A 122,980-nucleotide genomic window follows, 5' to 3' on the forward strand; every position below is an offset into this window, starting at 1 on the left:
TTGTAACGGTTTCGGCCACACGGGAGCCAATTGTGTTTGGCGTTATGATGATCCGTGTCAAATTTGTGACCGTTTTGGTCACACGGAAGCCAATTGTTTTTGGCGCTATGATGATCCGTGTCAAATTTGTGACCGTTTTGGTCACACGGGAGCCAACTGTTTTCGGCGTTATTCAGGGGCTCCGGATTTTCAGGCTAATGTGTCCGTCTCTGGTGATAATGGTGATTCCAACGGTCCTCATCAGTGGTTCCCTGACATTGGTGCTACAAATCATGCAACGCCTGATTCTTCTTTGATGACTTCGGCGACAAGTTATGATGGCCCAGAGACTCTGCGAGTCGGCAATGGTACAGGTTTGCCTATTGTTAATGTTGGTTCTGCTTCGTTAGCCACTGATTCTATGTCTTTTAAGTTACATGATGTTTTGCATGTCCCTGATCTCTCTTCTTCTCTATTATCCGTCCAGCGTTTTGCAAAGGACAATAATGTTTTCTTTGAGTTCCACCCTCTTTGTTTCTATGTGAAAGACATTTTGACCAAGAAGGTTCTTTTTAAGGGATACACATGGCCTGCGTCTTCTGCTTCCCCTGCTGCATTTGTTGCTGCATGGTCCTCTTACGTTTGGCACATGCGGTTGGGGCATCCTCATTCTCGAGTCTTACGTAACATTTTAGCGTCTTCGTCTGTTGGTACATTTAATTCTAGTGATCTTCCCAATGTCTGTTCCTCTTGTCAATTAGGAAAATCTTCTCGTTTTCCTTTGTCTCGTGTCGAAACTACTAGTACGCATCCTTTGGAATTAATTTATTCAGATATTTGGGGCCCTGCGCCATTACTTTCTGCGTCTGGCTTTAAATATTTTGTGTTGTTTGTGGATGATTACACTCGTTATATGTGGTATTATCCCATGCGTGCTAAATCTGATTTGTATGCTATATTTGATAAGTTTCGGTCACTAGTTGAACGTTCCTTTTCTCGCAAGATTATTTCTTTTCAATCTGATTTAGGGGGAGAATATAAAAAGTTTGGTTCCACTCTTGCGTCCTTAGGTATTCGTCACAGGTAATCATGTGCGTATACTCATGAACAAAATGGCAGGGTAGAACGTAAGCATAGGCATGTTGTTGAAACGGGACTAGCATTAATGGCTCAATCCTCTGTTCCGTCTCGTTTTTGGGATTATGCTTTTGAAACTGCCGTTTATCTAATCAATAAAATGCCCACTCCCGTCTTATCTGATAAATCTCCTCACTATCTTTTGCATCGGTTTCCCCCATCTTATGCATATCTGCGTGTTTTTGGGTGTTTATGCTTTCCAAATCTGCGTCCCTATAATCGCAACAAACTACAATTTCGGTCATCCCCTTGTGTCTTTCTAGGATATCCTCCATCTTTTCGTGGCTATCGTTGTTTAGACACTAACACTAACAAGGTTTTTATCTGTCGCCATGTGCGATTCGATGAGGCTGTCTTTCCTTTTGTTGCTTCTGTGGATTCGCAGGTTCCAAAACCACGCCCGGAGCCGTGGGGTGTTGCACCAATTGTTTCTAGTGGTGATCCGACTATTGTCACGGCTCGTGACCCTCCTGTCGCGCCCATAGCCGCTTATGACCACCACCGCCAGCAGTCTGCTACTGCCGAGCCCGTGACTGAGTCCGAGCGGACAGTCACGGACCAGCCGGTTCCTCGGCCAAGAGGCTGGCCTCATGGTTAGTCTCGTCACGCGCCCTCGGGACCACATGATCATGTTGCTTTATCTGCTGCTGCTGTTACTCCTGAACCTACATGTTTTACTCAAGCGGTTAAATTTCCTGAATGGCGGGATGCAATGGATTTGGAATTTAATGCTTTGGTGCACAACAATACATGGAGGCTTGTTCCCTTTAAATCAGGTATGAATGTAGTTGGATGTAAGTGGGTGTTTAGAACCAAGAGAAAGGCTGATGGTTTGATTGAGTGTTACAAGGCTCGGTTAGTTGCCAAGGGATTCAATCAAATTGCCGGCGAGGATTTCTTTGAGACCTTTAGTCCCGTTGTTAAACCGACTACGGTACGTCTTCTTTTATCCTTAGCTATTTCTTGTGGATGGACTATTCGACAGTTGGACATACACAATGCTTTTCTAAATGGCAATCTCGCTGAGACGGTTTATATGCGCTAGCCCCCTGGTTATGAAGACAAAACGATGCCCGGGCACGTTTGTCTCCTTCAATGTTCTTTATATGGGTTTAAGCAAGCTCCCTGTGCTTGGTTCACTCGTTTGCATGATTTTCTGGTTTCTGCTGATTTCTCACCTTCCAAGACGGATGTCTCTTTATTTATATATTCACATTGAAATACTCGTTTATATTTTCTGGTTTATGTGGATGATATTTTGGTTATGGGATCTGATCCGGCTCATGTGACTGCTCTTATTGACAAGTTGGCTCTTGAGTTTAAAGTTCGTGATATGGGTGTGCCCTCGTTCTTTCTAGGTATTGAGACCATTCCGTTGTCTGATGGCATGCTTATGTCTCAACAACGGTACATGAAGGATATTCTAAAACGAGTAGGTATGGTTGATTGCAAGCACGTGGCTACTCCGGTTTCAACCACGAAGGCCAAGATTGATGCCGTGGTACCATACGCTGATCCCACTCAGTATCGCAGCTTTGCAGGTGCTCTGCAATAACTTATGGTAACTCGGCCTGATCTTTGCTATGCAGTCAATCGTTTGTGTCAACACATGCACTCTTCCTCTACTGCGGATTGGGCGGCTCTCAAGAGGGTGTTACGGTATGTAAATGGAACACTACATCTTGGTCTTAAGATTACGTCTTCTCATTCTCTAGATATTCATGCATATTCTGATTCGGATTGGGCTGGCAATCCTGATGATCGCAAATCTACTAGGGGTTTTGCTGTATTTTTGGGGACTAATCTTGTCTCATGGGTTTGTCGAAAACAACGTACTGTGGCTCGTTCATCAACTGAGGATGAATACAAAGGACTGGCTGATGTCTTTGCAGAGGTTACTTGGCTCGTCTCTCTGATGAAGGAAATCGGGTTTGCGCCACCTTCTGTGCCCAAACTCTGGTGTGACAATCTGGGAGCTACTTATCTGTGTGCTAATCCGGTGTTTCATGCTCGCACCAAGCACATTGAGATCGACTATCACTTTGTTCGTGATAAAGTCGGGAAGAAGGAATTACAAGTCAATTTTATTTCTACCAAAGATCAGATAGCGAATATTTTTACTAAGTCTCTTTCGTCTGTACGTTTTAATTTACTCCGTTGCAAATTCAATGTTTTGACTGACCAACCTTGTGCTTGAGCGGAGTATTAATTAGGACTATTAGGACTCTATTATCCATATTAGACTAGGACTATATTATTCGTGTTAGACTAGGATTCTATCTAGCATCTCTATATATTCGCTTCCTGTACTCTAAGACATTATTATTAAATACAACACAATTATATTCTCATCATTCGATTGCTTCGGTCACACACATAATAGAATATATCTTCAGTAATTTAGTAGTATGATATGATATTATCGGTGACAAAAATAGGTAGTTATCATCAATTCGATCTAAGCTGAGAAAGCTCTGGAACGTTAAAAGTTGGTGGACATGCTTTTAATTGAACTCATGGCAAAGTACAAATGGGATGACCCGCCACCCCACCATGATGCCCATTTGCTGCTGCCTTGCTTGCTTCCACTTGGAGTAAAACCAAAGGGGCCTTAAACCCATCTTAAACAATGCCCTTTATAGTAAAACCATTGGATAAAAAAGACTGATCTTGACTGGCCTGCTTGCCCCCACCTCTTCAACCCCATTCTTTATTGCAATGCCTGACCTAACAAAGACGAAATCAGTCGTCCCAAGGCTCAAGACGTTATGCCATGGAACCGTGTTCACCATTATGGTGAACACGGTTCCAACGGTGTTAGTACACCGTTATCTTTTTTTTTTTTTTTTTTTTTTTTTTTTTTTTTTAATTAATTGCGTGATTTTTCTTCTTTATTTTCACATTTTGCGGTTTCACTTTAATTTGAGGTGAACAAAGATTTCGGACATTCATAAATTGTGAATTCATGCCTGCACATTCACTTTGGAACCATGCCTACACATTTCCGTCCGAAATCACGGACATTTATAAATTATGAATCCATGCCTGCACATTCACTTTGGAACCATGCCTACGCATTCACTTTGGAACCATGAGATTATGAATTTTCTGTTATAAGATTATGAATTTTCAGTTATGAGATTATGAATTTTCTGTTATGCGATTATGAATTTTCTGTTATGAGATTATGAATTTTCATTACATTCATAATTTCGGACATTCATAAATTATGAATTCATGCCTGCACATTCACTTTGGAGCCATGCCTACATATTCCCGTCCGAAGTCACGGACATTCATAAATTATGAATCCATGCCTGCACATTCACTTTGGAACCATGCCTACACATTCACTTTGGAACCATGAGATTATGAATTTTCTGTTATGCGATTATGAATTTTCTGTTATGCGATTATGAATTTTCATAAAATTCATAATCTCATAACAGAAAATTCATAATTTGATCAAACCCGCGCCGTTAACTGCACATCCACAATTTTTTTTTTTTTTTTTGCCTAAAAACGACGTCGTTTTGCCTTGTGTTCACCATTCTCGGTGAACACGATTCCATGGCATAATTTGCGCCAAGGCTCTTACACTCTGCCTAACATAATGAAAAATGAATTAAATTTCATTTTTAATTGAATGTAACTCTCACCGTCGCTAACTAGTGCCTACAAGGAGTCCACCACACTGCTCACTCCAGCTGTCTGGTCTCGGTCCTGTGTTCTTGCTCACAACATACTCTTGAGTACCGTTCGTGAGAGTTTCTTGAATTGATTGCAATGCCAATTCAAAAATAATTGCAGCAATTATAGTGTGTCAAACAAATATTATGGTGGTGTTTGGTAAATAACTGTTAGCTGATTGGGTTATTGAGTTTGACTAGTTGATAGTATTAACTGATTGTAAAAAAGTGTTTGGTAAATAAGCTGTTACCTGATAGCTAATTACATGCAAAATTACTTTCTGAGAAAGTTGATTTTTTGAATTTTAGAATTTTGAACTAATAAACTATTACAAAAAGCTAATTTCCAACACTCATATTGATTTGTTTAACTAAGTCAAATAACTAATAGTAATCAAATAAAATAAAATTGATTGATAAGCTAACTATGTTACCAAATAATGAAAGTTTTAGTCTATGATATGCATGATTCTCATCTCATCTCAATTATTAGACAAGATCGCCAGCCTGAAACCAAGGTTTACAGCTTTCATCCATAAGTGAAACAGTGAAAAAGAAGACACTCTCATCAAGCCACAAGTCAATTAGCAGTGGGGGATATTGGGGAAACTCTCTCATCACACAAGTCTTTTTTGCATGGGGGACGGTGGAGAATGAGATTCTAGTTTGCACAGACAAATTAGTCTGTGGACCTGAGTTTAAAAATACACAATTTACATACTAATATTTTCAATTTATCTTTTAATAATTCACAATTTGTGATGATCCTGTATTGTATTCACAAATTTTTAAAATTTAGAAACACAATTTATATTTTGGATGTTCACAATTTCAATACTAAAAATACACAATTTAAGACTATGGTCCAGCTTGCAAGGTGGGCCTAGATCCATGATATAAAAGTAGGGATATTATAGACATATGTAATATGTTTTTCCTATAAATAGAGACATTGCACTATGGTTATGTATGTACCTTAATCCCGCACATCAGAATGCAATCTTTGATTCTTATGTTATTATATTATGTGATAATCCTTATATTTGAATTAGTTTTTGGGTTGATCTCTAAGTCAAAAAATATAGTTCCATCGAATTCAAATCTCATAACATTGAAAGAAGTGTTGAGATAAAGTTGGATAATAGGTGTAGATATTTGCATACTAACTAGTAACTAGAAATGACTAAAACCTGCAGGGTGGTGCCTAAAACCAGGGGTCTTCCCCACATAGTTTTCAACTGAAATGATTAATCTGCCATCTCAAAGGTGGCATATATGACTCTTCACTTCACATCACTTGCAGGGTCCATACATTTCAGAGAAATGATCATTTCTGGAGAAAAAAAAGTGTTGAGTGTGTGTAGCATATAATTTTGCAGCAGCAAATTAAAGAGTTGAGATTTTGAATAGTTGATTGCATTAGGAAGCATGATATGAGACAGACTTACAGATAAGATGAGTGCATATATGATAATTCATCGAAATTGCTACTAACTTAACTTATAAAACCACAAGGTGCAAAACAGCTAGCGGGGAGTGGGATGCAAATTAAACCACAAAGAATAACAAGACAAGATGGTTATGCATTATGTGGAACCCGAACCACCTAAGCAGAGACGACTCTCATCCATTATATGATTACCAATCACACTGGGTGTAGGCCTAAGTTGAGCACGAAACTTATTCCCGTGGCTGCCAGCTTTCAAAGGGGGCAACCAGGCCATGGCAAGGAGTGTATTGCTGCAATAAATTAAAGAAGAAAAAGTGATTTTGGAAAGCAATGACAGTGAAAAGAATGATTCCATTCAGAGGGTTACGTTGTTTGTTATTTCAAATCTAATGGAAATTAAAGCAAAGCTCAGATCAATAGCTGCAGCTAGACTGACTATATAAACGAATTGAAATCCCAGTCCAAAAAGCGGGGACAGTATGTATAGTACCTCCATCTTGTTTAAGAGCTCTCTGGCACTGGGAGCAGACAGCACAATGTGGCGAGCAACTGGCTTGATGAAACCTTCCTCAACCCCGTTGTCAAATAATGCCAGCAAAGAATTGTAGTACCCATCGACGTTGAGCAAACCAACCTGCAATATCATATCCACTTATATTCTCTTTCAACCCCATATAGCCAATTTATTATACATAATTATTATTTTACCGGTTTTTTATGAATCCCAAGTTGTGCCCACGTTATCATTTCCAACAACTCTTCCATGGTTCCATATCCTCCTAAACATTTCATGGAGCGGAGGAGGGAAACATATTAAGACATATGTATCTATCTCAATTCTCAAAGCAGATGATAGATGCTCTGTTATGTTACCTGGAAGTGCTATAAACGCATCTGCCTCCCGAGCCATTTCAGCTTTACGCTCATGCATATCAGAAACGATTCTCACATCCCCAACACTTCCACCCGATATCTGTCAATACTAATGTTAACAACGATTTTAACTGAAACTGGTAAACAAAATTACTACATTTTTACATTATTATGTTCGATCCGATCCAGAACAATACACCATAATTTCCCGCCCTCTAATCATCTTCATTCAATCTTCAACAAAAAATTGAATGCCAATAAACCACATGCAATTCCAAAAACTAGAACCAAAGAAGATAATCATCACAGAAGAATTGAAGCCTCAGCTCATTCAATTCGTTATCTATATACCATTTCCATCATTTCTATACAATATAATGAAGATTATGTCTCAAACATGCTTACCTCAACAGGCACCAGTGCTTTAGGCATGACCCTGCATGTAAAAATCGAGTGAAATTCTAGAATAAATCAGAGATAGATAGATACCAACACTGCACAATCGAAGATTAAAAATTCCAAAAAGGTGTTAGATAGATGATAGTTACCCAAGAACATGACACCCTCCATCAAAGACTCTTTTAGAAATCAAACCCATCAAACCTATACTTCCACCACCATAGACCAAGTCTATCTTCCTACTTACCTGCACCCAACATTCACAAATTAAAGTCAAAATCATAATCTACAAACTTAACTTTTAACAATTAACTCATTTTCACTATATATATATATATAAACAAAGTTCAGACAAGGTACACAAATTATTAAAGAAATGAATCTTTCTCAGAGGCCAAAACCCAAACCCAAAAATTTTGCAGGCTTGGAAATGGAAATGGAAACCCCATACTACTTAACATTGACCAACCAATTCATTTCCCAACTCAACAGCAGCATCACTGAAGACTTTTCTGTGGCCTGAGTTGCTTCCACAGAACACACAAATTCTCCTGAAATTGCTTCTTCTATTATTGCCCTCCATTCAACTCTCTCACAATTCAATCCCTCCCTCCCTCAAGAAAACAGTAAAAAGCTTTCACTTTTTTTTTTTTTTTTTTTTTTTTTTTTTTTTTTTTTTTTTTGAGTTTGAGCACAATCTTTCTATATTTCAGTGCATATTTAATATGATATTTGGGGAGTGTGTGAAAAGAAAGAATTTTTTTTTAGAGTTTAGAAGATAAAACAAGACGACAAGAGAGGTAAAAGACAATCTGGGTATTGCGGGCTTCAATGAAATCAATATATTTGTGTAAAATAATGGCATATATATGTATGTAAGATATATTCATATGTACATATATAGGAGAGAAAGAGATGTGAAACGGTTATGATAAAATATGACGACGATGATAAAGAAAACACAAGAAGCCCACATGCTTCATTCGCTTTCTAATCCAACGTCAATGTGTCGGCTTTTCGAGATTATTGTTTACTAAGATTCGGGATTAGTACGTCACAAAATCTATATTTAATTTTTAAACAATCTTCTTTTCATACTTTGTTTAATTTTCGGATTAATTAATATTATTTGATGACTTACTATGCTGCAATTACTAGTGCAAGTATCCGGAAAAAAATTCATTTTTTTTTTCGATAGAATTATATTTTCTTTTCATTTCTCGAAACCTTGTTTGTTTTTCTAAAATTTGAGATACAAGTTACATGTGTTCTCCAATTTTGAGAAGTAGAGAAAGAGTTACGGCTTGACGCCCGTCTCCATCTCCGATCACGGCTTTGATTTTCTCTTCTTTGGATTTTTATTATAAATTTTGAAATTTAATTCTAAAAATGAATTCGAACAATTGAAAAAAAAAAAAAAAAAAGAAAGAAAGAAGACAACACTGAATAAATTAAGTGAATGGGCCAGTCTCTTGTTTGTCGATCATTATTACATGGACCATTGTCCACACAATTGTGTGGATCATAAATGAATAGTACATTTTTAAGACAAATTATATTGGAAATCAGGGCGCACAATGCATTGTGCGTCCTGGTCCAAAACGATATTGTTTGATACTTTTTGCGTGTCTGCTGTTAATTTCTTAAAAAACAAAATCATGTTTCAAATGTACAGAATTGTATAATAGAATACACATAATTTAATACCTGAAAACATAGACTTTTATAACTGAATACACATGGGCCCTGTTTGGTAAAAAATTGGCCTATAGGCCAATTTTGGCTTATTTGACCACTATTAATTGTTTGATTTAGTTAAAATATCAATATAAATGTTTGGTTAATTAGCTTTTTGCAACTCCAAAAGGCTAAAATTAAAAAAGCTACTCCTAGCAACTTTTTCAATTAGCTTTTTGAGAAAAGAAATTATACCAAACAGCTATAAGCTAACAGCTAATTTACCAAACACTTTTTTACAATCAGTTAATGTTATCCAAGTATTTATACCTTCTAATTAACACAATCAGCTAACAATAAACAGCTATTAGCTAACAACCATTTTACCAAACAGGGCCATAATCTTTTTTGAAAGGATAATACACATAATCTAACATAATACATAATATACATAAACTCTTAACTCTTTAAAAAAAATCTATGTTTCGAATGTACAGAATTATATAATAGAATGCACATAATTTTATACATGAAAATACAGAATTTTATACCTGAAAACACAGAATTTTATCACTGAAAATTCCCATGTTTAGAATGTACAGAATTATATAATAAAATGCACATAATTTTATACTTGAAATTAACAAAACGACGTCATTTTGGAAGGCGCGGGACGCACATTGCTATGTGTGCCCTGGTGCACGGTATAACAATTGCATTTTTAATATACTAAAAGTACATTATTTGTGTGTTAAAGGTACATTTTTTAAAAGTACATTATTTGAATACTGAAAGTACATTACTTATATATACTATCAAATAATGTACCTTCAATTACACAAATAATATACTTTTAATATATTAAAAATGTACCTAATATTCATAATCCACACAACTATGTAAATCATGTTCCACACAATAATTTGCCCTTCTTTGGTACATTGATAGGGATGGAGCCATGGAGGATGAAATTGAGAAACAAACTTACCAAGGAGTATTTAAGTTGTACACTTCACTAGAGTTATTAAAATGCGTTTAGCGTGTGAGGCTAGCTAATTCCACAAAAGGAAACTTTTAATGTGGACCATTGTGTAGGTAGCAGCGTGGATCATGAAATATATAGAGTATATCATTTTAATTAGAGCAAATTACACTTTTGGTCCTGTGACTATTGGGGGTGTGTTAATTTGGGTACGTGACTTTTAAAAGTAACAATTTAATCCTTTGACTATCGTTTTTTTAGCAATTTAGGTCCTCCCGGCCAAATTGCCGGTTGAAATCGGCCGGAAAGATGTTTCAAATAAAAAAAATAATATAATAGCGGGGGTAATTCCGTCTTTTTAGGTGTAAAATAATTAGCGGGAAATGCAGCGGAAGTCTGTTGGAAGTCGAAGAACAAATAGCTATGTTTTCTTTCTAAAATCCTCAACCCTAATTTCTAAAATCCTCACAGTACGAGCAAGTGATTGTGAAGTCGAGGAAGGGAATCTGTATCTACGATTGCGTCGAGGGGTTGTTCGTCTTCTGCGACTGGATTCGACTTCTCAATGCGTAAAACGTCTGCCACTGGAATGGGGTCTGGCTCAACGACGCTACAGCTAAGTAAGAAAAAATTTGTTTTACAGTTGAAATTGTACGAAGTTTATGAATTTTATGCCAAATAAAGTACTTTATTGTGGAGTAGAGCATATGTAGGGTTTGTCGTGTTGTACTTGTGTCTTGGCATAAAGCATAATATAATTTGTACTTGTGTCTTGAAATTTTGGGACCAAAATCTGGATTTTTGTGTTGTTCTTTTTTGTTCTTTTGTGTTCTGTGGGTGTGACCGATCTATGGACTTTTGTGTTATTCAATTGTGTTCTGTGGGTGGGGACCATTATGTTTATAGTTTTCTGAATATGTCATGTGCATATACTGTGATTATTTAACTTTTCCATATGACTTTATTATTCTGTGTTTTGTGGGGACCACTATTATGACTGTTGAGTGTGTGAATGGTGGCTTGACAGGAGCAGGAGTTGGCCCTTTTTCAGTTTTCCTTTTCCATAATGGGATAATAAATAGGGTTGGTGAAGTTAAATACATGGGTGGTGATGTAGAAGTGTATGAAAGAATGGAAGCTAATGAAGTCTGTTTAAATGTGTTGAAGGATAGGATAAAACACTTAGGGTATAGTGAGGCAGGAACAGTACTTTATTGTTGGTGGAATGAAAGATTGAAGTTGATAAAAACAGACAATGATATAATATCCATATTGAATGAAGTCAACCCAGGTAACATGTTGGAGTTTTGGGTTGAAACACTGGATGATTTGGACTTGTTTGATGCTGACATGGTAGCAATTGAGGCAGGCAGTGATTGGGAAAATGAGATTGAGGTAGACTGTTTGGGGGTAGATCAACAGGATGATGTAGAGTTTGGGGATGGATTAAATGCAGAACAGAAGCAGGAGGATGGGGATGGGTTAAAAATGGAGGATGGTGATGGCTTAAAACAGGAGAATAAAGTACTTTCAGTTGCTGAAAAAAAGAAGTTGAAAAACAGTTGGGATGAAATAAACTTTTCTGATGAGGACTCAATTGTGGATTCTGATAGTGATGGGGAAGGTAAATGGCCCATATTTAGAGCTGCAACAGACATGAAAGATCCCCATTTTACTTTAGGCATGACTTTTGCTTCCAAACAACAGTTTAGAGAAGCAGTTCAAAACTATGCTTTCATAAATGGCAAAGAAATCAGAACACTTAAAAATGACAAGGAAAGGGTCATAGTTAAGTGTACACAGGAGGGTTGCCCTTGGAGAATAGGCTTGAGGAAAGTAATAGGCTCATTGTCATGGAGAATTTTGAACATGATAGATGAACATGAAGGGTGTTCTTGGGTTTGGGAGAATTCTATGGTCAAATCTACTGTGGTTGCTAAGAGGTGGTCTACTCACTTAAAAGACCACCCAGATTGGATGATGAGAAAGTTCAAGGATAAGGTGTGCAGTCAAGAAGGATTTTATGTGAGTGATTCCCAAGCCTATAGGGCTATTTGGAAGTCAAAGAAGCTAAGAGAAGGTGAAGAGGAAGATAACTTCAAAAACATTTGGAGATACTATGAAGAAATTTGTAAGACAAATCCTAGGTCAAGATGTATTATCAAGACCAGTGACCTGCTAGATGGGAGTGGACAAGAAAGATTTTTGAGAATATATGTTTGCTGGGACAGTAGCAAGCAAGGCTTCAAGAACTGTAGAAAATTGATAGGGGTAGATGGCTGTCACCTTAGAAGTGCAACAGGTGGGATGCTACTGACTGCTGTGACTGTAGATGCAAATGATAATATATTTCCACTAGCTTATGCTATTGTGGAAGGAGAGAAAAGAGAGTCCTGGACTTGGTTTCTAATGCTTCTGAAAGATGATCTGGAGATAAGCCCCAATGTGGAAGATGAATACTGTTTCATAAGTGACAAACAAAAGGGATTAATTCAAGCATTTGTGGAGGTGCTACCTGGTGTGGAGCACAGGTTTTGTATGAGACATTTGCATGCTAATATGAAGGTGGCAGGTTTCCATGGAAAGGCAATTAAGGATGCTGTATGGGCTTGTGCTAAGGCAACCACTGTAAACAAATTCAATGATGCTTTAAGAATATTAAGGAGATTAGATGAAGATGCATACCAATGGTTAGGTGATAAGAGCCCAAAAGAATGGTCTAGATCCCACTTCTCTACAAGATGCAAGTCTGACATGTTGGTAAATAACATTTGTGAGTCTTGGAATTCATCTATATTGGAGGCAAGGGACAAGCCAATCATTGACTGCTTAGAGTGGATTAGGAGGATGATCATGGGTAAATTGTTTGAGAACAGGCAGAAAGCAACTGAATGGAAGGGTTTGATATCTCCTAACATTGTCAAGAAGTTAAAGGTGATTGAGAAGGATGCAGCAGGTTACCAGGCCACACAATGTGATTTCTTCAAGTTTGAGGTTCAACAACTATATGGGGATCGACAACAAGTTGACTTAGAAAGACAGCAGTGTTCTTGTAGGAGGTGGGAGCTGAGTGGCATTCCATGCAAGCACGCAATCTGTGCTATTTGGAAAAAATATGGAAAGGGTGGAGTGTTGGACTATGTGCATCCATGTTATTCGAAAGAGACCTATCTGAAGATATATAGTGGATGTATCAACCCCATGGCAGGTGTAGCTGAGTGGCCTATGTGTGACAGAATCCCTCCATTACCACCTTTGTATTCTGCAAAGGTAAGTATTTATCTACTAGTCATCATTTGCCACTGATATATTTTGAGTGTGTATTGTATAAACTTTTTGGTGCTATGCAGGTTGGGAGGCCAAAGAAACTAAGAAAGAAATCAGTTGATGATTTGACCCATGATGGAAAGACAGTGTCTAGAAACCATATTCAACTACACTGTACTGTATGTAGGTTGGCTGGACATAATGCTAGAAAGTGTCCATCGAATCCAAATAAAAAGGTATAATCTGATATACTTTTGCTTTAGAATAGTGTTGAGAAGTATTTATAACGTATCCATGTTTATATTTCCAGATAAAGCCCAAGAAGAGGGTCATTTATGCCACTCACCAAATCAGGACACCAGCAGCACCACCACAATCAAGTCAGCAGAGTGGAGTAGGGCAGCAACAGCAAAGAGACCAGCCTACTGGATTACAACATCAACACCAGTCTGAAGAAAGGGAACACACTCAGCAAGAAGAGGTGAACCAGAATGCACAGGATGGGGAGCTAAATGAAGAGAACCAAACTGAAACGCAAGCCAAAACCAAGAGAGGAACAAAGATGAGGGAATCCAACAGGAAAAAACCCTATTACACAAGGAGCAAGACAGTGATGAAGTCGAAGTTCTTTGGCAACATGGATGACCCAATAGACATTCAATGACTTCAAGTTTAATTAGATTGGTTTATGGAAAATTTTTTGACTGTAGCATTGGATCTGCTATTTTGGTAGTATGTTTGACTTATGCATGTACATTGGATTGCCTTGGCTATTTTGGTACTGAATCTTTGCAACTGTAATTTAGTTTGTAGTCTGTAGGTTTTGGTGAAGTTTTTGTAATGGTGAATTGTGAAGCAGGCTAAATTGTAATACCAAAACTCAGTTTTTGTCAATGGTGAAGCAGGCTAAATTGTAATGGTCAATACCAAAACTTGCTGAATTGTGATCAATACCATAATTCTTACATTGCAATACCATCATTCTTACATTGTCAAATTGTAATGGTGACTACCAAAACTAGCCACTGCCATTACACATACAGACCACACTGGCCACTGCCACTACACATACATACCATAAATATTATCAGTTTCCTAAACCCTACAACTAACAAAGACTGCAAATATTACAATGAACACTACTACAACCTTGTTCATCCACCTACAACCATAACACACTTTGCCATCGTCTTTATCACCTTTAACCTTCATATTTAATTTGCGTATCTCATCATCTTGTCGGTTGATGCGTTTTAGTAATCCCGGAATAATTTTCTTTGAATGATAGCATATTGGAGGATCATACCAATCAATAAATCCACATCCCACCTTCCTCTGAATTAATTAAAAAAAAAAAAACTCAATTACCTTCGAAAATTAACAGAAAAATTTTAACAAAAATTGGAGAGAATAAAATCAGAACTTACATTACCACCGGAGCATTGCCAAAATCTACGACCTGGATTTTCATTTGTCCATGAAGTTCGAATTTTCAGTTGTTCACCACATCTACAATGGATAATTGGAAACCTTTCCCCAAATTCATAGTACTCACTACCATCATTGGAAGAACAAGAGGAATACGAATTCGCCATACCCAGAACGAGTAGATGGGGAATGATGCGTGCCACTGCTTTCTTCTCTTCGTACTGGGTTCGTCTTCTTCGTGCCCCCTGCTCAACAAATCTGCAATGCAATTAGGGTTCTTCGTACAAGGCTATTCGCATATCACCAAATACGGATAATATATAATTTGCAGCTAATTATTTTACACCTAAAAAGACGGAATTACCCCCGCTATTATATTATTTTTTTATTTGAAACATCTTTCCGGCCGATTTCAACCGGCAATTTGGCCGGGAGGACCTAAATTGCTAAAAAAACGATAGTCAAAGGATTAAATTGTTACTTTTAAAAGTCACGTACCCAAATTAACACACCCCCAATAGTCACAGGACCAAAAGTGTAATTTGCTGCTCTTTTAATTATATTTTAGTTTTATTTGATAATATTCTTATATTTTTTAGTTTAATTTTTTCTCTACACCAATTTTATTATAACAATAGTAAAGTATCATTTTAATTCTACTATAGTTTCTAGTTCCATTTGATAAAATACATTATTGGTTGAGCTCTACTTTTTGTTTCATTTTTCATTAACATTAGTTTAATTATAGTAATGTTGAAGTATTATTTTAATTGCACTTCAGGTCATTTGACAACATATGTTATTGTATGGCTATGAATTTTAGTTTCATTTTCCACGCACACTAGTTTCATTGTAGCAATACTAAAGTATCATTTTAATTATACTATAACTTCATTTGACAATAATGTGCTCTTTTTTTAGTTTTATTTTCCACACACACTAGATTTATTATAGTACCACTAAAGTTTCATTATATATATATATATATATATATATATATATATATATATATATATATATATATATATATATATATTGATTTAAATGAGAACAAGACTTTTCGAGCGGTCGGTGCGGTTTACACCATTATGTATGCATAAATACACCACACAGTGTTCGAAAATGCACCAAAATGAAATGCCATAAAATGCACCATACACCAAAAAACCGTACCACACATAATGGTGTATTTTCGAACACTGTGTGGTGCATTTATGCATACCTAATGGTGTAAATCACACCGACTGCACGGGAAGCTTTGTTCTCATAGGAACCTGCCATATATATATATATATATATATATATATATATATATATATATATATATATATATATATATATATATATATATAGGGGCGATCAAGTGCATCTGTAACACCCCTAATATTTAAAATAATTAAAACTTATATAAATAGTGCAACCAACATTAATTATCCCAAACAGAGCATAAAATTATCCATAAGAGTCGGGGTGCTATGCCACACCTAGGTTTGAGAACCTAGGTGCACAGGCTAAACTAACCAATGCATATTTAATTTGTAAGTCAATATCAAGTACAACCCAAGGCACGCATGCCATCTACTGTACTAGAGCTAACTAGGCTAAGTCCAAGGTTCTGACTAGCGCGCTCCGCAGCTAATGCTCATCACCTGAAAAACATTCGGTGTAACAACCGTCAGCGAATAATGCTGGTAACCCACTCCAACGCGTTAAGTACAATATATGTAGATATAAGAAACTCATTTTGCAACTGAAATACATATATACTTACAAGACTCTAATTTAAATCCAAGATCAAGACTTAAGACACAATAACAGACTCAACAGTATAGAATAATCATAAAGACTAGCATACATCCTAAGAACACGTTGCGAGACATGACAGGCAGATAAGCATATAAATAATAAATAGAGGCAACTAAGGCATTCGAGACAGTTAGCAAGTAATCAACAAAGCACACAATCCATCTTCAAACCTTATACCAAGTTCCAACCTTGTAGATCCCCTCTGTCCTTATATTAGTTCCAACCTATACTGTAACACACCGTGTTACGACCTTTAATCCTGGATTAATTATTTAATTAATTCCGTTAATAATAATAATAATTAAAAAGGACTTAATTTGGTTAGAATTCCCTTTAATTAATTAATATGGTCCACCATGGATCGTGGACCCTTGCCTAAACTAGAGTCTTAAGCCTATTAGGAATAAAGATAGTGGATCTTCCACTATTCAAATTCTAATTAGGAATCCTAGACCTATTAGGAATAAATATAGTAGGCCTTTACTACTCAGATTCTAATTAGGAATCCTAGACCTATATACCTATTAGGAATAGAATGTAGGTCTTTACTATTCAGACTCTGATTAGGATTCCTAACTCTATAAATAGGGGATTAGAAAGCAATTAGAATCCTACCATAGTTAATTCTACCACATAAGATATTCCTGAAGGGAAACCTACAGAGGAACCCCCCTACCACCAAACGTAGAGGAATCCACGGGAAGAAGATCTTAGAGAAGAACCTTAGTAGCCAAGGATATTGATTAGGGCTAAGAGGCAACCCATGTCTCAACAAAACCTATTTTCCTTGCTATATCTTATCATTGCTCCTTTGATATGTGATTCTGTGTTTGAGTCTTGATAGAGCTTTGCCTAGGGTTTATATTGTGTTTATGTGATAATCTTGATGTTCTTGATATTGTGATTGATTATATGAATGATCTTGTATTTTGATTATGTCTAGAGATCTAGGGTTTATATCGTGAATTTCGTATTATGATGTTCTTGGTATAGTTGGGTGGGATTATGCATGATCGGGTGTTGAGTCTAGCTTAGGATTTATGTTTAGGACTTTGCATATAGATTTCTTGATGTTCGTGTCATTCCGGATGTCCCTGAACCATTATATGATTTATGTTGAGTCATGGCATGTTTAGGAATCGTGTTAGAACGTATTATGTATGGTTCTTGGTTTGTTTTTGTTAATTGAATACGTGTTGTTGTTGTTATGTGTTTGAATGTGTCTGGACATGGTTTCGGGTTCCACGAGTGATCCTGGGGCCGAAAGTTACCTGTGTATCAGTGGGGGGGAGGTGGGGGGACTGACCACCCGCCACCTACCCGCTGCCTGCGTTCATTGTACCAGCGGGCAGTGGTCTGCCCGCCGGCCACCCGCTGGAATGGCGAGTGGCCGTTGGCGGGTGGTCCTCCACCCGCCACCTACCCGCTGGAAATCGGTCGAGGTTCGTGATGTTTTCCCCTGTTTGTTGTTTCCCTGTGTTCCGTTGTGTCCTGTTGTACCCTGTTTGTCGTGTATGAGTCTCGTTTGGTGTTTTAGGTATCGTTCTAGGAATTTATGTGTAATACGTGTCATTGTTGTTGTGTCTTGATTGTTATTTGATTATTTGTTAGTTGATTGATTGATGATGAGTATCATGGTCATTGCGCAATGGCCAGTGTGATTGATGATGATGATGATGAGATTGTGATTGGTGGTAATGAATTGTTGGAGATTGGCACTACTTGTGCGCGGTCATTGTACTAAAGGTACAGGCCATAGCGGTGACTGTGCTGAAGGCACACACCCACCTTAGACTTGCGTGCCGTTGAGTATGGATCAGGTTATAAGTGTTGCGCTGTCATGTTAGAGCTATATGCGCTAACCCCTTGATATTGGCACTAGAGGTGCAGATCATTGAATGGCACTGCAGAACCATCTTGATATGTTGGTGGTTGATAGACGGTTTGTCGGTGGGGGCATGTAGTTGCTCGGAGGCATAAGGGGTGGTGATATAAGGGTAGCCTAGAGGTATAGGTTGGAACTGATATAAGGACGGAGGGGAGCTATAAGGTTGGAACTTGGTATAAGGTTGGAGGATGAATTGTGTGCTTTGATGACTACTTGCAAATTGATTGTCTTAAATGCCTTCGGTGTCTCTAATTATTATTTATATGCTTATCTGCCTGTTATGTCTTGTATTGCGTTCTTAGGATGCATGTTATAGTCTTTATGATTATTCTATACTGTCGAGTCTGTTAATGTGTCTTGAGTCTTGATCTTGGATTTAAACTAGAGTCTCGTAAGTATATATGTATTCCAGTTTCAAAATGAGTTTATTATATCTACCTATATTGTACTTAAAGCGTTGGAGTGGGTTACCAGCATTATTCGCTGACGGTTGTTACACCGAATGTTTTTCAAGGACAGTGAGTAGTTTCGGAGCGCGCTAGTTGGATTCGTGGACTTAGTTTAGATAGTATTAAGTCTTGATGAGATGGCCTGCATGCCTTAATTTGTATTTGGGTATTAATTATGAATTATGCTTTGTTAGTTAGTTTAGCCTGTGAATCTGAGTTCTTTAGCTCAAATGTGGCATAGCACCCCGACTACTGTGTTTAGTTTATGCTTTGTTTGAGAATTAATAATAGATTAGCCTTTATTTTATAGTTTTTAAATATCTCAAAATTTAGGGGTATTACAGTTGGTATCAGAGCCTAAGTTCGACCCTAGGACAATGCCTTTAGGATAAGACTTTGAGACATTAAGCTTGAACTCTAGGTACTTACATACTTGGGATGTTAAGAGTTAGACTTTAAGAATCTAGGCTGCATCTAGGATAGTACTCTAAGTTTGAGACTTTAAGATGTTAAGCCGTAACTCTAGGTGCTTAAATACTTAGGACTAAAGAATCTTAGGACGCGCGGTGAGGCTGTGAGTTTATCTATCATTGTCAGCTTAATTCTCCTCACTCTATCATGTGCTTAGCTTAAGAGTTCCCCATAATTATAGCATCAAAGTAAGGATGCGAACCCCTAACTTACCGTTACGATCGGTACTGATCCTATAAACACCGGAATGACGCCAACAAGGAACCAGTCGAGAACCCCCGAGCCTCCTACCCAAGATTCGTTAACCCAGAACCTACAACAGCTGACTCAGGTTGCCCAGACGTTGAGCAACACCATCCTTAATAACAACAACCGACTACCCCCAAACGGGAACCCAGACGTGGCTCGCCAAGCCTCGAGCCATCACTCACCTATCTTCGCAAGGGAAAAAGATCCTACAACCCTCGAGGAATGGATCCTAACGTTTGACAAGATCTTTGAAGTAGTGGAATACCTGGAAAGACGCCGTGTGGAACTAGCCTCGTTCTACTTCAGATATAAGGCTGATCTTTGGTGGGTTCACGAGGGACTGCCTATAGGCAAGAACCAGGATTCAACTGGGAAGCCCTGAAGGCTTGGTTACGGGAAATTTCTACCCTGCGCATGTAAGGGCAGCCATGTACGCAGAATTCCTCCACTTGAAACAGGGGATAACTATAGTGGTGGAATACCACAAACGATTCTTCGAACTAGCTCGCTTCGTACCTGAATTGGTACCCACAGAGGCGACTAAAGTAGAGAAGTTTGTGGCGGGTCTCAACTTCGAAGCTCAGAAGGCTCTAACCATAAGTAAGCCCAGAACCCTCCACGAGGCTTACGCTAGCGCCACCAACCTTCACCGAATCCCAACTTCTACAACGGAGAGTTCAGGACCAGATCCGGAAAAGGTGTAATGAAAGTTGGAGACCACTTGTAAAGGGAACTAGAACGCCAATTAAATGCAAGAAAGTGAAGTAGCGCATGAACAACACCTTTGCTTAATCTTTAGTGCGAGTTAAGTATATCATGTTGACTTATGAACCCTTTGCCTCAGCTTAAAATATTATTCACCCTTGAATCCTAGCCTCTCGACATTCCTAATTGTTGAAACCCTTGCCTCGAATCCTTGGTTATCCTTGAAAGCAATCAAACACCCGTTATGCCTTTACTTACTCTTTGTTGCATCTAATTCATCCTTGGAAACCCTAAATCGTTATGAGCTTGGAATCATTGCCATTGCTCTAAATTTGTATTCCTCTCTTTTAAACCCTTGCTAAAACTCTACAAGTGGTGTAAACCCCTTGCTCTGTCTAAATGGTGTGAAGATTGATGCTTATTAGGTTGGTGTTAAGATAGTTGTTAAAAAGGACTCGGCGTGTTAAGCAGAGACGGCAGACGCGTAGAAAGTACCGTGCACTAAGCTTCACTGCAATGAAGATCTTACTTTGGAATAAGGACCTTGATGGTTTTAAGGCACCGTAAGAAGCACATGCTACACACAAAATTGCCAAACGTCATGCGACGTCGAGAACAGTTAACCAATTGCATTCCAAGAAAGAGAAAGACATCACTAAGCATTTGGTCGCTATGGGATTAAATGGGACCGGACGACAAGCCAAACTTCAAGAAAGACCAAATGGGGGGCTTGTCATTAACCATGACAAGGAAAAGACAAAGGCTGGAATACAGTCAGCTACCTTATGAAGATTCCAAGATTTGTTAACTGTGAACAGGACTCCACCTATTGAGCAATTAAAGGCATGCGAGAATCCTTGGAGTAAGAGACAATGGATCGCCCTAAGGTGTTAACCTTGGTAAACGACCTGGGCCCACGTCCCGTTTTCAAAAGGTACTATCAATTCCGTTAGTTGTGAAAGTTACAGTTGAACCGTACGATTCAACCAACTGTGAAGGGTTGACACAAAAAATCGTGTAAACCAAGAAGTCGAGTTGAGAACTCGTGCTACGGACTTACAAGGACCTCAAGATAAACACCAAGGATGGTCCAAGTTTCCCACAACCACGGTTATTGTTCGAGTAGTCAAAGGACCCCCCTTACGAAGTTTTGTAAATAGCAAGACTGCCGAAACCTACGGTGCAAGCCTATTCCAGTCCTTAGCCCTTTTGTTTACCTCACTAAAGATCCCTGAATCCGTATAGAATAAACGAGGTATCCTTTCGTCTAAGGAGAACGAAAGAAGACAATTAAAGACTAAGAAACATTCCTTATCGTAGATCTCGTGCGTCCATTCTAGAATCATACATTTACGGGAGGTGTAAGGAACACTTTGTTATCAAGACCTCAATGACTTTAAAGATAAACAAGGAAATAGAACATCTCATGCGGATCACCAAGTCATCCCGTGATGAGAGACAATAAATGACTGCGTCCCAACAAAGAGAAAAGTGTGTCAAGTGCTCTCAATACTAAAAATATCACCAAAAAGGGCGCAACAAACCAAATCTCAGAGAGGACATGAAGTCTTGCTAAGAATTTCATCCACCAAGGAAGAGATGGAATTCAATAAAACAAGGAAGTCAACCCAAAGTTCCTTGATCCTTAGAAAACCTCAGCAAGAATCGAGAGTCAAGACCTAACCGACTAGGTCCAGACTTTTGAGCATTCTAGGGGAATATGCACAGAATTCATCACGAGAATTCCTTTAAAAGCAGTAAAGATGGATGAGGCTGGAGGGGCGGCAGTGGCGTGGTGTGGCGTCCGCCTGGAGCTGCAACGAAGGGCGTCGGATTCTCGTGTTTGGCGTGGTGTGGCGGTGGTGGCGTCATTTTGCCCAGGTGGCGGGCGACACGGCGAAGGGCGGAAGGGGGAAGGCGGAGGCAGCGGGTTCTCGGCGGTGCTTGGCCGGACAGTGGACGGGTCGTGGCCGTGTGGTCGACGGCTATTGTGGGGGTGTCTCGGCTAGAGTGGCGGGGAGTGAGGGAAAGAAAGAGAGAGAGAGAGAGAGAGAGAGAGAGAGAGAGAGAGAGAATGGGAGGAAGAAGTGTTTTTGATTTGGGGATTTTGTGGGTTTTAGGGATTTGGAGGGGGTTAAGAAGGTTGTGTCCCCTTAGGGTTTTAAGAGACAATTGTAGTTCAATGGTTAAGGTATTGGTTTAGGAATGAGAGGTCCAAGGGTTGATTTCTATTAGCTACATTAGGTTTGTTAATGCACTCTTTTATGATTTTGAGGACTTCCTATTATTCGTTTGATCCGAGGTGGCAAGAGTTTCGATTAGGTTCTCTAGTCGTATCCTTTGGTTTCAGGATTTGTAGATTATAGAAGGCATGAACTTTAACCCTTTAATTAATCCGAGGGGCGGTAGTAAGAGGAATTTAAGCTGATTGAACTAATTAACTTTGGCTTTTATTCAAAAGTACAGGAACTCTAAATAATCGAACTAAGTAAGCGATTCTACTAAAAGGTAGTTTACAAGGGTTCATAGTTTGCCTACCCTAAACAGAATTCTTCTTCCGGATTCTCTTCCAGTTGGTTTGTGGGTCCTCATCTCCTAGAGCCACGTCCTCCGTGTCGATCCCGGCTTTGGCTTCGAGGTCGGCATGGGTGCGGCTAATGACGAATACCTTTCCGGGTGCCCCGTAATTCCCCCGATTATTCGCGTTCCCTTGTTAGGCCATAACCGTAGGCTTCGTACTTGGGGTTTGAGTGCATTGGAAGGCCTTATGTCCTTCTCCCCTGCAGTTGAAGCATCGTAAGGCATTTCCGTGGCAGTCCTTGCCCCTATGGTCCTTATTACATTTTATGCATAGGAATTGCCTTGCGTTGGTTTCGTTGTACCTCATGGACGACCCTTGATTACGTGGGTTAATCGTCCTTGTGTTAGAGTCGCTCCTTGCTCTTTTCACAGGCGGTCCCCCACTCCCGGTATTCATCTTGCGAATTTGTTCTTGAACTCCTCGTTGTAGAAGTTGGATTCGGTAAATGTCGGTGGCGCTGGTGTAAGCCTCATTAAGGGTTCTGGGCTTACTTACGATTAGAGCCTTTCGAGCTTCGAAGTTGAGACCCGTCACAAACTTCTCTATTTTGGTCGTCTCTGTAGGCACCAATTCAGGTGCAAAACGAGCTAGCTCAAGAAATCATTTGTGGTATTCCATTACAAGGCCATCCCCTGTTTCAGGTGGAGGAATTCTTCGTACATGGCTGCCCTTATGTGTGCGGGGTAGAACCGTCCCCGTAGTCGTGCCTTTAGGGATTCCCAGTTGAATCCCGGTTCTTGCCTGCAAGCAGGTCCTTCGTGAACCCACCAAAGATCGGCCTCGTGTCCGAAATAGAACGAGGTTAAATCCACACGACGTCCTTCCGGGCATTCCACTACCTCGAAGATCTTATCGAATGTTCGGATCCATTCCTCGAGGGTCGTGGGATCTTATTCTCCTGAGAAGATAGGCAGGCGATGGCTTGAGACTTGGCGAGCTACATCTGAGTGTCCGTTCAGCGGTGGTAGTCGGTTGTTGTTATGGAGGATGGCGTCGCTCAGTGTCTGGGCGGCCTAAGTCAGTTGCTGTAGGTTCTGAGATAGTGATTCTGGGGTAGAGGGTTCAGGGGTCCTTGACTGATTCCTTGTTGGTGCCATTCTGGTATCTACAGGACCAACATTGATCGTAATGGTAAGTTAGGGGTTCACATCCTTACCTTGATGTTATAATTACGGGGAATTCTTAAGCTAAGCACAGAATAAAGTGAGGAGAAGTTAAGCAAACAATGATAGATAAACTCACAGCCTTACCGCACGTTCTAAGATTCTAAGTCCTAAGTGTTTAAGCACTTAGAGTTAAAGCTTAACATCTTAAAGTCTCAAACTTAGAGTACCATCCTAGGTGCAACCTAGATTCCTAAAGTCTAGCTCTTAACATCCCAAGTATGTAAGTACCTAGAGTTCAAGCTTAATGTCCCTAAGTCTTATCCTAAAGGCATTGTCCTAGGGTCGAACTTAGGGCCGATCTTCTATGGTGAATTCCACTTCATCAATCTTGGTATCCAGATCTTCTATGGTACATAAGAAAGCCTCACATCCCTTACTTAAGTATTTCTTCATCTTCATCATGGATACCAGTTTGATTTCTGGGTTCTTGACGGAGCCGCGGTAAGATACCTGTTTCCCGTTTGGGCCTTTCAAAATTATTTTCTATTCGCCACACAAGATTTGGGCTTTGAATTGCCCCAGCCAATCCATTCCCAAAATTACTTGTATACCGTCTAGCCTAAACTGGATCAAGTTACTAGGGAATCCCACTCCGCCTATGGCGATCATGACTCCCTTGAACATACGATCACATTTTTTAACACTTCTCCGGATGCTACCTTGACCCTTAACTGTACCCTGGTGCTTGCTGTCAAACTGAGCTTTACTGCAAACTAGGCGGCTATGAACGAGTTGGTGGCTCTTGAGTCAAACAGCGCAACGGCAGGCATGGAATGTAAAAGGAATGTTCCGGTTACCACATCGATGTCTCCGATTCGGGCCTTACGCATGGCGAGAATTCTTCTCTGGGCGACCTCAGTCTCGTCCTTTGGAATCCGAGCCATCGAGGTACCCAGAGTCGGGGGTGGGACAATCCTAGCAGCCTTAAGTTTATTTGGAGGGATCACCAAGCTTTCCTTGATCTTCCTTTTATTCGTTTTGGGGACCCCACGGGGAATGCGTTGTATCCGATCGAGTTCGGCTGCCTTGGTGTAGGCTTCATTGATTGTTCTCGGTTTGTTTACGATCAAGGATTTTCTAGCCTCAAAGGTGAGTCCCGCAATGAACCTTTCCACCCTCGTTGCCTCCGTAGGAGTTAATACTTGCGTGAAACGAGCCAGCTCTAGGAATACCTTGTTGTACTCCATCACTGTGGTGAATCCCTATTTTAGGTGGAGGAATTCTTCATACGTGGCTGCTCTTACGTGTGTGGGATAGAAGCGTTCCCGTAACTGGGCTTTTAAGGTTCCCTAGTTGAAGCCTAGTTCTTGCCCAAGGGCCGGGCCTTCATAGACCCACCAAAAGTCGGCCTCATGTCCAAGGTAGATCGTTGCCAGTTCGACTCGTCGTTCCTCCGGGCAATCTTCTGCCTCGAAGATCTTATCGAACGTTCGGATCTATTCTTCGAGTATTGTAGGATCTTCTTCCTCGACGAAGATAGGGGGCGATGGTTCGATACTTGGCGGGCTATATCGTGGCTGCCGTTTGATGGCGGACGGTTGTTGTTGTTAAGGATGGTGTTACTCAATGATTGGGCGATCAGGGTTAATTGTTGTAAATTCTGGGTCAACAGGTCGCTAGCGGGTGTCTCAGTGGTCCTCTTATGGTTTAGTGGTGCCATTTCAAATTCTACAGGGTTAACATCGGTCATAGATGTAGGTCAAGAATATACACCCTAACCTGAGTGCTTTAACTACAGGAACTTTAAACTAAGCAAGGAGCAAGTCAAGGGGAATATTAAACAGAAAGCGATAAGTAAACTCACAATCTCACCGCGCATCTTAGTATCTGCTTATCCTAAGTACTTAAACACCTAGATATTTCAGCCTAATATCTTAAAGTCCTGTCCTAAAGACATTGTCCTAGAGCCGAACTTAGGCTCTGATACTAACTATAACACCCCTAATTTTTTAAAACATTTAAAGCTTAAACAATAAGATGAAACTATCATTAATACCCAACAGAGCGGAAGCTAACAACATAAGTATCGGGGTGCTATGCCACATCTAAGTCTGATGACCTAGATGCATAGGCCAAAACCAACTAAACTAGCATCATCCACAATTGATATTCAAATACAGTCAAGGCACACAAGCCATCTAAACTAAGACTAGAACTAACTATAGCTAAGTCCACGGTCCATCTAGCGCGCTCCGAAGCTACTGGTCAGTACCTGAAAAACATACGGTGTAACAACCATCAGCGAATAATGCTGAGTAACCCACTGCCACGCATTGAGTACAATATAGGTACATATAAGAAAACCATTTTGAGACTCGGGGATACATATATAGCCCTAAACAACTCTAGCTTAAAAACCAAAACCAAGACTCGAGGCATACCAATAGACTTAACAATATAAAAACACATAAAGGTACTAACATGCATCCTAAGACCATAAGTTAAGACAATAACAAGACTCAAACTCCATTCGCAGATCTGTTTCGCCAAAACAAGGCACAATATCACTCCAAGGGTACTGCAACACTGCACTCCAAAGTGCTGCAGCCCATAATGCATCAAAGGAACTGTAACACCACACTCCAAAAGTACTACAGCCCACCGCATGCCAAAAGGTCCTGCAACACCACACTCCAAAAGTACTGCAACCTATCATAACCCAGATACTGCAGCACCACACTCCAAAGATACTGCAGCCCGTAAAACCAATGGTACTGCAACACCACACTCCAAAGGTATTGCAGCCCATCATAACCAAGGGTATCGCAACACCACACTCCAAAAGCACTGCGGCCCCACCAGATCTGCCTTTCCAACACAATAGCACACAACACACTACAATACTTCAACAAGGGATAGTAAGAGGGAAGGATACAACAAGCACATAGACTCGGGAATCACTTAGACTCTACTTCCAACGACCACCAGGCAACCACAAGACTCCTATGGGAACATACAAACCTCATCCTAGGCCAACGGGATACCAACTTAAACCATATACAATACCCATGGTTCACAAATCCTAATTCGGTATCCACGACATCAAACTAGACTCACGAACACCAAATGGGCACAACGGGACATGGGGGAAAAACGACACACTAACCCGCCCGTACTTGCGGGTGGAACGGCGGGTGGACAACCACCTGCTGGTGGACGGCCTTGTACGAACGGGTACACCTGCGGGTGGTCGTCGACCCGCCGGCCACCTGCTGGTACGGTGTCCCGTACTGGCGGGTGGTCAGGTGGGGGTTCGTTCCGCCATCGACTACCCGCTGGTACGAAGGTTCTTGGCTTATTTTCTCAACCCAGGAATTCATCAAACTTACCCAAAATCAAGTCCAAACACATCCCAACACGCATAAACAATAACAAGGACTTGAATACCAAGAATAAGCCAAGAAACAACACAATTACACCCTAGGCACAAGCCCTAAACATGCCAAGACTCAAGACCAAACATATAATCGTTCAAGAGCATCAAGAACCTCAAGAACCCACTATATAAAACCCTAAAGACAAGCTCTAAACGTAATTAAATACAAGAACATGCAAACCACCATGCAAGATCATCAAGAATATCAACAATAACAAGAATAACACTGAGTGTAACAAGCCGTGTTAACAGCTTCTGCCCAAAATCTCTTAGGTAAGCCAGAATAAGAAATCATGGTTCGAGCTGCTTCCTTAAGAGTTCGGTTTCTTCTTTCAGCAACCCCGTTTAGTTGTGGGGTTCTTGGTGCTGAAAGTTGATGCAAAATCCCATATAGACCACATAAATCTTTTGTGACATGATTCACAAATTCAGTTCCTTGATCAGATAGAATTTTAACGATGTTCATCCCTTTTTTTAGTCTCAAGTTATCTCAACAACTCGGGTAACAACTTCTCAGTTTCGTTTTTCTTTTTCAAGAATAAAGTCCATGTGTATCGAGAGTAGTCATCTACTACTACAAGTGTGTATTTTCGTCCACTCAGACTTGCTGGATCAATTGGACCAAATAGATCCATGTGTAGAAGATTTAGAGGTCTTGAATTAGTATCAATACTCTTTGATTTGAAGGATGCTTTTATTTGCTTGCCCTTCTGGCATGCTTCACAGATTTTATCCTTATTAAAGGATATCTTTGGTAGACCTTCCACCAGTTATTCTCAGGCTAGTTTCCAATGGTTTTGAAATTGAGATGGTTAAACTTGTTATGCCATTCCCAACTCAAGTCATTGTCTCTTTTAGCAACCAGAAAAACATTCAATTTTGATGACTTCCAAATGACCACATACATATTCTTTTGTCTTTTGGCTGACAAGATTTGTAACACCCCCCAAACAAGACCTATATAAAAAACCTTAACACATGTATATTAAACAACAAAACTAGCACAGCGGAAGATAAAACGAGAACTGGATAAAAGAAATCCAAACGGGGTGTCACGCCACGTCTACCAAACACGGTAAACGCTACGGCAAACAATCTGCAAGTGTATACATCTATCCCAAAAACATCAGTCTAAAACTACATTGGCGCACAGGCCACAAAACAAGGATGATGGTACTAAGCTACCAGGCACTAGACATCCCGCTCGTCTAAACATCACCTGAAAGATACAAAGATAAACATTGGGATGACGCCCGGTCAGCGATAATTGCTGGTAACCCACCAATACATGTGAAATATCATACATAGATAGATATAAGTTGTAAAACCATTTTCGAAACGGAATACATAAGTATATAAGTCAAAAACCAAGATCAACAGTCAACACAAGACTCATCACTCACAAGGATAACACGGGGACACATCCCAAACCACAAAGGTTAACCACAACGCAAAGGATAAAGACAAGACCGATGGCAACACATGCCAAAACAACACATGCTTATGTGACTACACACGTCACGAGAGAAGAACACACAACACCGGCTATACTAGCCCTCGCAACATCACCCATCACGAGTTGATATGCCTTCCTTATGCCCTGTTCCAACCTTATGGCTACCCCCAACCTTATATCTTCTTCCAACCATTACCTCCAGGACCCCTGTACAGCCAAGTCAAACCTTATTCCCCTGGGACCGTCGTCCCCAACCAACGACCACCAACGAGACCACCAATTCATAGTACACAAGGTACCGTACACGACAACACATGCCCGGATAACACATGTTATCCCCCAAAAACGTGAACCTTACACAAAGGCCACAACTCCATAATCACGTCACGGCCACCACGAGGACCGCTGCAATACCTTGGTGACTAGTGTCCCATATCACTAATCGTGCAATCCAGGTAAAGCCACACACGCACCACAACTCAACAAGAGTCAAACAACGGATCACAACGAAGGTATGAAACATATTCAATTAAGGAACGGGTCACAGCCCAACAACATCAACGATGAATAACACAAGTTATCATCAACCAAACGGAAGGTACAAACCACACACACGCTAGCATTAAGACAATAAACTAGCATGCTTAACAACGGAGAAACTCAAGATAGTTCCGAGGAACACACAAGACACCTCTTGGTCCAATGAAACACAATGTTGAACACTTAGCACAATTCAAGACACCAAAGTCCTACATGGATACCTACCATATAGTTCTAGACATACGAAACATCAAGAAGACGCTCAAATAGTTCCACAAAAGAACATCGGGAAGTCAAAAGATCAAATACCGAGTCAAAAGAATTACGGGGAACAAATCCCGAACAAACACAACCATGTACCCGCGGGTGGACCCACGGGTAGTGCCCCACACGTGGTTCCACCCGCGGGAACATATTCCCACAGAGCCATGTACCCGCGGGTAGGCTGGCGGGTGGTGCCCCGCCCGCGGGAACACTCCTGTTCCACAACAAATCCCTTCGGGGCTTTTCTTCTCCAAACACAAATTCAAGTCCAAAACATGCCAAATCTCACCCAATATGACAAAATGACTTGAATCATGGAAAATGCCAAGCAATGGCACAAAGAAACCCTAAACACAAGCTCTAGATATGCAATATCACAAGACAAATGCATAACCCCTCACATTTCATATCAAAACACATGTAGAATCCAAGAAATCACATATAGGTAAGCAAAATAGGTTTTGTAGAGCATGGGTTACCTCTTGTAGACCAAAAGACTTCACTTTACACCACAACAAGCTCCCCCAAAGCTTACTTTCCAAACCCACTTCAAGATTAAACTAAAAGATCATAAAGATCCTACCTTTAAGAAAAAGACAACTAAGATGAAACCAAAAACACAAGATGGACTTAGATCTTACCCTCCTAGATGCCCAAATAGGTGAAAGGTTGAATCTTGGAAGAAAATCTTGGAATCTTGACAAGGTTCTCAACTTGGCTTGGAGAATAAGATACACTTCTTTTCTAGAGAAAAGGTAGAGCTAATTTCTAAGAATTGTAAGGAATGAAATGAAGAAGTCTTCTAGGTTAGGTTACAATACTAACTCTTGGTGAAAAGTCAAGAATACCCTTACTAACCCTTAGAAAGTGTAAGGAACAAGGGAACTCCCCTCAAAGCTCAAGGTACAACACAACTTTAAGGTTGACTAGTCAAATACTAGTCTTTGAGTATTAAAAATCAGGATTTTAGGAATTAATTCTTCAAATAAAATAGGATTAATTACTCAATTAATCCATGGATTGAATGTGGATTTTTGGGGTGTCACAAGATTGATTCTCCATTCTCTTCGTCAATGACATTACATTGATCTTTGGAGAATTCCACTTTGTAACCCATGTCACAGAATTGACTAGTGCTTAATCCTTCCACAAATGATATATTCTGAGTTGTTAGACCATTCTTGTTGATATCTCCAACACCACTAGTTTGTCCACTAGTTACTCCACCAAATAGGACTTTTGGACCATTCTTTTCTGTGAAATTACATAAGTTTGATCTGTTTTCTGTCATATGTCTAGAACATCCACTGTCAACATACCAAATCTCTTTGTTTTCCTGAAATCAAAGATATATGATTTAGGCACCCATTGGGTCCTTACTGGTTAGCAGTCAGTTTGGGTATCCACATGTACATAGAACCTGTCAAGTTCATCCTGGCTAGAGTTTAACAAACAGATAGATTGAGCATCAAGAACTCTAGCCTCAACACAACCACCGACTTCTAGAAAACAACCAAGAACTAGACTACTAATTCCATACACCAACTTACTAAGCTAGCTAAATAACAAGACAACAAGCAACAACAAGCAAGCACACAAAGCAAACAACAACCTATCACCAAGCTAACAACGACTAAGAAGGAAACTACAAGGAAAAAGGCGAACGGGATTACCGCAACACGAGCTAGAACTCCTCACTCTCCGACTCTTCGGCCTCTTCAGACTCCTCTTCGTCTTCGTCTCTGCGGCTCGAACTGGCTTCAATCTGGTCCAACCTCTGATGCACTGCGACGAACTGCGCCTTCATAAACGCGAAGCCTTCTGCGATCATGCTGTTCTGCTGACGAAGCAAGGTGACAACGCGCTCCTCATGCACCATGACATCATGCTCCCTCTTCGTGCGAGCTTCTTTCCTTCTCCAGCTTTCCTCATTGTCCGAATCACTTTCTTCAGCTTCGGCGGCCTCCGGTGCTCCCACTTCTTCTTCTTAGTCTACTTCCTCCTCAGCTTCTTCGTCACCGCCCAAACTCTGGACTGCGAGGCTCAACTTCCCAGCATGGATTCCAAGCTCAGCAGCTAACTCCTCCCGTTCATCAGGTGCTTTCCTTGCAACCTCTTCAAGCGTGATGTACTCACCATCATCCAACCGAAACAGATTACAACTCTGAAGATTGGTGGTATCCAACACCATCTTTCCCACGGCCTTCGGGAGGCAACCGTCCACATTGACACCCTTCTTAACCAAGATCCAACTCAGCACCATCCCATAAAGTAAGCTCTTCCGATTGTGATCCCGGCAAAACACCATGTGTTGCATCATCAAAGCAGGCAGGTTGAACTTAACCATGTTCTTGAGGCAAAAGGCAAAGGTGCACTGCAACTTACCCAACAAACTGCTTTTGTTGTTATTAGGAAACAAACAATCCGACACCAACATCACCAAGATCCTTTGCTCTGCAGACAACCACTTCTTCTCCGGCCTAGAGGCTTGAGTGAAACCACTCGTATGGCCCAACAGATAGCTCAAATAGTCACTGTACCCCATGGTATCCGTACTAATCCAAGAATGACCACTGTACTGAGCCACTCCGGTAGCAGACAAACTCAACAACTAAGCCAACCTCTTTTCAGATAATACAACCTTCACACCTCTCACCTTAGAGGTGATCTCCAACTTATCACCCTCCTTTGTCACAACCATGTGACGATAAAACTCTTTCACCAAACTCGGGTATGTCTCGGCCCTTATGGCGAGAAACCCATCCAACAAACCTTGATACCTAAGCATATCCAACAAAGGACTAGGAAAAGATTCCGGATCAAAAGCTTTACCTTCAAGGACGAGGTAATGGGTATCCACCCATTCCGCTTTTCTTGCCAAACTTAACCTTCTAGGCATGATTGAAGATGACCCAAAGTTCAACAAAAAGGACCCAAGGCTTCTCCTCTTTCTCCTCGCTCTCTCGCTGCTCTCTCTCGCTCTCTCGCTCGGCTTCCCTCTCTCGGCGGCACAGCTCCGGCGGCGGCGACACGACGGAGCTCCGGCTGCTGCGACGGCGAAGGGCGGTGGCTCGGCGACGGGTAGGTGGTGGTGGCGGGTTGCAGGTGAAGCTACGGGGGGGGGGGGGGATTCGGTTACACACACGGGTGGGGAGGGAAGAAAGGGAAAGGGAATTTGGAGATTTTAGGGATTTAAGAGAAATTGGGGAAAAAGATGATTTAATTTGTGGATTTTGGGTAAAGTGAAAATTTGTGGTTTAAATGGAATTAAAATTGGTTAGGTTCCAAGAAAGATAATTGGTTGAAGTGGCTTAGAGGTTGGGTTGACAAAGATTAGGCTCGGGTTTAAAACTCAAAGGTTACAATTAAACACTAGGCTTGGCTTTTAAGCTACACAAGGAAGGGATTTTGTTATGAATTTTGCTATTTCCAAATTCGAAGAATACTTGGAAAGTTTAGGGAGTTCACAAGGAATTGTTGTAAGAACAACCAAGTATAAAGATTGTAGAATTGGCCCAAATCGCAAAACATGACAAGGATGGATTGCTAACTTCACAACGAAGCTTATATACCAAACTAAAGGAATCACTTAGCAAGAAGAGTCTACACTAAACCCCAAAAGAGTTGCTATCAAAGAAAAGCATACCAAGGATTTCCAAGCAAAAGACAACTACGAAACACAAGGTAACACTCAAGACACAACGAACACGATGATTTTGGAAAAAGAAACAAGGATACGCTAGAAGAAAGGGGTTACCTGCCACTTCATCCTCCATCAAGCCCTCCAACTCAGCCTGTGAACGCGCCATCACAAAGACCTTTCCAGGTGGCCTAGCTCCGACTGCTCCGCGACCCGAACTCCCTCCCGATGCTCCTCCGGCTGTCGGGGGTGGCGGCAGCGCTCTCTGACCGACAAGCTGGGGACACTCCGCGACTTTGTGACCACGATCCCCACATCGGAAACACCTAAACGCCTGGCCATGACAATCTTGGCCCGCGTGCACCTTCCCACATCTTCGACAAACAACCGACTTAGCTTGATCCCGATGCTCCACCCTGATAGGTCATTGAGAAGAAGATGACACGACCTTGACTTGAAAACTCGGTCGGGGCTTCTTGAAGGTGGAAGAACCTCTGCTCTCAACCCTCTTCCTAGCTAGCTCATACGATCCTTTTTGAAGCTGCTGAACACGATACAGATCCGCGGCACTCAGGTACGCATCCTTAAGGGAACTTGGCCTACTCACCGTCAACGCTTTTCGTGCCTCATAATTCAGACCGGCAACGAAACGCTCAACCTTAGCAAGCTCCGTAGGCACAAGCATCCTTGCGAAGCGCGCCAACTCTAAGAACTTCTTGTGGTATTCGACCACAGACAGGGATCCTTGCTGCAGGTGAAAGAACTCATCAAACATGGCGGCTCGCACATGCGCTGAGTAGAACCTCTCGCGCATTCTGTCCTTGAGCGCGGTCCAATAAAACCCAGGCTCTTCAAGGAAGGTCGGACCTTCGTGGACCCACCACAGATCAGCTTCTTGGCAGAAGTAGAACGTTGCCAGTTCTACTCTTCTCTCCTCGGGGCAACCCACAACGGTGAAGATCTTATCAAACACCCGTAGCCACTCTTCCAAGACTACCGGGTCTTCTTCGCCGGCGAAGGTTGGCGGCCGATGTCTCGACACCAAACGAGCACCTACATCTCGGTGCCCAGCAGGGGGAGGAGGCGGCACAGCTTGACTGTTGTTCAGCAAGGCTTCACTGAGCGTCTGCATCGTCTGCGTCATCTGATGGAGATTCTGAGTGAGCTGCTCGTTCGTCGGGGTCTCCGGGGTGCGAGCGCGGGGACGAGGAGGTATCGCAAACTTCTACAACAACAATGAGGTTACCAAAAGAGAGCAAACAAGCAAGACAGAAAGCAACACACAGCTCACCGCGCAATCTAGAGTCCTAAGCCTAACACTTAGCTTCTTAAGGTCGCATAGAGGTCTCAAAACACACTTAACCACTTAGAAAGTCTAGACTTAACTCTTCCTAGGCTCAAAACCAAGGCTTTGATACCAACTGTAACACCCCCAAAACAAGACCTATATAAAAAGCCTTAACACATGCAGATTAAACAACAAAACTAGCACAGCGGAAGATAAAACGAGAACTGGATAAAAGAAATCCAAACGAGGTGTCACGCCACGTCTACCAAACACGGTAAACGCTACGGCAAACAATCTGCAAGTGTATACATCTATCCCAAAAACATCAGTCTAAAACTACATTGGCGCACATGCCACAAAACAAGGATGAGGGTACTAAGCTACCAGGCAATAGACATCGCGCTCGTCTAAACATCACCTGAAAGATACAAAGATAAATATTGGGACGACGCCCGGTCAGCGATAATTGCTGGTAACCCACCAATACATGTGAAATATCATACATAGATAGATATAAGTTGTAAAACCATTTTCGAAACGGAATACATTGGCTTAACACCAGACCATCAGGTCTTCTAATGATTCTAATCCCGAGGATTAAATCAACCAAACCCATATCCTTCATGTCAAATCTCGCATTTAACATGTTTTTGGTAGACTTGATCATCCGATCGTTACTACCAACGATGAGCATGTCATCTACGTATAAACAAAGAATGACATAACCGTCTATCGTTTCTTTAACGTAGACACATTTGTCACTTTCGTTTATTTTAAATCCATTAGTCAACATCGCATGGTCAAACTTCTCGTGCCATTGCTTAGGCGCTTGTTTTAAACCATATAACGATTTAACCAACTTACACACTTTCCTTTCTTGGCCCGGAACCACGAACCCTTCGGGTTGTTCCATATAGATTTCCTCATCTAGTTCGCCATTTAGGAAAGCGGTTTTAACGTCCATTTGATGAACTTCCAAATTCCGCAGCGCGGCTATAGCAAGTATCATTCTAATGGAATTTATTCTCGTCACGGGAGAATACGTGTCGAAGTAATCAAGGCCCTCGCGTTGCTTGTAACCCTTGATTACAAGCCTAGCCTTATACTTCTCGATGGAACCATCGGGTTTCATCTTCCTTTTAAAGACCCACTTGGATCCTAAGGGTTTACTACCCGGAGGAAGATCAACAAGTTCCCAAGTGTGATTCTGTAAAATAGAATCCACTTCACTTTTAATAGCCTCTTTCCACATTGGTCCTTCTGTAGAAGTCACGGCTTCTCCGTACGTTCGAGGCTCGTTTTCTATCAAACAAGATAGAAAATCGAGTTCATTTTCTAATAAACAAGTTAGAGTACTCGAATCGTACTCCAACAAGTAAGTTAGAAAATCAGGACCGAATGATTTTCCAACTCTCGCCCGCTTACCGCGTATTGGCTCGAGCTCGGGTTCTCTCTCGGATTCCCCACTATCATTATCCATAGCTTCGTCAAACGTTCGTTTTGATGAACTCGGTCCCTCATTGGACCTACAAGGAAATACATTTTCAAAGAAAGATGCATTCCTTGATTCTATTATCGTGTTCTCGTGTACGTCCGGATTATGGGACTCGTGTACTAAGAACCGATAAGCACTACTATTATGTGCATAGCCAATAAAGATACAATCCACTGTCTTAGGACCTATCTTTACTTTATTAGGTGTTGGCACCAAAACTTTGGCAAGACACCCCCACACTTTCAGGTACTGGTTGGAAGGTTTCCTACCGTTCCACAGCTCATAAGGAGTCTTATCGAGCTTCTTGTGGGGTACCTTATTCAAAAGGTAATTACTTGTCAAAATAGCTTCACCCCACGCGTCTTGAGGTAGGCCCGAACTTATAAGCATCGCATTCATCATATCTTTCAATGTACGATTCTTTCGTTCGGCAACACCGTTCGATTGAGGTGAGTAAGGTGCAGTACGCTCGTGTATTATACCTACACTCGCACAGAAGTCACCAATAGGTGCTTCGTACTCACCACCTCGATCGCTTTTAACTTTCTTAATCTTACAATTAAGTTGGTTTTCAACTTCATTCTTATAAAGAATGAATTTTTCCAAGGCTTCGTCTTTGCTTTTAAGCAAATACACATAGCAATAACGTTTGCTATCGTCGATAAACATGATAAAATATTTATTACCACCTCTCGTTTGTATCGATCTAAAATCGCACAAATCACTATGGATTAATTCTAGTGGTTCAGTTTCCCTTTCAACCGATTTGAAAGGTACTTTCGTTAATTTTGCCTCAACACAAATTTCACATTTGTTATTTGTGTTAATTTGAAAATTAGGAATATGGTCCATGTTAATTAATCTACGTATAGAATTATAATTAACGTGACCTAGTCTACCATGCCACAAATTGGAAGACTCAAGCAAGTAAACGGAATTAACTTTGCTCTTATTCATGATAATAGGCATTACATTGAGCTTAAAAAGCCCATCAGTTACATAACCTTTGCCTACAAACATTCCTAACTTAGACAAAACAACCTTGTCTGACTCGAACACCATGCGAAAGCCATGCTTGTTCAACAGTGAGCCAGACACCAGATTCTTCCTCAGCTCTGGAACATACAGCACGTTGTTCAACGTCAGTTCCTTCCCGGAAGTCATCTTCAGAACCACCTTGCCCACGCCTTCCACAGCAGACTGAGCAGAGTTTCCCATCCAAACCTTCTCGCCCTCAACGGTCTCAAAGGTGTTGAACATTTCTCGGTTGCAACACAAGTGCCTTGTTGCACCAGTGTCGATGAACCACTCTCGTGGGTTAGAGTCCACGAGGTTCACCTCGGTCACCATAGCCGAAAGGCTAATCTCGTCCTCCTTCTGATTGCTTTCCTCAACCATGTTGGCTTCAGAACTCTTGTTCTTCTTCTTTGGAACTTTGCACTCAGAGGACTTGTGGCCAGTCTTGCCACAATTGAAGCATTTTCCATGAAATTTCTTCTTGGTAATGCCTCCTTTCAGACCTAGCTTTTGCTTGTCTTTCTTGTTCTTCTTGGAGTTTTTAGCATGCTCCACAACATTGGCTTTAGCACCAATAGTGACAGAATTTCTTCCATCATTCGTCTTGTTCCCCTCCTCAATTCGGAGTCGCTAGATCAGGTCCTCCAGGTTCATTTCCTTTCGCTTATGCTTAAGGTAATTCTTGAAGTCCTTCCACCCTGGAGGCAGCAAGTGGATAACAGATCCCACTAGGAAGGCTTCACTCAACGTCATGCCTTCGTCACGGATTTCATCAAAGATTAGTTGTAAATCTTCAACCTGACTTAGCACGGTTTTGGAATCAACCATTTTGAAGTCAAGGAATCGGCCAACCACAAATTTCTTTGCGCCGGCATCCTCACTTCGGTATTTATGATCCAAGGCTTCCCACAGCGCTTTCGCTGTGCCAATCTTGCGATATACATCGTATAACGCATCACACAATCCATTTAGGATGTAGTTTCGGCATAGGAAGTCCGAATCCTTCCAATAGCCAACTGCCATCACGGATTGGGCATCTTGTTCCCTTAATTTGGGAACCGTCTCGGTCAAGAATCTCGCCAAGCCGAGAGTTGCCAGGTAGAACAGCATCTTTTGCTGCCACCTCTTGAAGTTCGATCCACTACCGGTGAACTTCTCCGGTCTTTCGGCCGAACCACTGGGTACCGTAGGTACCCGAGTCATGGGAATATATCCCTCAGTGCTCCCACCATCTTGTGAACCAACGTTCACTGGTGTAGCTTGGGAATTAGCAACATTATTGCCATTCCCACCACTGTTGTTCTCAACAACATTCTCCTCCCCGAGAGCTGGCAAAACTGGATTCTCCATTTCTTCTAGGAAATTAGAGATAAACAACCAACGGAAAACGGATATAAGGTTTTAAGATTGTTGGTTATTATGGTTGAAAAATTCCCAAAAAAAAAAATAATAATCCTACGGAAAGATTAATATTATATGGGAAAACAGAAAATTGGGAAGGAAAAGGTTGAGTGTTTGGGTAAAGGTTTAGCACGAGTTCGAACACGAAGTTCTTTTCCTTAAAACCTTATTTGCTACCTCCCACAAGTGCTAGGAGCGTTGTAGCCTAGGTTTCCCAGGATAAAACGTGCTACGATTCCTTGTTTAAGCACCTAAACAAGGAACCCGGCAAACAAAGCAAAGTAGAGAACACTAGTTGGTAAAGAAGAGAGTAGAAGCAGAGTTTTGGGAAGCTGAAAGCTACTGGAATTCCTTTCGTTTTTGTACTGTGTAAAATGCTACTGCTTCTACCTCTCTTTATATAGGGATGTTGGAGTGATAGCATTCAACATGGCCATTAAATTGGTGTTAAAACCAATTGTGTAACACCTGTAACGGTCACCACTAAGTAGGATTAAACTCAGAATTTAAAAATTGGAATTAAAACAGTATTAATTCCGTAACAGAACTTTCGGGTTTCAGACCGTTGGGTTGCAGGTTCACACGAGAGCACACGGACCAGTCAACACGAGAGTACATCTCTCGTGTGCAATACTCTCGTGGTCACAGATGCAGGTGCACCACACACGAGAGTAGGTCCCGCAAGGCCAGCCCATTTCCGGACGACATTCGTGCCTGCAGGTGCCGGCACACGCGAGCTCGGGCTTGATTTCAAGCCTTTTTGATGTCCTCTAGTTGGATTTTGATTTGCACCCCCCCCCCCCCCCCCCGCGCGAGAGAGCCTCTATGCTATACAATTCTACAAGCTTGAAAAGAGCTCATGTATATAAGGGGGGCAAATCTTGTTTCCAAACCAATGTGGGACAAAGTCCTACATTTTCCCTTCATTTCTCAACTTAAATGGGTCTACTTTGAGAATCAATATCTCATTCACCCATTATCCGTTTTGAGCGTACAATATATCAATCTCTTCGTCTTACTACGAAGAATCCGAATCCACTTTGACCCGACCCAAATCGGAAGTGGACCCACTGATAATTGTATCACAAAATAGCCACTTAATATGCCATTTTAAGCTAATTTTTCCAACATTTTGAAATCAAATATGTTGGTAATCCTCTCTAATATGCTGGCAATCCTATTACGTTACTACTATAACTAGTATTTGTCCCGTGCGATGCACGGAAAATATGTTATAAAAATCTACTCTATATGAGGTTTATTCATATATAAAATTTTTGTTATTTAATAATTATTATGTGTGAATTCCTGTAATAAAATTATGAACATAAATATATTTACAATTAAAATAATATTTAAGGTGGGTGATTACTACAAATCTTAAACTATATTAAAAATTTAGTACATAGTATTTAATATTACAAATTTTTAAGAACTTAGTAAACTACAATAGTAATTGAATTACAATTTTAGAATCACCACGGATCAAATTTTTTAGACCTTTGAGATTTCTAACTCTAGATGTAGCACCATACAATTGACCTTTAAAGACCAAAATCACAATATTAGTTCGAACATTGATTTTTTCTTCCAAATACTATCAAATTAAGTGTGTAATCAATAAAAGATGAGAACTAATAATTCGAGAATATAATCTTAATGTTACTAAGCCACTTCACGTCAATTAAGTTGGAGAGTGTTGTTGGATAGTATCCGATGAATCCACGAATAACGCATCTTTGTCTCCGTAGTCCTCAATATGCACATCAACAATCTTAAATATTAGGCCGCCTAGCTATGCCATATATTAATTTCAAACTTATGAACTTTGGGGTTGCATGTAATAAAAAGTATATTTTAAATATACTAAGGGTACATTATATATGTATGTAAGGTACTTTCAATATAAAAATAATGTATTTTTAATATATTAAAAATGTATTTGATATTCATGATCCATACAATTATGTGGACCATCGTTCACACAATAATTTGCCAGTAGAAATTGAATTATAAATAAATAAATAAATAAATATATATATTAGAAACTGTCCGTAGAAATTATCATTATTATTATTATTATTATTATTATTATTATTATTATTATTATTATTATTATTGTTATTAGTATTTTTATTATAATTAACAATATTATTATGGTTTTGTGAAAATTAAATGTTGATTATCAACATTTAATTTTCACAATAACAATATTATTATGGTCTTGTGAAAATTAAATGTTGATATTATCACCATTTAATTTTCACAAGACCATATAGCTTTATTATATATAGGATAATAGGCTAACAACCTAACGCCATAATTACATACCTTAATAATAATAATAATAATAATAATAATAATAATAATAATAATAATAATAATAATAATAATAATTATTATTATTATTATTATTATTATTATTATTATTATTATTATTATTATTATTATTAAATCCTCTCTAATATGTTGCCAATGCTATCAAGTTGCTACTATAATAATTCTTTTATAGCCAAACGCCATAATTACTTACCTTAATAATAATAATAATCTATATATCTATATCTATATATATCTATATAAAAACAAAATCTTCCTATTTTATTTTCCTGTCCAAACTTTTGTAGTCAACTAATTAAATATTTGTATTAGACAATAAAAACTAATTAGGAATATTAATATAATAAATTGATTAAGAATATCACTATAATAAATTAATTAGAGCAATACCTTAAATAAATAAATACACTTTTCTTAGAGACTTGGAATAAAATATTAATTACCCAAACTTTTTCCTCTCGCTAACTTTCGCGAGTTCTCCTTCTTCTCTACGTGAGAGCTTTTCTTTCTCCTTTCTTGTGAGTTGCTTCTGGTTTTCATGGTTGCTAATGGTGCTTCTTGTTCAAGGGCAACCCTACCCTCACTAATCTCGATGATGAGGATGTCATGCAACAAGTCGGAAACATATCTCTGGGACCGACTGAAGGTGCTGATGAGTTCCTGGCCGTGGCGAGGCTGGTATCTGATAAACGGGCCAAGTTTGTGTTTTTCAGAGACACTTTGGCGTTGGTTTGGCGACTAGCGCTAGGAATGAATATTCGTGAGCTTGAATCCAAACGCTATCTGTTTCGTTTCTTCCACGAAAATGACTTCTCTCGTATCATGGAGGATGGTCCTTGGGCCTATGAGCAAAGCTTGCTGATTCTCAAACCGAATGTTGATCCGGAGTCTATCCCCCTTGACACCGTTGAGTTTTGGATACAGGTTCATGGGGTTCTACCAGGCTTCCGATCGGAGGCAGTACTGAATGAGATCGGTGACTTTATTTGTCGGGTTATTCGTTTGGATGAACGTAACTTCGACCGTTCATTGCGTTCTTTCTTCCGAGTACGACTGTAAATCGATGTTGCTAAGCCGCTAAAAAAAAGGGATGAAGTTGAAAAAGGACAATGATGAGTGGTTCGGCTAGATTTTCGCTACGAGCGCCTACCTACATTTTGTTTCATTTGTGGCATTCTTGTGTTAGATATATATAATCTAACTATACTTAATAATAGTATACGAGAGATCTGAACTCGTATAAGAGCGGAAGTGTAGCCATGTTGATCTCCAGCCACAGTTGATATTTCTGACCGTTAGCCATTGTTTGCCTCATACCTGACTCAGAACCCTAGATAGTGCATTTGTGTCTATTAAGCAGTATGAGTACCGTAAATGGATGTTCTATATCATCAATCATCCTTATCCCATCAATCCAGGATTACATTAGGCACAGAGTTTGGTGGACTAACAACTTCTAGTTATTCAGTCCAGCCATATCACTTAATAAGCCTAGTCAACTTGCATCACTTAATTAAGACCCTAATATATAATATACAATATATATATATATATATATATATATATATATATATATATATATATATATATATATATATATATATATATATATATATATAATATATTATGAGGGAAAATCTTACATTCTCCCACTTTTGCAAGTACTAGCACAACCTTCATTAAAGAACAAAACACACGAATCATAGTGGCATGTCCTCTATTTAATCAGAGTAGTATCTATTATGGTCACATGCATTTTAATTCTTCAACTTAGGTCCTTTATGAGCAAACCCAATGTTTATTCTCGGTACCTTAAGGGATGGTACAAAAGAGTACAAAAGAGTACACTGTATGATCTCTAAACCTTATAAGCATGTCTTAAGTAGATATCTTTTAATGTTAGCATAATGCTAACTGTATTCTATGACTTCTTTATAAGTTAACATAAGCACTACCTATAACGGCTAAGAGTTTGGAGTTGACACGTCTGTCACTCCCACTCATCAAAATAGCCATAAGATAGTCAAGTCACAGAAACATTCCAATAAGTTAGACAATAAACCAAAGGTCTAAGTCCATAAATTTGGAATCTTAAACATACACCATAACTTCCCAAATAACTTCAATGTCCGTTTTAAATGAACTGAACATAATGAGTCTGACTTATATGTCTCACAAAATTATTTTGAGCCTTACAAACCAAAATGGCCCAGGATCAATTTTGAATAATCTAAAGACTCTATTAATCACTGAATAATTTATTAAATGACAGCGCACAACAAGTTAAATCCTTTTGTTCTAATAAATTCCTTAATATTGTTGCAACATTTTCATAAATATGTTGCACAACCCAAGGTTCAATAATTTGAACTTATGAATTTATAAGAACAAATACAAGATTAATACTTGTGGAATATTTTGGACTTATTGTTTGACAAACAATCCAATTTGAGATGTATGAAGCCAATAATTAAATCCATAATCTTCAATGGAGCATCATAATGATCTTTTTCTAAATGATCACTCCCACTGATTAAGATATTCTTCAACAAAATTAATAAAGTGAACTTAATAATATACATACTCATAAATGATTTGACCAACTAACAAATGAAGACATAATTCCCCACCATTAGTTGGACATACTAAATAATCAATTTTTGGTTCCAATTAAAGTCCAACTAAATAATGAAGATATAATTCCCCACCATAGTTGGACATACTAAAAATTAAAATTAAAAAAAAAAAAATACACCTTCCAAAACCAAGTTAGAATTTGGCAGAAAAGATACATTTTATTATTAATGGAATTCAAAAGATGTATGTCAAATCATGTAACTTACTACAGTTAGTCCGAAAAACCGAGCAAGATTCGTGGATTAATTAATAAAAGTAGCTAAATTTTGAGAAGTGACTGAAAACATGTTTTGCAAATGCAAACCATGAAACTTAGAATTATAATGAAGCTAAATTTATAAATTCTAAGAAATTGTGATAAAATTATCATCTAATGGGTTGAGGGATTTATTGACATAAAACTTGTCTGTGGGCTAAAGTTTTAATTCTATTCAATCCAATTAAGAAACCCTTATGATAATATTTTTGACAATTACTAAAGAGCCAGAAGAATCTAGTGACATAAAACTTGCTTGTGGGCTAAAGTTTTACTCAATTAGATCCAACTGAAAAAATTTCTTTATGATGAAACAATTATCAAATGAGTTGAAGAATCAAGTGACATAAAACTTGCCTGTAGGCTAAAGTTTTACTCAGTAAGATTCATTACAAACATTATGATAAAAAACTTAAGAAATCATGTTCCTTTTCTTAATCCCTGTGGACAAATTAAGGAATATATATGATCTAAAGTTTACATCATAAAACTAAACTTCATGATAGAATTGGAAATTATTTACAAATAACCATAAAGTATCTATCATAACTGATAAAACTACTAAACTACATTCCGATACATAATTGCCTGTGGGCTAAATTATGACCGTAGTTCAATATTTCATCCTGACTAATTATACAAATATAACGAAATTGCATGTGAGCCAAATTCTATCATATTACATACAATTAATCAGAAATGATATGTACAAAAATTTATGTGATCAAAATAAACCGCTTAATATATAATTTTAACAGATTAAGGATGTTGTGGCTACTCCCCCACCAAATTAAAATTATAAGATCACTAGACAATTATCAATTCATTGCCTAAACTTTATATGATTGAAACTTAACAATCTTAGGTAGTTGAACATGATGTAGCTATTCCTTATTAACCAAGACTGAAAACTTGAGAGACTTCAGTAAATTAAAGATGCTATGGCTATTCTTTAATGAACCGAAATCAAATCACATTGGCAAGGAATACTTAAAATTTTGACAAACAGATTATACCAGATTCTGATGGGAAAATCTAAATATACTCACATAAAAGGTGGTTAGAGACTAAGTCTCACTGAAAATCAATTCCTTAGATAGAGTATCAATTGAAGGAGACTAGTGACACAAGATGTCCTTAAGTCATGGCCATTAAAACTAGTATGTCCCCCCAATTCATATATACTTAATGTATAACTGTTTGGGGGTATGAACTTAAAACTGTAGGGTATACAGCAGTATACTGAATGGTTCACCTATGATTAAAACTTAAATGATAAACTAAATTAGCAGACTAAATGTGCTTAAATTCAGGCACTACCGCAACTTAAGTTTATGCATCTATCCAAACTCAAATAGGAACTAATATAATTCCATCCTAAAGTATGCATTGCTAAAGACATAATAAAATTGCATAATTTAAAACATAATATTATGCTTAGGACAAATATGCATAAAACTAAACATTAAACTCATATATTCCAAATAAACTGCATAACTTAAAGCAATTTACAATATAAGATTTCAAAGTATAAATTTAATATTCAAACACCAATGAGTCCAAACCAAAAGAGGCCCAACATTTTGAATAATAATGTACTGGATATATACTTTAAAATTTTTAAACAGTAAGCCCTTGACAAAATGTTTTAATGCATAAAGATCAAATTCATGAGAAATAACTAAATTTACAAATTCAAACAATATCAAACCAAAAGGATATGCTATCATTTGTAAATTAAAATCTCACAAACTCTAATTGCATAGTTAAACTTAATATTATGCACCTAATGTGATCGAATGAGGCATAAAACAATCTAAAGAATATGAACCAACTAAAGAATACGAATTTACACCAAATATTCATTTATTCATACTTAACCAAATATGGGCAATCAAATCAAAAATCATAATTCAAAGAACTAAATGAATTATGAAATGAATGGCAAAAGTCAATTGCCTAGAAAATATGCTTTCCAAGATTACTAAATTGATTCAAAATCACTCTCCATAACCCAGTTAATAATATTATTATTATTAATGGCAAAATTGCAAAAAAAAAAATCAAAATAGAAATAAATAGTCATAATAATATTATCACATTATGTAGGAGACTCAATATGAAAAAACAATGGTTAAAAATGTTAACATTTATAAACGTTTTCGGATAAAATTTTAAAAACTTAATAAAATTTGAAGTCCGAAAAACATTAATGTCAAGAAAACTATTTTCTTAACTGGAACACTGTCACATAAATTTATTTGGAAACAGTTCAAGGTACATATCTGAATACCATTACAATACTAATGTCATCATTAATTAAGTATTAATAGTAATAAGTAACATTATAATCACTATTAACATTAATAATAACGACAAATTAAAGTATGGTAATGCACCTTTTAATGTTCCCATTTTTCTAAACATAAAATATGTGACTAGTCCAAATTAGCGGTTAACCGTAACTATAGCACTAATTATCAATAATAACCATAAAAGATAATTAATGTCTAACCTTAATGATGCAAATCGCATCTCCCCATTGTGCTAACAACGATGACGATCCACAAGAAACTCCCAAACTTTAGAATACTCTCAATCTTCACTATCGGTGTCAATAAACTCGATGCAGCGTCCAATGGTACGTTCAAAAATTGATTGGTAGAACTCGCACGGGCTTAGCTCAATGGTTTAGTGGGCAGTATTTGGGAGAAGAAAAATTGATTGGTAGGACTTAATTACCAACATTAATAGTCATTAAAATGAAATGGTAATCATGCCAATGTACCAAATATAGCAGATTACCATGAAATGATAATTATTATGGAAGGTAATAAATGAGATTAGCTCCTAAACTTAATAACAGTAATTAATAATGCCCATTAATACTAACAACAATAAAGGCAAAACTGTAATTAAGGGATGCCAAATACTAATCTCAATTTACCACATAATAATTAACCATGACTATTATGATACTTAGGGAGACTGAAGTTAAGGTAATAACTAAATTACCATTTTACAGACAATATACCAACTATATTGCTTTTGCCATAAAATTAAAGACTTAATATTATTATTAAGGCCTTGAAAACTATTGATAGATTAAAAACATAATCAACTTCAATAATAGTTTGTAATTCTTAATGACCAAAATAACAATTAAATTCTTAATGTCTCAAAACAGACCAAGATAATAATTATAGCACTTAATCACTTAAATTAGGCTCATAATCCTCAATGGTCCAAGTGAATTATAACATGGATGGAAAATGGTCTAATACTGAAGTAGATCCAAAACTTAATATTATTACCAACGATGAATACCTAAACATAGTAGTTAGTAATAATTAAAACTTAATAAACATGTTATAATTAAATAAAAGAGCCACAATTATTATTTAAATATCAATCAAAATGATGGGATCCATACTTTAATGACCCAAGATAGGTCCCAAATAGCTTGTTCAAAATAGGTTCTAAAGTCCCATAGACACATAAAACTAAAATATGTCAAATTAAAGAGAAACCAAACAAGTTGCTTTAGTAGATCAAGATACCTAAAATTGACCTAAGGATCCAAAATTGAGGGTGTGTTTGGAAACCCGGAAAATGACTTCTGGAAGTCATTTTCCGGTTTTTGGTGTTTGGCTACATTGGAAAATGACTGGTCAAAGGAAAATGAGGAGAAGTCAATGGAAAAGGAAGGCAATTTTCTGGAAAATGACTTCCCCTTTTTTTTGGGGGAAGTCATTTTCCTTCCATCCACGCACGACTTCTTCTTCCCTCTTCAACAGCTCTGCCTCCTCCTTCAACATTTGCAATACAACTCACCAACACTTCCTCCTCCATCAATCCATAATCACAAAAGCTTCAACAACACTAGAAAAGCTATTGAGGTATATCTCATCTCTTTCTAGTTTGAATTTTTTTTTTTTCTATGAACTTTATAGATCTATTTTCTGAGTTTGTTTTTTTTTTCTTCACTGGTTTCCGCATCGGAAACCATTTCTGGTTTCCGATGCGAAACCATCTCACTCACTGGTTTCCGATGCGGAAACCAGAGGCACTGGTTTCCCCGCCGGAAACCAGTGGGTTTCCGGCGGGGAAACCAGTGAAGAAAAAAAAAAAAAAAACAAACTCAGAACTTGTATGCTTTGATTGCCATGCCAGTAGATTTGATTGCTACATAATTTTTTTTCAATACCATGTCAGTAGATTTGATTATACATGATCTTAAACACAGCTATTCTAACTTTGAGATGGATGGTTTCATTAAACACATACAGTAGATTTGATTATACATGATCTTGAAGAACTTGTATATTGGTAGCTGCTTATAATACACCTTGGTTGCTGCTTATTTGGTTTATTGATTTTGATCACTAATTATTGTGTGGTTATGACCTATGTGTTAGTTTTAATTGTGGTTATTTGTTATCATTTTTTTTGTGTGTATAGATGGATAGAAATCATGTGCGTGCAACTGTTATGGGTGCAGCAAGTGCTATACTAGCTATGGGAGTTCTTCTATTACAACAACTTAGGAATAGAAACCAAATAGAACATAACATTGTCAATAGAGATGATGAGCGTGAGAGTTACATAAATAGTATCTTGTGTGAGGGTGATAACAAATGCATTAGCGTTATTAGAATGCGACCTATTTCCTTTTATAAATTGTGTGACCTTCTTGCTACTAAGAACTTATTACGCACAACTAGAGCCGTAAGTATTAAGGAACAAGTTTTAATATTTTTACATATAATAGGTCACAATGTACGTTTTCGAGTAATTGGGTCAAGGTATTATAGGTCAATTGAGACAATTCACCGTTACTTTAGAAGTGTTTTGAGAGCCATTTTATCTTTGTATACAAACCTCATAGTATTACCGGTCGGTGAAGTAACTCCTCATGAAATCATTAGCAATCCGCGATTTTATCCCTATTTCAAAGATTGTTTAGGAGAAATAGATGGAACCCATATTCGTGCATCCGTTGCAATTAATATGCAAGGAAGTTTTCGCGGACGTAAGGGTGGAACAACACAAAATGTATTTGCTGCCATCACTTTTGATTTGCGATTTTGTTATGTGCTAGCTGGGTGGGAAGGTAGTGCACATGATTCTCGAGTCTTGAACGATGCACTCACACGTCCAAATAAATTTAAAATTCCAGAAGATATAAAATAAAATTATGTAATCACTTTTTACATTGTGTTGTTTGTTATTGCATATAAGTAATCAAATTATGTAAACTTGTAGGGAAATATTATCTTGGTGATGCTGGATATGGCATACGGAATGGAATACTTACTCCATATCGTGGTGTTAGATACCATTTGAAAGAGTTTAGTGCTCATCGTCCTGAGAATAAGAAAGAACTTTTCAATCTTCGTCATTCGTCCTTACTTACATCTATTGAAAGAGTGTTTGGAATTTTGAAGAAACGGTTCCGTGTGTTAGATGCTGAACCTTTTTGGGATTACCAGACACAAGTGGATATAGTTTTAGCTTGTTGTATAATTCATAACCATATTATGGGAGTTGATCCTAATGATGAGCTTAATCAAGCAACAGTTGATTTGATGATGATAACTTGTTGCCCTTATCTCATACGCAAACAGAAGAAAGACAAGAAGTTAGACAATGGAATGCAAAGAGAGATGAGATCGCAGAACAAATGTGTAATGAATTTCTTATTAGGAACTAGTGTCTAGTTTCATATATTTGAGTATGCTTTGTTATTGGATATTATTAGTTACGTTGTTGAACATTTCTTATTGTTGTGTACTTGATTATGCTTTGTTATTGGATATTATTATATGGACATGAGTATGCTTTGTTAATGGATATTATGTTTCATTCGTTGACGTTGGTTGTTATTGTTTTTATGTTATTATAGAAACATGAATAAGGGAAAGGGAATTGCCACTTCTAGACAATTTCGGTGGACAAAGCCAATGGAGGGCGTATTTTTAAAGATATTAGCTGAAGAGGCTAGGAATTCCAATAATCCAACTAACAATTTTAGAACATCTTCATTCAATCGTGTTGCATCTACCATATCTGAACAATTTAATGTTGCATGTGAAGTCAAACATGTTGAGAATCACTTGAAAACAGTGAAGAACACATGGATGATGTTATGCAAGCTGAAGGGGATGAGTGGTCTTGGATGGGATGATAACTTGAAAATGATTACATGTGATGAAGCCCCGTATATTGAGCTTATCACGGTAATATTTTATTATCATAATTTGACTATTGCATAAATCTAATGTTTTTTATTAGAAAATATCTCATGTTTATTATTTATTTATAGGCAACTCCCAAGTATGAAACATTGTTGAACAGGAAGATTGACTACTACGATGAGATGTCCATTGTCGCTGGCAGAGATTGTGCCATAGGACGATTTGCAAAATCTTTTGCAGATGTTACTTTAGATGGCCCTCATGATGAGATGTTGCCAGATAACAATGATGAAACCCTGCCTGAAGGAAATGATGAAGAAAGTAGGGGAAGAACATCTGCATCAACTGCGTCGTCTCAAAGATCCGGTCGTAAGCGAAAGTCACTTGACTTGAAGGTCGATGAAATTGCTGAACAACTTGGTAGCATTGCCAGAGCAATTAAATCTTTGAATACTAGCATTGATGAAAATCAGTTGTTTGCGGATGTGATGAGCATAGGTGATGGCTTTCATAAGGATGACCTATGTAAGGCATTTGAATACTTGATGACAAATGAGGTTCAGGCGAGGATTTTCAACGCGAAGAATGCAAGTTTGAAGAGGAAATGGATTGAGAAATTTATTTCTTCTTCGGATTAAATTTTCTATGCCTTTTTTTTTGTTGGTTAACATGGATGTTAAGACTTGGATTGTAATATTTAAGACTTATTTTTATGTATGCTTTGTAGTTGGTTGGTTATGTTGGATCTTTAATACTTGATTATATTGGATCCTAAGACTTTGTGGATTTTAATTTTCAATACTTGATTTTGTTGATTCCTTTATGTTGTTTCTAACATGTAATTGTGGTTTGAAATTGCCATATTATGACAATAGTTTTAATACTAGAAAGATATATTGAGAGCAAAGGCATTCGAATTAAATACAACTAAAATTTATGTAGCATGGAATTTGAAATAAAAATTATTATATTATACAAAAAAACAATAAAAATATATTTATCGAATAACAATTAAAATGTTTAAGTATACCATTCTGTTCATTTTCTGGAAAATGAACCAAACACAAAAAGACAGTTTTCCATCATTTTCTGGAAAATGAACCAAACACCAAAAGACAGTTTTCCATTGTTCAGCCAAACACAGAAAAGGAAAATGACTTCTGAAAAATGACTCATTTTCCAGAAGTCATTTTCCAGCTTCCAAACGGACCCTGAATAATATTTAATAATGAATGTATGAGTTAATAATATGTTAAATCCAACCTTAATGCATGCAATTATGAATGTATAATTATAACAATAATTTATGAATATACGTAGCATGCTTGGATTTGCATATTAATTTATTATTAACACATATTCTAAATAAATTGTAATACTTCAGACAATTTAATATAAACCTCAATATTAAATTAAAAATTCAAACATCAAATTTAAAACTTAATATTTGCCAAAAAGTGAATAATAATTTAATAATTACTTAAGGTGGAATTAATTAAACAATTAACTAGAAGAAGTCCAAATATGATGATGGAAAATACTAAAGCAAGCCCAATAACTAAAGTAGGCCCAGGATTTTTTTTTTATTTTCTTTTTTAGTATTGGACCAGGTCTGCCTAATGGGCCTGACCCGGCCCAAACCTCATAACCCATCATCATTTCTTCACGTTAATTAGCTAAGAACCCTAGCAGCCATGTCTTGTTTCGGCCGTAGCCAAACAAAGGGAAAAGAGAGACGGATATGACCGAAGTCGCTCACCGTCCGCTGTCTCCATGGTCGCTGCAACTCCACGCTCCGTCGCCGAAATCGCCTTAAGAAGAAGAGAAGCAGCGATGACGCCACCGCCGGAAACCCAGCTTTGCCATCGCCGTCTCTCCTGGTCGCAACGCCAACGCCGTTGCCATGTCCAGCGTCCAACGGTAAACAACACCACCACCCACCTCTACCATCTCTAGCTTCGCTACTGAACGGAAACTATAACCGGTGAATAAATCCGACGATTTTCCAGCGAACAAGTAAAAAGCAGTAGGTTTATTGTTTTAATTTCGAAATTATTTTCTTTATATTTTGAAAACAATTTATAAATTTTTTCCAAAATTTTTCTGAAAAAAACTGACATATATATATATATATATATATATATATATATATATATATATATATATATATATATATATACATACATACATACTGTAAAAGCAAGGCACAAATAATATATGTATGCCTTTAATAGAATCAATGTATTCAGGTTGCCTACATATTCAGCTTAACTAAAATTATTCTTAATTTCAGTAGAATTAGAAATTAATTCACTCCAAAACATACACGTCAAATTACGTAATTATATCCAGACTGAATAGATATATTTTTATGTGTATAGTTTAAAGAATTAAAACATATACAAAAAACTTAATGTATATGAAAATTAACTTGTATATTGTTTTAGGCAAAACAATCAACCAGACAGAGATTATAAGGGCTCTGATACCAAATGTTAGATGTATATAATCTAACTATACTTAATAATAGTATACGAGAGATCTGACCTCGTATAAGAGCGGAAGCGTAGCCATGTTGATCCCCAGCCACAGTTGATGTTCCTGTTGTGTTGCCTCTTAATGGTAGACCGTTAGCCATTGTTTGCCTCATACCTGACTTAGAATCCTAGATAGTGTATTGGTGTCTACTGAGCAGTATGAGTATCGTAACTGAATGTGCTATATTATCAATCATCCTGTATCCCATCAATCCAGGATTATATTAGGCACAGAGTTTGGTAGACTAACAACTTCTAGTTATTCAGTCCAGCCAGACCACTTAATAAGTCTAGTCGACTTGCACCACTTAATTAAGGCCCTAATATATAATATATAATATATATTATGAGGGAAAATCTTACATCTTGGTCATGGTGACAAGTTTTGTCACAAAGTTGTATAAGGGTGGAATAAGAACAACGTGAAACTGTACGGAGCAGAGTTGCGTGTTGGTGGTCGTCGAAGTTCTCCACTGGCCGGCATGAAATGGATTGCGCCGGAAACTATGATGGAACGCAACCAGTGGGCTTCCCCTGGGCTGAGATCCGATGATACTATGAAAGCAAAGGATACACCGAATATTTCCACTGATTTTCTTGCGATTCGGATTAACGAGCCTATCTCAGCGATCTTGCATGGTTAGGAAACTCAAAATATGGCATCAGTGAATACCAACAGATGTACTGATTCTGGAATCTGCATGGAAGATAGTATTACAATTATTAAACAAAAAAGGCGTCGTACTGATATGGAAGGAAATGATGATGTGTTGAAATTACTGGGCCAATTGCTACCAAAAAAAAAAAAGAAATTACTGGGCCAAAAAATATGCTCATGGCGGGATCTAGAGCACCCCAGTCCCGCCCGACCCAATGAGTTCGTTATGTTGGAACTGTCGTGGCGTAACCCACGTGCAGTTCAGTAAATCTTGGCCTTTGAGACTAAAGTCAAGCCACATTTTATATTTTTAATGGAAACAAAAGTACGTCGTGAACATGCATAACGGTTAAGAACGAGATCCACTAGTACACACTGGACAATAAAAATTAGGCAATTGGCATCTCTTGTTTTAAAAAGAGAGACTAAAACATGCGCAGTGGTATTTTTGTAATATTTTAAACAACTAGCATCTGTTGTATTGACAAAATAGATGCTAAAGTGTAATTCTAAAAACACACGTGCTTTTAGCTACTGTTCTAAACACCATAGTAGCCAAAATTTAAAATAAATAAATTAATAAATAATAGACATATATATATAACCCTAGTTCTCTTCTTATTTTATCTTCACAAACCTAAAGCATTGAGATGGCGGCGACGATGGAGTAGGGGCGACGGCGTAAATACTTGGCGACCATTATCGGAGAGAGCAACATGGTGAAGCCGAAGGGCGACGTCAACGAAGAAGGAGCGTACTGAAGGCGACCTTCGATCCACATCGATCTATGATCAACAACGGCTGTAGCAACTGACGTCGGTTTGGCCGAGCTCCTTTCCTCTTTTATCAGCAACGACACCTGATGAGCGATGGAGGCAGCAATTGACAGGTCCGACATACTGAAGTTCCAGCGACATCTATCGACGGCAGCGTAAGCAGCTCCCCTCGACCCGGCAATGGCAGCCGCTCTGGCTCTCTCTCGATCAGACATAGTCTGACATTTTTTATTCCGGGCGATAGCTACGACTTAGCTTTGACCGAAGAAATCAACAGGTTTGTTACACGTCCTATCAGGTTCACATTTTAGTTGATTTTGCTTTGCTGTTACCTGGTTTTGAATGGATTTGTGCAGAAAATTGCAAGATAATTGAATTGCATATATGAGGATGGATCTGTGCAGAAAACTATTGAGATTCCAGATGAGCTTAAACGAATTTATAAGGTTTTTTAAAAATGGTTTGACCCTAGGTGAACCATAGTCGTTTTCTAACTTTACATATTTTTAGCTTCAACTAGACTTATATTTAAGTTCCTCAACATTTTGGAAGCGTGTATCGAATGATTTTTTATCTCTATTTCCATTATATTATTTATATATTATTCTTTTGTTTTTTCTAGGTACTATTTGTGTATTAGTGCGACATTTATTAGCATATCTTTAGAGGTCTGATCCAAAGGAATCTAGTGTTTATGCTCCTAGCACTAACAACCAATAATATGCTCCTTATGCTCATAGCACTAACAACCAATAATATGCTGGTGACGGATTGGACTTGGAGAATGAGTTGATTGTGAATGAATGTGTGCATGGACAGAATCTTGATTTTACTGATAGTAGAAATGAGCTTGAAGCTGGTATCAAGGTTAGTGTTTTTGAGCTTAAAAATTCTCAATTTTGGATGTGATCTATTGTTAAATACTTTTTCAATGATTTTTTTGAAACCTACTTCTTCAATAGTTACGTACAGAACATTGAATTTGGCCACTCTTACTGCACTGCGATTGATATCTATTGGTTTTTAGTGTTTTATTGCTTCAATGCAAATTGAGCTGATTCTTTGTGTTTTTTTACCTCATTCTCGTGTTTGCTTCGTGATTGGTTGAAATGTTGTAGGTTTGTCCGAACTTTCAACGTCTTGTTCATAGGCGCCTGTTGTAAAACAAACGCCTATTGCTTTTTTACAACAGACGCGAATGAGCTGTTTTGTACTAGTGAGACTTATCTTCGATGGCTTATTTTATGTGGATGGAGGAGTAGGGGGCGGTTTAGCATTATTTTGGCGGGAGAGAGGTAGTGTTAGTCTCATAAACTACTCGAAGAATCACATTGATATTCAGGTGCGGCTGCCTGGTAGCAACCCCTGGAGATTGACGTGTTTTTATGGCTTCCCGGAAAGGAGCCGCCACCAACAGTCATGGGATCTTCTAAGGTCTCTGCAATCTAATTCAGACCTGCCTTGATTAGTGGCTGAGGATTTTAACGACATTGCATCCCAAGCAGAGAAGCGTGGTCAACACCCCCACCCGGAATCCCTTATTGCGGGATTTAATAAAGCTTTAGAGGATTGTGGTCTCTTGGACCTTGGAATGAAGGGAAGGAGGTTCACATGGGATCGAAGTAGAGGGACGGAAAGCTGGATTGAGGAACGATTGGATAGAGCTGTTGCAGGGGTTGATTAGAGTAGTCTTTTCCCTCAGGCTACGGTTTATAATAAAGATGTTATCACTTCTGATCATACGGCTTTATATATTGAAGTTGATGGGCCGCGTTTGGTGAGACAGCGTCGAAAGTTTATGTTCGAAAATGCTTGGTTGAAAGAGTCCGGTTGCAAGGATATTGTGTTGAGTGCCTGGAATGCGTCTATGGGTTACATTTTGCCCAACCGTTTGGAACATTGTGGTCTTTCTCTTAAAAATTGGGGTGGCAGCTTTGCAAGTAAAACGGAGAAAGATATCGCTCTTTTACAAGCCCGCTTGAATGGTTTACGGGATAAGCATGATGAATCATCCCTACGCCTGGTTCGAGATGTTGACTGCAAATTGAGAGTTCTTTATAATCAATTAAACATTTTCTGGCGCCAAAGGGCAAAACAATATTGGCTAACGAAAGGCGACCGTAACACCATGTATTTTCATCTTTATGCCTCTAATCGAAAGCGAAAGAACATGATTCTTAAACTTATGGATGAAAATAATCATTGGGTCGATGGGGATGACTTAATGGAGTTAGCCAGACGCTATTTTGCAGCCATGTTTACGCCAAAAGGGCATCCTTTGGATGAGACTCTGAACAGTATTACTCCTAAAATTACGCCAAAGGATAATATTAGTCTTATGAGACCGTTTATAAGTGATGAGGTCAGAGTAGCTTTGTTTAGCATGGCACCAGATAAGTCCCCAGGACCCGATGGGTTCAGTCTGGGCTTTCTTCAATATTTTTGGAACGAGATTGGTGCGGACGTGACTCATTTTATTATTTAATGTACTGAAGGTATGGCTTTTCCGAAAGGTCTTAATGATGCCATAATTACACTGATCCCGAAGAAAATGATACCTACGGCCATGGGAGAGTTACGACCAATTGCGCTGTGTAACGTTGTTTATAAAATACTTTCCAAAATGTTAAGCCAATAGAATGAAGGATCTTTTGGATAAAGTGATATCACCTGCACAGAGTGCGTTCTTAACAAGACGACTAATTACAGACAACGTCTTAATAGCGTCGGAGGTTATACACTATCTGAATAGAAAGAGGGAAGGCAAAGAAGGATGGTGTGCTTTAAAGCTAGACATAGCGAAAGCATACGACAAGATGGAGTGGTCATTTATGAAGGAGATTTTGTTCCGGTTGGGGTTTCATGATCAGTGGATTGAACTCATTCTTCGTTGTGTGACTTCAGTTCGTTATAAAGTAAATGTCAATGGGAACCTGACCGATTTTATCACACCTTCATGTGGACTAAGACAAGGGGATCCATTATCCCCGTACTTATTGTGTGCTAAAGGCTTATCCCATTTAATCTCTAGAGCAGTCCAACAAGGATCAATTTCACCATGTATAGTGTCAAGAGAAGCGCCCGGCATTTCACACCTTTTCTTCGCTGACGATAGCCTTTTGTTCTTCAAAGCCACAGTGTCAGAAGCTAATGTGGTGAAGGGTTGTTTAAACCAGTATGAATATCTTTCGGGGCAGGCTGTCAGTTATGCAAAGTCATGTATCATTTATAGCAGGAACGTGTCCTCATATAGAAGAATTGCAGTGACTGCTGTCTTCAATGTCAGCCAAGCTGAAAATGTAAGAAGATATCTGGGACTACCTAATGGGGATAGGGCGAAATAAAAAGGAAGTCTTTTCATTTATTAAGGCAAAGCTCAATCAATGGCTAGGAGGGTGGAACAATAAGGTGTTGTCTCGGGCAGGAAAGGAGATATTGCTCAAAAGCGTAGCCCAAGCATTACCAACATATACAAAGCAGGGATGGCATCTCTTAACGCAACCGAATTCTTTAACCCAAGCTCAAAAGCGTAGCCCAAGAACTTGAGCCGTTCTAACACTGCTATTTTGGCAAAGCAGGGATGGCGTCTCTTAACGCAACCGAATTCTTTAGCTACCCAGTTATTCAAAGCCCGATATTTTCCTCAAACAGACTTTCCAGAGGATTGGTAATGGCCGTCATATTGCTGGCGTTCTATTATTGCTGGTCAAGAGCTGCTCCGTCGGGGTTGTTTCCGGAGGATTGGTAATGGCCGGTCAACAAGTGTTTGGAAGCAGCCGTGGCTGCCTAGTGATGAAGATCCATTCATTCGAACACCAATCCAGGGGCATAACGAACACATGAAGGTGAGTGATCTGATTAATGTTATATCGCATGACTGGGATACAGAGGAACAATTTGTTGGATGCACGTGATGTGGCTCTTATTCTGAGAATACCGGTTTCGTATCACGTAGATGATCAATTTGCGGTGTATACGCTGTCAAACATGGCTATCGCATACTGTCCAGTGGCTTTGATGATACACCACATGATGGAGTTTGGCGTGCTGTTTGGCGTCTAAAAGTACCTCCTAATGTTCAGAATTTTTTGTGGCGCGATGTATCCATGGGATTGTTCCTACTCTAGTTGCCTTGGCCAATCGACATGTAGACCTTGAGGTGGTTTACCCACTTATGTAAACAACAGCCAGAGTCTCTGAAGCACCTAATGTGTGAATGCATGCACGTAGCTCCAGTTTGGCAGAATTTTACCAACTATCTGCTACCCTTACCAGAAGAGGAATTCAGCACTTGGCTCTCCAAATGGCTAATTTTTGGTGAGATTTTAACGAAGATCAGTGCTGCTGCAAGACTGGTGTATTTGGCGGGCGCGGAATGAAGTGGTGTGGAGTCAGAAGGCTTGGGACACCTCACGTCTTTTGTTAGAGGTTTCCAGGTGTCTTGCGGACTGCCATGCTTATCCTGAATCAGAAGTCAGAGTGATGAGTGATGGTCCTGGAGTAGTGACGGAGGTGGTGATTCCAGAAGGAGGATATGCGATATATGTAGATGCTGCGGTTTTCTTCGAAACTAATCAAGCTAGCTTTGGTTTTGTTGTGAAGGATAGTAACAGAGACTTTGTAGCCGCGAAGAATGGTCCTCTTCGAAGCCCCAACGACGCACATTTAGCTGAAGCTATCGCCGAAGGGAAGCCCTCTATTGGGCAAAGGATAGAGGTCTCTGAGATATTATGATTCTCTCTGACTGTCAGAAGGTTTGCAACTTGCTCAATGGTTCGTCTATAGATTTCTTTTTCGCAGGTTGTTTTATTCAAGAATGTCTTTCCAGTTTATTTCTCGATCAGTGAATAAGTCTGCTCACGTGTTGGCTCGAGCAGTTCATTCTCAAACTGGTCCTCTAGTTTGGTTATATTTGATTCCTGATTGTATTGAATTTTTTAATTAATGAAGTCATGAGTTTTCCTTTAAAAAAAACTACAGTTCCCTTTTGAACAATAGTAAAGGTAAATTAAAAATGCAACGAAAATTTAAAATGAAACAGAAATATTTCAATAATAATATTCTACATCATCAATTAAAAATGGAACGAAAATTGGGTAAAAATATCACTGCATCTAATATTCTAATTGACTAATTGACTGAAAATAAAAAAGAATAATTGGCTGAAAATGAATATGACATTACTAATTGACTGAAAATATAAAAGAAAATGAATATTAATAGTTGATTGCAAATAAAAAAAAATGATTCATAATTGACTAATATGAAAAAATAAATGGTTAGATCATTACATTTTAATTAAAAATGGACGGAAAAATTTCAATAATAAAATTATACATTACAAATAGTAAATGCATTTTTTTTGAAGTAAATGCATATTTTAAACAATAGTAAATGTAAATTAAAAATTTAACAGAAATATTTCAAGAATAATAGGGAAAATGACTTTTTCCCCCTGAATTATATGTTAATAGCACATTTCCCCCCTGAATGATTCATTATTTTAAAAGGTTGAACCCCAACCCTACCACCAGAATGATTCAGGTAAGCACATTAGCCCCCTCAATTATTCTAAAAGATGTGGTTTTCCACTTTTCCCTCTTGATATATTAAATTGACATTTCTGCCCTTAGAGTAAACATTTTATTTATTTTCCATCTCTAACAAATTATTGCTTATACGTAGAGATGACCACAGTTCAGTTCGAACTGAACCAGACACTATAGCAATCGAATTGAAAGTTTCCGCTTATGATTAAAATCCAAAACACAATATTTGAAATTCAGTTTATTAAAATTATGAATCAAAAAAACTGGATCATGAACCGTGAATCGGCGGTTCCGGATCCGATTCACGATTTTGAATCGCCTTTATTTTAAAATAGTCTAAATCCAACAATAAATGTATTTTTATTTTATTTTTCAGTTCAGAACATGAACTGGCTGTTCCGGTTCGTGATTTTAATAAACTCTAAATATCAGGTTTCGATTATAAATTGTAATTAGAATATTTCAGTTTGGTTGCTATAGTGTCTGTTTGATTTGAACCAATCGGGGTGATAGTTTGGGGTAAATATGTCATTTTAACATTTCAGAGGGGGGGGGGGGGGGGGGGGGTAATAACCACTTGAATAATTTAGGGGGAAAAGTGCTTTGAGTATATAACTCAGGGAGAAAAATTGTTATTTTTCCATAATAATATTATATATCATCAATTAAAAATGGAACGGAAATTAAGTAAAAATATCATTGCATATGATATTCTAATTGACTAAAAATAAAAAAGAATAATTGACTGAAAATGAATTTGATATTACTAATTGACTTAAAATATAAAACGATCGCTAATTGACTAATATTATAGAGAACGAATACATTTGCCTAATTTATAAAAAAATATTAAACAATAATAAATAAAATCTCCAAAGTTACAGCACTACATGTGTATATCTACACGTTAGCTATTAATTTGAGTAATAATTTTCTCAAATTCAAACAATGATAATATCAAATTACATAAATGATCCAAACCACATCTTCAATTGCACTATATAATATTTGATGTTCTAATTTAAATATTATATCAATCCAAATATTCTTAGTATATTATAACAAATTCATTCCTTGCATCGCACGGACAAAAATACTAGTTCTAATCTTCTATTATAATAAAGCAGAACCTTTTAGGAATATAATTCCCGCCAAGTAAAAACGCAGCGTTTTGGGACAATTTTTGGTCAGCTAAACAAATGAATTCAATTTGCCGTTTCGGGAATCCACCAGTTGGAATTTGTTATTTATTATACACACACACATATAGAAGCTAAACAAATGAATTCAATGCACCGTTTCGAGAATCCACCAGTTGGAATTTATTATACATAATAATATATGTCTTTTTTATTTTTCAGATATTTCTCAGATATCAAAGCTAAAAAATACAAAAATAATTTTAAATAGAATGCTTCCTACAAGCCTATAAATAAGTCTTCCGGAGAAAGGCAGAAATGATGTGGAGGCTGTACAGGGCAAGAGGGATGCAAGAAGCCACGCCGGAGAGGAAGCAGCCGGCCGAATCAAAGCCTGCCAAGGGAAAACATGCAAAACCTACTCCACAGCTGTAAGTATCATCGGAGGAGAATGATAAGTAACAATCTTTCTTTGTTTAAATAAAATTTTTATTCTGTAAATATATCTAAAGCACTAATGCAGTAATAGATTAACAATTTTTTCATTATATGAACAATATAGAAACAATATTGGAGTAACTAAACTACTACCTATATAGCTCCAGATGATAGGTGGAAAATAATTGGCTCAACAATTATAGGAGGCAAGAGGAAGTAGAGTACATCAGATAAGGGTATGTTGAAGATATCTAACCTTTTATTTTGATGTTACTAGTAAAGCATTGTACATCAGATAAGGGTATGTTGAAGATATCTAACCTTTTATTTTGATGTTACTAGTAAAGCATTGTACATCAGATAAGGGTATGTTCTTGAATGTATTATCCTTTATATAATAAAGTTATATGGTTTGGGAAATAATTAATGTTACAATTAATGCCACAACATTATTTATTATAAATAAAAAAAAAAAACACAACATTTAAAAAATAAAATAGATATATATTATATAATCATATAAAAAATGTGTTCAATTAGAGTTTAAATTTACACATACAAAATTTGAAATTTGCTTTCCAAATGTAATTATCTTAGTTATTATTCGTATTGTGAAAATTATAATATAGAGAAAATACAATTAAGAATAAATCAATGTAATTATGTAAATTCTCTCTATAAGTTTATTTGAATATACACATAATTAGATATTATATTAACCATACAAAATTATAATAATAATTATAATTATAATTTTAATTGTAATTTTGTATTCTATAAAAATAATAAATACTTGACCAATGGAAGCTCGAAAATATTATTATATTAAATAATTTAAAATATTTTAATTTTTCTATTTTTTTTATTTATATTTATAATAACATAATTTTTTCCCGTGCATCGCGCGGGTGTATTACTAGTAATTGTAATAAAGCAAAGATGGACTGCGAAGGGCTCATACTCCTACACTGATTTATGTTTTTATTGCCCTCATACCTGTAGTAATTTATGTCCTACTGTAGTGTCATAAAATGAACTAACCCTCCCTTTGTAAATAGGGAACATCAGCAGGTGATGAAGTAAACAGTCCCACCATCGCAGTTTTAAGTAATTGTTAAAAATGGAGAAAAAAATCAAACAAACTCTATCCAGAGATGCTTACTAGACCAGTTTTCGTGAACTCAAAACCTTAAGTAAGCTTATCACTGCCTGGATTGTTGTTTTTGGTAGTTTATCAATTGCTATTTTGTGAACAGTTATGGACAAATAGCACTAATATTTCTTTCTCTATCACCTATATTCATTTTTATTTCTAACTCATCTAAAGATAAAATTCTAAATTATGGGTATCTTAAAATCTTTAATCAAAGCTATGTTTTACACCGAAAAGACCCCCAAAAACCCCACATATAGCAATAAAATTAACACAGAAATTTGACATTAAACAAAACATGGATAAGATTGAGAAAATTGGTGTTACCTCCAGATGATAGATGGAATGAATTTGCGATAGATGATAGGTGTTACATTAGTCTTCTCAAATTATTATTATTATCATTATTATTATTATTATTATTTGCATTTGTTGTATTAATAATAACATAACTGTGTTCACAAATGTTGGGTTGGGGCTTCCCTCCTATGTAGTAAATAGCTCATTTTGGACCAAGCCTGTTCCACTGCAATATTTGTTAGCTTGATGGAAAAGTTTGCTGACAATTATTTGGGTTGGAGAATGGGTTATTGGGTAGAAGTTAAAGAGTGGATGTTGGAATGAAGTTGTTGGGCAGAAGTTTGCTTGAGATGAACTTGGGAAGAGATTTCCTAAGGGAACTTGGGAAGAGGTTTCCTAAGGTTTATGGGAGGAGATTTCCTAAGGATTATGGGAAGAGGTTTCCTAAGGATTATGGGAAGAGGTTTCCTAAGGATTATGGGAGGAAGTTGAGGAATTAATTAGCTTTCTTCATTTCCAAGGTGGCTGCCTGCATCTATAAAAGGAGGGAAAATTCATTGTTTCCTCACCACTACACCAGACACTTCTACATACTACACATATTCCTTTTGTATTTTTTCGGCAGAAGCAATAGGCCAAAAAAGAAAGAAAAATTCAGTTTTCTTTCTTTCTCTTTGCACGGCCGTATGCAGCAGTTGAAGGAGCAACATCTATTTCTTCTTCTTTTTGTGCTACTTTGTCGTGGGTTTGCCTAGCTTCTTTGGTGGCACGGCGGCGGCGTGTGTCGGCAGGTTTTGTCGCACGTCTGATGGATTTTTCGTGAGGTTTGCCGAAGATCTTTGGGGTACTTTTCTTCATCAAATATTTTGTAGAGGTCAGTGTTTGTTCCAGGCATCATCGTTTTGGGTAAGCTCGTAATATTTGTATCATTTTCACCTTGTTCTTGGTGGTTGAATATTTTGAGTACGAGTTGGTATCCCTTTTTAGGCCTGTGAACGTGATAGAATGTATTTGGCCTAGTTGTTGTATTTGATGATTTTTAGGGTGTTTGGCTCGGGTGGTAGCCAGCAACTTTGTACCCAAGATTTTTTATAGTGGAATATTGTGTTGGTGGTGGTCCGTGGTTTTTCCCCGTGGTTTTGGAATTTTCCACGTAAATCTTGTGTCCCTTGTGTCTGTTATTTATTTTGGCTGGTTTGCACCATCTCGTATTTGCGCTCTTGTCGGTCCTGTGATTTTATTTGTCACAGGTGGTGGGATTTTTCCCAACAACAAATATAGTTGATAGTTGATAAAAATTATTTAAATGTTATTTGTTCATGTACAACTACGAAAACAGCACATGCAAGAGCAGATCAAACAACAAATAAACATAGTCAACCAAAGATCTTATCCAGAGAGATTTTTCAAGAAAATTTAAATTGAAGTAGGAGAACAATAAGAAATAAACCTGGCGCATGTATTATAATCTCTTATTCAAGTTGTACACCTGAGAGATTTTTCAAGTCAACCTCGACTCTCGCCTTAAATATTTACCGGCGAACTCTGCATGAGAAACAAACAGATTTAGGGCATTTCGTAAAATGATTTTTGAAAGAAGCAACTTCTGAGGTGGATATTTGCTGAAGAGGAAAGAAGTATTTGGAAATCCTAATGGAGAATGTGAAACCCAAATGGAGAGTCTTCGGGCATCGATGTTGCGGAAGAGAGAGGAAGGAGAAGTTCGCATTGTGCTGTTGATCTCGATTGATAGATTGGAGAATTCGAAACGTTTTCGTCACTTTTATATCATTACTAGTTTTTTTACGCTCTTTATGCGAATGAAATAATGCCCAATTATTATTTTTAAATAAGTATTTTAAAATATATCAATGCAATATTATATAGGAGATGTTTATGCATAAGTAAATAAATGTTCAATTTGTTTATATAAATTGGTAATTTAAAGTATATAAATTGGTAATTTAAAAAAAAAAAAAGTATATAAATTCAAGATAATATATGAGATATTGATTATAATTGTAACTAAAATAAATGTTTGCAAATTTGTAATAACGCTAGTCTAAATACTTAGTCTTAAAGTGATAGTCTAAATAAATACTACTTTTGGTTTAAATTTCTCTAATTCTTCTTAATTCTCTTTTGGGTAGCATTGTTATTGTTTTCATGTTCAGTACATGTCTTCTTTTTTTTTTTTTTATTGGTAATGCGTCATGTGCAATTAGGTTAATGGTAACCGCATAGAGGGATTCATCATGCAATGCGATTATGGTGTATGAAACTTTAGATTTGTCTTGCTATGTATATGAGTGAGATTTTAGTTAGATTATGAACTCTTTATCTTACAAACACCTATTGATATTTAGTACTGGTAGTTTTTCCCCTACATGTTTCATGTGTTGTGAGATGTGTGTCATAGGTTATCATGTGAAAGTATTGAACAAAATATTAATATTTATTATATTTATATAAAATACTTGGTAAATAAATGTATATAACATGTTTTGTATTATAACTTTGATTTTGTTAGCAATAATAATGTTGTAGTGTTAGCAATAATAATATTATAGCGTATAGTTTTAGTCAGTTATTCTTTCTATACTTTAGGAGAGATAGGTGGTAGCTTCCCTATAGGACTCCTAAGGGTATTCTCTTTGTAACTGATCAAGCTTTGAATTCTATCTCTCATCTGGTATCAGTTAGCGATAGGTTGTTCTCCGTTTATCTTTTCCTGAAAAATATTCAGATGTCGACAAACTCTTCTGAGCGTACGGTTACCACCACCACCGTTCTCGCTCCGGTGACCACCAACTCTCTCACCTCAGCCCACCACTTTGTCTCCATCAAACTCACCACAAAGAATTTTCTGTTTTGGTGTACCTAAATAATCCCGTTCCTCCGTGGCCAGGGCCTTCTTGGCTATATTACCGGTGAACTCCCATGCCCACCGGCGACCGTCACAACTCCTCCCCAGTCCGGTGACTCGGCGGCGATGGCGTCCGGCTCCACCACCTCCACGAACCTGGCGTACACGACGTGGATTCAACAGGATCAATCGATCCTTTCTCTGATCATTTAGTCCCTCTTCGACGAAGTGATGCACCTTGCGGTTGGCCGGGATTCCGCCCGTGAAGTATGGGAATCCATCACCTCCACGCTAGCCTCGTTGACGCGAAGTCGATGCCTGAGCTTGCTTGGCCAGTTCCAAACGCTGCGACAAGGAGCTGGTTCACTGGCTGAGTATCTCGAGAAAGCTCAACTCAGAGTCGAAGCACTCTCCCAAGCCGGTAGGCCCCTTTCCACCGATGAATAGATCATGTACGTTCTGAGAGGACTCCGGCCAGAGTTCCGAGCCATGGCGAGCTCTCTCACGGCCTCCAGCTCACAGGTGACGATCTCGCAGCTCTCCGATCATCTGCAGGCCCAGGAGTATATATACTCCGATGACTTCACCATCGGCGAGTCCTCCGGATCATCGGGTTCAGCAGTCGCTTTTTTCGTTGGCCGAGGCCGCAACACAAGCGACTCCAATGGTGGCAGAAACTCCGGCAACGGCGAACGGGGCAGGCAAGGGCGTGGAAGAAATTTTGGCAACGGTGGATGGTGAGGCTGTAACTGATTAAGATTTGAGTTTTATCTGTCATCGATTTTATTAGAAGATAATGTAAATAGAAGACAATAATAATGTAGTGAATATAATAAATTAATAAATTTGAAGGTAAGGAATCTTTTAATGGTAGAAAATGAAGATAATATAACTAATGAAATTATATTTGTTTTAAATTTGTTAATAATGATTTTTTTTAAAATAAAGCAGTATAGAGAAATTTGTTAATAATGATTTTTTTTAAAAAATAAAGCATTATAGAGATGCATCTAATTCTAAATTAATTAAATGTATATGTATTATTTTTTGTTGTAACTACTAATTTATTTAATTTAATAAAAGTAATAAAGTGTCGTACATACTTTTCATCAGCAATAATGAAATCAATGATTTGTTTTTTAATTTTCATTCCTTGTTGAGACAAATTGTTTTGAGAGTTTGTCAATGACAATTGCTACAATTGCTGTCAATAGAGGATGATCATAAATAATTCAAAATATATTATTACAATAGATATTGTTATAATGATATAGTAAAAATTAACTTACAAATTTCTTTAGAAGTTTTAATGCATTAATAAAATTATGATGTGTAAACTTGTTCAATTGGAGCTAGTAGGATGTTAACATTGTCAATTATTTGGAAAATGGTCCTATCGTTTTAGAGTTCATGTGTAATTCTATTTATGATCAATAACTTTGTAGTTAGGCCGCGCAGATCTGACAATGATGTAAGAATAATTTTGTCCAATAAAAAAAATAATAGTATAATATTTGTAAAGTAATATACAATTTTACCATTATAAAAAAATACAAAAAATATTAATACCATAATGACCTAAATCATTCCAATAGAGCAAAAACATAATTGAAATATTAAGTTTTGTTCTAAATAATCAAAAGAAGATTAATTAAACGTTTAAAAAAAAAAAACTTAACTTAAATTTGTTTTTTTTTTTTTAAAAAAAAAATTCAAGAAAATCAAATGAGTTTTAAAGTTCCCGATTTATAATCATTGATACTCAACTTTGAATGCTATGTATTTAGTCGGGCTAATTATATGACCAGAGTTTATGTTAAATTTTATATTATATATTAATTTTTAATACATTTCAACATATTCATAATATATGTTTAACAATTATGCCAACTCTAATTGGGATGTGGTTCGAACCTAAGACATTTTTTATATAAATTAATGAGTATGTTAAAAATAATAAATAGTTAATGGAATATTCCGTTACTAAAGTTTATACTAACGGAATTTAGGGTTATTTAAGGGAAGAAAATAATATAATAGAGAGTAAATAAAGAAAATCATTAATTCTCAAAAAAAAAATCATTAAAGAATACTAAAATCAAAATAATATAAACTATTCATTTTAAGAAACAACTACTATCGATATTTTTTTTTTCTAGTTAAGGCTTAACATTATTTGCTCTTATTAGATTTGTAGATACGTGGGGTTAGCGTGTTTTCAAAAAACATGTGGGGTTAGGGTTATGCTATGGGCTTATATAGTTATATGATTGTTTATGGGCCCAAAATATTTGTTTAATTAGTGGGCAGTTATATTTTTAGTTGGGTTAGATTTTATAGGCAAATTATGTCTAGGAAACGTGTTCACCGAGAATGGTGAACACAAGGTCAAACGATGTCGTTTTTAGGCAAAAAAAAAAAAATCGCGGATGTGAAGTTAACGGCGCGCGTTGATCAAATTATGAATTTTCTGTTATGAGATTATGAATTTTCATAAAATTCATAATCTCATAACAGAAAATTCATAATCGCATAACAGAAAATTCATAATCTCATAATAGAAAATTCATAATCTCATAACTGAAAATTCATAATCTTATAACAGAAAATTCATATTCTCATGGTTCCAAAGTGAATGTGTAGGCATGGTTCCAAAGTGAATGTATGCAGGCATGGATTCGTAATTTATGAATGTCCGTGATTTCGGACGGGAATGTGTAGGCATGGTTCCAAAGTGAATGTGCAGGCATGAATTCATAATTTATGAATGTCCGAAATCATTGTTCACCTCAAATTAAAGTGAAACCGCAAAATGTGAAAATGAAGAAGAAAAGTCACGCAATTAATTAAGAAAAGAAAAAAAAAAAAGATAACGGTGTACTAACACCGTTGGAACCGTGTTCACCATGAATGGTGAACACGGTTCCATGGCATAACGCTCCGATTTTGTATTGTAAATGTGCAGAGCTATTGTATTTTAATTTGTAAGGTGAACATAGTTCTATGTTCATAATTATTGAATTATATGTTTATAATTATAAAGCTATATATATTTATAGTTTTTGAACTTAATATTCATAATTATTGAATTTTATATTCACAATTATAGAATTTTATGTTCATAATTATAAAGTTATATATTTATAATTTTTGAATTTCATATTCTCAATTATTAAATCTTTATATTCGTAATTATGTTTGCAATTCTATGTTCATAATTATAGAATTATATGTTCATAATATTTGAACTATATATTCATAATTATGAACAGTTTTGAAACCGTGTCCACCTTACGGTTTCACAACATAACTTGCCATTTTTTTTGTAATTCTTAAATTTTTTTTGATCTTCTTTATAACTCTGTATTATGTAGTATTTAGTGATTAGTGGTGGTGATTAATACGATTACAATATAATAAACTAAAGTAAAGAGTAGGAAATTTATAGATTTAAGTTTTTTTTAAAAAAAAAATTATGGTCGTTGAAGTATGGAGTCTGAATACAAATAAAGGTGAATGTACTAAACTTTTAATATAGTTTATTATTTTTCAATAATCACCCACCTTAAATATCAATTCTAATTTTAATTGTAAATATATTTATGTTTATAATTTTATCATATCTGACAGGATAATAGGGCTGACACCCGGCCCAGATCATAAGTGGGCATCTGACCCGGCGCCATATTTGACCCGGTACCACATAGAGACCTAACGGGCAAAACTCCAACAGACAGAATTCCAACAGGTGTCACCTTTATTGCAATTGAAGCCACCATTGATGAGAGAGAATTAAAAGCTTGGCTCCCCATTTATATCCCATGTTGTTACCGTTGGCACCTTTGTATAAGTAGATGCTCCCCTCAGCTTGAGGGGATACGTTCAATACTCTGAACAAAGACACACTGTATTTTCTATACTGAAACTAAGGCAATACAACTATTGTTACAATCCGTTATTCTAATATTATTATTACCGGTAACATTTTTACCGTCATTGGTGCTTTCATTGAGAGTCTGAGTCCAACACTCAAGCAGGCGACGACATACACAACTCATTCATCTTTCAACAGCAAAGAATGGTGTCCCGCAGCTCCCACGGATCCCGCAACGTGAACAATGGCAATGCTTCAGGTGACCTCCGTGACCAACTCACCAACAATCGTGGAGGGGACCTCCGAGAACAGCTCAACAACGGGAGGCCCGGGGACCTTCGAGACCAACTCAACAATGGAGGGGACCTTCGAGACCAACTCAACAATGGAGGGGCGAACCAAGTTATGAACCTCCAGGCGACCATTCAGCAAGTAGTAACGGCGGCACTAAATCAGGTAGAGGTGGGACTACAAGTCCAAGTGGCCCCGCCGCGGCCTCAGGAAATAGGGGTAGAGACCCAAAGAAGTGGACCGGCCAGGCGACAACCAGGCCCTTCCCAATCTGCACCAGAACGATTGGGACAGAGGGCGCCTGTGCGGCAAAGATTAGGATCACGGGCCGAGGGGTCCTCTACCAGAGGCCCTCGCCAACACGAAAATAGAGAAGCAGAGAGATCACCCATAGAGGAGGTAAGCGAGTCTCGGGAGCCGACCCCACGTCGACATGTTGATGAGTCGGCCCTATGTCGACACTTAGAGGAGCGACGCGTCGATGAGCCGGCTCCGCGTCGGCATTCGACGGAGAAGCGACGCGCTGATGAGCGGGTTCTATACCGACAGTTGGAGGAGCGGCAGCCGGCCCCACGCCGACACCCTGACGAGTCGACCCTGGTCGAGAGGCTGCATAGAAGAATCGAGGACTTAGCAAGAAGGGTGGAGGCACGGGAGCAGTCGCCGAAACCCGAGGTACGGATGGCAGCACCATTCTCCCCAAGCATCATGGACGTACCTTTGCCGAGGGACTTTAGGTTGCCCGCCGTCAAGGAGTACACGGGGGCAACTGACCCACGTGTCCACATGACGAGGTACAAGACTGCTATGGTAATGATCGGGGCAGGGGACGCCATCATGTGCCGAGCGTTCTTGTCCACCCTTGATGGAGCGGCCCAAGACTGGTTCAACACCATCCCGGATGGGTCGATCCAAAACTTTGGGGAGTTGCCCAAGAGCTTCCTGACATACTTCTCCGGTAGCATACAGCGTAAGAAACCCTTCTCTCACCTCTGTGTAGTGAAGCAAGATAGAGGCGAGAGCCTCAAAGACTTCCTGATAAAATGGAAAAAGGAAGAATAATGTCTACGACTTCGACTCCAAGGCTGAAATCCCGATATTTATCCATGCCTTAAGATCTGGGTATTTCCACAAGCAGCTGAACGCCCACCACCCCCGCTCTTACGAAGATCTGATAAGGACGGCTAACCGCTATGCCGAAGCAGAGGACGTCGACAGGAAAAAGAAGGACGAAGTGGATGGTAGGAAAGGTGGGAAGCCTGGGAAAGCTGGTTCGCCCAGCCAGGCACCACTCTCGAACCACCCGACCGCAGGAAAAGGCCAAGACCACGAACGACCTCGCCTGGTCCCCTTGCGTAATTTAACTCCTCTTACCCATCCCATCAGTGTCATCCTAAAGCAAGCTGAGGAGATGTGAATGGTAGAATTCCCCGAGGAGTGCATGAAGGTCTCCCCAAAGGCAGACCAAACAAAGTACTGCAGGTTTCATGGGCAAGCCGGCCACGATATGGATGAGTGTCACGTTTTAAAGAGACAAATAGAAGAACTCATCCAGCAGGGCTACTTCCGACATTTCGTCAAGCGATCCAAGCAGCAGCAATAGCCGCAACACAATCCACCAAAAAATGTCTGGAGGAATGAGGATGGCACCGAGCCGTCCACCTCGAATGCCAAAAAAAGAGAACATGACCAAATATCTGAGTAGAATGATAACGAGAAAGAAACTGAGGTGGCGCCCATACGACAAAAGAAGCACACCATACACTTTATCTATGGTGGACCCGCAGGGGGTGACACGCCCGCGGAAAGAAAGAAGTGGAGCCGACAACTATACGTGGGAGAAGTGGTGAGTCTTCCCAGAGAAAAGAAACAGAGAAAGGTGGCCATCACCTTCTTTGATGATGACCTCCCAGAGGGCCCGTTACCCCATCGTGACGCCCTGGTGATTGAGATGGACGTCAACGATGCCATTGTCCGCCGCATCTTAGTCAACACGGGAAGCTCAGTCAATGTGATTTATTACGATGCCTTCACTAAGTTAGGGATACCCAGGAACCAGCTCAAAGAAGTACGTACCCCACTCTCTGGATTTACGGGTGATTCAGTGGAGACGGAGGGGTCAGTGGTATTACCAGTGGAGATAGGCACGAGCCCTAACATTCGCAAACTTGACGTGGAATTCATCGTGTTAAGACTCACTTGTGCGCACAACATCATATTGGGGAAGGCGGCACTGGAGAACCTCAAGGCCATAGTGTCGGTGGAACACTTGTGTATGAAGTTCCCTACACCGAATGGGATAGGAGTCGTCAGAGGAGACCAGCGAGCAACCCGTAGTTGTTACGTAAAAGCGTGCAAAAAGATTGGCAGAAAGGATCTACAAGGCCACACCATCTGCAAGGACGATCGATCGGGTAAGGAACTCGGAACATTTGATTAAGTATTTTCCTTAATATTTTGATAGTCATTTGGGACTAGTGCTTGGTAATCGCAGTCCGTCCGGTTTATATTATGAAATCTTTTGGGATAATATCTTGTATTCATGGTCCGGTCGTGTTTGTTTATTGAAGCATTGTAAACACAAAAAGTAAACTTTGTATATATTTCACAAAATTTCTCGTACAATGTATATATAATTTAATATGCAGGTACAAAATCTCTGTCTAGTCCTCTGATCCTTCACTGACGTTATCTATTGAAGTGCCTCCGGGATTCAAATAGCATAGCCTCCGGGATTTAAGTGGCGCGTGCCTCTGGGATTTAAGTGGCGTAGCTTCCGGGATTTAAGTGGCGTGACTTCCAACACCGAGCGTCAAGAATTTAGAAGTAATCAACCCTGCAAAGTTTCAAAACACACGCAATGGATTCAAGCTGCCTTAAGGTCCTCAAATGCTTTCAAAAGACTTCAAGATCTTCGAGACAATCGATTCTGCAAAGCTCCAAAGTACCTGCAATGGATTCAAATTGCCCGCAAAATCAACAAAAATGCCTTCAAATCTCCAAGCGTTCTTCAATGCCTTCAAGCTTTTCAAATGCTCTCGACTCCTTAAGTCTTCAAGTTGTTCAATGCCTTCAAGCTCTAAGCCTTCAAGTTCTTCAAGCTTTTAAGTGTGTCTTGGAATGAAAACGAAGACCCTATTTATACTAAAAGCTTAACCAAAATTCCTCAACCAACCCCCCTTTTTAGTTAATTAATTAATTAATTAATTAATTAGGAAAATGAACCTTGTCCAAGACCAAGTCCAGGTTCATTATTGTATAATCTAATTCAAATTCAAATTAAATTATACTCCCTCCGTCCCGAATTGGTTGGTCTCATTTGCTTTTTGCACGCTTTTTAAAGAATTAAAGTAAATGCTATGTATTTTCCAATTATGCCCTTCACTTTTTTACTTTTGGAAATAAAAGCAAAAGTCATAAGGGTAATTTGGGAAAAAGTAGAATGATGATGATGTTCAATTTTGGAAAGAAGACAACATTTTGGGACAAACTAAAAAGGAAAGTAAGACATGCAAAATGGGACAGAGGGAGTAATTATCTAATTCAAATATAATAAAATTAATATTATATTTAAATTATAATTATAATTATAATTTATAATTCAAATTCAAAATATGAAATGGGCTTGGACCAGATAATTAATTAATTCAATGGCCCACATCAAACTTAATTGGGCTAATTAAATTAAATTAATTTCTATGATCCAATTAATCAAATTGGCCCAATCATCATTCTCAACATTGGCCCAATAACACTTTAATCGGTCCATTTATCGGGTTCAAATTTTCTGTGTCTACAAATTGCCCCCTCGAGACTTGTCGGGACATGCGCTGTCTGATGTGCTTGGTGCGAGAAAGTCTCGAAACTTAACGAACGGTCTTTTAAACTCATCGTGGTGCATCTGAACTTCATTGGGCCCAAAACACATGCATAATATTTATTGAGTCTAAAATCATTTTAGGATATGTAGTGCATCTTGATCCTAAACATATGAAAACACCGACATGTTGACCATCAAAAGCTATTGGTCCATGTTGGATATTCCAAAGCCCAAATTCAAAATCTATGCAGAAGCCACCGCACCGCGGTTTATGTTGAAACTATCTCCTGGGCGAAAAATGCGTTGTAATCCTGATGGCAAACGGCGTATCAAATCCGAACACCGCGCCTAACTCTATCACAATTTGCTAAGAAAGAGGAACGTAGAGTCCCAACTCAATCCCAACACTGCCCGATCGTTTAGTATAAATAGGTGCCTCAAGACAGCCACAATCACGCCAATCAACAGAGCAGAGGACCAAGGAAGAATTTGCAGTCTGCTCCTCTTACCAAGTCCGTCCTTTCTATCAGGTAAACTCTTTGCTCCTAATTTTCTATTTTCTATCTTCGTCCGCATGCATTTTATTGTAGGAAATAGGAAGAGCAGAAACGATACAGTTGCAGCGTGAAGAAAACGAAAGGCCGACCACCCATCGTTTGTTTTTTTTTCATTGCTGATCGTTGACTTCGCCGGAGATTGTCTGTTTTTTTCTCTTTTTTTTTTGAATGCCACTGGAGATTTGTTGCTGCTCTCGCCGGAGGCCGCCGTTGGGAGATTATCGCTCCGGAGACCGTTCTTCGTCAAAATCACCGGAAGTTCGTCGCTGAACTATTGATGCTTGCCGGAGGGTTTTTGTTGTTTTTTGTTTAGTTGGAGGTTGCCGGACTGCTGGAGGACTTGAACCCACCATCGCTCAGAGGACGCTACTTAGCCCCCTCGCTGGAAGCTTTTGTTTTTTTTTGTTTTTTTTTTTTTTTTTGCAGAAATCGCTGGAGTTTTACCACCACGATTGCCAGAGCTCCGTTGCTGCCTTTGCTGGAGCTCTTCGCGGAAAACGCCGTTAGATCGCCATTGCAGAGGCTCTGCTCCTGGAGTTCGCTACTGGAGATGGATTGAAGCTTATTGTTGGAGCCTTGTTTTTTTTTTTTTTCCGTGAAAACTGACGCTGCGAGACCAGAAACCATGGATGTTGATCTCTGCCACTGCCGGAATCCGATCGTCGCCGCTGCCGGAGGTTCTTCGCAAAAAGTCGCCGATCGCCGCTGCCGTCCACCGCTGGAGTCTGCCGCGTACTTAGAGAGAAGAAAAGATAGAGAACTACAAAATGAAACACGGTGAAAATGCCTTTGTCTTTGTGAGCTGGGAGGAGCTTTAATCTGATGGTGAATTAATTTGATGGTGACAACACACCCTCTGGCAACCTACAACACAGCCACCAACCCCTTCACTTTTCTCCCCTTTCGTTTTTCACGTTTTCTTTATATTCTGCTTCGTTTTTTTTTTTTTTTTTTTTTTTTTGTATTCGTTTTCTTTTTCTTTTCTTTCTTTTACCCTACTTTCTGTTTACGCTTTTTTTTTTTTATTGTTTTTCTTTTCATTTTATATTCTTTTTTTTTTTTTCGTTTCTGTGCTTTGTCTTTCGTTTTTTTCTTTTACTTTGCTTTTCGTTCTTTTTTGTTTTGTTTCTTTTTTGCTAATATCTTAATAGTAATACTATGATATAATAATAATATAATAATAATAATAATAATAATAATAATAATAATAACATTACTAATAATAATGATAATACTAATAATAATAATTATTATTATATAATATTGTGTATATATGTATACAATGTATTAACATATGTAGTCCACATGTAGTATATGTATACAACCATTATTGCATAGACAACGGTCCATAAAATTGTGTGGACCATAGTCCAAAAAATTTGCCATATATATATAATTCGTCAATTTAATTTTGTGTTATGTATATGCTATATATTTGTGCATAATATATCATAGTTATTGTTCTTTTTTTTTTTTTTTTTTTTTTTTTTTTGCAGCGACTTTTCGACTTGACACATTCAAAATGGCGTACTTTCAAGATCAACGACGTAACGGGCAAGATGTCATGGTGATATCAAGCAGAAATAGCGATCATCAAGTCACATTGACGGTTAACCCACCCATAGTACTACGTGACCCGCCAAAGCTCACGGTGTCGTATCACGAGAGCAACTGGACCCCCGAGTACGAATGCCCGCCATCCAAGGTGTGGACCTTGCTACCCAGAATGCAGCACCAACCTTCTAAAGACGCCCTTCCTACACTGGGGCATCGTATACTTAATGCTGAGGTCTCGTGGGGCCAAGACATAGACTTCGAGGGCGAATTCACTTTTCTAAAAGGATATTGGGAGTGGGTTGAAGAAATGCTTCACTTCTCCCACGACACCTTAAAGGAGGGGAAGATATATGACGCTGTGTACGCGTCATTATTTACATATGACCGTAACATTAACATTGTCAAAGCCTTCTGCGGAGCATGGTGCCCGCGAACCAACACCCTGATCACTTCGTCTGGTGAGGTGAGCATATTGCCTCGGGATTTGTACGTTCTTGGGGGACTACCACTGCCCGGCGGCATTTATGACGAACATATCCCGAGTGCCCTAGACCTAAAAAGGGGCCCAAACAAGTGTTGTGCAAGCTTATTCGAGGCCTTTTATCTCTTAAACCAGCAAGAGGGTGGCACCCCTTTGTTCAAGCATCGCGATGGATTGACTTCTGGTGCAGAAAACCGCGAACACATCCAGCTCCTCCACCTCCATCTCAAAAGGACAGGAAATCCCGGCCAAAGAATACCCACAACCCAAGCGGAGAACTTAACAAATCCATCAGGTGGTTAGATGTGAGCAGGACACCTTTCTCGAACTAGGCATCTCCCGGCGTTTCGAAAAGGAAGCTTACTTGGCCGCGTTTTTATCTTGTTGGCTTTGCGTGTTTGTACTACCAGGTACACCAACAAGAACCATTCGCCTAGAGACTTTCAAGATAGCATGCATGATGGCTAGAGGAGATAAGATATGTCTTGCGGCTCCAGTACTTGCTAGTATTTATTCTGGTTTAAACTCAATCTCGGAATCCCACTCTCCTGGTCAAATAGGAGATCATTTTTCCAATCCATTACGTGTACGGCTGCCTAGCAACTTACTACCAAACTCACTTTAAGACCCCCAGCCTTACGTTAGCAAACCCAAAGATGGTCACTAATTCTGGAGAAGGTGGTGCAAGGTATTACACCGAGATGGATACCCGCAAGAAGATATTCAAAGGGGGCGTTTCTTGGCTCTGCAACTCCCGCAAGGATAATAGAGATTTTATCTTTTACGACGACCGTAGAGGGAGTAGAGAAGACTTTGAGTATTTCATATGTTTGCGCCCCAGCTTCCTCGTTTTGCACCAAGGGTCTCGATGCAAAGCTGAGCCTTATATGCCGCATCGCTTCAGTTGTCAATTTGGATTCTATCAAGCATATGCCCCCGGCCTGTTGGCAAAGGATGTTCGTTATGCTTCACTCACCGAAGGATTCCGACTTCATCGCCAATATGATAATATCAACTCCCAATCCAGGGCGACATTTCCCATGAGCCCGGCTGCTCCAAAGAAGCATTTTTCGAACGAGTACAAGGCCTAGTTGATCAATGTGAGTGCAAACCTTCTCGAGAATCATTTCACAAACATAGCCGTTAACGGAAACCCAAACGTACCTGTTGGCGAGGAAGGAACTCAAGAACAAAGAGACCAATTGACCACCTCAAGGAACAAAAAAAACACCTGCACAAGAGGCCATGTCATCTCGGGATAGAGCCCCAGGACATGCCGTTCGAAGGAGCAGGGAGGAGTAAGCGAGGCAGCGAAGCTCGGACGAGGATGCTGGTAGTGATGACGATCAAGATCGCTGTTGGAAACGGCCTAGAGGGAGACCATTGAACCAGGTTAAGATACTTCCCCAAATTCTTCCGTTTCGTATATCGTTGGACTTTGGCCTTTGTTAACGTACATGCACTACTTCTTACAGGATCCTGCCGAGCCACATGTTAGCAACGATGTCCAGTCATCAAATCATCAATCTTCAATGGGACAAAGTGGCGGACGCTCTAATACCCTTGACCTCGAGGTAGAATCCCACCAGTCGATGTTGCCTTTAAACACAACTCCTCAGGAGACGCAGCCAGAGCCGTCCCAAACCTCTATCTTCCCCGGCGAGGAGTCGTTTATATCACAATACATGGCTTTCATTGCAGGAGTTTGGAGTAGTATCTGCAGGAAGCTTAATGAGATTCCAGCTGAAAGAATTTCTTCTTTCCAAGGAAGCGTTGAAAGACAACTCCAAGAAATGGGACGGGACGGGGTGGACCTATCAACATTGAAGCGACGAGTGGCCGAGTTCTTTAACAAAGCCAAAGATTACGATCGAGCGCGGTCGCAGCTCTCGAATGCACTGCCCGTTGAAACCCAAGCCGCGAAGCTAGTTCTATCGCAAGGTGTCCTTATAGAAGCTCAACGGAAGTGTTCTCAAACCGAAACGCTTTTTCTTGACGAATAGAAAACCCTCAAAGACGCCGCCGATCGAAAAACCCTCCTGGAGAAAACGATAAAGGATGCGCAGGAAGAGTTGAAGGAGATTGAAGCCAAGAACCCGGAACTCCAAGACCGTATGACGAAGGCTCAAGAACAACATAACGCATCACAAAAGGCCGTGACCACCGCTGAGGAGGAAGTTAAACGTATTCGAGACTGCCTCACGTTGACAGATGAAGATGAAGAAAAGCTTACTTCAATCAAAAGAGAGCTGTAAGCGTATAAGGAAGATCTCATGAGCTTTAGAATACTTTAGATTTTTTTTTTTTTTTTTTGCTTAGATTTTTTTTGTATAACGCATGAGTTTTATACTTGGAAACAAGACTTGAATACGACTTGAATTATCTTCTCTTTTCAACAATACTTGCAAACAATTTTCTTGATTACAAGTGCAAAAAAAAAGAAAGTATACTCGGAGGAAAGTAATTGAACTTGAGCATGAACAGAAGCAACTAAGTCTAAACCCAAACGAGTCACTCTAATAGAAATCTGACAAAAGAATTCACCCGTAATTACAACATGAACAGAGATGACCCATCTCCAATGCATCTACATTATTCGAACAAACGTGACATAAAGGGGACACAAAGGGGTTTATTTTAGTTATGACTGAACTTAGAAGAGGAAGTGTTTCTAAGCTGCCTACGTACTCCTGCAAAAGAGATCAAGTCAAACGTAGTTCAAAGGACCATTTGAATAGGTAGGGCCGTTCACAGTTTAAACTCATGCGGGCCAGGAGTTTACCGTACACAGTTTAAGCTCGTGCGGGTCAAGAGCGTCTATGACTTCGGCCCACCCATAGACAAGCGAGATGCATTAGCAGTTTAACCACGTGCTGCAATTTTTGTGGGTATCATTCATTACGTAGTCCGTGTGCTTAGGGATGATAGATCTTTAAGAATTTCCCGTTAATAGGGCCAACTCGCACACCATCTTCATCAATTAGCTTTTAATCACCTCCTGAGTATGCTTCTTGTACCACGTAAGGTCCATCCCATTTTGGAGTAAACTTGTGCCCAGTTTTCCTTGTAATAATGATAGGTCTACGAACCGCCAACACCTTGTCACCAACCTGAAATGAGCGAATCCTTACCCTCTTGTTGAAAGCTCTAGAAATTCGAGCTTGATAGCATTCTAAACTTTGTTGGGCCTGCAATATCTTCTCATCGAGAGCTTCTAACTCTGCCAACCGCAACTTTACATTATCCTCGTCTGTAAGGCCTTCTTGGATAGCTAACCTTAGAGAAGGTATTTGGCGTTCAAGAGGCAAGACTGCCTCAACCCCATAAACCAGTGAGTAGGGAGTGCTCTGTGTTGGTGTACGGTATGTAGTTCTGTATGCCCACAGTGCTTCTTCCATCCTCTCTTGCCAATCACGTTTTGACTTCGACACCACCTTTTTTAGTAGATTGCATAGAGTTTTGTTAAAAGCCTTGGCAAGTCCATTTGCAGCTACATAATAAGCTAATGAATTTCTTTGCTCGAACTCAAAAAGTTTGCAGATTTTATCCATCAATTTATTATCGAATGGTTTCCCGTTGTCGGTTAGGATATACCGAGGGATGCCAAAACGATAGATAATGTGAACTCGGATGAAGTCTGCAACATTTTCCTTCTTCACTTCCTTTAAAGCCACTGCTTCAGCCCACTTTGAGAAATAATCGGTGGCTGCTAATATATACGAGTGCCCTGCTGATGACTTGGGTGTAATAGGACCAACCACATTGAGCCCCCATGCATCAAATGGCCACGATGCTACCGTCGGATGTAGCGGTTCAGGAGGTTGATGGCTAAAGTTCGCATGGAATTGACATGCTTGACATCTACGTGCATAGTCTATGCAATCCTTTACCATCGTAGGCCAGTAGTAACCCATTCTTTTGATGTGAAAATGTAACTTAGGACCAGACTGATGAGCACCGCACACTCCAGAGTGAGCCTCCTCCATCGCTTGTAAAGCCTCCTCTTCGCCTAAACATCAAAGAAACACACCATCAAACGAGCGCCGGTATAGCGCATCCTTGAAATATATGAAGCGAGGAGCTCGACGTCTTACATCTACCCTCCTACGAGGGTCTTGAGGTAACTTCCCATCAACAAGGTAGTCAATCAACGATTGCCTCCAATCCTCTTTATCTACCTCATAGACAGAAGCAGTAGGGAGTTCAACAATGTCGTCAAGAGAGCCATCGTCTTCGAATATTGGAGGGACCACCCATTTTTGGCACACGCGCAACCGAGCCTCATCTATAGGATGGGATATAGTTGAAGCCAAAGCAGCTAAGGCATCGGCTTGCTTATTATGTTTCCTTGGAATGTGCTCCATCGTAGCATCTCCTAGCCAATGCAGGAGCGTCTTTGCATAACTGTTGTATGGGATCAACTCTGGCTTTTTTACTTCGTAAACCCCAAGTACTTGGTTGATAATTAGTTTGGAGTCCCCGTATATGTTAACCCTTAGTTGCTTCATATCGGCTGCAATTTCAAATCCCAAAATGAGTGCTTGATACTCGGCAACATTGTTCGAGCAGTGTTCCGTCAAGGTAAATGAATAAGGAAGCACTTCCCCTTCAGGCGTAACAAAGACAACTCCAGCGCCTGCCCCCCTCTTTGTGTGCCGCTCCATCAAAGTACATCTTCCATGGAGGTAAAACTTCAACTACAAGCACATCCTCATCAGGTAGGTCATTGGACAGCTCCCATTCGGCCGGAATTGGATGATCAGCTAGGAAATCTGCTAAGGCTTGCCCCTTGATGGACTTCTGTGGTATATAAGTGATCTCAAACTGTTGAAATAATAAGTACCACCTAGCAAGTCGATCGGAAAGAACAACCTTTGCCATGACATACTTCACTGGGTTTGCCTTGGAAACTAGTCGAATTGTATGCGCTTCAAAATAATGCTTGAGCTTCCTGATGGCGAATACAAGGGCCAGACACAACTTCTCAATTGGCAGATATTTGAGCTCATTTGGCGTCATCATTCTACTTAAATAATAAAGGGCATTTTCTTTCCCATTATCATTCTCTTGTGCAAGTAAAGCACCCACAGAGCTTTCTTGGGCAGAGATGTAAAGGATCAGCAAGCGTCCTGGAATTGGAGCAGTCAGCACAGGCGGCTTCATTAAATAGGACTTGATGCTTTGAAATGCATTCTTGCAGGCCTCATCCCATACAAACGGGACACCCTTCTTCATTAATCGGCTATAGGGCTGACATCTTCCTGCTAGGTTTGATATGAACCTTCTTATATAAGCCAACTTCCCTTGCAAGCTTTTAAGCTCATGAAGGTTCCTTGGCTTAGGCATCTTCATTATAGCGTCGATCTTTGCTTGTTCAATCTCAATGCCCCTATGTCGAACAGTAAACCCAAGGAATTTTCCAGCAGCAACCCCAAAAGCACATTTCAGGGGGTTCATTTTGTGTTGAAACTTCCACAAGTGGTCAAATACTTGTCTTAGATGCATCATGTGATCTGTGCGAAGTTTCGACTTCACAACCAGGTCATCTACGTAACATTCCACCATTTTATATAGCATGTCGTCAAATATAGTCTGCATGGCCCTTTGGTATGTAGCACCTGCATTTTTCAGACCAAAGGCCATCACTTTGTAGCAGTAGATGCCTTTTGGCGTACGAAACGCTGTAAACTCCTCATCTTCTGGCTCCATGCGGATTTGATTGTAACCGGATGAGCCATCCATGAATGACATGATCTCGTGTCCAGTTACGGCATCTATCATTAACTCTGTGATAGGGAGCGGGAAGTCATCTTTCGGGCATGCAACGTTAAGATCTCGAAAGTCTACGCACACACGGATCTGGCCGTTCTTCTTGCGCACAGGAACAATGCTGGATATCCAAGTTGGGTATTTAACTTCGCGAATGAAACTAGCCTCTATAAGCTTGTTGACTTCTGCTTCGATTGAGGGAATGAGCTCGGGGCGGAAGCGCCGTTGAGCTTGCTTAACCGAGTGACACCCCTTTTTCACTGCCAAGCGGTGCACGGCTACCTTTGGGTCCAACCCTGGCATCTCCTTGTATGTCCATGCAAATACATCAATATATTCTTTCAAAAGTGTGACATATATTTCTTCATCTTCGTTGGAAAGGAGTGAACTAATGAAGATAGGTCGAGGACTTTCAGGAGTTCCTAGATCCACCTCTTTTAGTTCGTCCACTGCAGCTTGTACCCCTTCTTCTAGCTCTTGAGGCGCATCCTCTGCATCTTCACCCTCGGTTGGAATCTCATCGTATAATATTATATGAAATGACGATGCCATCTCATATTGACTTGGTGTTGCCTCACAACTTGAATCAATGTTTTCTTGACTTCTTCCTTGCACTTGGGTGTGTACAATGGTTCTTGGTTGGACCTTCAAAACTTCACCACACGAGACACGGATATTAACTTCTCTTCTCATGCGAGATGGAACGGCACTCCTGAGCTTTTTTTAGGGTTCCATTTCAGTAGGAGGGTTGGTCTGCTCCTTCGAACTCTGAGTAGGCCCAATTCTATCATGTACTGATTTTCTCTTAGCAGGTTTAGGATTCGGCCCAAGTCTGCGGAAGACTGATTGTCGTGATTCTACATCTCCGATTCTATCAAAAACATACTGTTTCTTGTCACCTTCCTCCTCATCTGTAGAAGTGATGCAATTACTAGTGGCTCTGTTTATGAATATTCGCACTGGCTTAGGGAGGACATAACCCAATCCTTTCCGTTCATGCGGCTCCTGCTGATTTGACTTGCCTTTACCACCAGCTTCTGGGATGAGTTTCCCCAGCTTTTTTGGCTCTTTGGGATCATATCCAGCTTTGAATAGAAGTTTATATACATTAGGGTCGAAGCCGCCAGTGCGCCTAGCGGGCACTGTTTGACTTGTCCCAACTTGAATTTCATCTTTAAGCGGTTTAACTGGAGCTTCTTTTAATGTTTCAATCCTTGCGAGTGGGAAAACAAGTTCCCTGTCGCAATGAGCTTGGTCTACAACTTGCTTGCCTTTTCACTTTAGATCAAGAGGTGTGTCAACATTGCTTTGCTTAGCCTCCTCTACAACTTGTTTCTTCAAGTAAAACTTTGCATCTGCAAAGTATGATTCTGCTCCAATGAAGGGAGTTTCATCAGCGACTACCTTTTCTATCACCCCGCCTTTTTTCAAACATGAGGCATTGGTGCCAGGATGAGGGAACTACTCCATTCTCATGTATCCAAGGCCAGCCCTGCAGCAAGTTGTACGACGTCCTAGCATCTATCACATAACATAGTGTACTTGAGTTTAGTGTTCCGATCCTGAGGTTGAGTCTGATGGTACCCAGTGCTCTTTGTCCGCCTTGATTAAATCCTTGAATCATTAAGCGGCTTTGAGAAAGCTCATCAGTGGAAATGTCGAGTTCCTTCATCGCCCGGAGTGACAGAATGTTCACAGCCGACCCTTGATCAATCAAAACCCTTTTAATCTTTTGCTCGAGGGCGTAACCTTCAACAAACAACGGACGATTGTGTGGTGTACCACCAAGCAATAGATCCTCATCTTTAAAAGTTATCTCGGCGGTATAAGACGCGGCTTTGTGGACTTGAACCTCGTCACCTCCCTCAATCACGGGGAATGAACATTCCTCGTCTTCAACATGTCTCTCTTTAATATTCAAGCGAGTTCCGGGAATATTTGTCCCATGCGGAGGAAGCACCTTCGGCATGTATTGAGCCAGGGCAACTGGTGTTCGAGACGTGCCGGGACGTCCTCTCATCTTTGTGTCATAGGCGAGGTCCCTTGTTGGCTTTCTCTCAACCCATTGCTTCGTTATTCTCTTCAAAGATCTAACATGTCCAGCATTGTTCCTTTGTTTTTTGCGGGTAACAATTACCCAATCCTTCTCGCATACCGGATTGACTTGTGGTAACTCCGGCTGTTGCCTAGTAACACGTTTCACAATAAATGGAAGCGGGCGTTTGTATTGCTTGCCCCCATCCTCTTCATCACTTTCCTCAACTAACGGAGTGAACCTTCCGAATGAAATTTGGTTGGTGCTGGCAGTTGCATCAGCCAGCTCAATCTTTCCATCACGAGCAAGTCTCATCACCTTATCTTTAAAGACGAAGCATTTTTCAATCGGGTGTCCGAGGAGACGATGATACTTGCAATAGTTGGGGTCATCCACCTTAGAAGCTTCTTCGGGACGCTTCATCTCCGGCAATTCAATCAACTTGAGCTTTAACAATTCATCAAACATGGGTGACACATCAGAATCCAAGAACGGATACTATTTTTGCTGCATCTCTTAAATGATTCTAGTACCCCGAGATGGGCGGAAAAATGACCTTAGCCTGGGATTTTCAGTCACTTTGGCGAAAACCCGCATTGGTGTTGTTTTTACGTTCATGGCCTCCTTCTTTTCTTGTTTCGGGAAGGGCTTGCCCCCTTTCTTGAATTCTTGTTTTACAGGTGCCTTGGATGAGCTAGGGATACTTGACATGCCGAGCCCCCCATTGGCTTCAATACTCAATTCCATGTCGTGAGCACGACTGGATAGTTCTTCAAATGTTCTAGGCTTGATTCCCTGCAAGATATAAGAGAGCTCGAAGTACATCCCTTGGATGCACACCCCTTGGATGCACATTTCAATTGCGGAGCTTTGTAATATCCTCTCTTTACAGTTAAGGCACAACTCCCTCCATCTCTCGATGTAAGCGCCAGCACGCTCACCCTTCCATTGGTGGGTAGTAGTGAGTTCCAAGAAGCTGACAGTCCTCCTGGTGCTGTAGAAGCGGGTGAAAAACTCGCGCTCCATATCATTCCAGCTATCAATGCAACCATGCTCCAGGTCTGTGTACCAATCAGTGCCCTTCAGAGAGCGGACGAACTGCTTGACGAGGAGATCTCCGTATGTTCCTGCATCATTACAGGTTTCAACAAAGTGGGTGATATGCTGCCTCGGGTTGCCTTTTCCATCAAACTGCTGGAACTTGGGAGGCTGATAGCCCAGCGGCATTTTCATTTCTTCAATTCTCTGAGTATATGGCTTAGTGTAAGTATATGAAGATTGTCTTCCCTCGAGCTTCCCTTTAATTGCTCCCATGATTTAGTCGTTCAACTGCTCGACGGGTATCATGCCCTCAGAAATTGGAATACTCTTCTCGGCGGGTGATGGACGAGAGATTGTCTCTTCTATTCCTGGCCTACTTTGATGGCGTGGTGACTCGACATCAATCTCATCTCCTTGGGTTTGAAGCTGCTTCCAGGAAGCTCGACTTGCTTCGTCGTTTCTTCCGCTTTCAACCTTTTCGCCGAGCTCATTGATCCGCCTTTCTTGGTTATGCATGAGTGCAGCTATCCCCTCGAGGTATTTAGTGATGTTTGCGAGTTGTTCTTCCACCGAAGCCGCGTTCGTTGTCATAGCGGGCATAATTGTGTATATGTGATTCCATTCCGGTGAGGTTCTCTGAAGAAGTGACGACTGTGATGAATTTCCACCGCTTGGAGTTTTATTCGAGGGAATAGGGCTCGCAGGACTCTTGTTGCTTGGAACCCCCTCACTTGTAGGATTCTGGTCAACAACAGTTACCTTTGTAAAGGATGATCCTTTGTCATGTGCAGCTCTCCGTGACATAGTGGAGTTTCTATCAATCCTTCGGACGATGTGGCGGGCAATGTCCCAGGCCTCGTGCAGCTGCACCCCTAGGTTCCTCACTCGGCTTCGAGTCATTGCTCCTCCCACGCCTTGGCTATCACCGGAACCGGACGCAAATAATGCCCTGGAGTGGGTAGCCAGAGCATATGTCATCTTGGAGGAGGGATTTCTTGATGCCATTTAGATTCCTTCCTTATAGAGCTCGCGAATCAACAGTGAAGAGATGAGAGGCGGAGCTGTCCCATTGGGCATGCCAAAATCTGTAAACACAAAAAGTAAACTTTGTATATATTCCACAAAATTCCTCGTACAGTGTATGTATAATTTAATATGCAGGTACAAAATCTTTGTCTAGTCCTCTGATCCTTCACTGACGTTATCTATTGAAGTGCCTCCGGGATTCAAATAGCGTAGCCTCCATGATTTAAGTGGCGCGTGCCTCCGGGATTTAAGTGGCGTAGCTTCCGAGATTTAAGTGGCGTGACTTCCAACAACGAGCGTCAAGTATTTAGAAGTAATCAAGCGTTTTTCAATGCCTTCAAGCTTTTCAAATGCTCTCAACTCCTTAAGTCTTCAAGTTGTTCAATGCTTTCAAGCTCTAAGCCTTCAAGTTCTTCAAGCTTTTAAGTGTGTGTTGGAATGAAAACGAAGGCCTTATTTATACTAAAAGCTTAACCAAAATTCCTCAACCAACCCCCCTTTTTAGTTAATTAATTAATTAATTAATTAGGAAAATGAACCTTGTCCAAGATCAAGTCCAGGTTCATTATTGTATAATCTAATTCAAATTCAAATTAAATTATAATTATCTAATTGAAGTATAATAAAATTAATATTATATTTAAATTATAATTATAATTTATAATTCAAATTCAAAATATGAAATGGGCTTGGACCAGTTAATTAATTAATTCAATGACCCACATCAAACTTAATTGGGCTAATTAAATTAAATTAATTTCTATGATCCAATTAATCAAATTGGCCCAATCATCATTCTCAACATTGGCCCAATAACACTTTAATCGGTCCATTTATCAGGTTCAAATTTTCTGTGTCTACAAGCATAATCATCATTTACGAAGCGTCTTCGGAAAAATGGTCCGCCCATATTGTTTATTGAAGCATGTTCGTTTTCGGCATCCATAGAACGCCTTAAAAAAAAAAAAACAAAAAAAAAAACAAAAAAAAAAAAAAAACAATAGGCCGGAGCCCGCCTCGGCCACGATCGACCAAGGCGCACATCTCGGCCACGATCGGTCGAGGCGACGTCTCGGCCACGATCGTTCGAGGCGACGCCTCGACCGCGATCGGCGGGAGGCACACACCTTGGCTAGCCTAGGCCGCAGCCCGTCTTGGCCGGCATACAAAAAAAAAAAAAAAATAAGGGGTCGAAGCTCGTCTTGGCCACAATCAGCCGAGGCATTGGCCAAAATGCGCGCCTCGGCCTGCCCACCTAGGGCGAAGCCCGTCTCGACCGCAAAAAAAAAAAAAAAAAAAAAAAAAAAAAAAAAAAAAAGAAGGCCGAGGCACACGCCTCGGCCACAGGGCGGGGCACTCGCCTCGACCAGCTGTGGTGGCTCCCCAGCCCGATGCCGGCCCACGCCGCAAAAAAAAAAAAAAAAAAAAAACAAATTAGAAGAAAAAAATGGTAACGATAAACCCCAGAAACCTACAGATGGTGACAAGAGCTGATAGAGAGGTGCTCAAACCACTCGGGCAAGAAAGAATTTGGAAAGCACAAATCATGAGGGATTTGGAAAACAAAATCGCATATCCTAAATCACTCAGGATTCTGCGCAGTCTCAAGATAGATTCAACCTTACTCCCAAGTCAACTCAAACACATCCGTAGACTCAGGAGTAGGGGGGACTGGTGACAGGATAATAGGGCTGGCACCCGACCCGGATCATAAGTGGGCATCTGACCCGGCGCCATATTTGACCCGGCACCACATGGAGACCCAACGGGCAAAACTCCAGCAGACAGAATTCCAACAGGTGTCACCTTTATTGCAATTGAAGCCACCATTGATGAGAGAGAATTAAAAGCTTGGTTCCCCATTTATATCCTATATTGTTACCGTTGGCACCTTTGTATAAGTAGATGCTCCCCTCAGCTTGAGGGGACACGTTCAATACTTTCTATACTGAAACTATTGTTACAATCCGTTATTTTCTATACTGAAACTAAGGCAATACAACTATTGTTACAATCCGTTATTCTAATATTATTATTACCGGTAACATTTTTACCGTCAATATCAATTCAACATCTTAGTGCCATTACAAATAAAAGCATAATTATTAAATAACAAAATTTTATAAATGATTAACCTCATATTGTATTTTTATATATGAAATTTAATAATGTTAATGGTTTTTTTTAAGCATATCAAGATTTTAATATTTCAATTCTTTAATTTGTGCCGGTTTGGGCATTCGTCTAGGTCTCTTGAAGGGAGGGGGGGGGGGGGGGTGGAAATGGTGATTATTAATAAATTTTAATAACATTGTATAATTTAATATTTTTAATTTTTAGTATATGCATCGCACATTACAAATGTCATACTAATAGTTATAATATTTGAACATATTTTCAATGTATTAACAATAAATATAGACTAATTTAACTTGAATAAGTTTTAAATAATATATTTATACTTATAATTTAATTTGACTAATAATTCTTAATATCATAACACAACGATAACACTTATAATTTTTAATCCATACATCACACGGGAAAAATAAAAAATTAAAAAAAATAACGCCACGCCCAAAACCCTCCCCCCCCCCAAAAAAAAAATTTCAGCCCCTCTAGTTCCCAACATTTTGCCCCAAATGTCACTCCCTCCTCCCTCACTAGTCACTCCTCTATGCTGTGCATTTCTGCCCGCGTAATCCCCAACATTTTGCCCCAAATTTCACACCCTCCTCCCTCACTCTAATCCCCAACATATTTCTGATTTCACTCGACGACGCACCGGAAACAAGGCAGCTCATCTTCTGCCCTCACTGGACGACGCACCGGCGACGACGTACTTGGAAGTAGAACAACAAGCCATTTGAACGTTTGACCTTTCTGATATCTTAGAAATTAAAGTATTTTTATTTTTTTGAGTTTTTTGGTGAGATTCTGCACATATTTGGTGAGTTTTTTTTTGAGCTAAATGAGTTGGTTTTTTTTTTTTTTTTTTTTTTTTTTTCTTCTGAGATCTTCCAGGACCGCCCTTTTTTCAAGGGTATTCCTTCCAGGACCACCTTCTTTCAAGGGTATTCCAACCCATGCTTGGGATGGGAATTGATCCTGGGACCTTCTATACCGAATGCCATAAGACCACAAAGGAGATGGCAGCTAAATGAGTTGGTTAGTGTCAAATAATATGCATGACAAACAGAAATTTGGCAAATTTATACTATACGGGTTTGTTACTTAGAAATAAAGTGCATCTGTATTTTTTATGATACTTTGAAGCTAAAGTGACAGAAGAAAAGAATGCAATTTTAATTTTTTCTGATACTATGGGAGAAAGATATCCGCAATAAATCTGCTATTATTTTAATTCTGGAACCTATGATTATTCTGGTGTTAACTCGAAGATGTAATAGAGAGTCATTTTTGTTCAATATCTTATTTGACTTGGAGCTGTTTTGATTGCCAGATTAAGAAGCTAGATCCTGTAAGTAAATCAGTGAGTACTTTAGCAGGTACTGGTCAAGCTGGTTTCAACCCTATAAGTAAAGCAGTGATTGTTGATCTACTCTAGATATTTACTGATTGCTTGAGAAGCAAAAGTGAAGGTGGATCTTGGTATTGTAACATATCCAACACTTACATGCATTTTCTGATGGATAGTAATTGGTTTATAGACAACTGCTGAGCTACTGTGCAACCCTAAGGTTGAAGCTTGTATTGTCATTCATTTCATTGTTTTCATTTTGATTAGGATGTCAAGAATGAGTCACCCATGATTCTGTTTTCATGTTTTCATGCTTTCATGCATTGCCAATATGCATTAGTCTTACTTTTCTGTTCTTAACATGAAAATGCATGTTCAAGTACTCAGTGAAAATGCCATATATGCTTCTGAGATTTTTCAATTTCTCATCTGCTACAGTATCACATTGAACTAAGATAATGAAAATGAAAGAAATCGATGGAATTTATAGCTCTTATCTTTTTTTAGTTTGCATTGATGCATTCTGAGAAAATTCTAGAATATTTCCGGGGGTTTCAGGTACTTTGCACCTAGTTCCCTGCAACAAGGAAATGTTGATATTCTTTGTTTATATCTTTGTAATCAATGAGTCAGATTATGCCTGTTTCTTTGGAAACTTTATAAGTTTGCAAAAATAGATAGTTTTCATGTACTTCTTTAGTTATAAGTTATTTATTATTGCAATCTAATCCTGGATGGGAGCCATGCTAGTAGGCTTGCTGTTTGCTATGATATTAAGTAATAACATACAACAGTCATATGTATTATTTTTGCTGCTCCCATAACCCTCTACTTCAAAATCCAATCTGTGAACACCCTCAGTGATCCAATCCTCTTTCTATAGTTTTATTCTGGATATACATCAACCTTAGTGAATAATGATCATCTCTTTGCTATCATCTTAGTGATAATTCATATTATGTTTTTATTTTATATATTTTATACCTAATGAGAGTAAGACATGTATGTGTAATATTCGAAGAAATGAAAAAGATTTTACTAACATGAATTAATGATTTAAAATTACTGTGTTGACACAGCATAATTGGTGCAAAAATATGTTTTTGATGGTGAAGTTGCAAAAGTTGGCCTTGATCTGAAGAATTGAATTGCATTCACTTGCTTCCTTTTTGAGCAGAAACTGGTATTTTTTTTCTTCTTACATTTCATTCTTAGATTTTATTTTGGAACAATCTATTATGTTGATCTTTTGTGTGGTTTAATAGCCTGAATTATGTCGCAAAAGAGTAAAAGTTTGATGTCCTAACATCCAACACAACCCCGGCAGTTGCATGATAGTGATTCGAAGTGTACTATGTCGGGTTAGATAATCTCAATGTGAATGATGATACATAATCTCCACTATATTTTCAATACCTCAATTTTTTACATACTATGCTAATATAGAAGTATTTAGAATTGTAAATAAGCTTCTACTTTTTGAAATGTAAAGTAGTTACTATTCTTTAAAATGTGAAGTTACAATTATAAAATTGCTAGTTTTTGGTGATGTTACATTGTTATAAAAGTACTATTTGTTTTAAAATTATTGTTGCAGGTTAAATTAATAGCAGAGAATTTTTTTTTTTTTCTTTTAAATCATTTTTGACATTTAGTTGTCGGAAAGGCTGTTCTTTAATTATAAGAAATAGAAATTTCCGACCACTTGGTGGTCGGGAATTGCTATTTCTTATAATTAAGGTATAGCCCGTGGTGGGAAAGTAACAAAATCTGACTATCGCATGCAATGAAAAGTTTCTGACGCACTATTATTGTGGACGGCATTTCCGACCACTGTGTGTAGTGGTCGAACTACCGACGAGAAAGTGGTCGGCAATTCGTTGATTTCTAACTGTGTTGTGTTCAGATGGCATATAGTGACTCTCTCATATGGAAAATCATGAGATCAAGCCTCAATAGAGGCGGTGTTGATCCTTTGTGCTTCAACAGATTAAAAAAGTATAGAAAACATATACTACATTGTACTAGAGTCAGTAACTTTAAAAAAATTATATATCTTAATACTCTCTGCTTCATAACAAGGCAATACAGAGGATTAAATAAAGGATTTTCTTTGTTAAAAAAACTTTTAACTCTTTAGAAAATATCTTACTTCATCACACTTCTTCATGCATACATGGAAGACCATTAGGGCATCTTCAATAGTGGCAAGTTTTTGAAGAGTTTTGCAGGTGTGATTAGGAAAGAAAAAATGAGAGGTGAAGAAAAAAGAAAAAAAGAAAAAAAACAAAACAAAACAAAATTAGAAACTAAAAAAAAATAATGCTTAACGGCACTTGTCCGCTAGGCGCGCTGTTTCTATGCAACGCGCAGAAGTGCGCAGATCAAATTGATGATGGGCCCATATTTCTGACAAAAAACTCCATTTTATTACAAGGACCTCACTTTTTTTCTCACCTCACCGTCTTTCCTCTTCCTCTTTCAACATACCTCAAAAACTGATCCTAAATCTCTTTATGAAAATGCTCTCAATGAAATAGAAGTTTGAACTTCACGTATTCTTAGTTCTTAATTGATGACTAATACACTACAAATAAAAAGTGCAACAATGCATATTATAGCGGAAGTAGCTAGTCATTATTACGCTGTCATATGCTGAATTAGATTCAATAACAGTAATAAATTCTTAGTAATTTCATACTGTATGAGGACGTTTGGTTCATGTTATATAAGATAACCAATGTTATATTTGCATGGTAATATAAAATTTTTATGTTTGGTTCAAGTTATATAACTTTCTCAAGAAATGTCAGATAACTTCGGCATTAAGTTTTTAGCTATTGGAAGGGAATGTGAGATACCCTCTAATTTCTTAGATAATCTCACATTTCCTTGTCTTATTATTAATGTTGGGCTTTGTATTTTTTAATCAATTTATCTTATTACCATTGTCTTATTTACATATCTTAGTTTTAAACCAAACACAGGAATCTAACATTCTCGACCAGTAATCTAACATTCCCTAATGTAATCTAACATTCCGTGAACCAAACGCTCCCTAATCGTCACACCTTTACCTTTTTAGGTAAATATCTGCTGAATGTAGAAAAACACGATGAAAAACAAAGAATCAAGAACTTCAACCCTGTATCAAATACACTTCTTACAAGTTAGTTTTTAATCACCCTATATAAATAATTTGGGTCACAGAACAAATAAAATTTGTGAGATACAAGAAAATTAACATATTACTCAGATTGTAATAAGAACAAAGGAAGAAAAAGTTACGAAAATATTTCAAAAATTTCTTGAACTTATATGACATACAAACTCTGAAAATAGGCAATAATAGTGATAATAAACCACCCCCGGACATGCATGGAGACCAGGGGTAATTACAAAAAGTTCTAAAATTTCCGTTACCAACCTCCAATAAAGAGAAACAATAGTTTAATTTTTTTTTTTTTTTTGAAAGTTACTGGGTCTATTACATTATAGTATCTGTTCATATACTTTCTCAACCTATTGAAACGCAAAGAACCAATAAGCCTCCACTAAAACTCGAACTCATAATCTTTTAAATAGAAGTCCAACCCGAATATCATTAAACTACATAGTCCTGGTAACAATAGTTTAAATTTGATACTTAAATTATTAACTGATTAAATATTTGTATAGCTAATTAACAATTTCTTATATTAATTAATATAATATGCATCATCATACCTTCATGTCTTATCAGAAGACCTTCATAAGCATATATATCCACATGAAATAATGATTTGTTGGTCGATTGATATCCGGACAAAGTTTTATTTTGATTCCTAAGATCTTCTAGGAATATCTAGGGATACCTCATAATCTAAAGTTGGGAAATATCTTTTTATTCTCCAAACCCAAGATCTTCTGTTTGGGAAGAATCACCGATTCTTCAAACTTTAAGTAAACTTTTCTAGAATGAACATCAAATATTAGAATCTAATAAATTTACAACACTAAAATATTATTTAAACTTCTGGTAGTCATTTTTTGGGCCAACCTCACACATTTGGTTTTGATACCAATTATTAGATCAAGTGCTTACCATTATGTCAAAAGCTATAGTTATTAACGAAAACACAATTCTATTTCCTTATACTTGTATAGTAATCAGCGTCACGTTGCGAAAGCAAGAGGTGGTCCAAAGAATTTTACTTATAGAGTTGAATGTTAGATTGGTTCCTAGACAATATCATGCTCTAATCTAAACTTACCAACAAAATCCTTTCACTCAACTCATTTTTTTAACAAAGAGATTAAAACACCTCCCATTGTTCCCTCTTCATTAATACTAGTTGAAGTGTAGTGCATTACATTGGACCAATCTTCCTCGTTTGTTCAGCAAAATAGCAATAAGGTCACCTCCAATATGAAAAATTAGGATGTTCTTGTCTTTAATATATATATATATATATATATATATATATATATATATATATATATATATAATTTTTCATATTGGAGATGACCTTATTGCTATTTTGCTGAACAAACGAGGAAGATTGGTCCAATCTATATATATATATATTTGAATTCTATTGTAGCTTATTTTACGAATCCAATATAAGCTAAGATAGTAGAAAAAAGGAATTATCAGACCATTGTGTATGCTCCTCTAGATAATTTATAATTGAAGCTAAAATCATATGCATAATTAGCAATAACAGTATAACACTCGATGCTTTGAGTAATCTGGATAATTTAACTACTAAATTACTTTGGTAAACTAATGTGCTCGGCAAATTATGCTGCGGAACCGTGTCCATTTTGTCAAAACCGTCATAATTGTGAATATAGAGTTCAAAAATTATGAATATAGAGGTCAAAAATTATGAACATAGAGTTCTATAATTATGAATATAGAGTTCTGTAATTGTGAATATAGAGTTCAATAATTGTGAATATGAAGTTCAAAAATTATGAACATAGAGTTTTATAACTATGAGCATAGAGTTGTAATTGTGAATATAAAGTTCAATAATTGTGAATATGAAGTTTGATGGATTTAATTATCCGGGGTGGACCCGAATCACTAAATCCGGATAAAAATATGAATAATAATAAATAAATGAATGAAACGATGTCGAAAAGGTCGTTGAGGACCGTATATTATATTAATTGCCGTAGGAATTGGCTATTACAAAGATTCGGTAAGACAAAGTGTGTAATAAATGTAGAACGTAGATAGAATTGCCCCTTGTTAGGACAAGGAGGGGGGTTTTTATACAAGCTAAACCCCCAACCGCCTCCTCCTAAATCGGGGGTGGTTAGATCTCTACTTTGACCGGGCCCGGGTGGACCGAGTCGGGTCGGGTCCCGAGCTCGGGTGGTACCGAGCTCCCCTACCCGAACCCCACGTAGGTCGGCTCGGGTCGGGGGGCTCCATGGCGCTCCGGGTCTATGTTTCTCTTGGGCACCTCCATGGTGCTCCGGGTCTGCGTTGCTACCCCGGATCGGGTCGTGGGTATAATATATCCATCATGAGTCCCCCACTCTCTTCGTTGCGAGTAGAAGTCAACGAATGAGAGTAAATATCCGGACCCGACCTCCATGTGCGAATGTAGCCGAGCTCACCATGGCCGAGGTGCCTTGTGCCGAGGCGTCTTGAGTCGAGGTGTCTTGGGCCGAGGTGAGACGTCTTGGGTCGAGGTGAGACGTCTTAGGCTGAGGTGAGACGTCTTAGGTTGCTCCACCTCCTTGCTCCGCTCCCCCCGAGTCGGTTTGCTCCGCGCCTCGACCTCCCTCACGCACGTGGCCCGAGCTCAAAGTGGCCGACCTTGTTCTCCCTTGGTGATGTTCTAGACTTGGATGCTTTTTGAATATTTTGAATGAACAATTGGCTCATTTACTTTGTTATTGTGATGGTTGCCACCATTTACCTGCTGTTATCTCCCCTTTAATTACTCGTGTTTTTGTTTTGTTTTGTTTTGTTTTGTTTTTTTTTTTGTTTTTTTTTTGTTTTTTTTTGTGAGTCCCCCCGGCTAGCGCCGATGTGCTCGAACTTATGGATTTTTAGTTCATTCATTATGGATTTTTAGTTCATTTATTATGGATTTTTAGTTCGTTCATTCTGGAATTTTAGTTTATTGATTCTGGAATTTTAGTTCATCGATTCTGGAATTTTAGTTCATCGATTATGAAATTTTAGTTCAAATTATGCACAATATAATGTTGTTGCTGGAAATCAAAACTGAATTTTTTTTTTTAAAGTGAGACGCGAATTTTTAATAAAACGACGTCGTTTTTGCATCCGTATGCACCATGCATGGTGCATACGGATGCACAAGATAATTTGCCATTTTACTGTAGACCATGTTCCATGTAGTAATGTGGTCCATGAAGTAAGTATCATTTTAATTTTGCTATAGTTTCATTAGACAATATACATTATTGTATGAGCTTTATTTTGTAATTTTATTTTTCATACACACTAGTTTCATTTTAACAACACTAAAGTATCATTTTAATTCTATTACAGTTTAATTTGACAACTATGGTCCACATAACACTATGGACCATGGTCCACAGTATAACTATTGATTGAATATATGACTCACCAGCGGCAGTGTGGAGCAACCTCTCAAAGTGAGGGAGGCTCCTTGTGCGCAGTGAGCACCGATCTAGCCTCTGTGGTTCATGTTCAGTTGAGTCACCATGATTTACATCCTCCCAAATACTCTGTCGGGTCGGGGTGTGGGGGGCCCTTAGGGTTGGGGTTCAACCTTTTGGAAGAATATATGGCTCAATTGATGTGAGAAAGCAAATTATTGTGTGGATCATGGTCCACATGGTGTTGTGTGGACCATCATAAAAAAAAAAAAACACTTTTAATATATTAAAAGTACAATATTCATATATTGAATATACATTATACAAAATAATGTACTTTCAGTACTCAAATAGTGTACTTTTTTTGAATACAATGTAAATCATTAATGTACTAAAAATACATTATTTATTGAATGTTCATTAGTTAATAGAATATTTCGCATGTGAACCATGATTGATGTGGTTAAAACTCAAAAAGATTTCAATTTTTCTTAAATCAAAGTCTAATAGGACGCAAGAAGCAAATTATATCGTGGATCCGGACATTTAAATTAGTGTGACCCCCCTCTTCCCGTATTTATTTATTTATTTATTTTGTTTTTGTTTTTGTTTGTTTTTTGTTTGTTTGTTTTTTTTTGTTTTAGTTTTTTTTTTTTCATTTTCATTTTTTTTTTGAATGCTACTGGCTCTATTACATTGTAGTATCTGTTCATATACTTTCTCAACCTACTGAAACACAAAGAACCAATAACACCTCCACTGAAGTTCGTACTCACAACCTTCCAAATGGAAGTCCAACCTAGCTTTCTTTAGTTTGGTTAACGTTCACTTTTGTAGTAATTAAGTATATAATCTCTGTCAACTGTCTGTACATAAACCTACATATATAGATACGTAAGTTGTTACCAATAAATATATCATATCAAATAATAATTTCAACATTATTCTAATTTCATAATATATAAATTGTAGATAAATAAATTTAAAACTAAAAGTTCATAAATTATAAATTTAACATTTCACATGTAATCATCATTAGTTGGTGAGTTCACTTTGGATTGAATGAAATGATTAGCACTATTTTGGAATCCACACTTTTTTATATTATTATGCAAAACCAAAATTTGTGTTTTGTCATTATATATGATGTCATATGCCTAATTAGATTTTAGGAATGTAATTATTTAGGTCAAATAAAATTGTCAGATGTGCTGATTCGCTATGAATGATATACACACCCAAAAATAAGTTAGGGATTCAAAGGCCTTTCAAAAAAAAAAAAAAAAAAGAGCATTATCTTAATAAAATTTTATTCAATCATATGAATCAATCAAGAACAAATTAAAGCACATAATAATATCTTTCACTATTAATTATCTATACCTAAGGCCATCAAACGAAATGCATTTGGCTCACTGCGTTAGGAAACGAAATGTGGATACCTAAGGATTTTACGGGCTCGGATACCAATCTGATACCGAACAAATGAACAATAATAACGAAATGAAACGAAACAACTGTTTTCAATCTTCAAAGGTTTTTAATAATATTTTAAAAGAGTAAAAGACATTTTTGGTCCTAGAGTAAATAATATATTTAATATAATATATATTAAATATAATATAATATATCTATAATATATATTAAATATAATATGTATATATATTATATTTATATATATTGAGGAGAGAGAGAGAGAGGAATAGAAGTAAATGTTTATTACTTCACTTGATTGATCTATTCTTCCTCTCAGCCACTCCGTTTTGTTGTGGAGTGTATCTAGCTGTCATTTGGTGCTGAATACCCTTTTCTTTCATAAAATTATCACAAGCAATATATTCTGTACCTCTATCAGTTCTCAAGATTTTTACTTCATAACCACTTTGCTTTTCAACAAAAGTCTTAAATTGTTTGAAAACAACACATGCTTCAGACTTTTGCTGCAGAAAGTAAACCCATGTTTTCCTACTGAAATCATCAATGAAAGTAATAAAGTACTTACAACCTCCATGTGAGGGAACCTCCAACGAACATAGGTCTGAGTGAATAATCTCCAACTGTTTTGTAGCTCTCCTTGACTTGCCCACGGGAAAGGGATCTCTATGTTTCTTCCCAATCACACAAATCTCACAGATACGATTAGGGACATTCACAACAGGTAAATCAGAAACAAGTTCCTTTCTTGCAAGATAGTTTAATCCAGAGAAATGAAAATGCCCGAACCGCATATGCCATAACCAATTATCATCACAAACTTCAGAATTAAAGCAAGCAAGGAGAGTATGCTTAATTTTCAAAGGAAATAGTTGATTTTGGGACATATTTACCTTTGCAATTAAAACTCCTTTAGCATCTGCAATGGTACAACACCCCTGAGCAATATGTATCTTATACTCCCTCTGTCCCATTTTGCCTGTCCTGTTTACTATTCATTGGTCAATTCAACTCTTTCTTCATTGCTTATTTTTTTTAGTAATTTTTAATTATTTTTAAATTTGATTTTTTATGTTTAATAGTACCTTTAATGTAGTTTCTAAATATATAAATTTTATATACTAAAAATAAATTTAATATTATAAAAAATTGAAGTAAAAATAACTTCAGTCAAGCCTCGTTAACCGAACCAGACAAACAAAATGGGACGGAGGTAGTATCATTTTTCTGACAACTGACCCATACTCAACAAATTTTGGTGTAGTTCAGGAACATAGAACACATCGGATATAAAATTGTGAGTACCATCCTTCAACTGAATAGAGATTTTACCTTTTCCTAAAATTGGCACCTTTGACTTATTGCCAAATGTCACTTCAGACTGGACCGATTCATCCAGTTCAGAAAACAATTCTTTCTTCCCACACATATGGTTACTACACCCAGTATCCAAGAACCATATGTTCTTATCTGCAGAAAAACTATCGCTGGCTAAAAGTAAAGTTTCAGAACTCTCACCAGACTTTTCAGCTGTGTTTTCAGCAATGTTTGCTTGATTTCCACGATTGTTGTCCTCATTATACCAACAATCTGCAATCTTGTGCCCATACTTGCCACAATTGTAGCAATGAAATGGAAATTTACCTTGTTTGGTATTACCTCCACCTCTTCCTTGGTTGGAGTTACCACGTCCTCCTCCTTGGTTGAAGTTACCACGACCTCTTCCACTAGAACCTCCTCTTCCTCTTCCACGACCTCTACCAGATCCTCCACCTCTTTGATTAGTGCAGTCACATTAAGGGTGACTTGGCTCTTCAAAGCTTCTTCTGCTAGTGGTTCCGATTTTGACGCAATCCTGTCAATATGACTTTCTACCATACCTTTCAACTCTGCAATTGATAAGAGCTCGGTTTTGTGTGACTCTGTGATCGAAGCCACCACATGGTCATACTTCATCGGCATAGTTCGAAGAACTTTTTCAACCACTGCACCATCTTCAATCGTATCTCCATATAGCCTCATCTTATTCACCATATCAATAAGACGAGTGAATTACGCATCTACTGTTTCTGTAGAGGTCATCTCACAATTATCATACAACCTTCTCAACGACTGCAACTTAGACTTCTGTGCCCGATCGACTCCTTTGTGTGACACCTTTAAGATGTCCCAAGCTTGTTTTGCTGTTTGAGCACGAGCTAATTGCCCAAAAATGGAATAATGAACACCTTGGTGAATCTGACCCAAGGCCAATTTATCTCGCCGTATAGCGCCTGCTTCAGCTCCTTCGGGTAGACCGGGATCAACAAAGCTCCAAAGATTTTGAGCTTGCAAATGTGTGGACATCATAATTTGCCAATAATTGTAATCGAGTTTCCCGTCCAATTTGGGACCCGTCTATACAATATTAAAATTTGCAGTCATATTTCACTACGAACAATATCTCGGGGTTGAAAGGTTGACTGGCTATGATACCAAATGTTAGATATATTAAATATAATATATTTAATATAATATATATTAAATATAATATAATATATCTATAATATATATTAAATATAATATGTATATATATTATATTTAATATATATTATAGATATATTATATTATATTTAATATATATTATATTAAATATATTATATTTAATATATCTAACACGAAATGAAACGAAACAACTGTTTTCAATCTTCAAAGGTTTTTAATAATATTTTAAAAGAGTAAAAGACATTTTTGGTCCTAGACTTCTGGTGGCACGAACAATTTTAGTCCTTCATAACAAATTTAGACAATTGATGGACACACTTATTGTGACGAGGACAATTTTTGTCCTCCATCTGTATTCCCATTAGATGGACGTTTGAGAGGGAGTATTTGCGTCATTTCATGGTATCTCTTCTCTTTATTTCATCCCTGAGAGTTAAACAATGTTTCTCTGCAAAGTGCAGACTGTAGTGGGAACACAGTTCCATTTCTATTGGGCAGATTAGATGGAATGGAAGCAGTAAAAAGCTTCGTTTTACTGTTTTGTTCTCTTTCTCTTCAAACTCTGTGATTATGATAATCTTAATTTCTCGTTCATAGCACAACACTCACTCTAATGTCGCGTTCTCGTAATGTTTTTCTTCTGATCTTTTGCTGCATCTGCTGTGCGTTTGCGACTCCGCCTCCGCCTCCGATTCCGACTCCGCAATTGTCCTCGTCCGCCTCGGCTTAGCCGGTGACTTGAGGTTCTCCACGCTCACTGGGCTTAAGCAGCTCAGAAACCTTAGCCTTTCGGGTAATTCGTTCACGGGTCGGGTCGTACCCACCATAGTTTACATGACCTCCCTCAAGATCATTTATCTAGCTTCGCTAACACACTGCATTACATGAACTTAAGCCACAACAAATTGGTCGGGGCGTTCTTCACTGAAGAATCGATGCAGATGTTTCGGAATATGCAGGTTCTGAATTTGGGGAACGACAGATTAATGGGGAAACAGCTTCCTTCTTTCACCTCATTGCCGAATCTAAAGGTGTTAAGGCTTGCACATAATCAGTTGTACGGTTCAATTCCAAAGGAACTTCTTCATGGCTAGGTATCATTGGAGGAACTAGATCTCAGCGGCAATATATTTTGATGTCTATCTCTTATATGCTCAATCTATCTTGATGCCCATTTATTTGTCATATTAAATGAATGATATTTGTCATGTTAATTGAGTGAAGGAAAAATCGATTTTGTCTACTAGGAAGGGAAGGGGTTTCTGCAATGGAAATTACTTTGCAGTTTTTCTTTGTATGATGATATTGGAAACAGTCAAATGATTCGCTGAGAACTTTGAATGCACACAACTTTTAGTCATTTAATGAGCACTGCATTTTTAACCTTGCAAGCATGATCTTAGTATTCTGGAAAAACTTCCATGCTGTCTTTTGTGTGCATTTTTAATCAAGCTTCTTTAGTTGTAAACTAAGCAGTGTGTTGGGTTTTCTTGCATCTTGTCTCAAGTATCCCAAATTCCAATTCCTTTGCTTGCAGGTTCGGTTGAGAAAGTAAATTCAACAACTTTGAGGGCATTAAATCTTTCATCAAATTTCTTGTCAGTTTCACTCCCTTCTTCTATAGGAAATTGTTTGATGGTTGACTTAAGCAGTAATGAGCTCTCTAGTGACATATCTGTTATACAAAGCTGGGAGGCCAGTCTTGAGTTTGTGGATTTGAGCTCAAACAAATTGAGTGGAACCCTTCCTAATTTGACTTCTCAATTCCAACAGAAACGATGGAATAATGTTTCAAAAAAAAAAAAGAAGAAGAAGCAGATATCATGAAATGACGCAAATGCCCTCCTCTCAAACAGCCATCTAACGGGAAATTAGACGGAGGACCAAAATTGTCCTCGTCACAATAAGTGTGTCTATCAATTGTCCAAATTTTTTATGAAGGACTAAAATTGTCCGTGCCACTATAAGTCTGGGACAAAAAATGTCTTTTACTGTATTTTAAAATCATGGTCTATGTGCATGGTTTTTTTTTAAAAAAAAATAAAAGACGATAATTTTATTTAACTGTTGTTTTTGGTGTGTTGTTTTTAAGTGCACTTGAATTTACAACACTACATACCATTGTCTTTGCGTCCCTTTTTAAATTTTTTTTTTAAAGACAACGATTTCATTTAACCGTTGTTATTTGTGTGTTGTCTTTCAGCACACTTGAATACACAACACTTCAAAGACAACGATTTTTTAAAATCGTAGTCTTTGTATGTGTTTTTTTTAATAAAGACAACAATTTTATTTAACCGTTGTCGTTGATGTATTGTTTTTAACATAGCAAAAAAAATGACAAAATTAACAATAACATAGGTTTCATACAGAAATATTTTATTTTTGGTCCGTAAAATAGCTCCCCTTTCCTTAATTATTTCCTGAACGGCAAGAAAGAGACAATTCAAAGAGACAAAATTAGCAAGAGGTGGAATTGAGGGAGGATCATAATAGACTCGTACCATGCACGAGGTACTTGTTGAAATTTTTGTTCGAAACTGGCAATAAGAGGAATATTTTTAATTTAGGCTGGATAAATACGAACGAAGAAGGAGAATAGTTCTTGTAATGTGTTAGAAGTCTTAGAATTAACATTGCATTAAAAGCATTTCATGACCAGCGTATCGTGTGCTTTCTGTTAGGAATACAGTATTAGAGTTGTGATAGGTCTCTATTGTTGTACTTATATTTACTCTTGTATTCTCTCGTTATGGTTGATCAAATAATATACAATCCTCATCTGGTATCATCGTAGACTAGGTTTTCTCTCCTTCTTTTCCGCATGGCAAACCCCAGTGATGATCATTCCGTCGGCGTCTCTTCAGAGCGCACGGTCACTCAGCCTATGGTTGTGGCTGCTCCCGTGGTTGCCGGCAATTCACTTTCCTCAGCCCACCACTTCATGTCCGTTAAACTTACTACCCGCAACTTCTTGTTCTAGAGGACGCAACTGCTTCCGTTTCTTCGTGGCCAAGGCCTTCTTGGCTTCGTTGATGGCTCGGTTCCGTGTCCTTCCGTGCCTTCTCTAGGTGAAGCTGCTGCTCCGTCGGATTCTGCAGTGGATGCCGCCGCCACGTCCGCGGCGTTACTCGCTCGTTCTGCCTGGGCTCAGCAGGATCAGGCTATATTGTCGATGCTAATCTCCTTTCTTTATGAGGAGGTCATGCATCTAGCGGTTGGCAAGATGACGTCCCGTCAGTTGTGGTTGTCTACTGAGCAGTCCTTAGGCTCGGCGACTCGTGCGCTCTTCATCTTCTTGGTCAGCTGCAGGCGCTTCGGCAAGGAGATGCCTCGGTCGCTGACTATCTTGGCCGGGCGCAGCTTTTGGTTGAGGACCTTGCATTGGCGGGCAGACTAGTTGCGTTGGATGATCAAAACCTGTATGTGTTCCGCAGGTTGAGGCCGGAATTCCGGCCGTTGGTGGCTACTTTGACGACCGGTGAGCCGGTCACGTTGGCGGAGCTCTCTGATTTTCTCATCGCTCAGGAATTCATTTGCGCAGATGACGGTGCTGGCACGGCGGTTCCCACGGCTCTTGCAGCCAGTCGTGGTCGCGGACAGCAGCAGCCGGGCGGTCGTGGTGGCGGAAGGCGCAGTCGTGGCCGGGGGCGCGGCCGTAGCGGTGGCTTACGATGTCAGATTTGTAATGCTCAAGGGCATTCTGCCTTGAGTTGTTTTCGGCGTTACAATGGTGCGCCCGGGCCGCAAGCACACTTGGCTTATCCTGTGGATGATGGTAGCTCGGTTGGTTCTCACCAGTGGTTTCCCGACACCGGAGCCACGAACCATGTCACACCGGACCCCTCGGTGATGTCCTCGGCTGCCAGTTACCATGGTACAGATGTACTCCGTGTTGGCGACGGTTCAGGTTTGCCAATTATTAGTGTTGGATCTTCTGTGGTAGCCACTAAGTGTAGAAAGTTAAATTTGTCTGATATTTTGTTTGTTCCTGGTCTTTCTGCTTCCCTGCTTTCTGTTCGTTATTTTGCACTTGACAGTAATGTTTCTTTTGAATTTCACCCTGACTGTTTCTTTGTGAAGGATCTTACCACCAAGGAGGTCCTGCATAAAGGGGGTGTCTCGGGTGGTCTTTATTCGTGGTCCGTTCCGAGACCTGAACCTGCTGCGTTAGCTGCTCGTGTCTCCTCGTCAGTATGGCACAACCGTCTTGGTCATCCTCACCTTCGGGTCTTACATCAAGTTTTAGATTCGTTGTCTATTAGTTCTGCTCGTTTTAATTCTTCGTTATGTTCTGCTTGTCAGCTTGGGAAAAGCCTCACGTTTTCCCTTGCCTCGTACTGAACGATCTAGTAGTCATGTATTAGAGTTGATTTATACAAATATATGGGGTCCGGCCCCTTTGTTGTCTTCGAATGGCTTTCGTTATTTTATGTTGTTTGTGGACGATTTTTCTAGATATATCTGGTTTTATCCAATGCATGTGAAAACTGATTTATATGCTATTTTTGATCGCTTTCGTATGCAAGTTGAACGTTTCTTTTCCCGTAAGATAATTTTTGTTCAATCTGATTGGGGGGGGGGGGGGGGGGGGAGTATAAAACATTGCACTCCACCCTTGTCTCTCTTGGCATCACTCATAGGCAATCTTGCGCCTATACCCATGAGCAGAATGGTAGAGTTGAGCGTAGGCATCACCATGTTGTTGAGACTGGCTTGGCATTGTTGGCTCAGGCGTCTGCCCCTTCTCGTTTTTGGGATTATGCGTTTGAGACCACAGTGTCTTTAATTAACAAGATGCCTACTCGTGTTCTTAATCATGAGAGTCCCCATTCTTGTGTCTATCATTCGCATCCTTCATACAATTTTCTACGTGTGTTCGGGTGTTTATGATTTCCGCTGTTGCGTCCGTACAATCGCAATAAGCTTCAGTACCGTTCTGCCCCGTGTGTTTTCCTGGGCTATCCTGAGTCTTTCCGTGGCTACCGTTGTTTGGACCTAACTACTAATAAGGTCTTCATTTGTCGTCGTGTGCATTTTGATGAGGCCGTTTTTCCTTTTGCTGCTTCTATGTCTAAACAGGTGGACCCGCAGCAATCTGACCCTTGGGGTGTTGCATATGTTCTTGTTGGCTCGACCGAGTCTAATTTGGTGCCGCGGCAGTGTGTTGCTCCTGTTTCTTCAGCTACGGCTGATGGTGTTGAGTCCGACTCTTCTCGGACTGTCACGGATCATGTGGTGCAGCCGGTTCGTCGTGTGCGGCAGTCTCGCCGTGGGCAGTCCCAGTCTTACACGATGCGACTGCGATCTCAGGGTGCAGCGGATCCGGTTGCTTTGGTGGCGAGTGTGCCTGAGCCCACGTGTTTTTCTCAGGCTATTGTTACCTTGAATGGCGAGAAGCCATGGACCTTTGAGTTTAATGCTTTGTTGCACAATCAGACGTGGCGCTTGGTACGGCGTGAGCCCGGTATGAATGTGGTCGGTTGCAAGTGGGTGTTCCGGACTAAACAGAAGGCCGATGGCTCGGTAGAGCGTCATAAGGCTAGGCTGGTGGATAAGGGTTTCAACCAGGTTGCGGGCCAAGATTTCTTTGAAACCTTCAGTCCGGTTGTCAAACCTTCTACAGTCCGTCTCCTCCTGTCTTTAGCTGTTTCACGGGGTTGGTTTGTTCGTCAGCTGGACATTCATAATGCCTTCCTGAATGGCAGTCTTTCGGAGACCGTGTACATGCGTCAGCCCCCGGGTTACGAGGACAAGTCTTACCCTGATCATGTGTGTTTTTTGCAGCGTTCTCTGTACGGTGTCAAGCAGGCTCCGCGGGCTTGGTTCACTCACCTCCATGACTTTTTGGTCTCGGTTTGCTTCACTCCGTCCAATACGAACGTTTCTCTGTTTATTTATTCTGTTGGTGATGTGGAGCTATACTTATTGGTGTATGTGGACGATATCATGGTCCTGGGGTCGGACTCTGCTCGGGTCACTGCGCTGGTTGGTCAGATGGCTGGTGAGTTCAAGGTTCGTGACATGGGTCGTCCCTCATTTTTTCTGGGTATTGAAACTGTGCCGCACGGTGATGGTATGCTTTTGTCTCAACGTCGTTATATGACGGACATTTTGAAGCGTGCGGGCATGGTTGACTGCAAAGCCTTGGTTATTCCGATTTCTCTTGCCCAGCCAGACGAGTCTCCTGATGTTCTTTATGCTGATCCAACGCAGTACCGTAGTCTTGCTGGAGCACTCCAGTACCTTACGGTAACGCGTCCGGATCTTTCATTTGCTGTTAATAAGCTATGCCAACATATGCATTCTCCTACCACGGTTCATTGGGGTATGTTGAAGCGTGTGTTGCGTTATGTCAAAGGCATGATTCATTACAGTCTTCAGATTAGTCAGTCTCGGTCTCATGAGGTTCATGCCTTTTCCGATTCGGATTGGGCTGGTCTTCCGGGTCACCGGAAGTCGACGAGTAGTTTTGCTGTGTTTTTGGGTGACAACTTGATCTCGTGGACTTGCAAGAAGCAGAGCAAGGTGGCTCGGTCTTCTACTAAGGCTGAGTATAAGGCCTTGGCAGATGTTTCAACGGAGGTGACATGGTTCGTCTCTCTTATGCGTGAAACCAGTTTGCCTTCGGCCTCTCCGCCCAAGTTGTGGTGTGATAACTTAGGGGCGACCTACCTGTGTGCTAACCCGGTATTTCATGCCTGGACGAAGCATGTGGAGATTGACTACCATTTTGTTCGTGACAAGATTTCTAAGAAGGAAATACTGGTCAATTTTATTTCTACTAAGGACAACCTGGCTGATATCTTTACTAAGGCTCTCTCTGGTGTGCGTTTCTCGTTTCTACGGGGCAAGCTCAATGTTGTTCCTACCACCCTTGTGCTTGAGGGGGAGTGTTAGGAATACAGTATTAGAGTTGTGATAGGTCTCTATTGTTGTACTTATATTTACTCTTGTATTCTCTCGTTATGGTTGATCAGATAATATACAATCCTCATCCTTTCGACTTGAACTTAGATGGAAGGGGAAGAAGAAGAAGTTTTGAATAATGATGGAAGGAGGTGTTACTGAGGGAGCAACAATTATACTGTGGACTGTGCACCGCGGTCCAAAAACGACGCCGTTTCTTTAAGTAAAGAAAAGGGCGTGCCGTTACAGTTAACGGAGTGCGCATGTTTGGTGTATTAATTACCAACTGAAACTACACTGTATCTAAATTGACACTGCCTCACGTATTATTTTTATATTATCAAGTGAAACTGCAATTAAAATGAAATAAAACCAGGGGCGGACCTATAGTGGGGGCAGCGGGAGCAGCTGCTCCCACTCACCCCACCTCCACCTCATATATAGCCCTTGTATGTATATATGTATATATATACAAGTTTTAGATATAAATATATATTAAAAAAACAGAAAAAAAATACCTTATAGACAATCTGGGCGAGTTGGCAAGGCCCATGTCTAATGCTGGGATGGGTCTGGGGTTCGGGTTCAAATCCTTTGTTCTTTTTCAACAAAATATTCCTTATTTTTAATCCCTTTTGTTTGGCTTTTTTAACATGACTTTTTTAATATATATATATATATATATATATATATATATATATATATATATATATATATATATATATATATATAATTTTATTTGTTTTTATAGATATATAGAAAAAAATAAAAATAATTTTTTTTGGTATATAACAATTAAAATGTCGAAGTATATAATTTTACTCATTTTCCTGCTCAGTTTCAAGAAAATGAATCAAACATACAAAGATAATTTTCTATTGTGCATTCAAACACTAGAAAGGAAAATGTTTCTAGAAAATAACTCATTTTCCAGAAAACATTTGTTAGAAATAAAGTGTAATTGTTTTGATGAGCCAAAATTGTAATTTTAGACCCCTAATTTTATTTTGAGTCTAGAAATTTATTTGAGTCAAAGCCAAAACCAAATTCGATGGTGAAGACTTAATTTACAAGTGTTTTAAAAATAACTACCTGTAAATCATTTGCTTCCACTTTATAACAAAGGAAGAAGTGGAAAAATGCTCAAGCATCGTGACAATATTTTTTGAAGTCAAAGGATGGAAACTCAGTTTATTTCTATCAAGATGAGATTATGGTCAACTGGATGAGTTCTCTTCCAAGTCAATCTTAACTTATTGTGAATGGTGCGCTACTATGGATTATATGATATTCCAGGATAATATATATGAAGCATTGGTCAAAAGTGTATGATATGATACACTATCAAAGATCCCTTGTTCAAATCCTAGCAGCAACATTTTTTATATAGCTGATCAGGCCAAGGGATTAGGCTGATCAGGCTGACCCAAATCAGAGGAGGCTGCCGCTTGGAAGAAGACGGCGGACCTATCTAATTTAAATTGAACAGAGGCTGATTTCCAAAATTAGAAAGAGGACGGCCTCAATTTTTCAAAATTGGAAAGGTCGACTTCCAAATTGAGAAGAGGAACGAAATCAATATTGAAGAGATTATTTCGAAGATTGCAACATGATTTTTACTTGGAATCAAGGATCTGATTGCGAAGGAAAAGGAATGCTAAAGCAAGAATCAACAGATTAAAATATTTAAAAGAAGTAACTTAATTCATCAAATCAACAAGAATTCAAGTTATCAGAAGATCCAACAAAACTCAAAATTAGAGGCAAACAAAGTCTAATTTGAAAGGCACAACCCACTAACATCATAATTTGAGAGAAAAAAGTGATTTATAATTCCCCTTCCCACAAAGACCTCACGAACACCCATTACATCAACAATCTCGAGCTAGTTAAATTAAAGCGATGACAACCTTTTTCTCCTTTGGAGTATCTTTTCTCTTGTTCTTGTTAACAAGCCCCCTTCCTCTTGTATCTTTACAAGTCCTCCGGATCTCTTCCCGGTAGTTATTGCTGTTTGTTTTAACTCATTTATGAGCAATCCCACCAACCATTATGAATGCATTGAATGATATTAGTTGGAACTCATCTCATTTATACCAGAGTTTAGACTTTTGGCATACTTTCAGCTTGAGTTACTGCATGAAAAAAAGATCTTGTTTTTGTTTACCCCCCATCCTGTTGACTACCCACTGTTTGTTGCTCACACCCACCAAACCCATGGCATCAAGTAGTAAAGGAAAGGAAACATTGGAGTCCCAATACGAAGCCATGAGCATCCAGGACGATGTGGAAGTTGATATGCCTTTCGAGGATGACGAAGCTTGGAATGCCAACGATGATGGAGTGTTCACTCTAGTAGGCACACTGTTAACCGACAAAGCAGTGAAGTTTAACTTCTTGAAGGAAACCATGGCCACCGTTTGGCGTCCGGTTAAAGGGATGTTGGCAAAGGAGTTAGCAGCCAACCTCTTCATGTTTCAGTTTTTCCATGAGAAGGACATCTGCAACATACTCAACGATGGACCTTGGTCCTTTGACCAGCACCTTCTCAACCTACATCAACTACAGGAAAATGAATCTCCCTTCGATGTTGACCTGACTAAAGCCGAGTTTTGGGTGCAAATTCACAAAATATCCAAAAGAATGATAAATCTCAAAATGGCAGAGTTCATTGGTTCTCAACTGGGGGTGTTCGTCAAGGCGGACCTATCTAACTATGACGGCACTTGGATTGAGTTCATAAGACTGAGAGTTTGCTTGGATACTACGAGGCCACTCCGCCAAAAGATAAAGATTAAGAACGCAGCAGGGGAAGTTTTAACTCTAGAGTGCAAGTATGAGAGGCTTCCCACATTTTGCTTCTTCTGTGGGTTGATCGGACATAGCGAGAGGTCCTGCGTTCAAAAGTTTGATTCCAACGAGACTGTGACGGTGCTTCCATATGGTCCAGAGCTCAGAGCAGTAAGCAGACGACAACACTCACAAGCCAACAGATGGTTACTCTCTCAGCGTCCAGAACGGGGTACCTTGCCGGAAAGCAATTCAACGTCCACCGACACTCCGAACCACCAACCGTCGGGATTCCCTAGGTACGAGGTACCCAGTGGACAAAAGGATTTTGAGCATGCTCCTTATCCTCCGGTTAATGCTCAGACTGGCACGAAGACACATGAAGCAGAGATGAGCCATGAAAAGAATGAGGCATTTAATGCATACTCCTTTACAGCTGGTGCTAACCTACGAAGTCAACCAAGGGATTTTGAGTTGGGCCACTTGTCTATTAACCAGATGGCTAATCTACCACCACCTGGTTTTTGGAATAATTTCGACCTACAAGCCCAGTCCACTTCCATACGCCCAATGACACTGGGGAACCAAGACAATTCTCACACTGGGCAGGAGCAGAGGAAGAAGAGAAAGGGTATGGAGCTCACTAACCTGGTTCATGATTTGGTTAAACCCTCTACTGGTGCTGACCCGAGTGGACCAAAAAACTTGTTAGAGGCAGGACCTGCGACGCAGGCCCGCCTATCCCAAGGAGTTTTATATCTTGGAACTGTCGGGGGCTCGGCAACTCCATGACAGTTCAAGTCCTTGTGGACATGGTCCACACCAAAAAGCCGGTTCTTTTATTTTTGATGGAAACTAAGCTTGGTTCAGTGCAATTGGAAGGCATAAGGAAAAAATTGAATTTTGATAACTTTGTCTCGGTTGACTGTGTGGGGTTAAGTGGAGGTTTGGCCTTGTTTTGGAAGAAAGCACTACAGATTGATATTATGGACAGCTCAAGCAACTTCATTGATGCTACTGTAAAGACATCCTCCCCTCCATCCACCTGGCGTTTCACAGGCTTTTATGGGAACCCAAAAAGACATAGAAGGAAAATTACTTGGAGACTTCTCAAACAGCTTTCCCTCGTCTCACCCCTCCCATGGATGCTCATGGGAGACTTTAATGATGTCCTTACCCCAGATGAGAAAATCAGCGGTACAAATCAACCGAGGTGGCTTATGGAAGGATTCAAAGAGGCAATTGATTTCAGTGTGCTACGGAACTACCGTTTCAAGGGCTATCAATTTACATGGGAAAAGGGCAGGCGTGAGAAGCTGAGGATATCAAAGACTGGAGCATGTTGTGGAACTGTAAGATCCCTCCAAAGGTAAAAAATTTCTTATGGCAGGCGTGTATTTCTTGTCTCCCCACCAAGGATAATCTGAGACGAAAGCAAGTCAGTTGCAACACAGATTGTAGTTTATGCAGCAACGGCACCGAAACAATTCTTCATCTCTTTGCCGAGTGCGAGTTTGCCAAATCCTGCTGGAATTATCTGCATTTATATTCCCTACAGCCTCATGCAGATAGCTTCCAATCATGGCTGAGCTATGCCCTGAAGAATCTCTCTAATGATCAATTTTGTAACTTTGCTATGGTTTGCTGGAACATCTGGAATTTAAGAAACAACATTAAATGGAATCACCAAACTATTGAATCTGCTAGTAGTCTGATATTGAGAACACAATCATATTTCTCTGCATGGAAGAAAGCAACTACGGACGATTTGCATAACCAGAGAAGTGTTAATTCAGAGGAACGCTGGAGCAAGCCACATCAGGGATTCATGAAGCTCAACGTGGATGCAGCCATTAATGCTAAGGATGGTTGCATGGGATTTGGTTGTGTCTTAAGAAACGATTGTGGGCAGTTCGTGGCTGCAAGGGGAGCACATTGGAGAGGTTCGTACTCATCCAAAGAGGCAGAAGCAGTTGCCATTCGAGAATCCTTATCTTGGCTCAAATCTCTTACTGTCAACAATGTCATCGTCGAGACCGATTCTCTTCAAGTGGTCCAAAGCATCAATTCTGCAGATGGAGAATCATCCTTTCATCTCATTTTAGAGGACATTAAAAACCTTATGAGTTTGTTTACTCATTGTAGTTTAATCTTTATTAAGCGATATGCGAATCAGGCAGCCCATCTGATAGCGAGGCAGTCTGTTTCTTTGTCTGGTTGCTCGGAGTGGTTCATGAATCCTCCCTCTATCATTTGTAATACCCTTCAGTCGGACTTGAATTAATGAAACTTGTCTTTGATTTTCAAAAAAAAAGTCTAATTTGGAGTCGACAGAAGACTTTTTGAAAAGGTATGGAAGCAACATTCAAATTTGTTTGACAAGAGCCACCAAAGTCATTAATTGTTGCAGATCAAGTTGCAAGAGCTATCAAATCAAGTGGATATTCAAGATTCAAATCCACAACGGGCAAATAACTTTTCAAGCTATAAATACCCAAGCAGACTTGAAGACAAGTACGGTCGAACAACACAACGAGAAATATTTAGAAAGTGCAAGTATTGTGATATACACGTTAGAATTCAATTAAGTCCGAGAGAGAAAAAATATTTTATTTGTAAAACCCATCTCTACTGTGTAGAACGAGGGAGAGTAGCAAGGAGCTTGTGAAAACCCTGTTGAGTGTAGCTTTGTGCGAGACACTCAGTGGAACTAAGTGTAGCTTTGTGCGAGTCACTTGATAGGTGTAGGGTATAGCTTTATGCGATATACTCGGGATTGAGTGTAGCTTTGTGCGAGACACTCAGAAAGTGCTTGGGGTAGCACTTGTGTTTCACTATTTGTATCTGGGTGAACAAGATAGTGAATTTCCTACTTGGAGTGAAATGAGAAAAGTAAATTAGGAAGATTACACCACCTCTGAACCGCTATAAATTTCTTTCTCTCTCTTCACTTACTTGCACATTACTTTTTGAATACTTATCTAATTCATACAAAGCCATTTACTATTTATCTATTTATTTACTGTACACAACTCCATCATCTTATCACTTAGGGGTGTATTCAATCATGACTTTCATAGAGTTTTAAAGACGAGCGGTATTCAATCAAGATTTTTAAAAAGTATTTAAAAGTTGGGTGGTATTCGATTAAAACTTTTAAAGAGTCTTTAAAAGTCATGCGGTATTCAAAAAGTTATGAACTTTTGTAGACTTTTCCTTTTCAAATATAAATAGTTGAAATCCAACCATCAACCCCAAAATTTCAAAAATTTCTTTCTACCAACTCTTTAATGTTTTCTCTCTCTATTTAACTTCTATTTTTTCTCTCAATTTAAACTTTATAAACTTATCTAAATTCAATAAAACTATTTTTTCTTCATTATCCTATATTTTCTTTATACCTAAACTCTACTAATTGTTTCTCTCTCCTAAACTTTATAATCTTCCTTTACAAATTCAAAATAATATTATTATTGCTTGTTTATTTTTTTATTCTTTTTATATTTATATTCGTAATATATATATATATATATATATATATATATATATATATATATATATATATTATCAGCAAGTTATTACAAATAGCGAACTACGGTTCACAACAATAATTTGGGGCTGCAAACAGTAACACCTTGTTATTGTTCGCAGTCTCAAATTGCTATTATTGCAAATAATAGTTCTTTGCTTGATGCCTATCAATATATATAAGTATAATTTTTTATATACATTATTAATATTATATATTTTTTATTTTATGCAACTTGTAATATATTTTTAAATATTTTATTTGATCAATTCTTTGACTATAAATTTTAGTATTCAATATTGTTATGAATTTATAATGAAATAGTTTTTTTATTGATGCTTATTAATAATATATAAGTAATTAGCATATAATTCTCAGCATACTATGGACAAAACTAATAATGTGGAGGATGTTGATGTAGGTGAAAAACTATATAATAAGAAGAATCTACTATATATATATATATATATATATATATATATATATATATATATATATACTATATACTAATAAGAGCCCAAGAGAGTTAGGCCTATAATGGGTAGAAAAAATGGCGGTCAGATTTTTTAATCAAATGAATGGCTCAGATTGATCAGATTTTAATTTTTCCATAAGATTTCCTAATTTATCCTTAATGATTATGATTATCCGTTAACTTTTCCGTTAAATATTATCTTTTCCGTTAATTTCTGTTAGTTCACCGTTAACTTACTCATTGATTTCAATAAGAAAGGTCTTAGGTTTGAACCTCATCCCAATCAAAAATAGCATAATTAGTACTCTATTTTACTCTTATTAAATTTCTGTTAGTTCACCGTTAACTTACTTATTGATTTCAATAAGAAAGGTCTTAGGTTCGAACCTCATCCCAATCAAAAATAGCATAATTAGTACTCTATTTTACTCTTATTAAATTAAATAATAATTTAGTAGCTACAACAAAAAATAATACATATGCATTTTTTTAATTTAGAATTATGTGTCTACAATGTTTTTATTCAAAAAAAATTATTCATTATCAATAAATTAAATAAGAAAAATAATTTCATTAGTTATATTGTATTTATTTTCTCCAATATAAAAATTCTTTACATTCTAATTCATCAATTGATTATATTCGCTACATTGTCCCTACAATGTCTTTATTAAAAAAAGTATTCATTATCTAAATTAATTAAGAGAAATAATTTTATTAGTTATATTGTCTTTATATTTCTCCAATGTAAAAATTCTTTACATTCAGATTTATCAATTGATTATATTCACTACATTGTCTATTATCGTTTTTGTGCACTATTTTTTAATTAAATATCAAAGTTATAATACAAATAATGCTATATATTTATTTACCAAGTATTTTATTAATACCATGAAGAAATTAAAATATATATATATATATATATATATATATATATATATATATATATATATATATATATATATATAATTAATTAATAAAGTCAATCATATTAACTACTTGAGGGATTTGTTGACAAAGAGAGTATTCAAATCACACAACAAATTGAAGTGAGAACTATCTCGCAATGCCCTTGTTTGACCAGCAGTTAGCGAATTTAACCAGCGAATTATATCAATGGTTGGCAAAAAGATATTTGAAAAAATTAGCTGTTTAGATTAACATGTAAAATTATCTAAGGGTATACATAATAATAATAATAATAATAATAATAATAATAATAATAATAATAATAATAATAATAATAATAATAATAATAATAATAAGGGAAAATTGCATTTTTCGTCCCTAAGCTATAGGGTAATTGTAGAATTCGTCCCTGAGTGTTGGTCATGCTCAATTTTCGTCCCTAACTTATCATTGGTGTTGCACTTTTCGTCCCTGAGTTATAGAGTAATTGTAGAATTTGTCCCCGAGTGTTGTTTATGCTCACTTTGCGTCCCTAAGTTATCATTTGCGTTGCACTTTTCGTCCCTAAGTTATACTAAAATTGCAATTTTTGTCCCTAATCACTACTTTATAAATGGTATACTACGTCACTTAATAGACGGATGTTTTTTAAATAACCACTATCTTATATATTTTGTTATACTACGTCATTTAATAGACAACGGGTTTTTAAATAACCGTCTATAACTTAATTATTTTTTTTTATGTCATACACTTTAAATAACCACCGGCGGTTTTTTTATACATACACGACAGTTTTCGAAGTGTCGCGTGTGTAAGTGACTGCCGTTGTAAATATGCACTTTCTACAACGGTTTGGAAATCGTCGTGTATGTTAACTATATACGGTGGTTAAAAAACTGTCGTGTATGTCAACTATATAGGTAGTTATTTAAACAACCGTCGTCTATTAAGTGACGTAGTATAAGTGTATAACACAATATATTAGACAACGGTTATTTAAAAAGTGATGTAGTATACCATTTATGTAGTAGTGATTATGGGCAAAATTTGCAATTTTAGTATAACTCAAGGACGAAAAGCGCAACGTCAATGATAACTTAGGGACGAAAAGTGAACATGACCAACACTTAGGGACGAATCCTACAATTACCTTATAACTCAGGGCCGAAAAGTGCAACGCCAATGATAACTTAGGGACAAAAAGTGAGCATGACCAACACTTAGGGACGAATTCTACAATTACCCTATAACTTAGGGATGAAAAGTGCAATTTTCTCTAATAATAATAATAATAATAATAATAATAATAATAATAATAATAATAATAATAATAATAATAATAATAATAATAATAATAATAATAATAATTGTTTTAAAAAAGTAAAAAAAAAATTATAATTAAGCCAATCATATTAACTATTTGGGGGATTTATTGACAAAAAGAGTATTCAAATCACACAACAAATTGAAGTGAGAAACAATCTCGCAGTGTCCTTGTTGGCAATCAGCAGTTAGCTCTTCAATATTAGTATATATTTAATATTTTATGCCCTAATTTTTATTTTCTCTCCCTTATGTCCCGTATTTAGTTTCAACCATACCTATACAATTATTTTATTGACAATTATAATCAATCTTGACTATATTATCTTGCATTTGTAAACTTAGAATTGCCTATTTAAATACACAAATTTAACATTCAATTATCTATGCATGAACAATTCCAATATAATCTTACCTTGATATACTTTAAAGTACTTATTTATAAAAAATAAAAAAATTAAAAAAAAAAACATTGGGCATTATCCTAATCGCGCAATGCGCGTAAAAAATAGTTTTATGATATATTATAACATGTTTTGTAAGACAATTATAAATGATAAGAATCAAAATCATTGAAAGTTTGTAAGGATGTATTCAATTTAGAATTTCAATGACTTTTGTAAACTTTTTAAAATAAAAAGTTGATAAAAGTTTATGAATGTTTTTTTATATACACTTTATAGAGTCTTATAAAATTTTAAAGAGTTAATACCATCGAGAGTCCTCCGAGTATAGTGGTTTTGCCACGTTTAGTCCTAAACTTTTAAATTACCACTCATGGTCCTTCGACTTTCAAATTGTTACCATTTGTGGTCCAAGTTAACCACCCATGGCCCTTCAACTATAAAATTTAAACCACCCATGGTCCTTCCAAGAGGACCGTGACTGGTTAAATTTTAAAAGTTGAAGGACCATGAGTGGTTAACTTGGACTACGGATGGTAACAATTTGAAAGTCGAAAGACCATGGGTGGTAATTTGAAAGTTTAGGACTAAACGCGGCAAAACCACTATACTCGGAGGACCCTAGATGGTATTAACTCAATTTTAAAAAGTTTTGAACGACTCTATGAAAGTCCATCAAAGTTTATTAAAATCAATTATTTTATAACTCTTTAAAAGTCTACAAAAGTCATGATTGAATACACCCCCTTTAGAAATTTGTGATATCAGATGTGCATGCTAGACTTATCTCTTATGTGATTTATTCTATTCATTATTTCGAAAGTCATTGTGAACTGATCATTTGGGTTTGACACATTTCACGTCTGCATGTGAACCAAACTTTGTGAATTTATCATCTGTGATATTTTAAGTTTTGTCATCGTATTGCATGTGATAAATCTCTTCATATTTACGTAGAATTAATTTGTAGCACTCCATCGATTGTTTAATTCCACTGTGCACTTTGGTTAGAATTCATTTTTACTTGGAGTTGAAATTACGAGTGCAAAAATATTTGAAATTGTTTATAGAGCCTATTCACCCCACCCCCTCCTCTAGACTTTATACCACCCAACCGGGACCAACAACATTTTCCAGATGTCATTTTACAGGTTTCCAAACGGAACCTTATTGTAAAATGCACAATCATTATATCGTGGACCAGCACTGTGGACCCTGGTCCAATACATAGCATTCATGTTCATAATACACATACACATAAACACGATATAATGAACATGAATTCTGTGCATTATGAACATGAATTATGTGTATTATATAGCTGAGAACATATAAACACTTAACATAATGTACGAAATTCATATTCATAATGCACGAAATTCATATTCATTATATCATGTTTATGTGTATGTGTATTATAAACATAAATTCTGTACATTATGAACATAAATTCTATACCTTATGAAGTCAAATTCTGTGTATTAAACTAGGATCCTGTTGGAAAAAATGGCTTGTAAACTGTAATACATTTGAGATACAACAATAATACAGAATACAACAGGGAACAAAAACTGAATCATTTGATATCTTCAGGCGTGTAATCACTTTCCTATAAGCTTTAAATCTCCCTCTATAAAAGCAACAAGGTTCAAGATTTAATCTTATGGGATACAAGAAGATGAATGAAATTCTCAAGTTGCTTTGTTTGAGAATTTCCTGTAGAGATGTAAACCTGTGAAGTATCTTGGTTTCCTGCAAAATAATTGCTTGTAAAAAAATGCATGTAAATTGCCTCTCCCTATCAGATGTTTCTCCAATATATTTATGGATGAAAAATATATCTGTTTGGAAAAGTTACATGGAAGTTGCTGTGATTTAAAACTCAACTTCCATAAGATAAGGTATATCCTGATTGATATATCTATCACGGGAGAAATAATAAAATTATTTTGAGTCAGTAACTATATGCAAAATTTTATATATACACACACACACACACACACACACACGCGCACACACACACAGACAGACAAATATATATATATATATATATATATATATATATATATATATATATATATATATATATATTTATTTATTTATTTATTTATTTATTTATTTATTTATATATTCCTTACGCATGAAAACAAGCAAAGGATAAATATAAATAATATCCATATATGTAGTTCAATAATCTCAAGCATACAGCTACATATACCAAGCATGTTAAGTGTAACTTTGAAGCATATAGCTTCAAAATGCATAAATAGAAGAGCATATTCCAAGTACGTTAAGTGCATATTCCAAGCACGTTAAGTGTAGTTTTGAAGCATATAGCTTCAAAATGCCCCAAAACCTTACGCATGAAAATATCCAAACATGCATTAATACTCTCAAGCATATTAGCTATAACTCTCAAGCATATTAGCTATATATCACAAGCATATAGCTATATACTCTCAAGCATATTAACTATATACATTTCTCCCAGTATTTTAATTAACTTTCTACCAAACTAAAATAATATTTATAACTCCACAACTCCAAATATTATTTAAGCTTTCATGGTAGTTCATCTGAAACATTAATCTCCATTACTATATAAATTTCCAACAGATCCACAATGCAATATGGACCCTGGTCCACGATACAAATTGCCGTGGAATGCTGCGCTGGTGATCAATCCTTTGGAGTCGGGGATTCTTCTTAGCATAGATAATAAATGACTAGATAATGGCTGTTTTATACAACTCTATTATCTAGTTAGTGATCATTAAAAAGTAGTGGATTGAGTTTATATCTTGTTCTATCCTTTGATCTCCTTAATTGGTGAACTTAAAAGTATTTGTTGCGTTATGATGTTATTGGATATAAACATAGAATTATGTTATGCTCATTTCTTAATGTTATTGAATATGTGAAGGAAAATAGGGAAGTAATTTGACACGGTTATCAGTATAATCCAGGCAGGTATATATACACAAACATAAATAGGGATAACAAATCCGTAATTGTATAATAAATTAATTGATAATAATGCAATATTACAATAGGAGGTTTATGTCAAATTTTCAAATCTATATATATTTTGGGTATGATAAATTAATTGATAATGGATAGACATTTAAATTTGAATTTATTACATTTATTTATTTTGAAACATAAAACTTTTACATCCAGCTTAATTGAATTATTATTCAATTAATTTTGATTTCGTGTTTGATCTCAGAACCTGAACTTATTAAAGGGTTATGAGTAATAAATAGAAAATTTTGATATTATAAATTTAAAATATTATTCAGCATCTTTTGATGCCTGGAAAAACAAATAAAAAGTATAATTCGAACCAATATTTTAATGATATTATAAAACTCGATCCTAAAAAAATTCTTGATTGTCAAAAAAAAAAAAGAAAAACTAAATAATTACGATAAATAAAATATATATAAAACAACAAAACATAATCTATACCTTGCACAATTTAATTTGGGAGCTAGATGAATTGACGCACTAGAGATAATTATTTCCAATACTAGTATTTTCACCCGTGTGATGCACGGAATGAAATTGTTATAATATATTAAGAATATTTAAATCGATAAGAGTTAATTTCACCAGAGATCGCTTATCTTTCTTGACAATTCTAAATTTAATCCTAGACTATAGTTATTAATTATTACGATTTATTCTATGTTATAATTCTTACGCTAATATTCTTACTATTATTATTAACACTTAATTACTTTTAGATATTATTTTTACTACTTATATTATTATTATTATTATTATTATTATTATTATTATTATTATTATTGTTGTTGTTGTTAGTTTCTTTTCAAGTTTTGTTAGTATATAATGGTCGTGAGGCACACAATAATAATATAACCATAATTAAATATTCTTGTATTGTATTTCGTGAGTCACAATAATAATATAACAATAATTAAATATTCTTCAATTCTAATATTCTTCTAGGATTTCTATTACCATCATTAATTATTTCCTAATTTACCATAATTAAATAATTTGACCAATTATAAAGAGAGATTATTAAATAATGCACGGGACAATTTTTTAATTAAAAATTTTAAAAATTCGTTAATAAAACATAATATTCTCATAGTTTTTTCTTAGAAACTATTTAATAAAGCATTTTTTATAGAAATTGGTGGGCCAAACCGCTTACGGCAGTTTGCGGTGGATAGATCTCGAAAAAATACGAGATTTCAAAAAAACATTTGTCCAAAACGGACAACCGAGTCAAAAGTTATGCCTTGCCAAACTTTTGACACATCACAACTTTAACCCAGAATTATTGTACGAATGGAAAATTAGAAATCAATATATTTTATTGGGAAGAGAGATTTTTTAATAATTGGGCGGGAAGTTAAAATTTCAGGATTTTGTTATTATATATAGTATAGATAGATAGATGTACAAAGGGAATTGTATTACACTATTTTAAAATTTCAGAATAGAATTTTTACCTAGAATTATTGTACGAATAGGAAATTAGAAATCAATATATTTTATTGGGAAGAGAGATTTTTTAGGAATTGGACGGCAAGTTAAAATTTCAAGATTTTGTTATTATATATAGTATAGATGTGCAAAGGGGATTGTATTACACTACTTTAAAATTTTAGAATAAATTTTTTACTCAGAATTATTGTACGAATAGGAAATTAGAAATCAATATATTTTATTGGGAAGAGAGATTTTTTAGGAATTGGGCGGGAAGTTAAAATTTAAAGATTTTGTTATTATATATAGTATAGATAGATAGATAGATGTGCAAAGGGAATTGTATTACACTATTTTAAAATTTTAGAATAGAATTTTTACCCAGAATTATTGTACGAATAGGAAATTAGAAATCAATATATTTTATTGGGAAGAGAGATTTTTTAGGAATTGGACGGGAAGTTAAAATTTAAGGATTTTGTTATTATATATAGTATAGATAGATGTGTAAAGGGAATTGTATTACACTATTTTAAAATTTTAGAATAGAATTTTTACCCAGAATTATTGTACGAATAGGAAATTAGAAATCAATATATTTTATTGGGAAGAGAGATTTTTTAGGAATTGGGCGGGAAGTTAAAATTTCAGGATTTTGTTATTATATATAGTATAGAATAGATGGGTGATTTTTATGTTGAAATTACAAAAAGGATTTTGAAGGAAATTTTTGAGTTGCCAACATGAGTATAATCAATCAGATTTTTGGAGTGTTATTGGAGGTGATGAAGCACGGGAAACTCCACGGTTGACTAAGCAGAAGAAGTGTCTAAAATCTGAGTATGCAATGTTGTTAAATATAATTTATAAATTTATTGATTGGCGAGTAAATAGTATGAGTGTGTTTGGTTGGCAGGTTTAGCGCCCAGATATGGGTATGAAAGTAATTTTTATTGTTTGATTGACTGGTTTTAAAACATCACTATGGGTTTGGAATATTCCATTAATGAAAAAAACTCATTCTCTTATTTGATATGGGTTTCATCCTTAGCCTAATCATTCTCATTCCAGGCAAATTATACAGTGCACCAGGAGCACAGTGCATTGTGCGCTCTGACCCAAAACGACGTCGTTTTGATCTTTTCACGTGTTTGTTGTTAAAAAAACAATTCATGTTTCGAATGTAAAGAATTGTATAATAGAAAACACAAAATTTTATACCTGAAAATACATAATTTTATACGTGAAAACACATAATTTTATACCTGAAAACACATAATTTTTATAACTGAAAATCCCCATGTTTCGAATGTACGGACTTATATAATACAAAACACATAATTTTATACCTGAAAACACATAATCTTTTTTTAAAAGACAGAAACCCCCTGTTTCGAATGTACAGAATTTTATACCTGAAAACACATAATTTTATAACAGAATACAAAACGACGTCGTTTTGGGAGGCGCGGGGCGCACAATGCTATGTGCGCCCACTGTGCGCCTTGGTGATTAACAGTCCAACAACAATGATGATTAACACAAGTCATCATCAACAATAGGAAAGGACAAACAACACACACACGCTAGCATTTAAATACCGAACTAGCATGCTTATCAAACGGGTAAACCAAACATAGTTCCAAAGAACACACAAGACTTATCACGGTTCAACGAATCACAATGTTGAACACTTAGCACGATTCAAGACACCAAAACCTACATGGATTCCTACCATATAGTTCTAGACATACGAAACATCAAGAAGACGCTCAAATAGTTCCACAAAAGAACATCGGGAAGTCAAAAGACCAAATACCGAGTCAAAAGAATCACGGGGAACAAATCCCCTAACGAGCCAACATTGTTCCCCGCGGGTGGAGCCACGGGTGGACCTCCACCCGTGGTTCTGCCCGCGGGAACCACTTCCCACCGGCTACGTACCCCGCGGGTGGGGCGGCGGGTGGTGCACCGCCCGCCGTTCCGCCCGCGGGTACACACCTTGTACCACAAATAATCCCTTCGGGGATTTTCAACTCCAAGCTCAAATTCAAGTCCAAAACTTGCCAAATCTCACAAAATACAACAAAATGACTTGAATCAAAGGAATAGCCAAGCAATGGCACAAATGAACCCTAATAACAAGCTCTAGATATGCATTTTCACAAGACAATGCATCAACACTCACATTTCATAGCAAAATCACATGTAGAA

At 38.0% G+C, this 122,980-nt stretch overlaps 1 protein-coding gene and 4 long non-coding RNA genes across 6 annotated transcripts; 3 read left to right on the forward strand and 2 right to left on the reverse strand.

The window, feature by feature from the left end:
* Positions 1–6,191: 6,191 nt before the first annotated feature.
* Positions 6,192–8,371, reverse strand: LOC109190725 (cytokinin riboside 5'-monophosphate phosphoribohydrolase LOG8-like). Of its 2 annotated transcripts, XM_019341308.1 has the most exons (9): positions 8,211–8,371; positions 7,997–8,180; positions 7,677–7,774; positions 7,534–7,564; positions 7,129–7,228; positions 6,964–7,034; positions 6,746–6,889; positions 6,481–6,545; positions 6,192–6,427 (listed from the first exon to the last, which is right to left on the reverse strand). In XM_019341308.1, exons 2-8 carry the CDS (start codon positions 8,108–8,110, stop codon positions 6,486–6,488), a joined length of 618 nt encoding a protein of 205 aa, XP_019196853.1. In that variant the 5' UTR covers positions 8,111–8,180; positions 8,211–8,371; the 3' UTR covers positions 6,192–6,427; positions 6,481–6,485. The 2 variants fall into 2 exon arrangements, with proteins under 2 accessions (XP_019196853.1, XP_019196845.1); XM_019341300.1 differs by having other exon boundaries at positions 6,192–6,545.
* A 16,158-nt stretch (positions 8,372–24,529) lies between these two features.
* On the reverse strand, positions 24,530–50,632 carry LOC109191405. The gene is made up of 3 exons (XR_002055911.1): positions 50,558–50,632; positions 41,506–41,517; positions 24,530–24,540 (listed from the first exon to the last, which is right to left on the reverse strand). It is a non-coding gene; the product is annotated as an uncharacterized LOC109191405 (long non-coding RNA).
* Positions 50,633–54,366: 3,734 nt separating this feature from the next.
* Positions 54,367–54,940, forward strand: LOC109191398. The gene is made up of 2 exons (XR_002055910.1): positions 54,367–54,520; positions 54,697–54,940. It is a non-coding gene; the product is annotated as an uncharacterized LOC109191398 (long non-coding RNA).
* An 8,388-nt stretch (positions 54,941–63,328) lies between these two features.
* Positions 63,329–74,254, forward strand: LOC109191388. Its single transcript, XR_002055907.1, has 3 exons — positions 63,329–63,521; positions 70,920–70,925; positions 74,242–74,254. It is a non-coding gene; the product is annotated as an uncharacterized LOC109191388 (long non-coding RNA).
* A 14,360-nt stretch (positions 74,255–88,614) lies between these two features.
* Positions 88,615–99,754, forward strand: LOC109191383. The gene is made up of 6 exons (XR_002055906.1): positions 88,615–88,873; positions 88,995–89,138; positions 89,434–89,582; positions 90,531–90,812; positions 93,872–93,874; positions 99,744–99,754. It is a non-coding gene; the product is annotated as an uncharacterized LOC109191383 (long non-coding RNA).
* The last annotated feature ends 23,226 nt before the right edge of the window (positions 99,755–122,980 follow it).

Source organism: Ipomoea nil, unplaced genomic scaffold (genome assembly GCF_001879475.1).
Source record: "Ipomoea nil cultivar Tokyo-kokei standard unplaced genomic scaffold, Asagao_1.1 scaffold0205, whole genome shotgun sequence".
NCBI lineage: Eukaryota > Viridiplantae > Streptophyta > Magnoliopsida > Solanales > Convolvulaceae > Ipomoea > Ipomoea nil.

Coding starts and splice junctions, on each gene's coding strand:
- LOC109190725 (XM_019341308.1), bottom strand. CDS start 8,110: ATGGAGGGCAATAATAGAAGAAGCAATTTCAGGAGAATTTGTGTGTTC. Junction 7,775..7,996: donor TTGAGTTGGGAAATGAATTG/GTTGGTCAATGT, acceptor TGTTGGGTGCAG/GTAAGTAGGAAGATAGACTT. Junction 7,035..7,128: donor TGCGTTTATAGCACTTCCAG/GTAACATAACAG, acceptor TGAAATGTTTAG/GAGGATATGGAACCATGGAA.